Consider the following 111,809-nt stretch of genomic DNA (forward strand, 5'->3'; position numbering starts at 1 on the left):
AAATACGACTTCTTACGATTGATAGCTGTTTTAATGGATCCTTAGTATTTACAACTCCCACCTCGAATGACTTTGTTGAATCCAATAGAGCCTTTTTCAATTGTATTATACTGGTTCTCGGCTATTGTAAGGGAATACAGAAGAAGTATACATATCAGTAGGAGAGGTAAATAAATTAATGCCAACATTGGGAACAAAGGAAAAGTATTTACTTCATTATAGAAACCTCCTATTGTATACAGATCTGGGGTTAAAAATGGGGAAGGTACATCGTGTACTAGAATTCAATCAGAGTCCAGGATTAAAAAGGTATATTGACTTCAATACACAGAAAAGAACCGATGCTAAAAATTATTTTGAGAAGGATTTCTTCAAACTAATGAATGACAGTGTATTTGGTAAGACTATGGAGAACATTAGAAAACGGGTAAATGTGGAGCTTGTAACTAGTAAGTCTAAAATGCTGAAATAAACATATAAGAAGCTATGTATACGGACATTATTTGATTCATATTTGTGATGTCAGTTTCATCTGATGTCTAATTAAACATAGTTAATGCTATGATGTTATTGAAATATGATTCTTTAAAAATATATTTTTTAATTATTACTACCTTATTACTTGGGTTCATTTGTTTATTTATATCAGCATGCATATTTTTAATTTTATCTGTGTCATGAGTATACACTGTAAACGATTTTGAAATTTGGACAGCTGGTAGTGTTTGTTTTAGAAACTGGTTTGTGGATATATTCTATTATTTTTTGCTCTTTTTTAATGGCATGTCTAATAATATTTTTGTTGTATAAGGCTACACCACAATAGTCCTGATCAGCTAGAGCATTGCCTAATTTTAATGTATATTTGTATTGAAGTTGCTGACCAAGCGAGGTAGTTTTCCCCAAATCAGTTTTCGTTATCACTTCGCAGACATGCTGTTCTACAGGTTTTTCATTTTTGAGTTTTTCCTTTACCGTTTTCATAATTGAAGTGACATCTCTTTTTAAAATAAGATTTACTTGGATCTGCAGCATGAAGAACAACTGTTATATTTTTGTTTTTTACATTTGCTGACTCAACTTTTATAGTAGATCTTCATCTTTTTTACACCACTTAGCTGTAGTTGGAGGAATATCTGTGGGATCTAAGCTACAACTAAAGGATATCGCATAAACTTTATAATTCTTGAACATTTGATGTGGCACACTGACCTATATTTTTTAGCCATTCTGAACATTCTTCACGGCTATAATTGCTAACATCATCTATTGTCCATGTTTATAAACTGTAATAATTGATATCATAAATAAACTATATACTATTGCAATATACAACGTTCTTCTTCGATTTATCTAGCCAAATACACCAAAAGAATCGCCGTCATTATGAATTTTTTCCCTACAAGTAAATTAAGACGAACTTGACCACGACGCATGGCTAATTATGTAGAGTATGCGGCTTTCTTCTTAGAAAAGATAAATAGACCTATTTCCATATCCATTTTCGCTCTGTGGAATATACATTCCACAATACCGAATAAAAATACTCCGGGGGGGGGGGGGCTTATTAAATTCGGGAAGTTTTAGACGGGGGGCTTAATAGAAGGGAGGGGGCTAAATAAATAATAGAATTTTAAACACATGTTATATATTTCAAAGTAGTACAAAATGTTAACTTCATTTGTTTCATCATCATCTTCATCTAACTGAAGAAGTTCTACGTCTTCCATGCAACGTTCCAACTGGTCACAAAAAATTGGAAGATGGACTTGTAGAGCCTGGAACATACACAGCCCGTCGTAAAAAAAACATAGATATTTTGCCGAAAAAATTTGGAGAGAAAAAATTGAAGCTGCAGCATATGGATGTCGTTGTATATGACGTTAACGAATAATATTGAATTTACTTGACTACTTCTACCTTTTTGTTTTATTTTTTATTTGTATTTTTATTATTATTTTTTTAGGGGGGGGGGGCTAAATAAACGAAGGGAGGGAAATAACTTTTTTTGAGTCACTGTAGGGAAGGGGGAGGGGGCTAAATAAAGGGAGGGGCTAAATACCTTTCTGAGTCGCTGGAGGGGAGGGGGGTTAGGGGCGGATTTAACAATGTTGTACTTGTGTAAATACACCAGCAATAATTCAGCTCAAAAAATTAAGGTGTATCTCTCTGAGCCTTTTGCTCTCTGATTTTTACGCCAATTATTAAAATGAACTAGACTAACGCCTGCCAGCGTCCGTCGCCGTATAAAACTGATTTATGTCCCCCCCCCCCCCCCCCGGTTTCGGTTTTGTTGTCCTGCTTTTTGCGAAGCAATTGAGCTTCCCCAGCGAAGCGAAATTGTAGAGCACGTTTGCCACCCGAAGTATACTAAGAGAATTATTGAGATTTTCAAAATTTCGATAGAAACAAAATCACATAAAATTAGCGTAAGGAAATATGACTGATATTTTTCCACAAAAATGTAGGTTAATTTTTTGTCTACTAGAACAAATAAGTTTGGACCGAGCAGCTGAAATACAAGTTAGCTGAAATAAAAGTTAGCTAAAAATGCCAATGAGTTGGCTTTGTACCCCCTGACCCCGTCTTTCGTCCCCCCCCCCCTCCTCGTTTTTTCCCGATTTTCCATTTGCCGAAAGCAAAGGACTGGGAAGTACACTCAAGCAATCAGGAAACGGCTTTCGGCTAATTTGAATTATTGTATATTTTACAGAACTAACAAAAATACACAGTTTATACCAAGTCCTGATAATAATTGGCTTAGCTGGCATGCTTTTTCTCGTAATATTTGAAGTTGGAAAGGTTGTACCTTTTCATTGAAGGAACACTATATTAATTTGTACGTTTATAATGCGCAAAAGCGTGTTATATTTATCGCTTCATTAAAAAGAAGATTATAAAGTACCGTATTATTAGCTTGAATTGGAAAAAATTGGAAAAAAATGAGTTGCGAAGGTATGGATGATTTGAAAGTTATTTTTATGTTTTTTCCTTGGTTTTATGCTAGCTAACTAAAGTAATTTTTCGTGCCTGAGGCCACCATGGAAAATGCTTTTTGTTGTTATCCTTCAATTAAATCATCAGCTAGCTACCTCTAGGTAGCTTCTGTCAGAGAAGGAAATTTAATCGACAAGTTGAATGACTCTTTAAGTATGTGAAACTACATAATACACCTTAAAAACACTTCGTGTTTTTCGTAACTTTTGTGTTCAGTATGGTAGATTAGTATGCGTGTGAGTGTTTCAGTCTCAGGAAATCTTTATGTGGTGCATTATTATTACTGTCAAATGTTGAATTTCTTGAGTTTTTTTATATTGTGGCAGGGGTTATTTTAAATTTCGAATTTTTGGAACAAAATAAATAAGTAAATAACCTTCGGAAGAGTTCATTTATTATTTTGTGCAATAATAAACACACTAGAGTTATTAATAAATTTATAAAAAGAATGGCACTTGCCACCCATACTACTCAGGAAACAAACTAATGGACAAATCTTCCTCCTCTAAAAGGAATTGTGAAAACGAAAGAAAATTTTATCAGAGGAACATTGGTTTGTAAATCTTAAAATACTTTCAGCGAAAACCAGTCGATTTATTGATATGTTTTTTATTAAGTTACAGTTAAAAGTTCTTTTAATATCAGCCTGCTGTTTCTTATGATCTTGTTTCTTATTGTAAAAACACGTTTGTTTACAATAATTCAGACAAACTGATATTTTTTAGAATGAAACTACTCCTATGTATAAAAACGATTGTTGTAACTTCTAAAATTTCAGTGTGATTATGCCTGTAACATGGATCATGTTTTTAAATGAATTTTGTCGTGTTCTTATGAGTTTTTTTGTTTTTTAGGTCAACTAACTACACCCCGCAAGACTGGAAGTTTAATAACTCTGGAACCATAAATTGTATTAACCTGACCTCCTAGTAGCTGACTTTTTAGCATTCTCAGAAATATGGAGGAAAAACTTTCCAAAAACTTATAGCAGATGGTGTGCCACGCCTATTTTTAAAGGCACTGCTCCAGTTATTTTATTTATTTTAGTTATTTTGGTATATGGTTATTATAATGGAATTAAAATGTTAACATTTAGGTTTATATGTCTAAAGTTGGTCAAATGATTTGCGCCCTTCGCTTTCACCGCCCTTTGACGCCTGTGGGCGTTATTTTATTATTGGAGAACGCCTATTTACGCCCTTTTTTTAAAAGAAAAATGTTTAGCCATTATTACATCACATAAATATATTGTTTCCAGTTTAAACCCTAGAAATTTATGTTACTAAGAATTGTATATGGAAAAACTGAACATCAATCTAAAAAAAACAAGTAATGAATTGCCCAAAATTTATTTTCAAATGTGAATAATATTTGTTACGTTGGCGCCTCAAAGGGTCTTAAACTAAACCAAATTTGCTGAAATGTTTATTTAATTAATAAATTAACATTATTGTCAATGTTTACAAAAAAAATAAATAAAAATCTATCATGAACTACACAAATTCAAAAAAATAAAAAAATGCTGATGTCAGCAAAAAAAAATGCTGACATTCAGCATTTGAAGTATGATTTTTAAATGTCATGTAGCAGACATCATTCGTACCAAGTTTTATAAGTTATAACCTAATGCAAGGGAAGTTATGGGGATAGGGCATTTTTGCCCCCTGGACTACACTTCCCCCCCCCTATACCCCGGCCTGAATAGGGTTAATGTATAGACAAGAATGTAATCTAACTACGTGCGAGACGTGATTAAACAAACAAATTAAACCCTATATGATGTTGTCATTATTATTTTGTAAATTTTTAGATTTAAAAGGTTGGATTCAAAATCACGTTTTTTATTTACAAAAAATGGAAGTTAATTTCAAATGTTTTGTATTGTTAGAATGCTTTCAGAAATGTTCAAACCCCACGCAATTAAAATCTCCAGAAGATCGTTTTTTTTTTATTATTTTTTGCACCCGCTCCGAATTAAGTCCGACTTTGTTCTCACTTATGAAACTTTACGGTAGTTTAAAAAAAAGTGCAAGAAAATTAAGATTCTGGTTTGTTCTTATTTTCTAACAAAATTCAGAATTAGGCTGTTAGTTGTAAAAACAGTTTTGTTCCTATTCATTAGAAAATATTTGGGTCCTGTCCTTATACAGTTGTTCTTACAAAAAAAGCGCGTAATCCTGTCACATTTCTTAGAAATTCCTAAAAAATATACCAGAGCATGTGATTTAAATTGCTCAATTAGTTGGTGCAATTTTTCCGAATATGGATCCCTCCTCAAAATTAAATTCTAGTGTAGCAAAATTGTATTTCGGCGAAATAAAAATTACGCTAGAGAATCAGTAGGCCGTTTTCGCAAAACTTTTGCTCATCCAGTAGATGTAGGGAGCTTCTCAATACACGCTTTTAGGGTTCAGGCGTAAATCCCCCGCTTCTCCCCCTCTCCCCCGCCACCTCCCGTAAAATGCACGACTCCATGTAAACTGTGCACGAAAATATTTTTGTTGTCATAGAAACCATTTGACGTCATCAAAATTTGCTGCTGTGCATGCGCAAAAACCTTCAACGGTATCCGACAGAATGTAACGTCATCATGCGCAAGTGAAGTAAAGTTTTTTAAAAAATGTTGTCCCTTTTAAAAAAACATTGATAAAATGTGTAAATAATAAAGGGACAGAATGAGTTTTTCTAGAAATGCAATCAGCGCAATATACAATGCTGTATCAGCACCAGTAGCATCCACTACCAATGCTCTTACCGCTCGATAGCAGAGTGTGCCGAATACCGTTAGCGATTATTATAAAAAATTAAAGGAACAATTTTCAAGAGGAACGACGCTTCACGATGAGGTTGAACAAGAAGCACAAGAAGACTCATGATACCGAGGGCAACCAAGAAATCTACGCAGGTATTGAGGACATCAAGCATCTGTTTCCACGAAAAAATAAGGAAGCCACAGGTATTTAAGATATTCAGCATATATTTGATGAAAATGATATAAAATGTTGGAGGATAAGGATCGTGTAAAAACATGGAGAATCAACAAAAATCTGAACCAACCACTAACGGATGCAATCATGCGAAAAATTACACCACACATAGACATGCGCGTAAATGTTGTTCACAGTTTCAGTTGCAACATTCACCAAGGTGGAGGTGGTGTATCTTTATATCATAAAGGTAAGAGCTCCGGGCCGCTATCAAGCATCGCGGAAATCAAAGCATTCATGGAAAAAATGTGAAATAAAGCGTCTTGATCTGTAGGATGGTGAGTTTTGTAGTAAAGCATATTTACCACAAGTCAGAACCACCGAGACCCTAGGAGCATATAAAGGGGAAATTGTCTTCGATAATGTACAGATCAAGATTATAAGCACGCGTTAGCCTCTGCTGGGATTCGGCCCTCTTCCAGTTTGGCTTCCAAAAAAGAGGTGCTTCTACGCTATGGATGGGAAAATGGAACGAACGGACAATTTATGCTTTTGGAGATGTTTAGGGATGACATAGGACGCGGAACAGAAAGCCTAACAAAGCCAGCTCTTCCATTAGCCCGATAGTACTACAAGGACTCCAAGTTAAAGCGTGAAGATGTGCGTCCTACAAAGCTGGTGGTTCTAGAAGGTATTGCAAACCATTTCAAGCTTAACATCAAAGTATATGAGCCTAAATCAAACAATGCGAACGCACCATGGCGACTCATTCATGGGCAGAAGCAGGATAAGGAAGGGTTGAATTGCTGGAAGGCCACTGTTTCTATATCAAAAATATCAAGGTATTGACAAAAACGTTGGAGTGCGAGGTATGCGGTCAGCTCTTTACTGAAGCCCGGAATCTCACGCAGCATAAGAAAAATGAATGCGAGGGGGTCAAGACAACAATCATTTGCAAGGGTGAGAAAGTGAAACGTATGCCGAGCAATTCGGAGAAGGTATTCTATGGTGAGGGGTTTAGCTACGTTGCCTCTCAATGGATTGAATACATGTGGAAAGAAACTGGGAGACATATACATCATGCTTTATGTGGTCTTGGTGGTGAACGTGTTATCCGTGATGACAAAGGAAAGGAGTGGAAAGTCGACAGCTATGAGCCTATCACGAAGACCATTTACGAACACCACGGATTTTACTAGCACGGATGCTCGTGTCAGTCAGAACCTAATACATTCCGGTATGAGCAAACGATGAAAAAGATGGCTATGATAGAAGAACAGGGATACAACCTCATCACAGTGTGGAAATGTAAAAATTCTCCCATGCTTAACCGATATTTCAAAAAAAAATTCATCCGGTACACTCATTATATTGTGTTTGATTCCGAAGCCCTCTTGCCACCTTTATATTATCAGCAATAGAAAATAAAGACTCTCAAATTTTGTTAAAATTTTTTGTGGAGGAGCTCGAAAGGAGGCACAGTCTTATCATTGTTGAAGTTGAAAAAATGTACCCGAAACCTGACAATTTCAACATGCTTCCCAAAAAGACCCAGGATGCGTGGGCCGAATGGGTAAACCAGGTAGCTGTGATTGGGTTCAACAGTGGTAAGTATGATTTATATATGATCAAGCGGCATTTTGTTGAGGAAATTGCACAAGATAAAGTGAAAAGCAAGGTTGCAATGAAGGACAACAATTATATGTTCCTGACAATACCCAAGTTCAAATTTCTTGACATCAAAAATTTCCTTCCAAAAATTTCCAAATCCCTCGAATACAAGCTAGAGAAGCTCGTGTTCCCGTATGAATGGTTAACGAGTTATAATAAGTTAAGCCATGTTGGGCCTGTCGCGCACGAGGACTTTTATAGCCGATTCGGCGGTAAAAACACTATCCGTTGAAGAATATGAAGCCTTCTGCGCAGAATTTCATAATCGGGGCTGTATCACAATGATAGATTGGTTACGCGAGTATAACATGGGTGACGTTGAACCCTTCATCGAAGCAGTTGATAAGATAAGACGTCAATATTACGGGGATGATATCGTTATTTTGAAGGATTCAGTGAATATCCTTGGTGTATCGACGAGATATGTGTTGAATAAGACCCTAAAATTAAACCATAAGATTGAGCTCTATGCACCAGGCCAACTATGGAAGCCCAAATGTAAAGAAGACCGCCACAGCAAGACTTTTAAGCATTGTAAAGAGGTGCAGAAAACATGTGAAAAATGTACGAAGAATGAGGCCTATGAGCTGTTACAACCGGGTATGGTAGGAGCCCCGGCGATCGTATTTTGTAGGTACCACGAGCGTGGTGCAACAGGAATTAGATCACATGTGTACAAGGACGCCAAACGGTGCCAAATAATCCTAGGGCTAGACGCGAGCATGCTGTATGCTAGCACACTGATGTATGACTTTTCCAGCGGTAAGGAAAAATTGTTCCAGATTTTTGAGCCTAGATAGCCGGATAACGTTGAAAAAACAGGCTCCTTGTTTGGGTTTCCCAAGTTGATATTGAGGTGCCTAAAAGTCTGCGTGAAAAATTTAGTGAAATGTCTCCACTGTTTGTGGTGAAAAAAATACCCGATGAAGCCATTCCGGAGCACATGCACGATTATATAAAATCTACGGGCCGTAAACGTATTCCTGGTACACATAAGTTGTTGGGTGTGATGAAAGCTGAAAAGATTCTGCTCTATACACCTCTGTTAAAATGGTACCTGGATCATGGTTTACAAGTGATAGCGGTACACCAATTTTTAAAATAGAAGCGCGGTAAACCTTTTGCATGGTCCCCTGAAAAAAATGCTACTTCTCGTAGGGAAACTGATAAAAGTCCAGACAAGTCCAGCGTAGTACTGGAGATACGACCAAGTAGAACGGGAATTCATTCTATGGGAAGATGATTGAGGATGTAGCAAGGCATGGGAATACAACGTTTACCAGAGACGAAAGGAAGGTCGATCAAGCAATGAAATCTCTTTATTTTGAAGGCTTGGAGCCGATAAGTGATGCGTACGAGATCAGAGAAGACAAACGCAAGTGCAGCATTGACAGAGCCTACCAATTCGGTATCGCATTGTACCAATTAGCCAAGTTACTTATGCTTGAATTTTACTACGATTATTTGAATAAGTACGTGGATCGTCAAAATTTTGAGTATATCACAAGGATACGGACAGTGCCTATTTTGCTGTCTCTGGTGAAGAATTGCGCGATGTTGTGCGTCGTGAGCTGATTGAGGGGTACGACAATGCGGTGAAAAACTGGCTGGTGACGGACGATTACTCGATTAGGACGGGAGGATTATTCAAACATGAATTTATAGGTTTTAGAATGATCGCATTGACAGCCAAGTGCTATTTCGTCGAAAGGAAAGATGGCACCAAGTTTTCGTGCAAAGGGCTGTCAAAGAAGCAGAATGCCATGACTTGGTCTAGGTACATGAACACGTTAAAAGGAAGGTTAGAAGCTGCGAAAAAAAAGAGTTTAGAGTTTATGATCAAGGGATGATAACTTATGCGCAAAGTAAGCTAAAGCTCTCAGCGTTCTACGACAAACGTCGCTTCCTAAATGACGGCATACATGCGGTGCCTTTGGAATTGTAAGTCGCGTCCAATATATTTTTGTGTTTGTCACTAAGGCAAACACAACACAAAAGACATGGAAGAGAGTAAGAAATGCACGCGCTTTAATCACTATTATCCCTTAGACAATTTGAGGCTCAACGAACATAATGGACAGAGCGTTCCAAACGTCCTCACGGAAAAGACCGACCACATTGCCCCATATGTGATCGCTCAGTCTATCTACACGACCGTATTCTAGGCAGAATATGCGATGCACTATCGTGGGATACAGAGATAGCCTCTACAGAAACTATAGGATGTGACATTGTAACATTCATGAAGCACATCCAGGCACAGTTTAGAGGCGAGATGAAGTGGGAAAACCGAGGTCAGTGGGAATTCGACCACAAGGTTCACGTAAATATATAGAGAGAATGGAGAATATCCCAGCGACGAGGAATAGATTGCAAGGCTGCACTACACCAACATGCAGCCTATGTGGATTTTACGGATAATCAGACAAAGGGTAATCGATATATCTCTGAATAGTAGAAAAGATTGTAGTATAGTGTGGTTGATCAAACAAAGTTTCAATAAATGGAATTTTGTTTCTTTATTTCAATAATTTTACCATATATAATAGTACTAATATTTTTTTTAAAATTTCGATATATAATAAATAAAATGACCGAGCTTGTAAATATATTTGATGTTGTTGATACTCCTGCAGAAGCGACGACAAATAAGGAAAAACCAATCGACAAACGTCAAGTCTTGAAAGATGTAATCAGGAAGGGTAAAGCACATCTTTTGCCAAAGAAATGTAGTGAAAGCTTTGTAGACAAAGCGTCAATCGATGTGATCGACAAGGCATATGCTGAATATATTCAATGAGAAATTCAAGAGAAAGAAAAAAGAACGGGCCTGGCCTTATCTGCGCATGTAGTCAATTTATATTCAACTTCTGTGAGCAACTTGATTTCGATCGACTCTGTTCAAAATATGCCGGAAGATATTGATAATGATCCTATTATTAAAGAATCAATGACAGACCTTGGTATTCTGTTTCATGTAACCTTTGGTAAATTTCTAGCACCGTTACTGGTGTTGGCGCACACTGCGAATCATGTTCAAGTTTTGTTCAAACAAAAATGAAACCGAACAAAATCAAGAAGATAATGACAGTGTATTTATTGTTTCTGATGTAGAATGTAGGTTGAATGAAAGGATTCGACTATTTACCACCACGACACTGTATTTCTAATTGATTATTGTTCTGTTGAAGGTGAAATAAATAAAAAACGTGATACACTATCAGAACTTCCATTCTCTGGTAGACATAGAAAACACTCCCTACGGGTATTAACACAAAAGTATAATTAATTTTGTTATCACTAATTATTTTTGCAATTATATATCCATGTTATAAGTCGCGTAAGATTTTCTATCTTATAAATATAGTAATGGTTCCAAGATACTTGATCAACTATCTAATTTAGAACAGAATGTTGCCAAAGAATTAAAAGCTTAAAGAACCAGAAGAAAGAAGACTGTAAAATCACCACTAATTGAAGAACCAATGAAAAAAATGTTGGTCCTGAAAAAAGGACTGATTAATTATGTGCTAACTGTAACTCTAAACAGTACCTAGGTAGAGAATACACTGAGCAACAAATAAGAGAAATAGATAGTGATGGTATTAATAATATGTCAGCTAAGTATGAAGGCTACTTGAGTGGTTAAATGACTAAATGATTAGGTAAATCACTAATTAACTTATATTCTAATGTGGCATGTGTATTATTAGTTGTCAGCAACCAACAAGAGTTGAATGATGGTTTAGAAAACGATCCATTACTTAATCCCGCTCTACAAAGATTTACGTGTGATATGTACTATCAATTTGGTGCAATGTTACCACCAGTTAGTGTAGCCATGATTACAGGTAGATAATATGTAGGAAATTCTAGTACTAATAATAATGGAACAACTAGTAGTGAAACAACCAATAGTGGAACAGCAAAAACCAGAACAACCAATAGTGGAACAGCAGAAAGTAACAAAACAGAAGAATCCCCAAAAGAGTTGAACAAGCTAAGAAGTTTGTTGAGCATAATCGCCGTAAAAAATAAGAATTAAAAAGACTCGATGATAGTATAAATAAACAAGAAGAACACCATGTTGAAAAAAAGTAAAATAATTACCAGTATGTGGGTGTTGATGGAGGCATAATATTAATAGGTGGATATTTTGCGTATAACAATATAAAAAAGAAAATGCTAGTATTACAACACAAGCCACATTCCATTGAAGAACCAGAAAGCCAAAGGTAGTTATCAAAAAACCTAATAAAGGTATCTTTAACATGGAATAACTTTTTCTATTCCATATATAGTAAAGGAAGTAAAAATTAACTTGACATTGGTTCGGTACTCCGAGTTTCGTGTTATACACTCATCAGCCAAATTATACAAGTGAAAAAAGTAAACAAAAAATTCGTATCTATCTATTTGACAAGATAAATTCCTAAGAGACATCATTAAATGCGTGGTGTTATAAACATGTAAATAGATAATTGGCTAAGTAATTATCAGTCCTTAGATTTATAATTAGCCAAAAGAAACTTATTTGTGTGACGACATTTAGCAATGAGTTCACTGCGTTTGTTTAAAAGCTCACTTTTGTCTTTGTAAAAGAGGATTTCAAATTTTTCTTGAAGACATAAGACGTAACCTTCAACTTGAAACACGGCACATACCAACCTTACAAAAAACCAAACGACACCATGCAGTACATACACACTTCTTCAAATCATCCACAACAGATACTAAAGCAGTTGCCAATTGCAATAGCTGATCGTTTATCTAAAAACTCTTCAAATGAAGCAATTTTCGAGAAAGCGAAAGTCGTCTACGAAGATTCATTGAAAAAAAGCGGATATAAGAACATCAATCTGACGTTTACAAAAAAGAAAACCCGAAGAAGGAAGAAGAAACGTACGAGAAATGTAATATGGTTTAACCCCCCGTACAATAAAAATGTATCAACAAACGTAGCGAGGAAGTTCTTATCTCTTATCAACAAACATTTCCATTCCGGACACCTGAAGAAGCTGTTCAACAAAAACAACATAAAGGTCAGCTACAGCTGCATGGAAAACATGGCCACCATCATCAAATCGCATAATTCGAAAGTCTCGAAATCCGACACACCAGTTACAGCAAGCTGCAATTGCAGAAGAAAACCCGAATGTCCATTGGAAGGAAACTGCCAAGTGACGTCTGTCATATACAAATGCGAAGTTACAGCACCCGCTCACCAAAAGAAAGTCTACATTGGTCTGACTGAGAAATCGTTTAAGACAAGATTCAATGGCCACAAACAGTCTTTTAGCAACAAAAAGTACAAGAACAGCACGTCACTTTCATCATACGTTTGGGACTTGAAAGAGAAAAACAATGTCACCCCGACGCTCAAATGGTCGACCATCAAGCAAGTACAAAGCTACACTAACAATTCACGAAATTGTCCTCTTTGTCTTCAAGAAAAATTTGAAATCCTCTTTTACAAAGACAAAAGTGAGCTTTTAAACAAACGCAGTGAACTCATTGCTAATTGTCGTCACACAAATAAGTTTCTTTTGGCTAATTATAAATCTAAGGACTGATAATTACTTAGCCAATTATCTATTTACATGTTTATAACACCACGCATTTAATGATGTCTCTTAGGAATTTATCTTGTCAAATAGATAGATACGAATTTTTTGTTTACTTTTTTCACTTGTATAATTTGGCTGATGAGTGTATAACACGAAACTCGGAGTACCGAACCAATGTCAAGTTAATTTTTACTTCCTTTACTATATATGGAATAGAAAAAGTTATTCCATGTTAAAGATACCTTTACTAGGTTTTTTGATAACTACCTTTGGCTTTCTGGTTCTTCAATGGAATGTGGCTTGTGTTGTAATACTAGTATTTTCTTTTTTATATTGTTATACGCAAAATATCCACCTATTAATATTATGCCTCCACCAACACCCACATACTGGTAATTATTTTACTTTTTTTCAACATGGTGTTCTTCTTGTTTATTTATACTATCATCGAGTCTTTTTAATTCTTATTTTTTACGGCGATTATGCTCAACAAACTTCTTAGCTTGTTCAACTCTTTTGGGGATTCTTCTGTTTTGTTACTTTCTGCTGTTCCACTATTGGTTGTTCTGGTTTTTGCTGTTCCACTATTGGTTGTTTCACTACTAGTTGTTCCATTATTATTAGTACTAGAATTTCCTACATATTATCTACCTGTAATCATGGCTACACTAACTGGTGGTAACATTGCACCAAATTGATAGTACATATCACACGTAAATCTTTGTAGAGCGGGATTAATTAATGGATCGTTTTCTAAACCATCATTCAACTCTTGTTGGTTGCTGACAACTAATAATACACATGCCACATTAGAATATAAGTTAATTAGTGATTTACCTAATCATTTAGTCATTTAACCACTCAAGTAGCCTTCATACTTAGCTGACATATTATTAATACCATCACTATCTATTTCTCTTATTTGTTGCTCAGTGTATTCTCTACCTAGGTACTGTTTAGAGTTACAGTTAGCACATAATTAATCAGTCCTTTTTTCAGGACCAACATTTTTTTCATTGGTTCTTCAATTAGTGGTGATTTTACAGTCTTCTTTCTTCTGGTTCTTTAAGCTTTTAATTCTTTGGCAACATTCTGTTCTAAATTAGATAGTTGATCAAGTATCTTGGAACCATTACTATATTTATAAGATAGAAAATCTTACGCGACTTATAACATGGATATATAATTGCAAAAATAATTAGTGATAATTTTATTTCACCTTCAACAGAACAATCATCAATTAGAAATACAGTGTCGTGGTGGTAAATAGTCGAATCCTTTCATTCAACCTACATTCTACATCAGAAACAATAAATACACTGTCATCATCGAGTAGCCACTTTCTTGAACATCCTAGGTACGTCTTATTATCTAAAACTGCTGGACATATAATAATGTAGTTTTAATAAGTATTCAGCCTTACTGCATGCAGTCGCACCGACAAACATTGCACTATGACCATCCATTGGGAATATATATTTAGTACACAATATTAATATTACCAAACTTGCCATCTATAATGTTAATTTAAGCACCATGAATATACAGATATAACAATTCAGGTCACCAGCACCAGCCGTCTTTTTAATAGCTATAGTAATATTGCTTGTAGTATCCATTATACGTGTATATCCGTTCCATGTAGTGTGTTATCATCGGATGATCTGAAATTCAACCACAATCCAAATTTATTTTTTCAATAATCTACCATTCTCATATCAAATACATTTAAATCATGTTGCACTAAACCATACACCTCTAATCTACCATAACCAAAGTGTTTCTTGATTTCATCCTATTGATGATAGCTTTTCATCCCTGTGCGTATAATTGATTAGCTCTTCCTTCAATATTTACTATGACATCAGTAATTTTAGGATTGAAGAATGTTTTAGTGTTTCTTGCCTATCAGTCTTTGTTTTGTAAACAGGAATAAAATACCTTTTATACTCTTGGCTTGTCATTGAAAGTTATATCCTATTATTCTTTACTATCTTTACGAACAATATTTGTTTGTCCTACAACTCGATCATACAAAATACTCGCCTTCATATATTCATTTTTAATGCCTGATGCCAATCCTGAATTATTAGTTATATCATACTCCAAGCATATGTTATCAATTGCGTCTGTGGCGTCAGTTTTATCACTCTTAACTTTATTTACTCTCTACTTTATTGCATTCATTAAATGTCACGTAATATTTAAGTTTACCTTTTAGTCCAGACTGATAGAAAGGCATAGAACTTTTCAGCATTTCAAAGTCTAGTGGAATCCAAAGCTTATTACCAAATGCCGCAGACATTGCTTCATCTCCAGTATCAGCTGTTTTGTCTCCTACACCAATTCGATATTTAATGGCATTTTCTGTTTGTCTTTTTCCTTGATGGGGGCACCTATTACGCTCTACCGACGCCTTCTTTTTATCGACGCAGCATATTACAGTTTGAACACTTACATTTTCCTTCAATGTTGACTAATTTTTGCCCTCGAGGACAAACATGAGTTGTGGTCACTCCAAAACTTTCCAATTCCTAGGATGTTCAAGCCTTACAAAAAGTCACGCATGTTTGGTTTTTTTCAGCTCAACCTTGATCTCGTCGCAGTGCGGATGAGATTCGTTTCTTCATCTATCATTTTCATATCAGACCTTCCATTAGGGTACTATAAAACCAGGGATTTTTCTATCTTCGCAAATTCTTGGGTAATGCCGTATACCATTGCGTGAGTAGCCACAGGCTATGCTTGCAATACCTGCCGCTGATAGCAAGTTCAAGCAAGGGTTGCCTTTTTTTATCGAGGCTCTCGTCGGATCATGTCGTCAATCACAAACAACGTCTCCTCGCCCGCCAACAATGAGGAGAGTCTTTGGATCCATTCAAACAGCTTATTTCCGGGGTCTATCAGGAACACATAATTATCCTTCCAAAGTAAGGCCCTCTCCAGGTATGTCTTATTCCACCGTAGGGTAGAGCAAAGTATCACTATATTGTGATAGCGTTCCCTATACTCATGGGCAAGCAGGTGCAAAACACTTTGTGTCTTATACCAAGACGTCGTACCTGTAAATACTGCCTTATGCTTATCTCTTACGACATCCATTTACTAATAGTTGCTCTGCTTTCGATTATGAAATTTTGAGTACAGGGCACCACAGCCCGAACATATCAATACACCCCCGTGGTTATTCACCAAGGAACCCCGACAGGCAGGGCAGACCTTGGTCCCTCGAGCCTTGTATTCGAGGGGTTGTGTAGTACATATTAATTTGCTTCAAGGCATCGCAGAGCATTGCGGTACGTTTCAACGAGCCTTGCCTTCTCGAACCGATAAGTTCGGTATACTGGGTATAATGTTGTATGTGAGTAGATCATATAGGATGAGGTAATTCCCTCCCTGTTGAACACCCCTAATTTCCCTATCAATAGCAAGGGGGTCTATTTCAACGTCTTCGATGTCTTTTTTTGGCCTTATTAAGGCAGTCTATGCAACTTTTCGTTCGACTATTACCCCTGATTTTAAACTTGTGTGTGGGTATTAGATTTTTACATACGCATATGATGTCCATTTTATTGTTTCTGGTAGCTATTCCGAGACATATTTTAGCCTACAGCATCTGATCCCCGGATGTTATGGCATTCTGTACCCGTCGTAATGCATTAGTGACCTCGGCAAGTGTCGGGCGATTAAACGTTTCGTCGTACCTGAAGCGTACTTTATTATTTACATGCCTCTCATAATTTTCCCAGGTAAACCCCTCATTAAATTGTGCTTTGATATGGTCCTGTAGGATGATTATTAACTCATATAAGGATTGCATATAAATGCGGCGTTTCGTACTGCCTTTTGATACCCGCCCAAGAGCAAGGCAGGGAATGCAGGTTTTTGTCAGCTGCCCTTTACCCTTTGACTTGAACTGGTTCAATGGGAGTGATTTTAAACATTTATTGCACTCTTTGGCTTCCTGTTCCATATTTTCTATTTGTCTCTCTCTATGATAAATAGAAATTTCACTAGGAGGTCTATTTGGGAGCTATTAATGATTTTCTGTAGCAACCTTGTTTTATCGCATATTCGTCGAACAGTATCGCCGCACTCATATATCCGGCTAGTTTAAGACCATCTTCCAAGTCCATTTTAGCCCCAGGCCTGGAAACCTCCAAGGCTTTTTTACCGCCCACAGCGATCAAGATTATGTACGACACGAGCCTGAAAGACTCCCATAAGGCATCGATTATCATGGTTTCCTTTGGTCTCATGTTTTCATCATGTTTGTTTGTTGCCATTTATTATTAGGTGTCTTTTTGTTTTAGCAAAATTTATGCCATGCTTGGGATAGGCTGGGTTTTGCTCTGCTGAGGCTCCGGATTGGCCGCCGGCTTGTTGGGTTCATTTTTACTCCTGCTAAGCATATACAAGACGTTTATTCCTACGGCAATCACGGCTAAAGCTCAAGCTCCATAGCTCCATCGACTTGCTAGAATCTGCCGCAGGTTCCTTATCATCCTTTGAAGGTTCTTCGCCCACGTTCTTCTGCAAGTTGACCTTGTTCTTCCTATTCCATTCCGCAAGTCTCTTGCCGGGTGCTACACGACGCTCATTCTTCTTTGTTATAAGCCTCTCTTCTTCACTCATTTTATTTTTAGTGCCGTCTCTGCCTCCTTCTCCGCATTCTCTTTCTTTTTTCCCATATGCCGGGCCGTATGGCCTGCTACTAGCAATGGGGCCAAACACCTACCGATGGTATAGTATACGAAGATCCCAAGGTCTGTCATGCTATCCCGGATAATGGGATCTTCTTCGATATCTCTCCTTAGCTCCTCAACACTGTCTATATCCACAAAATTCCCTATCATGCTGGCATATAGACTTAAACATGGGTGGATAGGGCTTTTACAGTCTTTTCTCCCTTCTCCCGAAGTTCCCGCTGTACATACTCAGTATGTACCTTGTCGATGGACTCCTTCGGGGCTTTATCAACAAACCCTTCCGTACACTTCTTTGATAGGAGATGCCCTTTACCTTTGCGTAGGGCCTCCCTCAAAGCCCGGCGTTTATCAATAGGCCTCTCAATATTTTCATATTCTGCAGCATTGTCAAAGGCCTGTATAATATCGGATGACATCGTTATTATACGTCGATATCTAAAAAGAATGTAGGCAATCAGGGCATAGGGCAGGAGTAAGACTATATACAAGCATGCCTCCATTTTATTCCCTTGCGGAGGCTAGGCGGTAATGACAGAAGTGTTGTAATCTGGTCCGGTTGTATGAGCCGTTTGTCGTCTGCCCTGTTTAATGCTAACTTCGATACCTCTTGTGTGTATACCTTATGGTTCTTATTTTGGATTAAGACTTGGGTTTTGCATGCATCAACGCCCTCTTCCAGGCATAGCTGATAGTCGTCGAAGGTGATTGATTTCTTCGTCACACATCTCTTAACACCCTTGGCCTTGCGATCTCCACCCTCCGATGTAAGACTCTTATAGGCGTATGCCTTGGCCCTCAACGTAATGAACTCGGTCATTATTTTACCACTTAGTTCGTCTTTCATTAAGCCTACCACCTTCTTGTTTTTCCCTATTGGGAGAGGCCTTCCATCATTGGGATGATAGGCACTTGTATCAAAGTGTGTCCCAACGTCGTTTGCAATATCCTCATAAAAGTTGTGGGTTCGTATATGGTATACAAACGAGCCCCTGTCCATGTAGCGGAGCAGTAGTTTGCTACCATATTTGGGCTGCATATAATCATAGTGGAATTTATACATGATCAGCTTTGACATGTCCAATATAGCCTGTCCTATATACACCGGCTTGTTCATCTTGACCTTGGTCTTGCCTATCTCTACACCTAGGAGGTTTTTGCTAAACCTGCTTCCACCCTTAAAATTTGGCTTTATCACAAGCTTCATTTATTTGTCCTCATTGGTGACCAGCGGGATGTTGCGGTGGTTCCGGATATTCTCCATCGTCTTGCCAAAGACCAAGAGGTTCATAAGTTTATAAAATTCCTTCTCGAACTCGTTCTTGCAGCCGTTCTCAACCTTGTGTTGTGATCAATGTACCCTTTCACCATGCCTTTTGGTTAAACCGGATGACTCTGTGTACTTTTGTGAGCTCAAGCCCACGTTTTATAGCCTCATAAAGGGCTCTTATATACACCACATATCGACGTCTATCACTCAGATTCGGGACCAGCTTCTCAACCTTATGCACCATCTTGCGTTCGAGTAGGAACAGTAGCTCATTATGTTTATTGTGCAGCTTCCTTGGGTAGTCCATATCAACCTCTAATATGTACCCATGCCTGTTCCCTTCAACGAGCTTCCCAATCCGCCTTTCGGTGAATGCCTCGACATTCGATACCCATTTAAAGCCATCTGTTGCGAGACCCTGCCTCATAGCCCACCCGTATAGATTGTTAGCATCGAGGTACTGTAGGTAGGAGGACTCCTCATTGGGGTTATACTGATCTCCCATACACTTGTTATTTGCTTTGGCATAACGATGTACGGCTTGGACTGTACCTCCACGAATACCTTTTTCGAACATCAATAGCATGTCGGGGTCCGTCAGAAGCTCTAGCTTTATACCCGTAAATTTCAGTGCCGCATTCCAGGCCAGGCCAGGTGCACCGTAAAAATGGGCAGGATCAAGGCTGTAGTTGTCCATGCAAAGGCCTTGAAACGTTTCAAACACGTCAGCCAATAGCAGGACGTCTGTTGTTAGGTACACATCTTAGTAGTCACCCATGGTGATGTTATCACTACCCGGGGTAATACAATTTTATACCCTTTTTGCGTATTGATAATCTTCATCGCTGATACCCTTCATATTTAGCCTGCTATAGAATGCCTCCTTGGGAGGTAGTTCCAACTCCTCGAATCGCTGCCATCCATCTATATACTCGTAGGGGTACACGCCCTTTCTGCGCATGAGCTTAAACGTGTCATTTTTGGTCGGAGATTTTTACACTGCTCATCGTTGAGGTTGCTTGCTAATTTGTCCAGTGATGATGCCATAAATCGACAACTATCGATAAACCTAATCTCAATCTTCTTATACTTCTCGCCATCACCATAGCCCATACCTCCAAGAGGTACCTTGATTTTCACGTTGAAAGATATATATTTCTCCGTCTTCTCGGCGATGCAGCCAATATCCTGAGCATCATATTTTTCACCCAGTTCTCGGATAAACAGGTGTGCGTCGTATTCCGAGAGATTGTGAATATGATGGGAACATGGCTGGATATCTTAAACTTAAAATTACAGCTGTTATGCGGGCTTTAAACAGATATGGCATTTCGATGCCGCGTCATGTTCTCTTTTTAGGACCTCTGTTAGAGGCAGCATGTCCTGCTGAGGGCAGGTATAGTATAGTTTTTTGACCTCGTCCTCCAGATGGTTGACGAAGCGGGTGACGCAATCCTTGCCGCGGTACACCGTTAGGGGATCTGGTACATCCCCATAGGGAAATGTGGTATAGGTACATTGTTCAGATGGTACGTGCTTGCTCAGCTTTTTAGTCTTGCTATCCCCGTGTTGATTTTGAGGAGGTTGTTCGGGTATGGGAGACAATGTAGCATGTTTTGGGGGCATAGATGGTATGGCATGTATAGTTTGATCGGGAGTATGTATGAGAGGTGTTGTATGCTTTGCAGTTCTTATGTTGGCTGCCCTGCAATAGAGTCCCATAATCATGCGTTTGAAGTTTGCATAATTACTCATGACCCCTTTTTTATAGGCTTTGGGATGGCATCAACCAGCCAGTTATAAAATCCCTTAATTCCATCCATTACAATCGGACGATTTTTCGACAGCTCCTGTTTCTCAAATATATCCATGGCCTCCTGCGTTGGTAGTGAGGTTACAGGCCTTACGGGCTTTCTTTTTCCGGCCTTTCTGGGTGACCTCTGTGGTACATCTTATAAGCTAATTAATTCAACTTTGCGTAGCCTATAATACCTAGTTACACCACGACTTTTGCAATATCACTTAATTGTTTGACAGTTTTTGATTTCATTCTCTTTATATAGAATTTTTACATTCTCGGAGGATTTCATAGCGGTCTGAAACTAACGCATCTTATTGCGCAGGCGTTGATTTTTAGGGAATACCCCTTTTTACTCATTTGATGTATACTTTGATGTGCGTTGATTTTTAGGGAATTGCGCTGGAGTCTTGATGACATCATCGCGGTGAATACTAGGTCCTATGTAGATTAATATGGCATGGTCTTGGATGCGTGCTGGATTAATAGATCTTGGATGATGCGGTGATTAATATGGCTAAGCATGGCATGGTACCGGATGGTGCTGGATTTGTTGTGTTTGACCGTGTGCGCACGCGACCGTGCTAGAACATACATTTATCCATCTCTCCAATAAATTATAATAGACACACTGTGTAAGAAAAATCAGAAAATTAAAGGAGCATTCTAGATTTTGAATGGTTTTTCATAAGAGCATGTGTATTTTTTAATAAGAAACAACTTTTAAAAATCCATACCCCCTTTTAATTGTCTAAGAACACAATTTTTTGTTTCTCATAACCCTCTTGAAGTGTCACCCTTGTTATTAAGTGGAAACGTTTAGTTGGGATTTAGTTTGTTAAATTTACCATTACATTGTTTTTCAAGGTCGCCTTTCCCTGTTTTCTTGTTGAAAGGAAATAGTCTGCCACATTTCTTTTCTCAACTCAGTTGTAAGCAGCTAACCATATGTATATGTGGAGGAGAAGGCAAGACTATTTTCACTTTTACTGGGGAGAAGCAGCTGGGATAAGTTGTGACATGTTTCAAATTCTATATTTTCAACACAAAAATGGAGCGAAAAGTAAATTAAATTGTTAAAGAAGGAGTTAAAAACATTTTGCAGCACCGGGAAAGTCTCTGGAAAGGGACATATTGATTTGTTATAGGAAAAGCACGAAATCTTAAAGAATCGCACTTGGCGTGATACAGAAAATTATGTGCACAATTATCACAACAGCCATCGGATAAAAATAAAGAAAATGCAGAAGCCTATGTGATATCAAAATTGATATTCGCAACACGTCAAACGGGTTAAACGTTTTGCGTTGTTGTTGCCTAACATAAGTTTATACACAAGCACTTTGCCTTGACTGTGGTAGAGAATATGTAAATAGAAAGCGGATTTTCGCGTTATTCGCGCCTTGTAAGTGAGAAATCGTGGTTTCACACTTTTTTCGGCAGACTCTGCGATACTTGAAAATTACGCTAATGTACAGTTCTTCGAATATATTAATAACTCCATCAACGTGAACAAATTTTTAATAACTCGACTAATTGATGCGTATCATTTTTGCTTGAAAATAGGTGCGATTTTAAGGTTGAAACCACCTTGGATACTGACTACTATTCCTCTATGCCTCTAATTTTAAGCTTTACCCTCACGCACACATCATTTTAATTTATATATTATGTTATGTAAAACCGTTTATTTTGCTTTTTTTGTTACAATAACTACCAAGAAATGGTATTTACGTGTCTACGTTACTGCGGCACATGTGACCTGACTTCTGAATGTAAAAAAAACCGAAATAATTGTAATTGTATAATAAAGTCGTTTTAAATCATATTATATTAGGGCTTTCGGCGGTTTCCGCAGCCATCAGTAAGTACTACCATTAACTGAAAAGACAAGTCATATACAACAAGTTATTAACAAACTAACTAAACATGGTGAACTTCGGCATACAACCTGTCGAAATGTTCCCAGACGAATAATTAGAGGACCGAATGTTACGGTTCCTCTCACAAAGAATTATAAACACTGTTTCTATAAAAGACAAAGGCACTACCAACAGCATAGCCTGTTTTCTCCATTTTTAGCACCTTGGCGGGCTGTCGCGTGAATTGTTTGTTAATGCGGACATGGGAGAAACTGCAAGTAGCGCATTTCTGACGCTGTATTTTACTGGCCTACGCAACTGCCAAATCAAAGCTTTCGCAACCTCCCGGCCGCGGAGTTTTGGCAAGGTAGTACTATTTGGCTATTTCGAGAAATAGCCAAAAATCGGCCTTTGTCCAATAATATTATGACCAAAGAGAATTATAGCATGTGATGACAGTAAAATCGTTGATGGAAGCTAAACCGCAAAGAAAGAGATGTTCCTTGACGCCAGATAACTGAGCACTTTAAACAGTCACAGGAGAAATTTCCGGATGTTTAGAAGCCCTAAGTTTGAAATTTTAGTTAGTTTTACCAAAACAAGTATCGTTGCAGCTACTACACTTAAATTGATAAACCTTGGGAACACAATCCTAATTTAAAAAATGTTGACAAACTTTACTTAAGGAGAAGAAAGAACCCCACTCAACCTTACTGAGATTGACCGGTGCTTTTTGTTATTGTAGAAAAAATAGCGCAATCCTAAATCCTTGCCTTAACAAAATCTTTAGTGTCGTTGTAAGTAAATACAGATTTAATGTCACGATACAAACGTTCAAAGTTTACAATCATAAAAAGGTTAGTTCCCAGGTGAAACAGCAGATTCCAAATTTCACACAGTACCGACATATTAGACTGATTCAAGTTGTAAGAAGAAAATTTCCTAATTAGTTAGCCACGATCATGTGTGGAAGTATTTTTGTTTATTTCGAGATTGAATATTTTTTTGCTCTGCTGTTCAGCCACTTTTAGTAGTTCACGATCATTTTCACCCCAAACCAAACAATAAGTATGTACAAAATTGATATGATTTAGATCCATCTGTAAGTTTTTCCTAATCAGTTCGAGATCATTCTTGAATTGAAACAATTTTGATTTTTTACACGAAATGTTTTAACAGCTGCGGAGATAAGTAAATCTCTATTGCTGAAACTGTAAAAAAGTCGAAACAGTTTGGGTATCTAGTCGACATTTTCTCAGACGATAATCTGTTCTTTCCAAATTTGAAACATTACAAACTGTCTTTAAACTATATCGGATGCGAATAGTCTCAATGATGGAGTTACCACTCGGAAAGCGCATCTTTCTAAGAACAAAAATACCAAACAAGAATTTTGATGGATATTATGCCAACAGCATGCAAGACAAATACAAATGGTCTGGCTTTTTTTATATAAGGGGAAAAATTGCTTTTGACCTAGTCACGTAACCCCAGCATTTGACAAATGGAAACTAGAAATATCTTAGAAAAGTATTAAACTTTCAAATAGTTACTCAAAAGAGTTTTATACGTCGAAATCGAAAATATGCGACCGCAGGTAGTCCAACCTGTCCCAATTCTAAAGAGGTTAAATTTACTATCCAAGGATCGTAAAGTCTACTTCTCGTTAAATTAAATCGTTTAGTTTTTACGCAAAATATTTTATCTTGTGTTTTAGAGCAAGACATATTGACCTGATGACATATGCTTCCATAAGCTCGTATTGCCCCCCTACCCGATCTAACCTAAGTGAATTAAATTTCCCGCGGACAAACTCTGGCGGACGCCATATTCAATATATTTCATGCAGATTTGATTACGCGGATTACATGTCTAAGATAATAAAAATATACCTGCTCTTCCGCTTTCTTTGTGCGGGTATTTGATATGGAATGCGCAACATTAAATTTGTCTCCAGCGCTGCGTTGCCTTGCCTCCTGTATATGACGCAGCAATAGGATCATCAAAATTTCCATTTGATCAAATAACTAGGCAAAATGCGCTGAACGCGCTATATGCTTTATATAACATGAGAAATGTTCCTTATTTCGCAAAAATGGCATTACCTAATTCGTGCATTAAATGAAAAATGTGTAAAGACTGGTGTAAACTATCATTTTTGGTTGGTTTAATAAGTCCTAAAATTACGGCTTCCAAGCCTCCCTCTCCCGACTATCACAGTTGCCAAACTGCACATTGTGGATGCTTTGAGTTTAGTTAATAATCTTTGTTTTTACATTTTTTTGTTTCTTTTAGTTTTGCTTTGTGTATCACGAAAATGTACTTTATAAACACATTGCATTCGGAGCCTGGTAAAGCAGATCAATAGTAAACGACCTTAATCTTTTTTTAATTGTGAGAAACAAGGTCAAAAAATTCGAGGACATGTGTTTGAGTCCTCATTTGGCGACAGGTCCTTAGTTGTGGCGGGTGTAACATAGGTTCTCACAATCCTGCTTAATGGGTAAACGATGAAACATTTACAGTTGTATAAAAACAAACGTAAACACATTCCTTGAGCATCAATTAGGTTTCCAAAGAATATGCACGTTATACTTTACTAAAAACTAGCAGTCGAAGAAAATGAATTTCCAAGAAACACTTCGTCCCTCAAAAAAAGTATAATTTAAGGACCTTCTTAGAAAAAGACATCATTGCATTTTAATAGCTCTTCACCCTTAAAATGACTATTCAGCATTAATACTGGGTTACAAAAACCGAGGACATGTGTTTAGGTCCTCACTTACTCAAAGGTCCTCACTTAGCAAGGCTGCTGCATAAACAAGTCCCCAGTTGTATACGACCGTCAACGTACACACACACACAAACACAAATGATTATGATTATGTTTACATTTAACATTTTACATTTCCTTCTTTATCCGTTTGTAAAAATATTTAGTTGTTATGCCAACAAAGTAAAAGTCTTTTATGAGCTAATTGTAATTCGATCTTGAAGATAAAGCGATACAAGGAATTTTAAAATAATCGTATAAACCGAGTATCTGATAGCAGCAATACTATGAACACTTTCGTCGACTCAAGTAAATATCGCTTTATACAATTGGGTGTGCTTTTGTGGTATCTACGTTTAGGTAAGTGAGACAATTAACACTGAAGTTTAAAAGTTTTCACAAGTAGAAAAATAAGGAATAAAAGTATAACCCATTAGCATTATTTGTCCTAATTTAACTCTTCGCTTATAAATTAAGTAGCCGTGAATCTGCTCTTGTTTTTAAATCTCTTGATTAATATAAGGTGGTGACGTCAGTATTTTTCACCGCGTGCGTAACCAGGGACCACCTGGGACCAATTTGACGAAGTTTCCCAAACCTGAGTCCCGAATCCGTTTCAAAATGGACGGTTGGATGACGTCTTCAAAAATCTTTTAATCCCAATATCTCTCCAACCGTTTGTCGAAGATACATGATCCTATACATTTTCTTGATCAGAGTTTCAAGATCTATACAATGAAGGCAACAGGTAGATAAATTTTGAAAAAAGTATTTGGGGTTTTGAAGGGCCATTGCTGACGTCAGAAATTTTTTTAATACCTTATATCTTCTTAGGCATTCGTCAAAAACATATGATCCTATTCATTATTTTGACCTGCTTTTCAACTCCTACACATTACGGACAAGGAAAAAACTGAATTTTAACCATTTTTTAAAATCTGCACTGCTGACGTAACCAAACATCTACAACAACTTATTTTTTCTATTGTCCTTCTTCTTAAGTGATTTTCTGCGGGCCTTATCGACTAGTCTCTTTTAATAACAGCCGTATTTGTCTGTCTACTCGCGGGTCCCCTGCTGAGTTAGAAAAACGTGCTACAGAAACACGAATATCAAAAGCAATATATTTTTGTCCACTTTGTTCCGACGGATAAATTTAAAAGACGGGCGAACCCGTGGATTTTTTCACGGGCTAACGACTAGTCTCTACATTAAAAGCCGTCGTCTGTCTGTGTGTTCAAAAGGGTTACATATATTCCTTTGATTTTTCCGCGAGTGTTTAGGAACCACATGGTTTACCTGTACTAAGCGCTTAGTCCAGTGTTAACACCGGCTTTTTACTGTGCTTCTGTTTAACCGGAGTTGCCCTGACGTTTTTTACAGAAAAGAGTATTACACCTATATAGATATGTCACATTTTTTACCTATATATACTAAGCGCTTAGCTTAACATTTTTTGAACTTTCACCGGAAACATTCCCTGAAATATAAAAAAGGTTGACGAGCTGCTTTTGCTATGACTGGGTAACAAGGAATTGTAAACTGTGTTTTTATTTTAGCTTAATTTGTCGATAGTTATTTTCTGAGTAATATATTACACGGTATAACCCTAAATAATTACTTCCCGAAAAAAATTACTCCCCCAGTAATAATTTCCTGGGAAAGTATTACTCCTGGAGTGGTAATTTCCCAGGAAATTATTACTCCCACACGGATATTATTACTCCCTTGTAATGGAGGAGTACTTTTTTCCAGGTAAACTAACTCTCACGAAGACATTCTATTGGAAATTCGAAAACGCGCTTCCTTTATTCATAATTCGAATGTTTATTATTATAATGATTTATTTATTTTCATTCACACACGAACAATCAATAATCAACAATAAAATGGCGCCGAAACAACACGTTGACTTAAAAATTGTTGAAGAATTTTGTAAAAACGAAACTTATCCGAAAGATATAGCAAAGAACAAAGGCAAAAAAGCAAATTTTAGAAGATCATTCACTGAAGATTGGAGAGCTTTTTTAAGATTCAAGAAAGGTTGTTTTTGAAGAAGAACAAAAGATGGCAATTATTCATGACATTCAAGAAGGAATCGTTGAAAGTGCAAGTGCAAAAGCTATGGCCAATCATCGAGACCGTGAGTCTACGTATCAAAAGTTCATTGAAAGATTTTTTTGGTTCGGAATTGTGGAAGATTTTAAAAATTACATCAAGAGTTGCAAAAATTGTCAACAGCAAACAAACATTGTGTCGATGATTGTAACCTACCAGACGTGGATGGATACAAACACCTCATTGTTTGTATCGACTTTTTTTCTAAATCGTGGGAAGCAAAGCTTATCAGAGATAAAAGTGCATCAACAGTAGCACAATTTTTATACGAGATCATCTGTCGCCATGGGTGTGTAAAAATTCAAATCTATTATCAAGGCAAGGAGTTTGTAAATGAAATCTTGGCGACCCTACATCAAATGACAGGCACAGACCAAGAGTTACATCTGCATACCATTCTCAAAGCAATGGTCTTTGTGAGCGTCAAAATCGGACAAAAAAGATAATTTGGTGAAAGTTCTCAAAGTAAATACGAAAGAATGCCCAGTATTTTCAAGGGTATACTTTTTGCACATAGTGTTAGTGTGCAATATTCGATAAAGTACTCGACGTTTTTCCTAATATGCAATCGAAATCCCGTTTTGCCGATAGATACTAAATATGATCTTGTCGATGACGCTGCAGACGTTGATTCAGAAAATAAGCCTTTCCTCATTGCCACGTTTCATGCTGTTCTCTACTCAACAGCTAAACTTAGAGAAACCGCATACAATCAAGCTAGTCTAAATATTAAAAAAGCGCAAGCTAAGCAACAAAAGGACTACAATAATCTTCATCGAACACCAGAAGTGGCATTGCCTATCGGACCAAAAGTTCTTATGCGAAATCAAAATTTTTAAGATAGGAAAGGAGGAAAATTTTCTTACAAATGGATGGGACCTTACATTCTAATATCAATTTCCAAAAGTGGACTTTGTGCCCTTGTAAATAAAAAAGGTATTCTCCTAAAGAGAAAGTATAACGCAAGTCTGCTGAAACCTTTCTACTCAAACCGAGAACCTCAAAACTCTGGCAACCAAGACGATGAGGAATAAAGTACTACCAGCCATCAACCAAAGAGTCAGCAACAAATAGCTGGTAACAACTATTTTGATAAATTACCGGATGAAATTCTCGAAATGATTTTAGTAAATGCTATAGGCTTGGACACATTTGCTTCTAGAAGGAAGAAAGGAGAAGGTTTTTCCGATGGCACATATCAAATTTCCAGAAACAATGTACAAAAATATATCCAGACGAGCAAACAAAATTAAAGTCAACGTCAAAGAAATTTCATAGTGTTTTGGTCAATCTAGTGGTATTATTAAATGCAAAAGCAAAGGCATTGGAAAAAAAAATTGGCGCACAGCATGGTTACTGTTGGAGAAAAGAAATCACAGTTGGTTCATAATTGAGCGGCATTTTGGAAAGGAAGACCATTCTTCGAAGTAATAGTCAAGAATCAAGTCAACAATCAGCTTTTCATGATACAGTAGAAGTATTTTGGCTACGTAACGAGTTGTATTTTCTGAAGCAAAAGGATCATCACATTTTGTTGTCAAGCGATGGATGGTTAAATGACCGTATTATGGATGCAGCACATAAATTGATCTGTAAAGAAATTAGTTCAGATGATTCGTATCAATCAGTGCTTAATTCCGAAAAGGAAACTCAAAACCCGTACCATGCAGATTCACAAGAGCATGTTCAGCTCCTTCATGATGAATTAAATCATTGGTTTCTAAGCTTTTGCTCAAATGGGCGTGTTTAAATTTGTGACAGTCTTAGATCACAGTTAATTCGTTCCTCAAGAACATCGATTCAATCGCTTTACAAGAACTATATGGCTAATGGTGAACAACTGATTACGTTTCTTCGCCTTCAAAAGCATTAAGATGGCTACAATTGTTTCCCATTTGCTATTGCATATGCTGCAGAGCTCCTTGATGGTCAATCTCCTTCAGAGACAGTGTTTAAAGTCGATGAAATGCGAAAACATTTGATCATAGGTTTAGAAAATCAAAATCTTTCTCCGTTTCCCAAAATATCTAGTACTTAAAATATTTTTACATTTTAAATTCGTCTGTTACATAAAACAGTATTATTTTCCTACTGCTTGTTGATAATTTATTTTGTTTTATTTATATTTATTATCGATTTTCTAATCTTAAACAGTTTATATTTTTATATTTTTTCTATCCTTTGTTTTTATCGATTTTCTAATCTTAAACAGTTCTTTTTCTGTTTTTTTAGAGTGTCAAGCTCCAGTTTTTTTACTTTGTTTGATAAATTTTTGAAACTCGAACGTTTATTTTATCTACAACAAAATACCATTTATTTTCTTTATCTGATAAGTTCTTAAGCTCAAGGTGAAAAGTTTGTTATTCTATTCTTTAAAGCTCTAATAATCTATTATTTATTTTATTTATGAATTTTTAAGCTCAAGCAGTTCATGTTTTCTAGATTTTTTAAGATTTCAAGCTTCGAAAAGTTTTTTCTCTCGTGATTTGTGAGCTATAACCATTTTGTTTCTAAACTCCAAACCGATTGCACTTTTTTGCGTATTTTGTGTAATTTATTTCCTATTCATTTTGTTACAGTTTTTCGTTGCAAAGTTGTAGTTATCGTGAGAAAATAGATTATCAAATGATCTTTAAATGATTATTCTAAAGTCAATTTCAGCTGCATATATACAGTTGACCCTCGTTTTAGCAAACCCTGAGGGGACCCAGCAATTTAGTTCGCTATAATGAGGAATTCGTTAAAAGCGAACTTTTTAAAAATGGGTTTAAATCTGATAAATTCACGATTTTTAGTACTGCTTAGTTATATTTATATTTATAGTTATATTAATTATAAAGAGTTACATGAACAGTTACATAAAGAATTAAAGTCCATGAAAGAAAGTTTCAATTGCTGTTTATTGCTTTTTCAAATCTTGACATTTATCGTATACTAGATTGAACTGTTCCAGATACCTTCTCATATTGAATGCTACCTCTTCCTCCTCCAAAAGACTGATTCTCTAAAATAACTCCATAGCTACGTATATTTCAGATCGGGACGGTTTGTTTGGACGTTCGATTTCCACTACGTTCTCTTCAGCATCGTTAGTTTCGTCATCTACGTTTGGGGTTTCCCTGTACTGACCTAAAATCTCTTTGTCGTCAATCAGTACAGACTCTGTTACAACTAGATTTTCACCAGTGTCAGAATATTCTTCGGCAGTTGTTCCATCAGGAACCAATGATTGGTCAAGTAATCGCAGCGCATCCATATCGGATTGGAGTGATTTAAATGGATCATCTATTTCTTCTACTGCATCTGCTTGGGATCCTTAAAAATTCATTCACGTTTAAAACAATTTCGGACTGTATCCTTGGTCTAAAATGCTTATCTTTGGTAATTTTTAAAAAATGAGTTTAAATTTGATAAATTCACGACTTTTTTAGTACTGTTTAGTACAGACCATTTATAGGAAACAAATAAAATCATTTGATTCTGAGAGCTCTTTGTATTGACATTTATTCAAACAACCCATTCAGTAGTCTGTGCTCTTAATAAATTCTTTTTATAAGCAGCATAATAATTGCAATTTTTTATTTATTAAGATAGGAGAGTAAAAATGTCCTGTGGGCAATAATAATTTTCTGGTAAATAGATACTCCCGGGAGTAACAATATCCCGGGAAATAAGTACTGGAGGGTACATATTTCCAAGTAAAATATTACTGGGGTGCAAAACCTTTGGGGGAATATGTTTTAACAGTGACACCGGAAACATCATAAACTTGTGTGCACTTCACTTAATTTTTTACATACTATAAATCGCTCCACCTGAATGTGTGGCACAATTGATGTTTCTTATTAATCACTCATCCGGCGTTAAAGACCTGGTAACACAACTACTTGTGGCTTAGCCGGCGTTTGAACAGAGCGTATCCTGTTTTTTGTAAACCAAGGCTGCAATACAGTTTTTTTGACAAGCGTATTAGGCCTAAACGCATGTGCAACATGGTTTACCTCTGCTAAGTGTTCAGTCCAATGTCACAGTTAAATGGTTACCGTTTACTGAAACTTATTTCGCAAAATAAAATATTGAATAATTCTTTTTGCTATGACGGGGTAACAAAGGGTTGTAAATTGTTTTTTTACTTCGGCCAAAGTTGCAGTAGAGTTATAATTCCAAAAGTACACTACAGCCAAAACACTATAATGTTGTGTGTGCTTTACGCGATTCAGGACATACGGCATGCCTGTACTAAAGCGCTCTACCTGATCGTGTGGCACAGTTTACGGCTCTTTTTAAGCGCTCTACAGAGTGCTGAACGCCAAGTCACATATTTACTTGTAGTTAACCCGGCGTTTCAACGCCGTTTCTCTCGGCTATTCTCTCTAATAATAGCCGTCGTCTGTCTGTGTGTCCGCAAAAGGCGAGCCCTGTTGCGGAAACATGAAATGCGATATACAAAAGGTGGGCAAACCCGTGGTTTATTCCACGGGCTAACGACTAGTTATAAATAATAGCTGTATTTTGCAGCTTAAAATGATATTAAGCAGACCAGATGATCGTTTATAGCATAGAGCCTAAATAACGACTGATATACCGCTGGGGTAACCGCAGGGAACACTTCCGCGGTAAGTTAAGTTTTACCTTTAATGATAGGCAGCCGCCTACGTTACCGCCAATACAATAAGCGCAATGTTGGAGACGATGGTGTTCACATATTACGCCTAGTGTTGTAGCGCGTCAAGCAGATTTTGTGTACGCCTACAGGAAAACACGAAAAGATACCTTGACTGTGAAAAGTTCTATAAATAGCAGCAAATGTGTTATTCTCTCTCGCATTCTCGATTCTGGTTTAAAAATTTGTTTTATTTATCAAAAATTCTGGTGTTACCTTAATTTTTAGTTCTTTCTGCATTCTCCAGTGTTGAAAGTATGAATCGTTATTTCCTCCAGTGTTCTATATTTTATTCACAAACCTTCGACGAAATTATCGAACGTTATAGTTTATTTAAGATGTACAATTGACCAGTCAATAGGTGCACTGTTATGTTTGTTTTGTTGAACATTTTGACTTGCTTATTCTCTGTTCGATTCATTCAAAATTGAAAATCTAACTTTTCTTATTTGAAAATTAGTGTATAAGTTATTTTGTCTTCAATACGTTTGGCAAAATTGGAATTGTATATTAAAAGTTATAACTAAATTTTCAAATCGCCAGCTGATTGCTACTTTCATCAGAGTTTGCGTATGGAGGTTAAAATTTTGAAGATTGCTGACTGCTTAATTTGGTGTTGCTGTCAAAAGTTTTTCACGAAAGAGAGTTTTTGTGCCACATGTGCCTGATATTTAGGTTACCGGCCAAAGTTACGGGTCGTGCTTGAGCTTATGGTCAGAAATTCAACGCACACTGAAGTACAAGTGGTCATAGTGGTACAACTTGTCCCTACTTAGCGTTTAGTAGAGTTAGCCTAGTACCTAGATATTTCATTCTTTCGTGTAGAATTCTGAATCCGTATTATTTTACCTAAATTTAGCTATTAAAAATATATTTTATAGAACCGACTGTGCTGATGCAAGCAATAGCCTTATAAATTGATTCATTTGTTCTTTAATTGAAAGGAAATAAATTAGGTCCCAGTACTCTGCAGGTATACACTATAGCGAAGACGACGATGCGTTTTTAGGTAACCAATAACCTGTTTACAACTCTTGTTTGAAACCGTTTTAATTTTGTAATAGGTTACTGTGAACGTAGTTACTAGGTTCTAATGGTGTTACACCAAACGAAATAAAATTGAATGAGATTCTGAGTAAGAACTAGACATAAGAAGTTATTAGACAGTGCTAATAAATTTATGATATTTATTTCATGTAAATATATTGAACTTTTATTATATACTAGTTGATTTTATCTATCAGTGAGAGAATTCGTAACCCATCCTCATTTTTGTTAGAGCTATGTTATCTTAAACATTTTTGTGTTTTGTAAACGATACGAACGGTTTTGAAGGAAAAGTCCTGTTGAATAGCTTGTCCTTTGCAATAATTTCCAAGGTTTATTTATAAAGTATTTTAAAGGTACTACTTTCCTGCGGTAGGGAACAATAAGTGGTAAGATATTCTTACGTTCGCTTGTGTCTGTTGCTCTGTTTTGTTATGCAACATATCTTCGTGTTTTATTTCCATGACGTTGTTAAAAATTAGATTCGTTATACTGGATTTATTGTACCCTTTAAGAAATATGTTGCTTTTTAAATTTCATCAGCTTCTTTCTTACAATATCTTATCCTTCGTATTCATACAGTAACAAAGCATGCGAGTAAACCACACTGCGTTTCGAATGTTAAAGGCGATACGAATTATGATGTAACAGAGTTCGTCTGTCAGTAGGTTTGACAAAGAGTTTAGTTTTGATCTCTCATGTTGTGTCATCTAAATAGACAGCCGTATCCAGGATGTTGATTTCTTCTTTAGAGAACTTGTATCTGAACTTTATTGTTGCCTAAATTGAATATAAAGTGTGAAGAGTTTGTGAAGTTCAGTCTACCAAATAGTGATGAGGTCAGGAAACCTATCAAAATATTTTTTCTTCAAATAATACAAGAATTAGTGATACATACTACGGTGCGACTTTTGTTCCACGGCAGTTCCTATTATTTCTAGGTATATTCGATTATGGAACTGGAAATCGTGTAATATAAACGAGCATAATACCCGCACCACTGGTATGTTTAGTGTATAATTTGGAAATTAGTGATCAAATGTAGTGAATACACGCAAAGTAACGTTACATCCGCCGATGCAAATATTATGTTTTTTAGTAATTTTAGCTACATCATTTAAGCGGTTTATAAAACCTTTCGTATCTTTCATATACGGGTTTAGCATTGGTAGAGAATCATCTTTGTTGATTTTCGTTAATATATAAAATATAGTTATTTGAAGGATTTCAATAGGAGTTGCTGTGTTTTTGTCTCTCTTGTTTTAATAGAGGCAGGTTTCAGTGAGAATGTGTATGTTAGTTAACCCTTAAGGCACGTGTTTTAGAAATATCAGGGCTACAGTCGGGCAAAGGCAGCCCTACAGTTGGACTGTCATAACTAGGTTGTTTCATAAAAGGTGTTCCCAAGTTTTAGAAACGGAGTGAATTGGGGTACTCAACAGCAACAAACATGAATCTAGATCTTGTCCTTACCGCCAACCGTGGCTCGAATATGTCGAATGACGATAAAAGGGTCGGTCCCTTGCTTGAATCTTTGAGAATCTTTGAATAAGAATTTGTTTTTGTACTTTCTTTGTTCATGATTTTTGTATTTTGGACTGGGTTGATCCAGATATATATTTCAAACCTGAAAATGTATTTCAAATCCACAAATATATTTCAAATCCACAAATGTATTGCGATCAGCGAAGCCTCGTGGCCATAATGGAATAATGGTGGTTGCAAGTGCATGCTTTTGTTTTCGTTGTGGAACTGAATTCTATTAAATCAGTTGTTCTATCCAGGTGCAATAAAAGCTTATACTGCAACACACAACAAATGTACGGAAGATGTATTAAATATTAAATGTTAAAGTAAAAGCAACAGTTATTTAATTTACAGAACATGTTTCGATTGTGTTACATCAATCATTTTCAACTGAATAAAATATACAATTTTTCATGGATGATCTCTCAAACTGTAATATCTCTCCAACCCTTTCTCAAAAGTACATGATCCTATACATTTTCTTGATCAGCGTTTCAAGATGTATACGAGGAAGGCAACAGGTATATAAATTTCTAAAAAAATTTTTTGTTTTTTACGGGCCTTTGCTGACGTCAGAACAATTTTTAAAACCTTATATCTGCTTTGGCGTTCCTCCAAAACATATCATCCCAAACATTATTTTGATCAGCGTTTCAGCCTCTACACATTACAATAAAAAATAACATAAATTTCTCTATTTTTTGGGGGGATTTTCACTGCTGACATCATCAAAACATCTAAAACAACCTATTTTTCCATTGTCCATCTGAATTTCTCCACGGGCCTTATCGACTAGTATATATATAAAAATCAGCAATCAAATAAAAGGCTTTATTAATACTACAATTAAAGAACTATTAAATGCTATGCACATGTGTATAATATAAGTATATGAAGGTTTCAAAATCTATTTACAATAGAATTTCTATGTGATGAAATGTTACAATACAAAGAAAGCAATAAAATAAAGCGAATAGTAATGTCTGCCTGTCTGTAACATGCAAAGTAGATTATATTTTTACCATTTTCTTTAAAATCCCCTCTAAAAATGTTCCGTATTTTATGAACGTTTTGTTTACGATTTTAACTGTCTAGAAAAAATCATGTGATAAAATAAAGTGATTTCATTAGTTAAGAATTCAATTGCATGCTAATATCAATTTAGCGTGACGAGTGCTTTGTTATAAATTATTGTACAGATAAAGTCACAGGCAAATAACGTTATTATTGTTGTGTATTTTGTTCGAAAGTTTTAATTCATTGTTCATATTTTTTTATTGAAATTCACAACAACACTTTGTGATATAAAACATAAATAAATTTTAAATGTTCTTGAGTGGATTCCTCTAGAGGTTTTCGTTTAAAACTTTTTTCACCCTTCTTAATGCAATTGTTAACAAACATTTTGGTGATAAAAAGCACAATAAATTTTAAAAGATATTTAACGGGTTTAAATAACTAGTAAACTAATAACAAACTAAATAGATAGACTACAACTTAGGTGCCAGACCTGCTTGTGAAAAAAGTGATGTTGCCAACCTACATACAAACCTTCTTTCACATTTAATTGATATTTGGTTGGCGCATAGTCTATAATAGAAAAAAAAGATTCATTACAACTGTTTTTGAAATCCAAATTATTTTTATGATGCTTGTAGACATGGGAACTCTTGTCACACATTAAATGTTCCTTAACTCTAGTAGCAAAATGTCTGGTCGTTTGACCAATGTAACTAGTATTACAGCTAGCACAATTAAATTTGTAACCTATATTAGATTTAAGGGAACAAGGAATAGAATCTTTTACATTGAAACAAGAACCAATTTTGAAATTTTGAAATATTAAAGGGATGTCTACATCTGATTTACAATGCCTTGTAACTAATTTACTCGATTTGGCTCTAGTAAAAATTGATGCTTGCTTATGTTAGGCAATTTGAAATATTAAAACAAGAAGCCCTGGGAGCTCTAAGAATTTCCGCGCGCTACCAAAATATTTGATGAAAACCTGCTAATTCGTTGTGTTATTGTGCCAAACGTTCGAAGGGGTTTGGTGCATGAACCTCTGAAGATAAAGCACACCAGTGACATTATATCTTACAACAAACGCAAACAAAACGAAAGGTGTCATAATAAACTCACATTTTAAAAGAAATTGCTAACAAAAAATACAGCCTATCATTCATGGTTGAAAGTCTTGCGATTGAAACGTTTATGGTCTTAAACGGCATTAGTTGACAAAAAATCAAAATTTTGATGTCACCATCATGTTCAGCATACTTTTTTTTTAACTGTGTCATTTTTGGATAAATTTTGGCCTGAAATGACATTAAGGTGACAAAAAATACTTTGTACCATCATCATTTTTAGCATACTTTTTTTGTTAACTTTGCCAATTTTTGTTGAAAATGAAGTAGTTTTAATTTTTGGACCAATTTTGGCCTAAAATGACATTTTGGTAACAAGAAATCAAAATTTTGATGTCACCATCATGTTCAGCATACTTTATTTGTTTACTGTGCCAAATTTTGTCGAAAAAATACCAATTTTGGCCTGAAACGTCAAAACGAGACTTCGCAGTAGTTAAGGAGCTTGGGTACGAAGCTTACATCTGTGACGGAGGAATGTGAAATCCCAGGGTCGATTTTTTCTCAAAAAATGCTCCGAAAGAAAAAAACGACGGTTTTAAAGAATTTCCTACGCCTTCGGGCGCGGAAATTCAATTACTTTAATAAGGGTAATAATAAAATAAATAATAGAATAATAATAAGATAAACAATAAATAATAAAATAATAAGAGTAATTTGAAATATTAAGTATTACTTTAATAAGGGAACTAAGTACAAAAATAGTTACATTTTTGAAACATACAACGAGATTAATAGCAGTCTCAGCACTTGCGCCGTGTAACGGTGGTGGACTTAAAAAAGGAATGAAAAACTTGGCGGGATTTTTCAATTCGTCAAATTATTGAAACCGAAATTTTAATTAGCATTTGGAACAAGCTACGTTTGGAACAAGCTACGTGTGGAACAAGCTACGTACACAAATGGAATGCGTTTGGTTTTGCTATTCCTGGTAATACAATCAGAGTTAAGCCAAAACAAGAGTCAAGTGGAATTCACACACTATAAGGAATTCAAGGAACACCAAAGTATGCGGAAATTTAGATAAAATGTTTTATTTTCCAGAAAGTTTTGGCTATCGAAAATGTGGAAAAATTATCAATAGCGATCTTATTGACAGCCTTCTTCAAGAAATAAATGTACATGAGGATGCTGGCCATGTTTTTCATGACTGCGACGAAAAACTAGTTTTAACTATGTCATTGGACAGTTGGTCTACACTATGGTTAGAGGCAAGACCAAGATACGATAATAGTATTTCTGCAGTAATATAGCTTATTTTTGTTATATACAGACAATGAAAGTAAGCTAATGTAAATACATTAAAAGCCGTGCTAAAAATTAACCAAAACAACAAACAGAATAATTAGATCCGGTTTCCACTCGAAACTTTTTCAGAAAATTGTTTACGCTTTTTTCGCAAAGAGTTAAGTTAAGAATTTTATGTGCTAAAATTCCCGCAAAACCAAGCAAATGACAATCCTTTGCCTTTAAAATATTCAAGTGGATATTCACCAAAACGTACTAAAAAATATCAAATCAACAAAAGATACAAGTTTAAAGTACAAAAACAACATGAATTTTTTATTTTGTAAAACTAAGTACCAATGAAAAGTGAAATTTTGAAGCTGGCTATAAGCAATGTGAGATACAAAAAAAGAACCTGGTTCATCACCTACCTGCTTTAAAACAACATTCAACAAAATCTGGAAAGGTTGTTTCAAGTTTTACTGAAGTATTTAAAGACGTTTTCAAATTCAAACCGCCGGCGGATATTAAATGACCTTCACCAACCTCAAGTACACACTGTTTTATCATTTTGTGATTTCTTTGCGATAATCTAAAATGTTCTCTTCTATAATTATCAAATCAGTTTCTAACAGATCTTTAGCATTTTCACATTCTTTGTATGCATACTTAAAAATGACTCTATCGTTCTTATACTTTAAACACTGATCTGGATGTGCTTCAATTACTGTGAATGGAAATCATTTTATTGCATATGGAGCACCAACCATATTTCACATTGCCAGTACCACTTGTTCATCATGTATAGAATCAGCATCAGCACTAGATTCTAGACTAAGCAAAAGTTGATCATGGTCTGCATGCTTAACTTAGATCCTCTAACACAATGAAGCAATCCTTGTTATTTCCCTCTTATAATTCCAACATTAATAACAGCATTTTGTCGGATTTCATATATATTTTCGGATTTAGAATGTATTTGGGAATGACCCTTTTCCACGTCCGCAAATAACCACTATCAATAGCACAAGGGAAAACACATAAAAATAGATGTTAGCAATACATGAAAACATTTTAGGGCAATATGCAATGGTACCCCGACAAATACCTTCGTCTACAACAGCTTATTGAAGAGTATAACCTATACTTCATACTAATCAAACAACCTAGGGTAGCATGCTTACATGGAATTTTGCCTATATGCTTCTCTCTAAAAGTTTGACAGACAAACTTGAGTTTATACTGACTTATGTGTTTCCTTACGTATCACTAAGCAGGTTCAGATAGAATAATGGATCACATGAACCTACATTCCTCATTACAACTGTGTGCACCTGCGTATGACCGTATGCAATGTGAAAGTCTAGTTTTTTATACTAAGAAAGATCAAAGAGATCTAGCGAAACATTGAAAAAGAGGTAATGAAACTTTTATGTATAACGATGATTATCTGCGGACGCGAAACCGCCACATCAGGTGTAGGAATCCTAGTACGCGTACTCATTTAAGGTATTGCACTACAGAGAAGACTAGGACAAGCATGATCGAGGAATATTTTCAAGCGACTAGGCGCAAAGTTACACAACCACAAATGCATAATGCTACTCGTAGATTCTAAATGGAACTCTACCGTAGATCTCATTTCTAAGGCCTTCAAAAATGAAGTCGTAAATGATCATGAATTTGTTTATGGAGGAGAGAAGCGGGATATATTACTAATGGGACAGTTGCTGCAAAAATCTTGAAAAAAATAAGTGTAAGGAGTAAGTGGCGAAAGGGCATCAAGATGGTAAGAACAGAGGCATTAAAACTAATTTAATTTTTACATGTGGATCCAATTATGTGCCCATGGTCTGTGTTGAAGCATACTTCAACTTGACATTTTGTTTTTCCTTTTCTATGATAACTTGCTGCCTCTTTCTTCAGGTTGTTAATATGGTTGGTTGCCGTAATATTTTTTTTATTTCACTACCATTAAAGCACCTGAGTTCCCAAATTTAGTCATCTTCAAATGAAATGTTTTTAACAAAATTTCAACTTTCAAAGGGTACATGGACAAAGACCGTCAACCGCCATTTGTATTTAATAAAATACAGGGTTTTAAAATTTTTAGTGTGAGCCGCTTCAGCGTATTAGTACAGGAAAACTGTAGCACACACCCAATGGAGCACAATGGTGTTTTGAAAAAATAACTTTCCCACACACTTTTGTTAACTATAAGCTGGGCATTTAAACTGAAAATACGCAGCCAACTAGTTCTGCTACGTTTTGCATGTGTAGTTAGATCTCTTTATTAAAAATATTCAAGGCAAAGTTTTTTACAAGCCAAAAATAGAATTTAATCCCGTATATATTTGGTTAAAGAATAAGTACGTACAGTTGTTTTTTAAACAAGATATACCTCAAAAACACTACTTCAGAACTAAAATGACCTTTGTTAGCGTAAGCCTGATGGTTAGGCGTTACTTCGTCGTCATGCTTAGATTGTGTAGAACGTTGATTGTTCATTAGCAAGAATTGGGCATCCAGATTGGACAAATAGGCGTGAGCGGTCAATACAAAGTCGGTAAAAATTGGGTTCCAAAAAAAGCTGCGCGAATCCGCTGCTCCAGTACAATTATGACAGGAACAGACATCATCAAGTATTATTAATATAGAGAATATATTAATAGATAAGCCCCAAAGTGGTATCTTTTGATCGATATGAAGTTGCAACACTGCAAAACCTATATCGAATTTTTTTCATAAAAAGCACTTATCATGGCTAAATAATATAAAAATTCACCTAAATAATAATAGCTAAATAATATAAAAATCTAAGATTAGGTAAATGAAATGTCAAATGATATAGGAACCGTATACTTCCAGCTTAGCAGAGATATTTTAACATCTGCAAAAACAGAAGTACATATACTAGCAGCTCTCAGCCTTTCTCGTTAGCCTTTTTTATATTTCGCTTATATTAAGCAAATCTGTGATATCAAAGATTGTAATATTGTATTTTAATGTAGCTTTCGGAGGAGCAGTTGAACCTAAAGCATCAAATGTAACAGTAATGCGTGGTGAAATGCTAGAAATAAGTTGGACAGTAAGTCCCGCAAGTGGTGAACGTGTCACTAGTTTGCAAGTATATGTGTTGCCCAACATCACTTCTGAAATATTAACTGGTAGCAGTCCACTTGTGTCAGTTTATGGAGAAACTGTATTTGGTGTTGGTAGATTGTCTGCTACATTTGATGGCTCGACATACAAGTTGATGTTAAAGAATTTAAGTTACGCTGATAGTGTAACATTTCAACTTTTTACAATTTTTGTCATTGGCATTCAATCTGATATCAAAACATCCGAAATTCAGGTTACTGTAATTAGTAAGTTGTTTTGGTTTTATTCTTTCTTTTGTTTGTTTGTTACTATCTCGCCTACGAGGATAGAATTGGTTTAAAACTCCTACCTAACTAACTGACCATGTCCCAAATGGTCAATTGCAACGTTAATAACGAGATTTTTTAAAGCAAATTTTTTTTTAGAAAAGCTGCCTTCGGGTGGTTTCGAACCCAAGACCTCTGGCTTCACGTTACGATACCTTAGCCAACTGACCCATTACGCCTTGAGTACAAAAATTAATTTGACGACTTTGATATTGATCATTTGCAAAAGCGGTTCCACGTCTGGCGAATTAACGCCTTAATTTTGTTAAATGATTCCTCTCAACTACACAAGGTTGTGTTGTGACTTTCAAATTCTAAGGATAATCCTAATGATTTTCCCATTATAAGGATTTCGTAAGAATTTTTAAGTGGTATCTCGGCCGAAAAAAAAAACAAAATTAGTTAAATGTGGCACATTGCAGCCCTTGCAACAAACATTGCATGTCACTATACAAAGTTTTGTTGTTATAAGAATTTCTAAAACATATATATAAGAAAAGGAAATGGAAAAAGAATTTAAAAGAGCTAGGAAATTTACATAAAAAAGTGAGTGACATAACATTATTTAATTAACCAAGCATCATACGTTTGCATCTGGTTGGACAGACTATAATTTCTTTAAATCCTTCACAACACTAGCTATTTTCAAATCAAACAAGGCGAACCTCTACCCGGCACAATGTCTAATCCAATCCAGAAATAGTTCATTTTGGGCAGAAAATGAACTATTTCAATCACTAATCGCTCTCAATATTGAAGCTTTAGATGGACCTCCCATTTTCCACGTCCTCCGCCAGCCTTTAGGCCAAACATGTTGATGCAAGTCATGGATGACACGTTTCCACGTGTTTATTATTAAAAGCCCATAATGTTATGTCACTCACTTAGGTAGTTGCAAATTTTATATGGAAACCGTTACTACATTGCTGGCGTCAGCATTTTTGTGTGAGGTTATTGCATTTTTTTACCCATTTTGTTATTTCATTGTAATATTAAGTAACAGGTTTTCGATATTGACATCTTCGATATTGTACAGTGTTACGTCAACATCCTCTTTATTTATTGATTTTTAACTCACAACTAACAACTAACGGGTCATGGGCAGACCTAAATCATAATATACACAACTACCTCCATTATGCGTAATATACTCCTGATACCAGTACCAGCATGATAATTTCGATCGTATTCTACCTGCCACCACTAAGAGCCCACAGTCAGCGCATTGTTGTTCCATCACTTTATCTTATATTTATCCCGAAACATAAGATTCGCATGTAACTTACCTCTGGTTGTCGCGTTTTACCGCTCCGCTCCACAACTTTTCAAGATCCTCCTTTTCATCCTCTGAAAAGCTCCAGTGTATAACTCTGTCGCAATGCCAGGTCAACGGAAGCAGCTCGTTTATAATTTTAGTGTTTCCCGCTTTCCTCTGGCGATGGTCATTAAGCCTCGGTGATAGGCATCGAGCAATTCAGGCTGATCCTCAAGGTGTTGTGGTACATGTCCTGAGTAACAAACCAGTCCGGGACATAGCTGAACACTTCAACGGCTTTGCTACACATCTTGAGTCTTGAACTTATCTGGGACATACTTGAGCAGCCATGGTTTCCCTTCAAACCATTTTGGATGCACCAGTCTTGAACTTGTTTTGGAGATACTTGAGCATACAAGGTTTTTCTTCAACAACTTTGAAGCACATGTCCTGAGTCTTGAGATGATCCGGTACATGCTCGAACATCTCAGGTTCTTCTTCAAAACAGCTCTGATGCACATGTCCTGGGTCTTGAACTGATTTGGGACATACTTGAGTGCATAGGGATTCCCCTCAACGGCTTTTATGCACATGTCCTGAGTCGTGAACTTATCTGGAACATACTTGAGTCCATAGGTATCCTTTTCAAAGGTTCTGATGCACATGTCCTAAGTTTTGAACTTATCCGGTACATACTTGAGCATGTCGGACTCCCTTTCGAGACTCTGATGCACATATCCTTCTTCAGTAAATCAGCAAGAGCGTCACGGGTGGCTGCTACTGGCGCTGATACAACACCGTACAGTTTGCTGATTGCGTTCTTGACCAACTCATGTCTCTTTATTTCTGCGTATGACAGCACTGTCGGATTTCGTGGGATGACGTCGGGTTTTTGGGGAGACCGATTGCGTATGCTTTGATTTTCGCTGATGTCAGCAGTTTCTTTACTCGATTGATGAGGGGTGGCCGCGCAAATACTCAGAAGCGATGCTTGACATGTTTTAGCTATACCTATACTTATATTAGCACTCTACCTAGCTTCTTTCCGTTAAAAGCTTATACAAAAATATGAAAAAGCCATCCTCTCCCACAAAAATTTACACAAAATGTAAAAATTCACCAGTTAAGAACACAATAAATTTTCTTCTTTAGTATGATAATCCGAACAAAGAATAAACTTGAATAAAAAAATATCATTTACACAAAATGTAAAACAGATTGGTTTTTGAGAAACACATCTAAATCAACAAGAACAATTTCATTCAGCCTGTCATTACCCATTAATCTTCCACAAGAAGGTTATAAAACACATCAAAATTCAGAAAAATCGGTCATTTCAGTATATACAGTCCTCGCCCATCAGGCTACAAAATATAAGAAACAAAAACAATTTCAGTCAGAATTTTAAGTATTTTTTAATCCCTACAAAATTTTGTAAAATTCTCAACAAAACGAAAACCGTGAAACCATGAAATTTTCTTTTTTTCTTCCAGCAAAAATGACATCACATACAGTTATTTCTCCCCAACAATAGTATATATTACAAAATATAAAGACATCAGCTTATACAACAGCTTACACTGAAGTCCGATTCTACAAAAAATTGTTTTTTCAGTATATATTGCATGTGGTCTATTTCCACACAAGTTTAAACAAAATTTCAAAAAACAGCATTTTGCAACACAAACAATATAAACTGACTTAACCATATCATCCTCTCATAAATTTTTTTAACCCAATGTCATAAACCCACGTAAATTTCCAATCAAATGTGAAAAACCTCTTAATGGAATGTCAGAAACAAAACAAAAAAATAACTTAACACACAAACTTTAAATTCTATAAAATTTGTTCCACTTGTCATATTGTGGTCCCTTTGTAAAGTTCACAGGGAATGTGAAAAAAATTATACTCTATGGGCATAACAATGTGCTACGCCATCCTGAATGTTTAAGAAAGATTTTGTAGCCAGCTTGTTACATCATAATTTGTGTTAAAAAAAGAAGAGACATGTTAAAGCTAGCTAAACTTGGGATGGAGCCTTAAAGCTACCATTAGCTATCAGCTAACAACGGCTAAGACACCCAATTAAATATACTTAAGCTGGGGAGACTTTAGCTGACTCTATAGCTAGCCATTCATGCTTAGTGAAACACAATATAAAGAACAGCAATAGTAATGTAAAAATGATAGCAATGAGCTCAACAAACAAAGTGTTCCGTTTCTTCAAAATATTAGTTTGTTAGTTAGCTAGCTAACAGCCGTATGTAGCATTTTGAATTTTAAAACAAATACATTAGTTACGCACCAGGGGTCATTAATTATGTCAAAAATTGTAAACAAATTTAGTTTTTTTTAAAACAAAAGCAGTAAAATATAAAACTCTAAGAGTTTGGAGCTTTGATGGATTTTTTCTTTAGAATGGGATTTTTCTTGACAATTTTAAGTGTAGTACAACATAAGAATTGTTTGCCTACTTTCACTTGTTATCCAGAGGTAGCTAAAAGGAGCTAGCTTTATAACAATTTTAACATAAAAATAAGTAATATTTGCTAGAATAAAAATAGTAATAATTAAGGGTAGCTAGCTAGCTAGGCGGCTGTAGAATAATCCTTAAAAAACTTCGTTCCTAGCAAAGAATCCTAAAAATGGTGCGTTTAAGATTTGTATATGGCTAAAAAACGTGACAATATATTTATCTTAACCCTATTCGGTCCGGGGGGGGGGGGGATTCTGCCCCCCCCTGACGGTTTTTTTTTAATAACTCCTGATTGCTTTGTTATATGGCTATGATACTTACTGAGTTTTAACATTTATCTATTACACACCTGCATGTAAATTTTTTAGGTCCCATACCTTTCAGAGGCTTTGATATTGGCCATTCCTCGAAACTACCCCTAAATATCTCTATGAAATCCTTATAATGGAGAAAATATAATAACTCCTGTTAGGATTATTCTTAGAACTTGAAACTTGCAACACACCTTTGTTTCATTAAGAAGAATCATTTTGAATAATTTGAACACGTGACTAATCCGATTTCCCGATTTTGTCGGATTTTACCCGAAAATCGAAAAAAAACGGATTTTCGGGCAATTTTTGGCAATTTTTTATCCGATCCATGTAAAAACTGGAAGATATGTTAAATAACTTTTATTTAGCTTTCAGAAACTTCAAACAGAATGTAAAAATTCGCTCTAGAACAAAAGTAATTATATTTTAAGCAGATTGTGGCATTTTTAAAAATTTTCAAGCTTTTGATGACGTCACAGAAAATGTGCTGACGCAAGCAAATTTTTTTTGGCGCCATTTTGTTCCTTTTATGACGTACTATAAGTGTGCCAAGTTTGATTCAATATGATCAACCCTATGAAAAGTTATTGAGGGGGGGGGCGGAATCCGCCCCCCCCCCCCCCCCGGTCATAGTATGTTCGAAAAACCCCGGACCGAATAGGGTTAACATGTTAAAACATATGGAAAACAAATAATAAAAAATAAAAAGGTTTTAAAAGAAAAAAAGGTCAAACAGACCTAGAACCTCACTGACCACGACCACATTCAAAACGGCATGGCTAGGCCGCGAAAATCTTAAATTGGTTTTTCAAAGAATCAGACGTTTTGATTGTATACTACGCGCAAGCAGTCAAAACAAATACTAAAACTGTCTTATTTGTTTTCTGTTGGGCCCGAGAGAAATTAGCGATTGTAATCACGGGGGTAATTTTTATTAAAAATAGCGTATTTCAATAATGCATTCATTTTAATCACTTCATTTATCTTTTTGATTAAGGTTAGTAAATGAAAATAATTAAATTATTTAAGGTGGTACACCACCAAATAACCTATATCGCAGAGGATTGTCTTTTCTAATGTTAATTAATGAGAATGTCATAACAGGTGACAGTAGGACAAAATTAAGTCTAAAATTTAGTTGATTGGTTGCCATGGTTACCCGTTGCTAGGTAAAATAGGTGCAAAATATGACATTTTGCTGCTCGACGCTAAACCAAATAAGTTAATAACATGCGCTATTTGAAGCGCCTTCTTGGCGGCGTATGTTTCTCAAGGGTCACGTGTAGGGATTGACCGAAACGCATTTTTGTAAGGCTGACTTGTCACCTAGACAACTGATGCGGTATTTCTTGGACAGAAAAAGGGCGAAAACAGGGCGAAACTGAACAAGGTAACTGAAAGACAAAACTTCGATTTAAAAATCGGTTTCAGTTAAGCCCTAGGTTATATTAATGTCTGCATCCACAGATGCATGTGACAGACAAACCCACACGGGTATTATAATATAGACTAGTCGGTCACCCGTCAAAAAATCCACGGGGTCGATCGTCCTATATATATTGCCTTTGACAAATAACAAAGAGACAAATAGACGCACAAACAGACAGACGGAATACGGCTATTATTAAGGAGACTAGCCGGGAGACCCGGCGTCGAAACGGCGGAAAAAGCCACAAGTATATGTGAGACCCGGTGTTAAACACTCTGTTGAGCGCTTATAATCAGCCGTAAACTATGTCACACAATCACGTGGAGCGCTTTAGTGCAGGTATGCAGTATGTCGTAAATCAAGCAAAGCGCATACACCATTATAGTCTTGCGACTTAAACATATTTTTTAAAATTTAACTTTCCCGCAACCATAGCTGAAATAAAAACAGAGTTTGCAAACAATTGTTGCTCTGCCATAGCAAACAAAATCGGTCAATATTATTTTATTTAGCGGAATAAGTTTTTGTAAAAGTTAAAAAATTAATCGTGACACTGGGCAAAGTGCTTAGTACAGTTAAACCGTGTGGCACAGGCGTATAGGAATGATACTTTTTTGAAAAATACCTTCTTGCAGACTCTGTTTAAATAGAAACACAGGAAACAGTCCATTGCTAAGACAGGGTTCAGCAGTTACAGTAGCCCAGGTAAACCGTGTTGCACATGCATATGGGTATAACAACCTTTTACAAAAAACAGTTTGTTGTTAAACACTGGGCTAACCGCTTAGTACCGTTAAACAGAGTTGAACAAGCGTTACACCTTTTTCCAAAAAAAAACTTTTTAACGGTTTAAATGAAAACAGAAGGAACAACGTGTCGTTACCCTTCCAGCTAAAGCAATTGCTCAGCCATTTAATTTGCAAAAAACGTTTTCAAGAAGATAATAAAAGATGTAGCTACATAGCTAACTGCATTTAGCATAAGAGTTATTGTTTAAGAATATTGTTGTAGCCAAACTGCATTTTCATACTCTCACTTTTTAGCCAAACATAGGAGCTAGCTAAATGGCTACAGCCTCAAATAAAAGTAAATGTTGGGTAGGATAAAAAGCTCTTATATCAAACAGAATAGTAAAAAGTAAGGCTCTCAAAATCTTCGTTCCTAGGCAAATCTCAAGGGTCACAAGATCTGTATGTAGCTAAAAAACATTGAAAACAAACAGAAAACAAATATTAAAAAAATACAAAGCTTTCAGAAGATAAGAAAGTCAAACGGGCCTACAAAACTCGCACACACTGACCTGACCACACATTGCACATGACCATTTTTAACATCAAAATAACCTTCGTTCATTAAGCCGCAAAAATATCTTGGATTGTTTTTTTAAGAATCAAAATGGTCTTCGTTCATTCAGGCGCGAAAATATATTAGATTGTTTTTTTAAGCGAAAATCTTGGATTCTTTCTGGTCGCGAAAATCTTGGATTGTTTTTTAAAGAATTAAGCGTCGTGAATGGCATTCTACGCGCGAGTGGTCAAAATTTGGTGTTTCCGTTACGGGACGCGGCTTTCCTGGAAGGACAGACAAAATACGGCTATTATTAAAGACATATTTGCTAAATTTTTACAAATAGGGTCCCAAGAAATATGCGTATTTTTGGGATTGATTTTCGCGAATCTGTTTCGAAACAAATATTGTAAGTCTTTGGGAAAAATTTTATTAAGAAACAAAGTTTCTAATTCTATCTGAAAATTTTACTATGAAAAAGTTAAGCTAGCTAGCTAATAGTTAAATGTAAACAAAATACCAAGCTAAAATATATAAAGCTACAATCCTGGTCAAAATTGTTGATAAAATTTCCAATGCAACATAAGTTCAGAAGATAAACAAAAATGCAACTCCCCGTCTCCTTCCATTTCAATGTTGAAGGCAATGGCTGGCTGTGGGTTGAGGGGCCAGCTGCATTTTTCTGTCATTAATACGTCTACATTAGGTTTTTGATCACTCACTACGTGCCAAACATATTAAAAACATTGTTAGTTAGCTAGCTTACATAACACTTGTTTTTTTTATGCCAGTAGCCTACTTTATTATGCCGCTATCTTTTTTCCTAATGTACAATGCGACATCATGAACTAATCAGTGATATTGCAATAAATCCGAAAAACTTGAACCAAACGTTTTTTATAAATTTAACTAGCTTTATAACAAAATACAAAACCACTGCTCAATGCACCATTTTAATCTTGGTCTGAAAAAGTGCTGACTAAGGAAAAAGTCATAATAATTAAACGAAAATGTGAAAGCCAATCATATTACAAAACCCGGTCACCGATAAAATTTATATATGTGGTTTTTTCACGTTTCTTTATTCATTCCTGCTTAAAAAAACAAAGTAACAAGTTTAAAATCAAATTTCAAATATAAAGTTACGAAGTTTTTTTTATCAAAATTCAAATAATTTACGTATGTTAAAGAAAGTAAGTTTAAAGAAAGTTATACACACAACAATGTTCATCCTTTCAAGCCCTGTAAAGAATGGTTGGTATACATTTGTGATTTATTTTTGTTATTGTTCATTTCAAATTTAGGCGTTCTGTTTTTCTTCGTATTTTCATATTCTCTGTGTATTTATTTTACTTTGAACCTTGTTTGATGCAAAAAGTTCCAAACATTTCTATCAGGGTTTTTTGTCATCCCGCAAAAACTTAACAGATACCAGGGCATTTTTCGACGTCATCACCCATTTAAAAAAGGCAAAAAACTCTGGGGACTAGGGTGGAAAAGAACAACAATTTAGTTGAGGTTTTAGCAAATTATTTTTATTAATTTTTGTGTGTTTCAAATATCTTTACCTACCACGTTTGCCTACCGTGTTTCTTGAGCATGCGCAGTTGACACTGGATATCCGTGTATTGGTTTTCTGAATGATAGAATATATAATTGAATAGCACAATCACCAAAAGCAGGTTGTTGTGATCTGTATCTATTATGTAGAAAAACGTGCTCACCATGCGATCTTTATTTTTAACATGTAAATTAACTGTTCCCCTCACTGTTAAAAGTGGTTTTTCGTTTCCGTAGCTCACTAATTTATTTTTAGTTTTTCAATATTTATATTGCGACCTAACTTTATTATAATTGATTAAATGTTCTCAATGTTCTTAAAGTCTCAAAATGTTAATGCTTGCTTCTGTATCGATCAAACAATTAATGGGAACTTTTTCAAAAAATATTTGCGTTGAATTGTTAGTTGAATTGTGAATGATTTCTTTATGCAGGCAATTGTGTAGCTTCTGACATGAACATACGCGCAGTTTCAAACACAGGCGTAGAATTTTTTCTTCCAGACACCAAATTGTTATCTGACCCATTAAATAGCGATTGAATAGCAAATAACGTTTCTTCTAGATCTAACTGTGGTAAAGTTCAGACTTATCCTCAAGTGAAGAATCAGAGAGCAAATAAGGTTGTTAAGTGCTCGTTTTGATAAATTTGTTTTAGTCGCTCTACCTCATATTGGTTTTGTTTTGAAACATTTTGCAAAATGTCCCTTCAGATTACCTTCATTACAAAATTTTGATACTGGATATGCAAACGGAGGAACATGATGACAAAGGCTATTTTGATTTTAAAAGTGATCGTGGTCAAAGTTAGGTTCGTAGGTCTGTTTGACCTTTTTGTCTTCTAAAAACTTTTTAATTTTGTAATATTTGTTTTCCGTATGTTTTCATGTTAAGATAAATTTATTGTCATTCTTTTTAGCCATGTAGAAAAATTAAACGCACCAATTTTGGGATTCTGGCTAGGAACGACGCTTTTTAAAAAGCATATTACAGTGAGCTTAGCTAGGTAACCTTAGTTATTACTATTTAGTTTCGTATAAAAGCTTTTTATCCCTGCAAATATTATTTACTTTTATGTTAAATTTGTGTCTATCTATGTAGCTCCTTAGCTACCTCTGGCTAAAAAGTGAAATCCTTAATAGTTCTATCCTAAATGCAGTTAGGTAGCTACACCTTTCACTACTTTCATGAAAACTGATTCTGCAAAATATCATTTTTGAGTGATATTTTAACTGGAAAAGGTAATGACTGTCTTTTTCCTGTGTTTTTAATTAAACTGAAGTTGCGATAATTTTTTTCAAAAGGGTATTACGCCTTTACGCATTTGCGACATGGTTTACCTGTACTATTAAACCAAGACTACGATAAAGTTCTTTTGGAAAAGGATATTACTCATATACATACGGATGTGTGACACTGTCTATGTGCACTAAGCCTTCGGCCTGGTGTTAACAAAGGCTTGTTCCTCTATTTACATTTAAACCGAAGTTGCTATAAAGTGTTTTGGAAAAGTGTATTACGCTTATACGCATGTGAAAAGTGATTTGTCTGTATTGAGCGCCGAGCCGGGTGTCACAAGTAATTTTTGAACACTTACACGAATTTTCCCCTCGCAACATAAAAGCAATGTTCAACGATTGTTTTGTTTAACTGGATAAAAACAAGTTGTAACTGTGTTTTCTAATTTTAAATTTTAGGGATACTTTTCCACAATCAAAATTGGTCAGTGATTGTTCTTGCTGTGCATGATATCAACAGGTTGTTTCATGTGTTTTCATTTCAAATGAAGTTAGGATATAGATCACTTGAATACAGAAGTGTGACACAGTATATCTGTATTAAGCGCTCAGCCAAGTGTTAAAAACCGAATATTTCCTGTGATTTAGCCAAGCTTTTTTTGGAAAAGGGTATTATGACTATGTAGATGTACAACACGATATACTCGCACTAAGCACTCACTCTGGTGCCGCTATTAATGTTTTAACTTTCACGGAAACTTATTCCTTAAAGAAAAATAATACTCACTGATCGTGTTTCTTATGACAGGGTAACAATAGGTTGCACTATTAATAACATACTGCATATCTGTACTTCCAGCGCTCCACCTTTATATGTGGCACCGGTTGTGGGTCTTATTAAGCTCTCAACAGGGCTTTTACCCCAGGGTCACACAGTTACTTGATTAACCCGGTGTTTCGACGCTGAGATCCCGGCTAGTTCTTCTAATGTCTTTTTTGGATATTGGCAGTTAAACCTTCGAAATTGATTGTCTGCAGTCGAAAGTTCAATTTATTGTATAATTTGAAAATCTCGATTATCAAAGTTGCATTTTAATGTCTGTTGCTTTATTCGTACATGAAATTGATTGAGGATTCGCCTTGAAACGTTTCATGTTTTGAAATAAAAAATGTTCATACTTAGAATTCGTCGGAGGCTAAAAATGCTTGTTGTAACTTCTTCAAATTTACGATCATCGTTCGGGCAAATATATTTTATGACATTGCTAGCTTTTGTGCATAAAAGCTCAAATTGTTGCTTGTATTTCTTGCATCTTAAAGGTAAAGTTTTAAGTTCTGCTATATCAAAAATCGGAAAATTTAGTAAATTTAAATTTTAACTGCCATTTTCTTTGTGTATGTCATTCAATCACTTCGTCGCCATTTTTACTATCTGTAACTGCACTAATTTATATCAGAATCTAATCATAACACGTATGTTCTCTAGCCATGCATACTTATGTCTCCAACAAAGCTTTCTATATATATTCTCCATTGCCGTTGATGTTTGCGACACTACAGTGTTTCAACGCAAGGTCACCCGGGTAATGGATACACATATGTTCATTAACTGTATTCATTAACTGAATATTTTGAATTACTTGCTGAATTGGTATTAAAACTTACGACTATTATTATTTTTGTAACTGACATCTTTCTCACAAGTTTTGACTCCACCAGTCGATGACGTGATAAATTGTTAAATTAGCGGTAATGTAACTATGTTACATAACCGCTGGAGATACGTATAACATTGCTCTAACTTGCTTGTCTGCAACATAAGCCAATAACGGTCAGTAGATGGCACCAAATGGGCTGACAAAACTGGATTTAAAGTGCGCCGGACTGGGGACTCGAACCTGAAACCTTATGGTTAGCTACAAGTCGTATGCGCAAGCATTACACAATCTCCGATTGAATTTGGCATAACAGCACTCTATCCTAGCCATTAATATTTATTTATTTGTAATCTTAACCAATCTGATGCTTACTATGCTGTGACTCAGTTATGCAAAATGGTTCTACCTGCACAATTTGGTTAAATTTTTCCTCATCTGGAATTCTTTTCCCCTGATTCTAACGTTTCTTATTTGATATATAATTTATATCAGAACTTAAAAAATCGAATATATTTAAAACGGTCGTAAAGTAACAGCTGTAAACATGGATTTAAGTTTAGGTTTTAAAATTAGATTTCTTATAATCACACAGTCTTTAGTGTTAAAACAGTAACAACTGTAAATTCTTCTCTAGGATATACACGCTGTTTTTATAAGAATAGTGTGTTTTAGTTTCACCCTCGCAATCTTTTTGACAATGCTATCCTCAATATTCTCAATATGTTCTTAGCATGACTATGGCCTGAAAATATGTAATGCCTTAGTGAAATAAAGCATGCTAACTATGGCTAGCTAATGACAATTCTATTATATGTAACCGTCCATTGCTTGGACACAAAAAAAATTCAGTTCGTTAGATATACAATAAAGAAAGTAAACTTCTGATCAATTTTGTGCGTCATACAAATGTTCATATTTAAAACAAACTATTAAGCCTAGACATTTATTCTTAGGATGTTTTAAACTTCTGACCCATTTTTCAGAGTATCTTCTAACAAAATAAGTGCTTAAGGAAAATATTTTCCGACTGAAGACGCAACAACAAACTTAATATTTAAAAGAAAAAGAGCTCTGAAAGAAATGGCTTAAAAATCGTTATATACCCAGACTGATTTCTCTATCAAAAAATTTAAACAACACACACCTGATTTACTTTTGCTTTCTCAGTAGGTCGCTAGATAGGGTTTTTCTGAATAAAAGTCCAGCCAATTTTTTACTTCGATTAATAAATTTCGTTTCATCCCAAAGAGAACGAATTGGAAATGTATAACTACAATTGTCTGATGCATTTCCAATAAATTCTTTTTGTCATGTTATATTATCCTCCGTTTTTCTTCGTTTTAAAAAATATTTCTGACAACACTTCGTTCGACAACAACTGACAAGAGTTTGTTTTTTATATTTTAAATTCGAATTACATTCATATTTGAATGCAATACAACCTTGGTCCCAGAATACAAAAATGGAAAATATAGAAAAACATAAGCTTTAAGCTAACCTCATGATGAGTAGACGTTGACATGCTTTGTTTAAAAAAACTTTTTTTCAGCATTAATTTGAAAAACAGACAACCTTCTTCGCTTTGGTGTTCTTTTTTCAATTAATAAACCACTTATTTCCGGGAGATACGGCACGCACACTGTAAATCGTGGGTATAAAAAAACAAATAAAAACATTTAAAGAATAAATAAATTAGTTTATATAAAATAAAAAAAACAGAGTTTTATTTTTTAAAGCAATAAGAAAAAGGAATTAAATGTTTAAATAGTAGCCCCCTGATTTACGTTTTTTAACTCGCTATATTTTAGTGTAACGCCACGCTTTGAAGACATAATGCATGAGCCATAAGAGAGGGACCCTTGATTTTTTTGTCCTTGGGCTCACCTTGTGCCACACTAGGCGTATTAATATATGGATGTAGTGTCTTAACTAATACTGGTCGATAAGGCTCATGGAAAAATCCACTTAGGCAAAAGGGCATTGAAAAATAGGTTGCATTAGATTTACATTACAGAAAACATAATGAAGGAGAGAGAGTATTCGTAGCTGTGTTTCCATCGTAATGCTTTCACAAATGTATCAACAACGTTCTGAACATGATAAATCAAATAAATAAATCGACGTTTCTGTGTTATTCTTTATTAATAGTCGATAAGGCCCGTGGAGAAATCCACTTAGACAGGAGAATAATGTAAAAATTGGTTATTTTAGACCTTTTGCTGATGTCAGCAGTGAGTATGCAAAAACAAATTGACGAGATTCAGTTTATCCGTTTATCTATTGTGTAGAGTTCGAAACGCTCATGAAGAGAATGTATGTGATCATGTGATTTTGATGAACGGTTAATGATATATAAGGGTTTAAAAGTTAACCTGAGCAAAGACCTGCGAAAACACAAAATTATTTTTTAGAAATTTGTATACATGTTGACGTATATGTCTTTAAACTCTGATCAAGAAAATGTATATGATCATGTACTTTTGATAAACGGTTGCAGAGGTCTTAGGGTGTAAAGGTTTTTTGACGACGTCATCAACCCGTCCATTTCGAAACGGATTCGGGGACCCAGGTTTGGGAAACTTACCCAAACTGGTCCTAGGTGGTCCCTAATTACCCACGCGGTAAAAATCATTGACGTCATCACCTCGTTTCCAAGTTACTTTGCCTCGAAGTTTTAAGTGCACTGTAACGGCTTCATTAAATAATATAGGATAATGACGTTAAAGTAGTGTTTTTGACGTCTCGCCGTAACGTCAGAAAATTTAACATATTAAACATGCATTTTTCGGTTACTTCAAGGAAAATTTCGGTAACATCAAAGGAAAATGACGATATCAACTTTGCCTGTCACAGACACACGGAACTGGCGTATTATTATATAGACTAGTCGATAAGGTCCGTGGAGAAATCCACTTAGAAAGGATAACAGAGAAAAACAACCGTCATTTAAATTTTGCAGACATCAGCAGAGACCTGTAAAAACACAAAATTTTTTTTTAGAAATATGTATACCTGTTGCCTTCATCGTATAGATCTTGAAACGCTGATCAAGAAAATGTATAGGATCGTGTACTTTTGACAAATGGATGCAGAGATATTAGGGTTTAAAAGTTCTTGATGACGTCATTAACCTGTCCATTCCGAAATGGATTCAGTGATCCAGGTTTGGAAAACTTACCCAAATTGGTCTTAGGTAGTCCCTAGTTACCCACGCAGGAGATGACGTCAGTTAATTTCACCCGTTTCCCAGTTATTTAGCCTTAAATTTAAAAGTGCAATGCAATGGCTTCACCAATCTTAATATACTTTCTTTTGACGTCAATATTGCTTTAACCCTATTCGGTCCGGGGGGGGGGCGGAATCCGCCCCCCCCCCCTGACGGTTTTTTCTTAATAACTCCTGATTGCTTTGTGATATGGCTATGATACTTACTGAGTTTCAATATTTATGTATTAGACACCAGCATGCAAATTTTTTAGGTCCCATACCTTTCAGAGGCTTTGATATTGGCCATTACTCGAAACTACCCCTAAAATCTCTATGAAATCCTTGTAATGGAGAAAATATAATAACTCCTGTTAGGATTATCCTTAGAACTTGAAACTTGCAACACGACTTTGTTTCATTAAGAAGAATCATTTTGAATAATTTGAACACGTGACTAATCCGATTTTGCGTTTTTGTCGGATTTTACCCGAAAATCGGAAAAAACGGATTTTTGGGCAATTTTTGGCAATTTTTTATCCGATACTTTTATTTAGCTTTCAGAAACTTCAAACAGAATGTAAAAATTCGCTCTAGAACAAAAGTAATTATATTTTAAGCAGATAGTGGCATTTTTAACAATTTTTAAGCTTTTGATGACGTCACAGAAAATGTGCTGACGCAAGCAAATTTTTTTAGCGCCATTTTGTTCCTTTTATGACGTACTATAAGTGTGCCAAGTTTGATTTAATTTGAACAACCCTATGAAAAGTTATTGAGGGGGGGGGGCGGAATCCGCCCCCCCCTCCCCCGGTCATAGTATGTTCGAAAAACCCCGAATAGGGTTAACGTCAAAGTTTGCTAATTTACAGAACAAATTTACATGCGTTGGTTTATAGACTTTATCAAAGAAATTTTATCCACTTTGCAAAAGTGACAGACAGACACACGGAACTGGCTTATTATTATATAGATTTAAACGTTATAACTTACTGAATTCAGACATCTTTGCAACACTGGCCACTTCTTGTTGTTGTTTCTAAAGACAGCTTCGCCTCGCTAGCTGTCTTACTTTTTGATTATTTTCCTTTGTTCAAACAGTTAGTCGTTTCCTTATGGAGACAGTATCAAATCTACACAACAAGAATACCTAAATATTCAAAATTTCCCCTTTCATGCTCTAAATTTAAGTATCTCCATAGCGCTTCAACTTTCTTTAACTATCACAATGAGCATTCTCCCCCGTTGGGTTTTTTTGCCTATAATATGCAATAATCGCGGTCAGCTAATACAAAAAGAAAGAGCGTGATAAGCATTAATTATCATAATTAATAGCCACGAGGCAATGCTGTGATTTCTTCTTTCTGTTTTGTTTTGCCTGGTCTCCAAAAACAATGGCGAATATAATAGTAGAAAATTAAATCTAAGTGAAGAACGTGATACGGATGTTTTTACGCTCGGCCTCTTTCTTAAACAGAACCAAAATTTCTTTCCACTTTTTGATGCCATGTTTTACAAAGAACAACAAGCCAAAAAGAACAGCTTGAACGGAGCCAAGAGATTTTATCGAACTCCATCTCAGTGCTCATTTAAAGATTAGGCCGTTTGTTTAGCTACGGCTTCACACGAACAGTTTGGGACGGCCCGCTTATTAGACTAGAATAAGAGATCAACAAAAGGTTTTATATCCTCTAATTTTCATGTTAATTTTTTTTCGATAAGGGTGATTCCGCGCCTTTGAAAGCTTATACAAAAATATGAAACAACCATGGTTTGATAAACATCACAATTAAGTCTAGAAAAATCAGTCATTTTGGTTGCATACCATCCTCTTCCACAAAGACTTACAAAAAATGTGAAAATCCACCACTCAAGAACACAAAAATGTTTTCTTTTACTTCCGTACTGCCTTTTACCAACAATTTTAAACCTAAATGTCAAAGAATCAATGAGCAAGGAATAAACTTAAATTACCGGAGATCATGTAGAGCTGAGATGTGTAGAGCGTGAGACACTATTCAAAATAATGGATAGAATCATGTACAACACCAACAAGAGTAATAAAATCAGAAATAAGACATCTCAAATATTTACTTCGTTTAAAACCTTGGAGTCAACATAAGCGGTTTTGATCTCCTTTGACACCTTTGCCCCCTCAAACCCCCGCTTTCACCACCTGCTGCAATCCTTCCATCCCCACCCCTTCCAAAAACCGGAAAATCCGACGGCATCCAAAAATAAATCCGAAAACAAATCCGAAACCCGACATCCCCGACGCATGCGCACACGCCGTTAGTAATAATGGTGGCATCAACAAAATCATACGTATGCGCAATGGAGTAGAGGTAAGTCCCATATTCGAGGACCTTTTTTGATTGAGCCGTAGTTATAATATAAACATGAGTCAACATCATGAGAATGCAACTCGCGAATGCAGGAGTTTTCTGGTGGAAAGGTTTGGCAAGATTTTCAGACGCGCGAGGCCAAATTATTTGAAGAACCCCAAGACGAAGAAAAACCTCGAGCTCGACTGCTATAAGGAAGAGCTCCGCTTGGCTGTCGAATTCAATGAAATCCAGTACTACAAATACACCAAGAGGTACCATTCTTCCCCGTAAGTTTTTAAAGAGCAAAAGTATAAGGATGTAATCAAGAGGCAATTATGTAAGCCAGGGGCGTATATCTGATAGAAGTTCCATATACAGAGAAGGACATTCCCGGGTTCCTTGCGCTAAGGTTGCTGGACGGAAACCCTTGCTGCTCGAGCATGTCCCGGAGCATTTCAGATCACAGGACGTGTTTCTCTAGGGATCCTCGTGGGAGCTGAACTAAAAATGATCTTTTTGAATAAGTTGTAATAAATATGACCATGTTCAGAAAAATTTATGACACTGTATCAGCTTCACTATCAGCAATTCACGATATCAAGACCCAGATAATGACACTATAGTGGTTCAAGAGTAACCCCTATTATTCAATGATGTTCCGGAGGAATTCATTACCCAGGAAATGTCTACTTTTGTGATTCAAGAGAACCCTTGGATGCTGCAATTTGTTCCAGACCGTTTTATGACCCAGCAAAATGTAAACGCAGGCAATTCAGGATAATCCAGAGGCGCTCAATCCAGTCCATTTCAATACTCTGGAAGTGTCCACCGTCGCTGTTTGGTGAATGCCTTTGCTACTAGAATATGTCCCAGAGCATTTCAGATCACAGGACGTGGCTCCCTGGTGATACTCGTGGAATTTAGGATGTGGAGATTACTGACTATCTTAAAACCTGGGGTTGTAAGATAAATCGAACAATACGATGAATGTGAAGCCACCCTCGACGAATACGACCAATGTCGCTGTGGACGGGGGTTCTTAATAAGAGGTAAGCTGCTCTGCTGGCACTGCTACCAGAAGTACATCACGTATAATGGTGGAAGCTGTTCTTGTACAAAACCCTAGTTGAAGTCTAGTATCCACAAATAAAAGGATGTTCAAATTCGGTAACGAGACTGTTAAATCAAGGGAATTTTATGCCAAAGCAAAACCATTAAATATCGAAGAAGTAAACGTTGAGAATATCATGCTAAACGATCCTATTCCAGCAAACAAGGCCAAAGATGAAGGTTTCGTGATTGCCTACAAAAATAGCTACAAACTAGCTCCTTTACTGATCAAGACACCTAAAAAATCTATTCCAATGATGCCTCGCGTTACTCGGAGGGTTCCGCTCTCACCATGTCATTTGATCTTACCTACCACCCCTAAAGAACCATAACTACTCTACTCTACACTAAAGGTCCATAACTACTCAACTATGAATAGACGTCCTCTTCTGGAAGCGATTCGCAAGGTCAAGTACAAGTCCGTTTCGACACAAACAGACGGTTTTTATTGCGAACATTGCATCAGGCTCGCTTGGCAGAAAAATCTCGAAGAACACTCGAGACAGCTCTTCGAAAAGCAGCGACGTGTTGTACATGACTGTGGTCTTATCATTGATCGAGATACTTGAGAAGTACTCGGAATCGTCTAATGTGTTGAACAACACCCTAGATTATGAATAAGCTGGTGGCTCCTCTAAGTACCGCTGGGATACTGCCAAAATTGAAGTTTTTAAGTAGTCCATCCCTAACCTGCTCACGCCCTTTTGCGACAATCTGCGCACGTTCCCGTTCGTTGATAGAATCCACGATTTTACGTGTTCGTTGTCGGGCTTGGTCCTTCAGCACCATGTACTTTTGTTTTTCCTGCAAGAGTAGGCTGAACTCGTAGTCGCTAATCACACCATTCTTCACAGCTCTGCTGATCAAGTCAACGATAGAGTTGAGCTTGGTCTCTGCCAGTAGTCTTATCCCTCCGTGCTTTTTGCTCTTAACACCTAGCCTTTTTCCGGCGTTCCGGAGATCCGCTTGGCCTAGACCTACTGCGATAGTGGTCCCACCCATGGCTATGCAGAGGGAATATCTCAACTCTGATGCCAACGCCTCTATGCCAACACTTGAGGTAATAATACTGATGCTTAACAAGCCGTGGTCGCGGAACCTCATATACGTACCAGGCATCTTGAACTTTTTACCGAGCTTGTCACGCTCTTTAATCTCGGCTTGCAAGTATTGTTACACCTCTTCAATTTTCTTCAGTCTATAGACTTGTGAAGTATCCTCCTGCGTGTCTTCCGCAGGTGCAGAAGGTAAAGGTGGGTAAAGCTTAGCAATATCTGTCATTTATTCTATGAGCAAGTGCATGGTAATTCCTACGAACAAAATGTTCTTATCGTGGTGATACTCGTCTAACTCCAGCTTGTCTGTTGAACATTTAAGGGGAAAGTAAACAGGATTATCGAAACTCCATGTCACCATACCCCCCTCATGCGTTTAGCTCCTTGGTAGGAAGCATAGCTAGTATCTTGGATTTTTTTCCGGTAAGCAGGCAGTCATCCTCATCGAGTTGGTGACAAGTGAGTTTCAACCGCTGGTAAACATCAGTCTTGTAGAAGCTGTCATAGTCGCCCTTGGTAAACATTAGCTTGGTATCAAAGTTATATCCAATCAGGTCCTGCAGTGATTGATAGACTATCGCAACGTACCCCTTACTAATCCTAAGCCTGCCCATTCCATTCTTTAGTACAAAGCGCTTGATCTTGCCCCCTGCTTGATTGTTGACTATGGTCGCGAGATCCTCGATCCTATACAGACACTTTTCGTTCAACATGAGGGCTTCAAAATCCCCGACATTAAAGTTACCGTTATCGGTCGACTTGGGCCCTGCTTTATAAAGGTTGAGTTCGTTCTTTTTTTTGAAGAGGTCCAGCCACGTAGGTTGAACACATATCGACTTCAGAGCGATCCTCCTGTCCTGCCTTAGGTAGTTCTCGAATATCGCAGATTTCCCGACATCTGTTATATACAGTGGCTTCATGTTTCTTTAAAAAAAATGAGCATTTACTTGTATAACGTCCGATAGGTTCCGACGTCTCAACAACCCCTTCAACAACCAGAAGTTCGGGAAACTGGCTCGTGATTTTGGAGTAAGCGACAGCAAGCAAGAGTGGAGGAAGGAGACTCTCTTTAGTAGTTGGCAACTGCATCGCTCGGACTATCCTGGCTCGGGCTCTAGCAATCTTGACGAAGACTCTTGGTGCCGTTGAATCCTGGAAAAATTCCGGGGTCTCACTCGTATAGGTCTCGAGCGGTTATCCCAAAGCGTGCACTTCTTCTTACCTGATACTCAAGAGTCAAGCTAAGGCAAGATCTGGCATCCTCGGCAACCAAGGCAGCACTATCGATGCTTAACGCTTGTACTTGACGACATTTGAAGAGCTGATCATCAAACCAAGCGACACCGGTAAGGAGATCGGTGAGTTTTAAAATGTGCTAAAGTACACGTGGTCCAAGGTCAATTTCTTGGTGGCACATGGAGTCTACATCATCCCTAGCGATATGAGCCTTCACATAGGGAATGTCGTTAATTTCACGAACAAGAAGGACTATTTCAATATAGGTGTTAACCCGCAGATAAACACTGACAGATCGCCTAGCAGCAACGCAGAACATAGTTCCGGCTCCGCACACCACATCATGCTTCGCGCCTTGCCTTTACCACTACAGAATCGCAGATTGCCTTGCTGCATCCCCCATCGAAAGCAGAGGTTCATGATGATACCAAGGCCATTGTAATAACGCTGGGGGTACTGTTCCTTCTCGTATACATATGGTTTAAATAAGGACTCAGTAGATTTTGGTGATCATCTAGATGATTATCAGAACGTTCAGCACTTTAATCAATTCTTTCTACCCTTACTGCTCCTGTTACCCACATACGCAAAAACAATACCCACAAGAGCAGCCATAGCCATGTACAAGTGCTTTGCCGCGAACTCGGAAACTCTCGCTGCTACTCTGAAAAAGAACGACACCACGCTTCCAATGATCCCTGGTAACGCAGCACCTGCTTTCCCTGCTAGATACTTCAAGAACTTTCCGAGTCTTTCAAGTTGTTTCTGTACAAAACTTTTGCCAGCACTGCCTCCAGTTGCAGCACCCGCTCCTGCACTTCCTCCCGTAACTGCCAGGACGATGGTAGAGACCGGTAGACCAACAGCGGAAATAACGCTGGCGATAGTCGAGCGTTGCTCCTTGAAGAGAATCTGGAGCTTTTCCAGAAGTGATGGGACGTCAACAGCGATCTTAATCAGCGTGTCTTTGATGTTCCTGAGCTGAGTATGGATATTGGAGGAAAGTTGGCCGTATTGCCCTCGTGCGGCTTCCTTGGAGTCCCTTTAGCTCTTCCTCCGCCTTCCCAAGATTGTTGTTCTCAATCTCTATCTGTTCCTCCGATAGTCCGGGCGTAGCTTTTTTGCTCTCAAGCTCCTTCACCTTGGCTTTCGCTTTGTCTATCTTACTATTGTAAAAGATCATCTTACCCTTCAAGTGTCTCAGGTTACCACGCAAGGTTTAAATATCGCGATTAAGACCCCTTCTTTCGCGCTCTGTGATCTCATCCCCGCCAAAGAAAGTATCTTCTATCAGTTTATCTGTGTCATCGAGCACGTTCTCGAGCAGCGGCAACATGTCGATTTTATCAGGCTTTTTCTTGATCTGTTTAACTTTGTTAATGGTCCTCCCGGCCTCTGCCTTTTGCGGTGTAAAGTCAACAAACCCCAAGCGTGTCTCGCCTAGCTCTCCCAGTAAAGTTGGTTCCATAATCCTACGCAAGTCATTATCCTCAAGCAAAAGTCTTATTCGATTAAAGATACGATTCTCCTTTCTCAAGCTCTTGTAAACAATATGGCTTTCCTCTGCCTCAAAATCGTGATAATACCTCCCTGTGGGCTGTAGCTTCAGCTCCTCTGTAAGATCTTTGTAAAGATCGTTAAACCTTCGACTTATCCACCTCCCCTTGTGGTAATAGCGTGGTGTCTGTCTCAGTGTCTTCTGTCTCAGTGCTGGACCCTGGCAAGCCCCCTCCATACTCGGAACCCCGTGAATACTGATAGATCCCTCCGCAGACTGGGCCGTCATGTCTTCCGTCTGTTTAAACGAAGCCTCTTTATTGTCTCCTTTATATACTGGATCAATCGCGATTTATTCAACCCTCTAAAACCTACTAATAAACATGTACGGAATCAAGTTAGATCCTCAGAAGGAATTAAAAACGATGCTGGCTATGAAAGAGAAGAAGCAGCGTCTCAAAGTCTCCCATGTTCCTAGTAAGATTAATCAGAACGAGGATTTGTACGTCACCGTCTCCGACATGGGACAGAATGACGTAATTTCCCAGGCTCTCTAAAACTTCTTTTTTGGCCTGGAGCTTACTGGCACCAACAGCAAGCGCACCAACGTTAGCAACATCGGCAAAGCCTTGGTGCAGAACTTTCGGATTTCGTTAAACGGCCACGAAATGCAAGACACCAGCGACTACAACACCTTGGCAGTGTATAGGAACCTGTGGATGCCAAAGTTTGATTGCGAGAACAACCTATTTCTAGAGGGCATCAATCCCAATGACGGCACCATCAGAGCCCTGCAAGTGAAGGCTAGCGACCATGTAAATGATGAAGAAAAAGCAATTGTGGCGGTGTATGGGAACACCTTTTGCATCCCCCGAGCAAGATGTTTGAGTTGACACGAGACCTGCCATTCTATCAAGCAGGGCTATATGACAGGTTGCAGTTGGTACTGCACTTTGCACAGCACAGCGAAGTGATTAAAGACTCTGGCACGGCATCCTCAGGGTCTACTGCAGCTAAACTAGCTGACGCTTCGCGTACAAAGTAACCAACATCGCCCTGGAAATTGATAAAGTGACAAACGAGGGTCTCGCGAGTGCTATGATGTCACGATACTCGAGACTCGCGCTACCGTACGAACGGGTACTTCGCAGCAAGGTGGTCACGATAAAAAAGGCTGATACGAGGTACAACCTCCAGATCAATATTCCTGCCAAGTCTCTGAAGGGTGTCTTGCTACTCTTTGTAGATCCGGGGAAAGTCAAGGCCTACAGTGGAGTCAACGTACAGTTCTGCAACGCCAAGATCGAGAAATGATGACAAAGGCATGACAGAGCTATTGAACAACCTCAAGGAGCTCAAGCACAGTGGGTACGTGACAGACAGGCAAAGATCGACTTGTACAATCAACAGCTTAAAAGACAAGCTGGGGAAAGCTTGAAAAAGCTAGGTGAGGGTATGCGAGAGTACTATATCGCGACGATCGAAAAGTCTCCGAAACTCTTCGACTACTATATACCTTCCAAACAACAGCAAGACCGTGAGCTGATGTTCATCGTAGGGTCCCTGGCTCTATTAGGTTTTGCGGCGTACAAATATATGTAAGGAAAGCAACATTTTCGATCTGTAATAAACATGTCGAAAGTAAAGCATATCGTTACGGCTGAAGAAGCTGAAAAGCTAAGTCAAATCTACTACTCTCCAGAACGTTTCTGGACAGGACAGAAAGCCATTAAACTGCCCGCTGAGCAGAGCAGTCTCTCTAAAAAAAGAGTTGCACACTGACTGACTCGTCAACTCTTATGACTTCGACATATCAAAGGCCCAAAGCGCATCGATTACCAACATTTCACAATCACAAAGCCCAACGAAATGCACCAATTGGAGTTGCTCTACATGCTCCACGACAAACTTTATGGTAGCACCTACAAGTATATCCTCACGGGCATTGATGTGGCCTTAAGGTACAAAGTAGCAAGACCATTGATAACCAAAAAGGCCAGCGAAGTTGCTGCCATGCTTAAGGACATATACAGAGCAGAACCCCTTAAGTATCAAAAGATTTTCAGTTTGACAACGGCAGTGAGTTCAAGTCTAACGTGAGCAAGCTTCTAGAAAGTAAAGGTGTTGATATCAAGCGCGCAACTACCAAATACCACCAAACCTTCACGGCTTTTGTCAAGGCTTAGGTCAAGGTGCTCGAGGAGAGGCTCTTCAAACCTCAAGATGCTCAAGAGCTTGCCTCTGCCGAAGAGAGTACAACATGGGTCAAGCACTTGTACACTATTGTCAAAAACGGAGGAGTTGATGCTAGTACCCGAGGGTGTTGAAGTACCTCCGGAGCATGTATAACAATGGTAAATTTGTTGTTTATGTGATAGTTAACATGAATGACAGGTTCACGTTAATACCTACCCGACCGACATCTCTTTAATCATCATCCTCATCAACGGCGGAGTCATCATTCAATTGATGAAGGCGCGTATAATCATAAGGATGAAGGGTGTAGAATGAGTAGCCATAGACGATTCCCTTGATAACATTTGGCCCGCAATCAAGGTCGATGATGCAAACCAATGCTCTGTCCTCTATCTGAATGTTGAGTATGTTGCCAATTTTCTTTAGGTCTGCCAAATCCGAGAGCTTTAATTCGGGATCCTTGATAACCTCGCAGCACAGCATACCATACTTGTTCGCGTCAGCGCAAACAATATACAAACCCATGTGTTCAATATCATCCCTATCTTCCTCCTCATATGGAATTGTTGGCCACGGCTTTTCACTCGAGGCTACTCTGTCTAGAAGTTTGTCATCATCCGGATATTCAAACCCCTTGTAGTATGGCTCATTTCTAAATCTAAAATTTTCCAGACACCACGAACAATAACTGGTAGTTGACTCCGCCTTGATGAAGCATCGCAGCACAGGTACCCGAATATCGTAAAAGTTTTTTTAAGTTGTTGACTCTTTACATAGGCTTCCATCTTTTTTTTTGATATTTAACTACCCTTTAACATATGGTTGAAGTGGTCAAGCAGCGTCTATCAGGCGTGTTTTGTGGCTTTCATAACGCACAAAAACATGTGCGCGTTTACTTGATATCAATGTCGAACAGCTCTTCGAACAGCTTGAAGTGGCGTATGTGTCGTTTCACGTGTCCTTCTTCTGCGAATCTATTGAATGCGTGAATACTATTGGAGTTATCGATAACGACGATCTCTTCAGAGATAGGGTATTGATCATTAAACCATCTTCATTTGGTTGGTAAAGCGCGTCTTTGTACGCGAGCGCAGTAATACGGAAGATGGTGAAACTCATCCTTATAAATAGTCGTATGCTTGCGGTAAATCATAATAACATTGTCTTTTCGAGGATCTTTGGCATGTGGCACATACCTTTCAGGGAGTCTCGCATTTTCTTGGCACTGTGCTGCAAGCTGTCGATCCGTGTCCTCAAGATCGCCATTCAACATTACAAGTTGTCTCTCCCTGTCCTCAAGGTCATCATTCAATAGTGCCGGGGCCATATCTCTTTCTTCGATGGCGACGTCCTTTTCCTTAATGGTCACCGCAAGCTTTTACATCTTTGTAGAACTTTCTCTACAACCCATTCCAAGAATGGTTCTATCTCACGTCTGCCACACCTCAAGAGAAAGCAATAGAGGCCTGCTTCTGTCAGTAAAAGCGTGTTTGGTTGGGTGTACTTCGATCGAAGTATACCCCGGGGTCTGTCTCGAGGTTTTTAATAACGTCACCAAGCCGTATTTTACACTTGCCAGGCACATGTCTCTGAATGGCTTGCACACCAGCCCTTCGTTCATACCCTACAGTCCTCCAAACATCGGAGACCACGATGCATTGCCCCTTGCCCTGGATGGGGAATGATCGCACTTGTTTTTCTTTATAATAATCAACTACAAGAGACATTCTACTTGTAAGTTTTTGAATCTCGAGCTCGTGTCTGCACGGATGGTGCTCGTAATTTCTGTGGCTCGAGAAGATCAACAAAAACATGTGACTTAGTCATATAGCGCTGGAACACCTAGCTCGTACAAGTCGTCTCGACCCAAATCGATCAGTTTGAAGTTACATATGTATCGCTCCACGTGTCCTTCTTTGATGTTAAAGGCCTGTATACAGTTGGGGTTGTCGATAACAACAATCTGTTCAGACTTTGTAATTTTCTCTTTAAACCAACCCCTAATCCTAGGGATATCGCGTCTTTGAATTTGTGCTTCATGGTACGGGAAACCGTGGTACTTATCGTCGTCAGGTTTCGTATGCTTGCGAAAAAACATAATAACAATTTCCCCGGACTGTTGTGATTGAATGTATTGACCCATCTATTCAAGCTCACTATCCTGCATCGCGATGGTCGCATCATTTTTTTTAAAAAAAACTGCGTTGTTCCTCAAGTTCCCTCTGTAATTTTGCGATGCAAGACATTTTATATCTTAAAAGTTATCAATCAGGATCATGTTAAGGTGGACAGAACACGAGATCACTCCAAAATTTTCCAGCCTCTAGGGTGTTCCAATCTCACATACAAGCACGCATGCTTTGACGTCTCGAACTGAGCCTCAATCGACTCCCAGTCGTTGATCATGTTAGTCTCCTCGTCCATCATTTTCATATCGGAGCGCTCTTTCCGGCACAAAGCGAATAACTGCTTCTTCTGTCTTCGAAGGTTCTTTGGCAGGGCCGTATAGCTTTGCGTTAAGAGCCACAAGCTATGCTTCTTGTGTTGACCTGAGATGGCGAGTTAAAGTAGGGATTGTCTCCGCTTGTCGAAAGACTCATCGGCGATCTTATCATCAATGATGAATAGCGTTTCCTCCCCTGCCAGGACCAATGACAGCTTCTGGATCCACTCACAGAGCTGGTCCTTGGGTTCGATCAAGAACACATAGTCATCCCTCCATAGACAGACTCTTGCTAAGTAAGTCTTGTTGCAGCGGATGGTAGGGAAGAGAATAACAATGTTGTGGAAGTGGCGCCTGTACTCGTTCTCCAGGAGGTTAAGTACACGCTGCGTTTTCCCACAGCTTGTTAGTCCGGTGAAGATTGATGCATGCGGGTCTTTTACAATATCAAGAGCCATATTTATTCTGTCTGCCGGTAGCAGATAGAACCTCGCGCTTATAGAGAGGTGAAGCAGCTGCCCTTGGTTTGATTTTCACTTGCCCACATTAGCTGCATTTTAGTATAGTGGAGCCTTGCTAATTGCACCTGTTCGCAGGGATATTCTTTGTTCTCTCTGTATTTAATGGGGGTTTTGTGATCAAAATCTTACTGTGCCCTGTTGCTCCACCCAATCCCGTCTTTAAATTGGGCCTGGATATGTCCAATAAATGTGCAAATGTCACATCCCAGGTACTCTTGGGATGCTATCTCGGTGTCATGTGTTAGGGCATTACGAATCCTGGTGAGAATGATTTTATGTTTATATCCGGGAAAATCACATTCTTTCAACTAGTGTTTTTGTTTTTGCGTGGGATACATTTGTTCCGTTCCTTTGACGCCTTCAGACTATCCAGACATTTGATACACATTTTTGTCAATTTACCATTTTTCATCATCTTGAAGGAATCTGGTGGACTGATCCGTCTACAGTTTGAACATTTCTTACTCTCTTTCATGTTATTGTTTACCCTAAAGGGATCTTTTTGCACGATAGATACAGGGATCCACACTTTAGAGGCAGCCATTTCTCTCCAACCCCGTCCAGTTGTGAAGTAGGCCACCATTTTCATCACATCGCTTGTATCCAGCTTGGTGCTTGGGCTCGTTATACCAAGGAACCTCTTGACAACTATATCGTAAGCAAATGTAAAGCCTAGGTCCACGACTGTTTCATACACCATATCGATAATCTCCTTTTGTTGCTGTGTCCCGTTAGAGAGTTGTTATAGATTATCTTATCTTGAAAAAGTCGATATCAGGCTAATGCATGAGCTTTTGTTTTTGCGTTGGCTGAGCCGCCGGGTGATCTCCACGTGTCTGCGGCGAATACTGCTTACGTGAAATGTAATAGACTTCAACTGCCACAAAAGCAAGTATGACAAGGCCTCCACCAAGGTATACATCACCTGACTGTATAGAAGTGCCCCAGATGAGGTTTTGACTGTAGATTCTACAGCGCCCTTTTATTTTGTCAGTTCCTCCTTTCTCTTCTTCATCAGTGCCGCCAACTTGTGACCTTGAACAACTCTCCCTGGTTGCGTTACTGGCTTTGTTATGACTCTCTCTTTTTGTGGTTGTTCTTCACTCATTTTATTATAAGCCGTGAGGCTTAGAAGAACCATTCCCTTACCTTACCTTTCATGAAGTACAAGGCCGCTTGATGGCTTTCAAACCATTTCTACCATCTAACCATAACCCTACTCATATGTATACTCATCACTAAGTTACATGCCTGCGGTGAAAATCTATCTGCCTGAGGCGTTAAGATTTCTAAACCACGTGCACAGTCCCCGTAAACGGCTGTTAGAGCTGTATACCTTAAGGGTGTTCTTCTTCTTCTGCCTGTGGGTACCTGTTTACCCGTTCAACAAACTCACGATTGCCCATGTGTATCTTCAATAGGTTGTTCCCCATTCTTTTCTTGCTCTTCATCATCCTCCCCTGAACCCTCCGTGGACACATGGTTGATAGTGTGGGCTGCCACTAAGAGTGGTGTCAAAAGCTTGCTGAATGCTGAATAGACGAGAATACCTAGATCTGCCATGGAATCTTTGAAGATAGGATCTTCCTCCAGGTCTTGACGGAGCTTATCGGCACTATCCAGAGGTACCACGTTGCCCATAGCTTTGGTATACATGCAGATGCCGTGACATAAGAGTGCCTTGGAAGTCTTTACCCCCTTGTCCTGGATCTCACGTTGGACAAACTCAGCGTACATTTTGTCGACTGCTTCATCTGGCGCGTTGTCAACAAATCCTTCAGTACACTTTTTCGGTAAGAGATGCTGTTTACCCTTGTGTATTGCATCTTTTAAAGCCTGACGTTTGTCGATAGATTTTTCGCGGTGTTCAAAGGCTTCTGCTGGGGTATCAACTTTACCGAAAATAGCGACTAGATTAGACATCTTTATTAATATCTTTCTATACCTACAAAAGCAGAACACGATCAGGACGTACGGCACCCTCTGGATGCTTTGTTGTTTTTGTTGTTTTTGTTGTTGTTGTTGTTTAAACCCAGAGGGTTTTTGATTCTGCGAGTATACCACTCAGAGCCTTCGGTTTTCCGTATCCGAGGTGTTTTTTAGCGCTGTCCTGCTTTGCAGACTTAGCGTACTTGCTCTTAATTCTCTATACAGAATGTCGTGCTTGTACTACGCGTTAACGAAACCCATCTCTTTAAGTGAGCACTTTCAGAGGCCGTTCCTAGCACTGAAATTTAACCGGCATTTTGGCAAACATCTTGATTATTCCGAAGTGTGTATTATTTCTGAATGGATGAGGCAAATGGGTTTGTTCTTGTTTTTACCGATTCATACTGATGAGGAGTGACTCAAAGTTGTGAGAAAAACAAATCTATTTGACGCGAGTTACAATTCCAAAGGTGCCGTATGTATGCCATCCTCGAGTACCTTCCGCTTTTCGTAAAAAGCCAAGAACCCCAGCTTGTTTTGCTCATACGTAACCATGCCTTGGTTATGAACCCGGATGCTTACATTTTTAGCGGTATCTAGCTGGCTTTTGAGTGCTCCCATGTACCTTGACCATGTCACTTCGTTCTGCCTTTTCCACATGCCTTTACAAGAAAACTTTGTACCTTCTTGACCCTCTACGAAATAGCACTTGGCTGCCAATGCAATCATCCTAGACCCAATGAATTGAGGTTTGAACAGACCTCCTGTTCGACTCGAAGGCTTGTCGGTGACGAGCCAGTTTTTCACATCCTTGCCGTACTTCTCGAGCATTTCCTTGCGAATAACCTCCCGCAGCTCTTTTCCAGAGATGGCAAAATACGCGCTATCGGTATCCATGTACACATATTCAAAATCTCGGTTATCTACGTTGTTGAGGGAGTGATAGTAAAACTCGAGTATGCACAACTTGGCCAGTTGGTAGACAGCGATATCACACTGATAAGCTCTATCGATGATGACCCCTTGTTTACCTCTTCTTACTTCATGCGCATCCCCGATCTCTTCGAGGTCTTCAAGGTATGGGCTCCTTATTACTGCATCTACCTCCTTTTCGTCTCTGGTAAAGCTAGTGTTGCTGTTCTGCACCAGATCTTCGATCATCTTCCCATAGAAGCTGTTCCCTTTCAACTTGGCTGTATCAGCAGCGATGCTCTTATTACCGTCTTTATCAGCTTGGTATGGCGCATTCGCAATCTCTTCCGGGAACCACGCGAATGGCTTATCTCGTGAGTACTTGAGGAACTGGTAACATGCCGTGACTTTTAGCCCATGCTCTAGGTACCATATGAGCACGGGTGTGTGCAACAAGATCCTCTCAGCTTTCATCATCCCCAAGAGCTTCTTGGTACCTGGAACACGTTTGCGCGTTGTAGGTACTCGTGCATGTGCCGAGGTAATTGAGTATCGGGTATCTTCTTGACCACAAATAGCGGAGATATTTTGTTGAACTTGTCGTACAGCTCTTGGGGGACTTCTATATCAACTTGTGCAAACCCAAAGAGCTCGCCGTCTAGAGCACCTTGCTTCATAGCCTCCAAACCCTCAACGGGGTCTGCCATCTTTATCAGCTTCTCCTTACCGCATGGGAAATCTTGCAGCAAGGTACTCGGGTAAAGCATGTTGGCGTCATAACCGGAAATGGTCTTGCACTTGTGTGGCTCGTGGTAGATGTGAGATTTAATGGCTGTCACATCCCTCTCGTGATACCTGCAAAAGACGATCGCTGAACCACCAACCATGCTTGTCTGCAAAAAGTCGTAAGCCTCATTTCTCGTGCACTCACCGCAGGCTGTTTGGACCTGTTTCCAGGCTTTGGAACAGCTTTTGAAGCAGTTATCCTGGCATTTGTGGTTGCAAGGTTCTCCCGGCGCATAAAGATCGAGATCGGGATTCAGGCGCAGGGACTTATTCGGAACGTAGCGCATCGACACACCAGGGTTTCTAACGGCATCGTTGAGAATGTCGTTCTCATCCTCGTAGTATGTTGTTCGCGTCTTATTGACGGCATCGAGAAACGGTAGCACATCCTCCAAGTTCCATTCTGCCAACCAGTCAATCATAGTTAGAGAGAGTGTTTTTCCCGCTAAAACTGCCATAAAAGCCCTCGTGCTCGACGGGACCGACATAGTTTAGCTTGTTATGGGCCGTCAACCACTACTTTGAGAACACTAGTTTTTCGAGGGCACATTCCAGAGACTTGCACCAGCCATCATAACTCATGCCGGGGGCGAAAAAGTTCTTGATATCAAGAAATTAGAACTTTGATGTCGTGAGGAACAATTAGCCATTGTCTTTATTCGCTACTTTAATCTTCTCGCTCTCCGCAATTTGCTCGACAAAATACTGCTTGATCATGTTGATGTCATACTTTTCGCTGTTAAACCCGATCACAGCCACTTGGTTCACCCACTCGTTCCAAGCTTGTTGGGATTGGTTGCAGAGCATGTCAAAATCCTCTGGTTTGCGGTGCAGTCTTTCGACTTCTTTGACGATGAGAGCTTGCCTCTGTTCGAGTTGTTCAACAAATTTCTTAACCAAGGTTTTGGGATATTCGTGCATGGTTATCGTAGGATGTTCATTAAAACTATCGTGGGTGGCGGCACTCATTGAGATATGCTCCGAAAGGTATGTTAGATCATCTGTTTGCTGCTGGTGTAGAGGTGAAAGGAGGGCCTCAAAATCAAACACGATGAAGTGGGTGTAGGGCCGAAATTTGTTCTATTATTATTATTATTATTATTATTATTATTATTATTATTATTATTATTATTATTATTATTATTATTATTATTATTATTATTGTTATTATTATTATTATTATTATTATTATTATTATTATTATTATTATTATTATTATTATTATTATTATTATTATTATTATTATTATTATTATTATTATTATTATTATTATTATTATTATTATTATTATTATTATTATTATTATTATTATTATTATTATTATTATTATTATTATTATTATTATTATTATTATTATTATTATTATTATTATTATTATTATTATTATTATTATTATTATTATTATTAATTTATTTATAGTTGACAAATTTACAAGAAAATGTAGCTCAGAGGCTAATTAAAGTCAACTTTTAAAAACATTAAAAACAATAAATAACTGAATAAAGAAAATATATAAAGAAAACCGTATATACCATTTTTTTAAGTATTTCAAATAATATAAATAATATGTCAAAAATATGTCAAGGCTATGTAGTGGTAGTTCCAGGAACTCAGTCAAACTTCCCAGGCAGGGTTGAGAGAAAATAATATAAAACCAGATAATAAGGCTAGAATATTCTCATATGATACCACCCCACCTAAACCGTCGCACCGCAAGATATGTTTCACTGAGTTCCCGCTCCACAACTGGCAAAGGAAGACAACGGGGAAACTAAAGAAAACCTAATTCAGGTATAAAAGTTTTGCATATTCTGCAAGGACAATGGTTTGGAATCCAGTTTCTTATTTTGTTTCTAAACTCAATTAAAGTACCAGCGTTCCGATACTCGTTAGGCAAAGAGTTCCAAAGCTTTAACCCAACATTAGACAGTGTTTCGATCCCATATCTCACTGAAAATATTTTGTTACTCTTGAGTTTGTCCTTCCTCAAATTATACACTGGTTCAGGAAAAATAAAAATTTCATTCAACATTTCTGGACCTGTTTTTGTTTTAGCTTTATACAGCTCAGTAACAAGGATGCGTAAGTTCGTTTGGTGAATTGTAACGCTCCCATTTTTTGATAAAAGCTCTTCAAATGAGGATTGATAGTCTTGATAGATAATTCTTAGTGCTCTTTCATGTATATGGTTTATCCTATTGTTTAATTTACGACTGTGAAACATCCATACTAATGGACAGTACGAAAAATGACTAGTGATAAAAGCATTAATAATCAGCTTTCGCTGGTCTAATGTCATTAAGGAAGATAACCTTGCAAGCGCACTAACTTTCTGGCCTGCCTTGTTACAGAGCTGATTAACATGTTCCTCGAAATAAAGTTTGTGGTCTATGGTTATACCAAGCAGTTTCTCAGTTTGAGAATTGTTTAGAAGTTCGTTACAAACTTTTAATCGTACATCAGTTTTGTTAGTAAAAAAATGTGATTTTTCTGGGTTGGCTTTCATACAATTATTTTCAAACCAAGTAAATATTATAATTGCTGCATATTCAATCTTTTCAATAACTTCGTTGATATTCTTTCCTATTGAAAATGGGGTTGTATCATCAGCATAGTTGACAATGTCCATATATGGCACAAAAAGGAAAAGGTCGCATAAAAATATATTGAAAAGCAAAGGACCCAAAATTTATCCTTGCGGTACGCCGTATTTTATTTTTCTCCATGTACTATAATTGTTATTTATACGTACTCGCTGTTTCCTGTCAATTAGGTACGATTTTATAAACAGCAAAGAGTTCATATCAAAGCCATATGCATGAAGTTTTGCTAGTAAGAGCTCGTGTGGTATGCAGTCAAATGCCTTAGACAAATCAGTTAAAAGCGCTCCAAATGTGCCACCTTTGTCAAGACTGTTTTTCCATTTTTCAATCATACTTATGAGGCATTGTTGTGAACTGTGCCCCTTGCGAAAACCAAATTGAAGTTTCGAAAATAATGGCTCGAAGAAGGTGTATATTTGGTCATACATGCATCTTTCATAGATTTTTGAGATGTTCGATAGGACGCTTACAGGTCTATAGTTCACCTTTTCAGTGCGCAGTCCTTTCTTGTGTATAGGAGTAATATCTGCGTTTTTCAAAGATGTTGGAAATTCAGAACTTTTTAACGATTGATTAAAATTTTCAGTAATGAATTGGCTAAAAATATCACTGTTTTCTTTGATGATGTTAGTAGGAATATCATCTTTCTGCTGCGCCTTTTTTGGATCAAGTTTTCGAATGTATTTTTCAACATCTTCAAATGCAGTTTGTTTAAAAGAAAATTTTGTGTTGCTTTTTGCGCTTTTTCTTATCTTTTCTACACTAGGATGAGATTTATATTTATATATTATCGAATTTATTCGATCTTTGGGTCTGTTTTCATTACTTGTAGGTTGTATATTTGATGGCTTTATGCCTAAATTTTCAACAACACTGCCAAAATAATTGTTGAATATTTCAGTAATATCTTTATCATGAGATATTGTAGTCCCATCTTCAACTAAGGTAATATTTTCACTTGTAACTGTCTTGTTAGAGAAACATGGTTTTACTGTTTTCCAGAATAACCTATTGTCAGTTATATTTTTAACATTAAGGTTGTTGAAGAATTTGTATTTACTTTTTCTTATTAGTGAAACACAAAAATTCCTTTGTTTATTGTATGCTAATTTACTCTCCAGAGTTATATCTTTCCTATGCTTATTTAAAAGTTTTGATCTCTTCATAATTGCCTTGTTTATTTCTTTACTCATAAAAGCTGCCTGATTATGACGTACATACCTTTTCTTTCGAGGAGCATGATTATCTAAGATGCTTAAAACATTGTTTTTGAAATTTTCAAAAATTTTAAAATCATTGAGATTATTGTCATCATTTAGAGCATCCATTATATCATTGTGGAAATTTACATTATTGAAATTCCGATATGCTCTATAACTTATAATTTTTGGTTTTCGTTTAGCAAAGTTGGCTTTTAAAACAGTCATTGTCAATTTATGAAAATCAGACAAGCTTGTTTCAATAGCCCTGGAGTGACAAAAAGAGCAGAGCGCGTGATGTATGTGCCTTACAGTTTGCTCGGACATTGCTTCTATCCATTGACACGCAGCGTAGCTGAAACCTCCGACTTGCTCGGCATGCACTTGACTTTTTTGCTTGTGCAAATGATCTTTGTTTTGGCACCTTCGCACTCGTTCTGTTTATGCCTTGTGAGTTTGCAAGATTGTGTTAAAACATCCATCTTTTTGATGCAGAAACGCTGGCCATCCAACATACGAAGATTGATCGTGTCTAGCTCTTTTTGTACTGATTCTGTCCATAGACGAGCCGCCATGGTGCCTTGTCAGAGTTTGTTTTCGGTTGAAAGACTTTGATGTTGACCTTGAAGTGCTTGGCAATACCCTCAAAGTCCACTAGCTTCGTGGCACGTACCTCTTCACGTGTTAGCTTGGGATTTTCGTAGTACTCTCGTGCTAGTTTGAGGGCTGGTCTTGTTAGGAACTTTTCACGCTGCATTCGCTCTTCCCAATAGTGAACGGCTAGGCATCTCCAGAAGCACAAGCTGTCCGTTCTTTCGTCTGTCTTGTCAAAGCAGTAGATGCACCTTTTGCCGCGCAACCAGTCTGATAGAGGTCCACATCCAAGTAAAGGCTTGCTCGTAGAGATTAGCTTGATCTGCACCTGCTTGAAGACAATTCTGCCTTCGTACGATCCTGGGGTCTCGATGGTTCTCTCGGGTGGTAGGTAGGCTTTAGTCCAAAACTCCACATGTTCCAGATCCAAAAGCTTCATCTCGCATTGCTCTATGAAGGTTTCGATTTCTTCAATGCTCGATAATGACTTGGCGCTCTTCGCCTTGTGGTAATCAGACACGTCACCACCACCTTTGTGAATATCACAGTTGAAACTGTAGACCACAGTGACTCTCATATCGATATGAGGTGTGATTTTTTGCATGATCACTTCTGTCAGTGGTTGGTTTAGATTCTTATTGAGTCGCCATGTCATGACACGATTTCGTCTTCTAACATCTGTGCGTCATGTTAATCGAACATGTTCTGGATATCCTCTATACATTCGGGGTTCGTGGGTTGCAAAGATTCCTTTGCGAACATGTTTTTAATGGTATAGCAGTAATTAACAGTATCCCTCACGCTCCGTAGTCGATCAGCGAGAGCGTCCCGTGTTTCTGCTACTTGTGCCGACACGGTTTCATATAGTTTACTTATAGCTTTCCTGAACCAACTCATCTTCATTATAGGTAGATTTCGATTTCAATTAGAACGGCCTTTGAGTATGGGACTTGCCTCTACGCAATTGCGCATGCGTAGGATTTTGTTAATGACAGCATTAATACTAACAGCGTGTGCTCATGCGTCGGGGATGTCGGGTTTCGGATTTATTTTTGGATGCCGTCGGATTTACCGATTTATGGAGGGGCTGGGGACGGACGGGGTGCTGGAGGTTGTGGAATCGGGGGTTTGAGGGGGTAAAGGTTTCAAAGGAGGTCAAAACCGCTTATGTTGACTCCTTGCATCTACTAAAGTGTCAAAAAACTTCAAATTTATATCTGAAGGATCATTTATTTGATTGCAGACTATCCTGTTCACCAAAAATATACACAAAATGGTAAAATTAGCAGGTTAAGAATGAAAATTTGTTTTTCTTAGTATGATGACCATTTTAAACGTGAATGTCAAAAATGAATAAGGAGTAAATTTGAAACAACAAATATATTATTTTTGGATTCATAGTGTATATAAAAAAGAATAAGGAGTTCATTTTGAATGAATAAAGATATTATTTTTGGAATATACACGGTCCGTCCTCACAAAAGTTTACACAAAATGTAAAACAGATCGGTTTTTGTGGAGCCCATCTATAAAAATCAGTTAATTCAGCATGTTCTATATATTGCCATTTCCAATAAATCTTCCACAAAAAGGTTATGAAACACATCAAAATATAGAAAAATTAGGCATTTCATAAAATATAAATAACAAGAATGTTTTACTCAGAACAATTATTAATTTTTTCATCATCACCAAACCACTTCTTACTTCAATTCTTGCACTTTTCTTTCTCTGAATTACTTTTTGCACTTTTTTCAAGACGAAGGGACCGTTCTTTTGCTGTTGTTTTTCTCGGCGTTGAAGAACGCCATTTTTGTAAAGAAAGCCGTTAAACTTATTCCAACAAACCAAGTTGCTCCATTTTGGTTACGTGATGTAAACAAAGTTAACCCGCTAGCAAAATGGATAAAACTTTTTCAGAGATTTCAAAGGAAATTTCGGCGAAATGTAAGGAAAATAAAGACAACCACTTTGCCTGTCACAGGCAGACGGAAACACTCTCCGTATTATTATATAGATAACGCCGTCAAGTATTTTTCTTTGCCTAAAATGAATTTGTATCAATAGTTGTAAAACAGTGCCAGTTTCATTAAGTAACCCAATAACCTACGTAGGAAGGGAGTGCATTATGACTCCTAGTGTCTTATTGAATAAATTTCCGCTATCTTCGTGAAACGCTCTCGTTTTGCGTAACGTAAAAAGTTTTCCCAAGAATTTGGTTAACAGTAGTAGGGTTTTGTATTGTATTAACATTTTAAACCGAAGTTTTTCTTTAACAATGCATTTGGGGTAAATATATATATATATATATATATATATATATATATATATATATATATATATATATATATATATATATATATATATATATATATATATATATATATATATATATATATATATATATATATATATATATATATATATATATATATATATATATATATATATATATATATATATATATATATATATATATATATATATATATATATATATATATATATATATATATATATATATATATATATATATATATATATATATATATATATATATATAAATTGTAGGTTTTGGAGGAACAGTTGAACCTGAAGCAACAAATGTAACAGTAATGCGTGGTAAAATGTTAGATATAACTTGGAAAGTAAGTCCCGCAAGTGCTGAACGTATCACTAGTTTGCAAGTATATGTGTTGCCCAACATGACTTTTGAAATATTATCTGGTACCAGTCCACTTGTGTCAATTTATGGAGAAACTGTATTTGGTGTTAGTAGATTGTCTGCTACATTTGTTGGCTCAACATACAAATTGATGTTAAAGAATGTAAGTTACACTGATAGTGTAACATTTCAACTTCAAGCAATTTTTCTCATTGGCACTAAACATGATGTCAAAACATCCGAAATTCAGGTTACTGTTAATGGTGAGTTATTTTGGTTTTCTTCCTTTCTTTTGTTTGTTTGTTTTAATTTCTGTAGACTAAATTTTCGTTTGTGTCATACTTTGAAATATTTATGAACTTTGAACTGACACTCCCATCCAGACTAAAACTAAATATATATATATATATATATATATATATATATATATATATATATATATATATATATATATATATATATATATATATATATATATATATATATATATATATATATATATATATATATATATATATATATATATATATATATATATATATATATATATATATATATATATATATATATATATATATATATATATATATATATATATATATATATATATATATATATATATATATATATATATATATATATATATATATATATATATAAACATATAAAAGGAAGTATGTTTTTAAATCTATGCAAAGCATTCAGTTGCGCAGATGCTTTTTTGCAAACTTCATTTGAGTGCTGATAAAATCTAAGCTTATTGTCAATTTTAACTCCTAACAGTTTGAATGTGTGTTCCGAATATATGTTTTTATCTCCGATTATCAGTAGTCTACTTGTGTTTTCTATCCTATCTTTGCTGATGATAATGTATTGAAATTTGTCAGAGTTAGCAATCATATTATTTTTATGTAGCCATGCTAATGCCTGCTCAGACTCACCTGCTAAATTTTTGATGGGGTTTGGAATTGAATTGAAAAAGCTTGAAAATGTATTATTATCAGCATAGTTGTGTAGGTCACTTCTGGTTATAAAAAGAAAAATATCGTTAAGAAAAATATTAAAAATTATCGGTCCTAAGATTGATCTTTGCGGCACGCCTGAAAGAATCATTTGGAAAAGTCTGTAATGTCCGCTTATACGAGTAGACTGGTTTCTATTTGTTAGGTATGACAGGACAAATTTCAAGGCATTAATTTCAAATTCATATTGCTCAAGTTTAGCCATTAGTAAATCATGTGGCACGCATGCGAAAGCTTTTGATAAATCCATTAAGACTGCACCAACCACATAATTTATATCATGCTTTTCTTCCATTCTTCTAGTAAACGATTTAAGCATGCTTCCGATAGGCTGACAAAAATATTATAAGTTTTGATTCTATGAAAGACACGATTACATTCTTCATTATGTTTTCATAGAGGTATGAAAATACATTCATCATACTGACAGGTATAAAATTTCTAATGCTATATTTGTCTTTACCTCCTTTGTCAAGAGGTGTTATCGTTGCACGTTTGGCTCCATCGGGAAAAATATTCAATCTTATGCTGCTGTTTATAGCATTTTTCAATGGGCCAATCAGATATTCACTAGCTAACTGCACAAGCTTTGGGGTATTTTGTCTCTACCTGGAGAGGAAATTATGTTTAAATAAGTAAAAAGTTCTTGATTGTGTTGTCATCTACTTCCTCAAAGTTAAAAAAATTGATATTTTCGTTGCAGTCTTTAATTTTTACAATACTCGGATGACTCCTGTATGTTTTAATTATGTCATTAATTAGTTTCTCCTTGTCTAAGGAATTTCGATAATCAATTGATATTGGCTTGGTTCCACTACTTTTTTCTACAATGTTAATATAGTGTTCATTAAATAATTCAGCAAGCTCACTGTCATTGGTTATCTGAGCACCATATTTGATAATCATAATGTTATCATTGTTCAAACCACTTTTATTAGTTATAAACGGCTTAATAGTTTTCCAAAATGTTTTATTTTCTACAATCCCAGAATCTATAACATTTTAAAATACATTTTATGGCTTTCTTTCTAAGGTCAACACACTTATTTCGTTGTTTTTTATATTTAATCTTGTTTTCTTCAGTAGGGTCTTTATTGTATCGATTTTTAAATCTTGACCTGGTATAAATGGCTTGTTTAAGTTTTTTATTCATAAAAGGTGCTTCATTTCCTTTGAGCAGTTTCTGTTTTAAAAGGGTATGCATTTCAATAATAGAACTAAACGTTTTTGTCAAGTTGTCGTAATTTGAAGCAGGGGCATTTTTTGTTAAAATCAAAACGTGTATTCTTAACATCAGAAAGAAACTTTCTCTCATCAAACTTTTTGTAACTTCTATAAACAATTTGTTTTGGATTCAATCTTACCAGATGAGATCTTCAGAAAGTTGTAATCATCAAATGATGTTCACTGAGTCCAGTCTAAGTAACCATAGTAACCTTTGTTTTTTCGTTAAAATAACATCAGTTGATGTTCCTTGTTTTTTAAGTCAAAAGTATCGCAAAGAGAAGTTATGTAATGATAATATATTATTTCATTTTTATTATGAGTATCAATGTTTATATCCCCTATCACACAATGATGTTATCACAAAATGAGAGTGTTTTGTTTAGAATTTTCAAAGAAACTTTGAAGATTATAATGACGTGGTGGACGATAATTGGTTGTAATAGTCCATTTTTTGTTTCTGATGTTTAGCTCAGAATTTATAATTTCATTACTTGTAAGGTTAGCTATGTTTATTTGCTTACAAATAACTCCCTTTTTTACAACTTTATAATCCCATCGCGTTACGTGAACGAAAATTGTGGCGTTTTTAATCAAATCGGTATTTGAAATAATTTTTTCACATTTTGCAATCACAAACCCATAACCATTGGTGATCCTTTTACGTGGCACTTTAAAATTCTTTAAAAAGGTGTAACTTCCACTCATTTAACTGATGAAATTTTTATATAGCCTGTGTATATCATTAAGGTAATGTGCGATTATATATAGGTACGCAAAAAATGACTCAGCTGGGTTTTTTACGAAATATTTCTTTTCCAAGAGAATGCGTGTTACATTTCTGTCCCATCTTTTAATGCCGGCCTAACTATCTACTCTTTGCCGTCCCGTTTGTAAATGGGACGAACCGTTGAAGGTTGGGACAGAGTGTTTAAATATAGGACTATCTACGCCTGCGTGAGCGGCGTTTAAAGGCGGGCACCCATCGAAACCGCCAATGCTTGCTTTCTTTCCAGATTTAGAAATAAAAATACGTAGTTATTTAAAGAAAAGTAACGGACTAATTATATAATTGTTTTTATATATTTAAATATTTATATTTACAAGTTAACTATTTAAGGTGCAAAATTTACGTTTGCATCACATCTATTTTATATGCATTTTTACAACGTCCAGCACTATGATGTATTCAGATAATCATTATGTGTGCTGTAAAACTTGGAAAAATATTGTTAGATATTTGATAAATTGTTGTGGAATTGTGAAAATATTACCTAATTTTAATGTCTGAATAGGATTCTTTTCGGTATCTACTGATTCTGTCACCATTGCCACAATTCCTTCGTCTTTCTCCAAGTCTTCCTCTTCATTCATTTTGACAACCGAGTCATTGATGTAGAGAATCAAAGAAATCTGCACTGGTTGCGATGCTTAAAACATTTGGAAAATGGACGACAGCGTTTCTTTCTTCAAAGCATACCTAAGTTTGACTAGAAAAATACAGCCAGATCAAAGTAGCGTTCTTCCAAAAAAATACTTCTTTACCGCACGCAGCTGTTGAATGCTGACGAAAGATTGTAAGAGTTAAGTAAAGAAAGAGGTTCATGGGTTATCGTTGCACTGTTGCGTTACTCAGTATACGCAAAACTATGGAAGGCCTCGCAATCAAACAAAAGATTTTATTTTAGAGTTACGATTTAAAAACATAATTATTAAAATTTCGGATTACATCCGAGATCATATTAAAACGGGCAGTCTTTTTTTTCTCCTCCTTCTTCTCCTTCTTCTTCTTCTTTAACAGATTTTTAAACCTATTGCGTAACGTCACAGCTTTTAAGTCCGACCTGGTCCCGCATGCTAGCTCTATCAATGTTCGTTAAATTGGCAAAAGAATAAAGACTGCATTAATGCTGAAATACACTATCATTTTTCAATGATCATTTTCCAATGATACTTTAAAAACCAGAAAAAAAAGAAATAACTCTGTCTGTTTTTATTAAATTCTTCGCGGGTCTAACCACGCTGTTTCAGAGTTTACAACGTTTTTACATTAACGCATGCGCCGTAAAATAAACCAATCAAAATACAACGTATTGTCTAACATAATAAAAGAAACTATACAGAAAAGCTATTATACAGAAAAGCTATTTTCTTCATCCTCCCCCCGTAATTGACAGAAATCAATTACTATACTTGTCCTTAAAACGACGAAAGTTCTGCCCCTCTATCGCAGCCCGCCGGCGTACTCTACTTTCTACGCGGTGTTCATCGCACGCACCACCTGAACTACCTGAACTCTGTTCGTCGATGACCATAGGATAAAGTTGATTATCTTCCGCCTCAGTTGCCTTCACCTCTTCTTCTATCACTTCGAACGGTATTAACTTTTGAACAGGTCGATGCACATAAGTTGACCGGCCTGATGTCGAATTCACTTTTAATTTTGCACCTCGAGTTCGACCGTCCTTTCCAACAATTAATTTTTCTATCTTTCCGATTTTCCATTGCGAGCGTGGTGTGGGTGTGTCGTCCTTGATGAGTACAATATCATTCAGCCTCAACTCTGCGTCTGCTGTCTTCTTCCTTTCGTAAAGGTGTCGTTGCCTCAGTTCGTTCAAATAAGTTATACTAAAGCGTTTCCAAAAATGTTCTAAGACTGTTCTTAAACGAAGGACTCTTCGAGTGCATTCGGTCACATCTAATACAGTAATCGGTTGATTATTAGTTGTAGCATGGTTCAATGATCTCCCAAAGATAAGATGATTAGGGGTGATCATAGCTCCAACGTCTTCATCACTCGCATAACAGAGTGGTCTTGAATTGATTACACTCTCGACTTCACATAAAACAGTTTGTAACTCTTCAAACGTTAGAAACGACTTTCTTAGTATTTTCTTAAGAGATGTTTTTACGGAACGAACAAGACGTTCATAAAATCCACCCCACCATGGGGAGGCTGGTAGAATGAAGCGTTGACCAATTCTCATTTTTAACATATAAGCTTTAACCTCGGACGACTTAAATGTTTTGAAATTGTCACTTACAATTTCATTTGGTTTTCCTCTTCTTGAAACGAATCGCTTAAAGCCTCGGATGAACGCAGGTGATTTCATGTCAGGCGTGAGTTCAAGGTGGATTGCGCGACTACTAACACAAGTAAAAAGTAAAATGTATACCTTTGAGCAGGAATGTCCGTGAATCCTTACAAATAGAGGACCGGCGTAATCAAGCCCTGTCGTAGCAAAAGCTTGCGTCAGATGATCCACTCGGAAAACAGGAAGATCCGGACTTTCTGGTGAGGTCATCGTTCGTCCTTGAAATCGCCGACATATTACGCATCGTCGTAAAACATTTCTCACTGTCTTCCTGCCACGCAAAATCCAAAATCTTTCTCTAATCTTCGCCAACGTTGATTCCACTCCAAAATGCAATACCTCTTCGTGGGCATTTCGAACGATTAACATTGTCACATGACTTCCTTCTCGAAGTAAAAGCGGGTGCTTTTGATCGTCTGTTAACTTTGATTCACCAAAACGACTTTTCAGTCTAAAAAATCCTTCAGTATCCTGGTAAACATTTAAATTCGACTTTGTTTTATTAAAATTCGAATTTTTGGTCATAGCTTGCTGTTCGGCACGTACAATATGGTCCAAAGATTTGGTTACTTCATCGACATTCAGGTTTTCATCGTTGTTTGATTCTTCATTTTTACGTATCTTTGCTATCAAATTGTTCTTAAAGCGAATAACGTAGGCTACGACGTGAATTAATTTGTTTAATGATCCATATCGAGAGAAATCAACGATTTCGTTCAAGTCAACCGCATTCTGTTCAGTAACAGTCAGTACGTTTTGTATGTCAGTCGAAGCTTTTAGCTCCTTTTCCACTTCAGTTTTTGAAAAGTCAGTTGTTACGTCATAATGAATGTTGTCGTTTAAAAGAAAAGAAGGACCGTTAAACCAAATACCATTAAAAAGACTCACAAAATCATCGATAGATCTTGTTGGTGGATCAGCAGGATTCTCTACGCCAGCTACGTGAAACCACATGTCAGGTGAAACAATTTTCCTTATTTTCACCACCCTATTCTCAATCCAGGACTTCCAAGTTCTCTCTTTACCCCTGATCCAACAAAGAGCTACTTGTGAGTCTGTCCAGCCAACAATGCGATCTATTTTTATCCTTCCAGCAATAGCCCTCGTGACATCCTCAATCAAAGTAGAAAGCAATAAACATCCTAATAGTTCAAGCCTAGGGATAGAAAGAGTTTTCAGTGGTGAAACCCTGGTCTTCGACGTGCAAAAAAATACTTTGATCCCAACCTTGGTAACAATCCTCACATAGACAAGAGCACAGTATAAACTAAGAGAACTATCACAAAACCCATGCAACTCTGCAGATACAACTTCGGTCCAATCAACGAAGGAAAACCTTGGTACGCGGACTACGCTCAAAAACTCAATTTTTTCTAACAGATCGATCCATCTAGCCTCAATACCACCTGAAATAACTTCATCCCAATCCGATTTATCCACGCACAAGGACTGAAAAAAAGTTTTAATTTGAGCTGTAATAGGAGAAATAATTCCAAGTGGATCGTACATAGAAGCAGATAAACTTAAAACATTCCTCTTTGTGAAAGAACATGCCTTAGATTTTCTGATAAATTCGTTAAAATCAAACAGAAAACAATCAGTGTGTTTATCCCATGTTAATCCTAAAACCTTATGACTATAGTCTTTATTTATTCCATTAACTTGGCTTTTAGCAAAAGTCATGTCATCTCCAATAGTCTTATCACACCCCTTTCGCCTATCAAAAAAAACTTGTAGTTCATTATTATTAGTAAACCATTTCCTTAATTCAAATCCAGCCTTACTCATCACATCCACGGCAACTTCTTGAAATTTTTTCCCTTCTTCAACAGAATTACAACCGGTTGTCGTGTCATCTACATACAAATCTTCACCCAATTTTTTCACAATCGCGGAATACATATCTAAGAATTTATTTAAATGCTGACGAATTGTTCCATTTAAAAGAAAAGGGCTGCTTGTTAAACCAAAAACAACTCTGAGGAAACGATAAATTACCACTTTGTTCTCCTCAAACCATAAGAATCGCAAAAAATCACGGTGAGGTTGATCAATACTAATATTTAAAAAGGCTTGCCTGATATCGGCAATAATTGCAATCTTGTTCAACCGAAACCTAAAAAGTACATCAAAGATCTTACATAATAAGTTTGGACCTGAGTATAAACAATCGTTAAGAGAAGGACCGTTTGCCTTACTGGATGCATCAAATACAACCCTAATCTTAGTGGTTTGCTTATCTTCCCTCACAACTGCCCTGTGTGGGAGATAATGGACATTACCACTTTCTCTGATTAATTCATTGCGACCTACTTTTTCAATTATACCTTCCTGGACGTATTGCTTAAAAATGTTACCATAGTCATCATAAATTCCTAGAGCATGCAGTTTCTTGGCCGTGGATCTAAGTCTTCTTTCGCTTACAAAATAATTATCAGGTAATGGATCGTGATCAGGCTTGAAAGGTAACCTTGTCACATAGCGTGATCCATCATGATAAATATGATTTTCAAAATCATTAATTACAGAAATTTCTTGACCCCCTACAGATTCAACCTGCCAAAATTTCTTTAACTCATTTCTTAGTAACTCATTTTTCTTCTCAACTTCCACTTTCATAACATGTTGTGTTTGCAAACAGTGCTGTTTCTGCTCCTCGGACTCGTATTTTCCACTTAAGACCCAACCCAACGTAGTTTCCAATGCTACAGGTCCCCCCGAACCCTTTTTCATTTTCCCAGTAAAAAAACTATAATAGAAATCTAGCCCAATCAATAAGTTTACATTCAAATCCCGACAATTCACGTTTCTATCAGCCAACTCTAAACCTTCCACATGAGGGTAACTTGCTTTTACAAACTCAAGGTATTGGTGGGTCAACGGACTACAAACATTTGGAACACAGTATGCTTCAACAAAACAAAATCCATGACAGTTCTTATGTTTAATCTTAACCTGGTAAACTTGGAGATCCTGAACCCTGGAATCGTCACTTCCGAAAGTCTTAACAATAACCTTTTCCTTTCTTAACGGTTTTAATTTTAAAGTCTTACATAAGTCCTGAGATAGATAGCTTCTCTGACTGCCACTATCGAATAGAATCCGCGTGTGCTTTTTTGCATTGCCTGATGTATCAGATACATCAGCAGAAGCAGTTTGCATTAAAACACCACTGTATGATGATACAAAATTGTTGTGATGAGCACCTGCTTGCGAACCATCAGAAGAACAAATGGAAATGTGATGTCTGTGTTTGCATTTTCGACAAGAATAGTTGCTAGGACAGTTTTTTCCTAAGTGTCCAGTTGCTAGGCATACAAAGCAACGACCTTGCTTACGTAACAATTCCTTTCTTGTAACAACCTCTGTCACAGACCTACATCGACTTGCCAAATGATCATTTCCATTACAGTATAAACAACTTTTGGACTTATTTAACAAGAAGTTTTGCCTATGCAAGCAACTTGATGTAAAAAACTCATCATTTCTTTTCATTTTTCCCTCTGCACTTGGCTTTACGACAGGTTTACAATTTTCGTAAGCAGTCAGTTCATCGTTAAAAAAGATCATAAGACGTTCAAGCGTCCAAATATCGCTTCCAAATTTCCTAGCAATTATCATATTTAGATCATCCGGTAACTTTTCTTTTAATAGAGGAATCAACAAACTTCCATATGCAGAAATGTCCAACTTTAATGCACTCAAATTCCTAGTACAGTTTTCAATTCCGTTATAAAGTTTCCGTAAAGACACAATGTTAGATTTATTAGTTACCTTGTTCAGACGAATTAGACAATCCATGTGTGCTGATATCAGCACCTGTGGATTGCCATAACGTTCGGTTAAAATTTTAATGGCCTCTTTATAGTTTGTTGAACTTAAACTTAATCCAGATATTGTCTCAGAAGCTTGACCTTCGACATATCTCTTCAGATAATTAAATCGATCAATATCAGAAATGGCATGTAAAGAAACACGCGTTTAGAAACTAAAATAAAACAACCTTCAAAATAAATAAGTCTAAACAACAACTCCACGTATCAAAACAAACCAAGAAAAAACATGAATTCGTACTCTTCTATAGCCCCAAACCATAAGCTGTAAAACCAAAAACTATACTTATGTCTAAACCACGTGCTGGCACACAAGAAACAAAAAAAAGAAACTTCAATCAAATCCGTAAATATCTTTGCAATCAAGCAAAAATATCGATTTCGTAACGTCAAAGATGGCTGTCTAAAAACGTTCTTAAATGTCAATTAAATTATTAAGCAGTTCAAAAAAAAAGGTCAGTCAAGTCAAGTAGCGAATGAGCTTACTGAACTATTTTCGTTTCATACGTGTCTTTCGTTCAAATTTCGTTGATCCAATCTTGATCAATGTCTTTGCTCAACAGCAATAGCATCCAATTTTCTTTAATTATATAAATCAATCTTTGTGTCCCTCATCGGGCGCCATTTAAAAACCAGAAAAAAAAGAAATAACTCTGTCTGTTTTTATTAAATTCTTCGCGGGTCTAACCACGCTGTTTCAGAGTTTACAACGTTTTTACATTAACGCATGCGCCGTAAAATAAACCAATCAAAATACAACGTATTGTCTAACATAATAAAAGAAACTATACAGAAAAGCTATTATACAGAAAAGCTATTTTCTTCAGATACATTCCAATGACATTAAAAATGGCAAATGTTGGCGCGAATACACTATCATTAAAAACATGAAACTTGAGCATGTTTTCTTTGCAACATGGATTCTGAAGAAGAAATAGCAGCTGCTTTTGTTGTGTATGTTTCATCAAAAAAGAGAGCCAAACGTAGAAAAAGAAAGCAAAGAAATGTATGGGTGAAGTCTTGGTTAAATAGGCGAAATGAACTTGGCATCTACAATACTCTCATATATGAACTGCGTGGAGAGGAAATTGCAGAGCATCCGCGATTTTTAAGAATGCCGCCGAATATTTTTGATGAGCTCCTAAATCTCATAAAAGTTGATATTGAGAAAAAACAACGCATTTGCGAGACCCAATTCATGCTAAAGTCAAAGTAGCCGCAACTTTGAAGTTTTTATCATGTGAGATAAATTACGCCGAATTACAGTATTTATTTCGCGTTCACAAAAGTACTTTGTCACAGTTCATCCCTGAAGTTTGCGAAGCTATTTACATGCGATTAAAGAAAAATACTTCAAGGTAAATATATATTTCGTTCAGAAATTTATCAAACGTACTAAACTAGCAGTCACACATTAATACCCTGCACTTTGTGAGCCCTCACTTTTTGGATTGAGATCTGACAAACTTTCTTGACTCTGATAAATGTTTTGATATACGTTCACTGGGCGTCGGTACATATTCTTTAAAACAGGCAATAACGGCGGAGACACAAAGGGTGGGTAACTTTGTATGGCATGTGTTGAAGAGTTCCTTTGGATCGAAGAGTGAACGGGCGGTGTTCTGAAAGAGGGTACGGCGAGGAATCCCATCTGAGCTTGAAAAGGAGCTCCTGTATTTTCACTTTAAGGTACTCTTTTCGCATCTGTCTGGAGTGGCTTTTAGACTCTCTCTTCTTCGTTGATGTCACATCGGTTGTACACACGTCAATTTCATCCTCCATGTCCCATTCCTGGAGGGTTATTGGTGAATTTTAAAGTGACTCACTCTCCTTGTCAGTTGTATTTTCATTGTAGTCAAATTCCTAAAATAAATTTGTTTAGACACCATGTACAGAGGAGGAAAGGCGGAAAATCGCGTCGCAGTATGTACAACTTTGGAACTTTCCAAATTGTATTGGTTCTATGGATGGCAAGCACATTGTCATAAAGCAGCCAAAAAATAGTGTATCTTTTATTTCAATTATAAAGGCACTTTCAGAATTGTTCTGCTCGCCTTTGTCGACGCAAATTACAAATTTATTTACGTTGATGTGGGTTGCAACGGCAGGATTAGTGATGGAGGTGTGTATTAAAATTCTACACTTTCAAAATCGATACACGACAACGTTGTCAATATTCCACCCCAAAGCAAAAGTTAGTGGAAAACGAGGTATATTTACTCCCACATGTCATAGTCGCAGATGACACATGTCATAGTCGCAGTCAACAATGCTGCTATCACCCGAGAATGTAGAGAAAGTCACGCTAGCTTTGTGCGCACTTTGCAATTTTCTTTGTGAGAAAACACCCTCAGAGTATTCACCACCAGGGTCATTTGATGTTGAAAATTTGGAAAATGGTTTCGTCCACAGTGGTGAATGGCGTTCACAAACACAAAGAGGATTGTTGTCGATTAATTTCGCGGGAAGCAACAGCTAAAGAAATGATGCGAAAGATATCAGGGATAAATTTTGTGCGTACTTTCACTCCACCGGTGCTGTTCCATGGCAAGAAAAATTTGTCTGAAATTTATACCCACTATCTAAGAAGTTGTTTTTCGTGGGAGGATGGAGTCACGTAGGAATAGCAAGGACTGAAAGTATGGCCATTTACTTTCGTAAACATCATCTCGTCATGCTCCACTTTTGTTGCTGTTGTTTACTTTCTTCAATTCTGAAATAACTTCGCAGTGTATTTATTTTACTCCTCAATACTTTCTCTAAAAAGAAAAACAGATCATAAAAACATGCATGTTTCTCTTTTCTCATCCAAACCTTTTGAAATTACACAAACCTTCCATTCCTAGTCTACCTTTGAAAATCTCATAACTTTTTGCCTTCTCGTTTCTGTCCTTATAAAAAGGGGATTTAACGTCCCACAAACTGGGCTGGCTTCTCCAAATCTCAATAACATTTTCGGTCGCTTCTTGCGTCTTCATTCTCGGGTGAATTACTTGTTCAAATCTTTGTTTTTAACTATGTTTACGCCTAAACTACATGGCGTGCAACAAACACGTATGCGAAAACAATGGATTCGATTTAAAACAATAGAAAAAAAATGTCATTGAAAAATTAAACAGTTTCTATATAATACTTAGTTTATTTGTGTCTCAATGTTATTTAGCGCAACACTTATGTAGTAGGGTGCCTATTGTGATGAAACTGTTAATTAAAGCAAAAATGGGGTGCCAAACCGATAAAAAACGATTTATCGCAAAATAATATATGAGGGCGTAATAGAGGCGTAAACGCTACACAATAAAATATTAATGTGATATATTGATCACACATCGTCATCTAAACAAAAGTTACAAGTAAAAAACAGAAGTGTTGAGCATTTTTAACTAAAAAATTGGTGAGCATACTTTTTTTGCATTTTTTGACGTAAATGTGTGCTTTGAACTGAAAATGAGAAATGAAAGGTTTTAAGTGATTTGAAAGATTTATTCCGAATGAACTTACTAATTTGTAAAGTTAATCGACGGGAAGTGACAAAAATTGCTGTAAAAAACTGTTTGCTGTAAATGACTACAGAATATAAAGTACAGTGGATAAAAATTTTCTTCTCGAAATCCTAGCAAAGTTACAAATTAATAAAAATAGAAAAGAAAAAAGACACTGTCCTCCAGAGAGTAAAGATAAGTGTATTTTATTTATAAATCATAAAAACGTTAAAAGTTGATAGAAATAGGTTAAAACGTAACAAAGGTTTTTTAGAATGAGGCTAAGATTAAAATGAAAATAAGGGAATTTTTATTTACTGGGGGAGTCATTATTTACTATGTTATTTCTACTATAGAGGAGTTATTTTTCTCCAGTTTATTTTGACCCCGGAATAATCTTTCACATAGAGTTAGGATAATGTGCTACACCGAAAAAGTCTCTCCTCGCTGATGGAGGCCGCTAATTAGTGTTTCATTTCTTCTTTGTTTCAAAAGGAATTCGAATTATTGTATATTCCGAAAAAGTGTAGACAGAAATTAATTTCTTATTTTACTATTTTAAAATATATAACAAATTATATTAAAAAAATCATTTAAACTTTGAAAATAAACGCTCTGAAACGAAAAATGCTATAAATTTTGCTTTAACCCTATTATTAACCTAAACGTTTGCCACCACAATTCTATTCCAATATATGAAATATATTTATCAGAATTTTGCCGACACTTTTCTAATTTTATGTGCAGAAACCGGAAGATATGTATGAACTGTTTATACAGAAATTAACAATAGAATAACAAAATATTGGTCCGAACATTTACAAACGAGGTTTTTATAAGTAATAACGTTTTTCCCGAGTTTAGAATTTTTAATGACCTCACGCATTAAAAGCGTAAGTCAGCCAAAATATAATATGTGTATTTTTTCACTTTGTCTCACACTAGAAATGTGCCAAGTTGTATGTCATAACTGTAACTTCGTCTTAAGTTACAGATTGCGGGCCTATAAAAGCCTATACCATAGTTGGACCTCAGAGCTCTTTGAGGTAAACCTCGAAAGTAGCACTGAATCTGCCTGATCACGTGATAGATTCTGATTGGTCTATTGTTTTCTGTGAAAGATTTTATGAAATGTAAACATGGCTATGGAAGAGACGAAGGTTCGAAGAATGCTCGCCTTTCACTTTTTGTGACTGAATTTAAAGCAGGTAATAAGGGCTATATATATTTACTAAAAAATGAAACCAGGTCTCTCTTTTATAAACATTCACTGTTTGTTTTGACTATATTTTACGCAGCTAGCTTTGAATGCCACATGACCCACCAATAAGGACTAGGGGAACTGGTCTACTAGCTGGTCTGCGGGGCCGCAGGGAATTTCCGCGGGTCTCGCTACTTGCGCCGCCATGTTGCGCAGAGACAGACAGACGACGACTATTATAGAGATACATTGTATAGTTTTTTAAAAAGCTGGATTTAAACAGGAACATAAAAGCACAAATAGTTATTTCAAATTAGATTATATTTTATCGTAATAGAACCATAAAGGATTGTGCAATGGCAGTCACTTTTCGAACAACTTTAAAATCATTTGGTTGCTGCTACAGATGTGATCACCACCATTTAAATTTTTATGAAATAAGTTTTAAGAGAACAAAACTTTAGTAAAAAAGAAAAGAAAATATGAACAGAAAGTCTCATCAAACGGTTAAAAAAAGGCTAGACCGCTAATATTTTTGGCTTGTGATTTTAGCACTATAGCTATTTTTCCTTAAACAAAGTTTAGGTCTGATTTAAGGATTTTATTGTAGGTTTCAGTATTACAGATGATGCCATATTTTTTGGTAAAAGATCCTTAAGCGAAGCATCAACAAAACATTTATTTTGTACCACTTAAACCAGGTAAACCACCTTTTTCAATTTGCAGAAACCATGCAGCAAATTCTTGTTCTTCTGACGTTGTTTACTTCATTCCGAAAAAACAAAATTCCTTTACTAAGTACCATATTGGAAAACTTCTTAAGCACATGTTCATATTATCAATTGTTTTTCCTTCTCTGACAATAGTAAGCAATTGTGAAAAATTAAAAATCACCTCCTAAAAGAACAATCTCAGTGGAAGGTTGTCCTTCAGGGCCTTGGTTATCTGTATCTCAATTTTATCATTGGGATCTAACTAAAGTAAAAAATGACAATAAAGCAATTCTGTAACATACACATGTGCTACAGTCTTGCCTGAAACTCCTCTTTCAGTAACATCTTTGTAGGGTTCCGTACATTTCAATTTAAGAACTCGAAAAACTATATCTGGTCGATCGTGTGAATACTGGCCTACGGAATAATCTGCGGTGACTTTGTACAATTTTGAGTTGCATGTGAAGATCAGAAACACTTCTAGGTTTCGAAAATTACAAATAACAGCCATAGCATCTTGATAATTCTGAGCCATGGCCGTGCAGTTCCTTTACAAAATTGAGGGATAGAAAACAAAACGACCTGGGTGAAGGCTCTTCGGCTCGTACATTTAAATAGTCTGCTATCAACATGAAGGCTAGTTTCATTTGCACGAATATATTTTATATTCTTACCTTCAACTTTACATACAAATCAACTCAATACTGCTGGAATAATTTCTTTGCTAGACGGTAAGTATAATAATGCACCATTATTGTGTTGTTGCGAACATGGGTTGCAGGAGTTGCAACATGATGTATCTTGTGATGCCAACGTTGCTCAACCCTTGTAAGAAATACTGCTCAGGTTCGGCACTTTTAACCGAATATATCTGACTGCATTGTTATAATATAGCAGAATTCTGCGTACACAAACAGCAGCATGCGTTTATATAGCTTCCCGGGGGTCTATTTACTACCTGTTAAAAACTTTGCCTTTGTCCAACATTACCTCGCCTAGCATTTCGAGCACACCTATTGGCAGCTTGCTCATTATATTCTGGAATACGAATTGCATTATGATTATATACATGTATAAAGAAATAACGTCAATAATTGCTGTACGTTGTATCACATTTATATGACCTTTACTTGTGGCTGTTCTACTCGTTGAGGTATGTGTGACATCTGTACCATAATAATAATTGCTAACCCCTGATTATTATCAGGGTGAAGAATTACAAACCTGCCAGTATTATTATAAAACGGGGTTGACATTGGTTTGAAAAAGGTTTAAACGCAATTAGACAATCTAGTGTGTGGCTAAGAACCAAAGACTTTAAAATATTTGCCAATAAATAAAACGATTCGACAACCAAAACAACTAAACCAACCGTTCAGCAAGAGCTGTTTTTGTTGACACAGAGTTTTTTTCTTGGCTAATAAGTAAATCGCATTAATAATAACAAGGTTCATCTTTGTAAATAAATTTAAAATTCTATGTTTCTTCTCAATATTTGTATAAATAAATGTATAGCTATAAAAAAACTTTGTTGTTCCTCTCAGAGACGAGTAAACCTTTTAACTTTAGTTTTACTGGTCAAGAGCAATTTGGATATTGCTTTATTTTCATCACGTGATTTTATTTAATAAATTTATAAAAAATAATATATATTTGTAATGTTCTTATCACGTTATATGAAGCGCCCCTAATTTTATCGACATAAGGACATAATGTCAAGGCTATTGTTATCAGAAGAATAAACAAATTCACCTTAACTGTAATAAACAGACAGACACGGAAGTAGTCTATTAACATAAGGCGACTTCCCTGCGTCGCAGTTGAATAGCAATCTCAAAGGTTTTCCGACCGAAAAATCATGAACACTTTTATTTCGGCAAGACGGTACATAAGCAAGCAGACGTAACTATGTGAACACACGGGAGCGGTAGAATGCAATACGGTATGCATTTCGGTCGGTCAAGTACAGTATGATGATGTTTCATAACTTAAACACAAACGGAAAAAATACAAAGATACAAAAAGATAAACAAGTCATAAATAAATACAAACATATCCTGTGTCTATATGCCGCTTCTAAAAATTCTTTACGTTAATATTCCGCAGAAAACTACGATATTTTGGATTCTAACTTTTACCACGCGCTTGTCCTACTCGTACGGAGATAAGAAGATGTGAAAAGTGCGTGCGAGAAAACTATAAAAACCCAATTAAAATTAATTTGACGTGACGGGTCTCCATCGTTGAGACGGATCTTCATCGTTTATACTGTTTATACACTCGTTTATACACTCCCCACCAGTGAGTACTTGTCTACAAACGACTTTCAACAAGTTCAACTGCGTCCATCTAGTAACGTCTTTTTTTTATATAATTGATTATCTTGCTTACGTCAAACTCGTTGAAGAAAGATGGTCGTATGTCATCGATTATACGTGAATGTATGTACGTCGTGTATGTACGTCATTTTGGTTTCTTCATCATCGCTTAATAATAGCGTTTGCCCAAGATGTATTGAATTTCACAACACCGTTGTTGTTTGTTCACGAATTATGTACACCTATAAAGAGCACAATTCAACCTCGTATGCAAAGCATAGTTCAGGTGACATTTTCATTTGCCACTGTGTTGCAGTAACGAAAGTGATCGGATGGGACGAATGTAATTTCCATCAGCAGTTTTCAGTTCTGCAACCCTGTTGATGCCATCGTTGCCAGGAAAGATTTTCGCAATCCGTCCTAGCGGCTAATTATTTTTCAAGACGTTCTGGTCTCTAACTATCACCAGCTCTCCTTTCTTAATTTGATCGTCATTTGTATGCCATTTAGCACGTCTTGACAAAGAAGACGGGTATTCCTTTCTCCATCTATTCCAAAACATATTTGAAGCAGCCTGTACGGCTCTCCACCTTGTTACTATCGTCGCGGTCTGTAAATACAGCCGGTTTTAATTAGTTTTTGTATGTATTTATTAAAAACTACTGTAAATTATATATCCGACTTTGAATAAATTAAACAACAACAACAACAGAATCTACAGGTGAATTTTGCGACACTCTCCGAATGAAAAAATGATTTGGCGTGAGTGCGTGATAGTCATATGCGTCACTGCTGAGAGAAGTCAATGGCCGACTGTTGATGGTTGTTTCTACTTCAGTCAAAAATGTTACGTAACTCTTCTTCAGTGAAAACACGATCTCGAACTATCGCTTTCAACGCTCGTTTAGTGATTTTTACCATAGGTTCTATCGCTCCACGATCCATGGTGGAATTAGTGGATTGAATATCCATTCGATACTACTCTTTGTTAACTCTTTTCGCAGTTTTTCTCATTCAAATTCGTTACCAGTTCCCTCAGTTCACGGTCTACGCCGACGAAGTTGGTTCCGTTGTCGCTCGTGATTGTTTCGAGGTTTCCTCTTCTTGAGATGAACCGTCGAACTGCAAGAATGAAACTATCTGTTGATAAATCTCCAGCTAGCTTGATAAGAACGGCACGTGACGTCATGCAGGTAAACAATGCTCCATACCTTTTCACGGTTCCAGACGAAGCTCTTGTCCTCTTATTTCTCTTGACAATCATCGCACCAAAGTAATCACTCCTGATCTATTAAATGGTGTTTGACCTACAACTAGACGATCGATTGGTAGATCTCCCATAAGTTGTGACATTGATTTGACTTTCTGTGATTCGCATTATGTACATGCATTTATCAAATTCTTCACAAAGGAATCCAGTCGAAATCAAAATGTTTTGTCTTGATAGTGCTAGTGTGGCGTTTTGTCTAACATGGACGTTTGTATGAGGAATGTTTTGAATTATGAGTCGTGCAATCTGGTGATTCAGCGAGATTATCACTTGGTGTTTCGACTCAAATGGTATATCGATTAAACCAATTCTTCCTCCAACACGAATCAAATTGTTCTGCATCACTGGTCTCAAAGCTACAAGATGTGATCTTTTTGGTATTTCCTTGTGTGATTGTAGGTTTTCGAATTCTGATGGGAAGGATTTTCGTTGTGTGATTTTATACAACTGCAACTTTGTTGCTTCAATTTCATCAACGGTCAGGTAATCAAATTTTTCGTGTATATGTATTTCGTGTCGTGTATATCTTGTAGCATTTTCTGCTGGGTTCAGAGTTCCTGGTAAAAAACGCCACAAATTGACGTCAGTCGTAGTACGGATTTCGTTGATGCGATTCATAACGAATACTGGAAATTTTCGGTTTTCATTCAAGATATATTTAAGAACTATTTGTGAATCTGTGCAAAATTTGGTACGTCCGTGGAAAGACTACTCACTATTGATTCTCTCATCCTTGTAGCCAAAACAGCAACTTGTAATTCTAATTTTGGTATTGTGAGAGATTTTGGATTCAACGGGGCGACTCTTGATTTTCCAATCACGAATGTTACATTGAAGGTATGCGTTTCCTGAATATATAGATATGCTACAGCACCATATGTATTGATTAAATCGTCAAAAAATATGTAGTTGAATGAACTGATTATTGGATTGTAGTGTGAGCTATCGAAGAATGTTGATCGATGTTAGTTTCTCCGGTTCACTTCTCCAACTCAACTACCTTGTTCTTAGTACGGTTGGTATTTCTTCATCCTAGTCTACTTTGGATTTCCACAAAGATTGGATAATAAGTTTTCCTTCTAAAATAAATGGTGTTAAGATGCCAAGTGGGTCAAATATTGAACTTGTTAAACTTAATAAACCTCTTTTCGTTTCAGGTGATGGTTTGCTGACAACTTTGAATGTGAAATAGTCAGTATTCGGATTTCATAACATACTAAGTACTCTTTCGGTCAGTAATTTTTTTAAATCTAGGTTGACGTTGATTAAAGGTTCGGTATTTGGAAAACACTTAAGAATTTCACAAGAATTTGATAGCCATTTTGTTAAACGAAATCCACAACTTTTCAATGGTTCTGTCACAGTTTTTGGCTTCGTTTACCGATTTCATGGAATTCAAATAATCATCCATGTAAAGCTTTTTCGTGATAGCGTCTACTATTTCGCGATCGTGATTGATGCTAGTTTGTCGAAGAGCGTAATTTGCGCAACAAGGTGAGTCTACTTACCCTAATAAATGTACTTGCATGACGAAATCATCATTATATTTGCCGTTCTTTTCTTTCCAAACGAAACGAAGAGCGTCTTGTTATATCCTTGATACTTTGACTTGGTACGGAATGTGGGTAATACAGATATTAGGTGTTACTTTGCTGCTGCGTCAAAAACTACAAGAACTTTTCCGAGCTTGTTAGGATGGACAATGGTGATTGTGATATCGGATGTTTGGTCCTGGACTTGTAACCTGTAATTTTCGGCTAAAATTGATTACTTGCTCAATTTTCTTTCGTTAGATTTTAGACGTTGGACTGCTAATTCCCTGTAGTAAGTTAATTTTGTTTTCTCATCTTTCACCGTCTTTCATTTTCGTGGTCAATTTAAGTATGTGTAGGTTTGAATGGAGTGGAGGATTTGTTCCATATGACTTGATTTCCCAAAATCTTTTTACTGCATGATTGAGATCATCCGTATGAGTTTCTAATCGATTAATATTGGTAAGTATGTTTCTAATCTTCCCACCAAATACGATCCAAGGAAGTTACGTTTTAACAGCTACTGGTTCGTTGTGTTTTCCTACTCGATAATCATGTTAAATATGAATTGATGGTGTATCGATTCTAATAAGTACTGTTACTCTGTCGACGTTTTTGGTTGGTATATCGATGTGTTGCAAATAAGCATAGCTTTCTTTCAAATCTGTGATTTTTATGTTTTTTTAGTAGAAGTGTTAAGATCTGGTACAACCCATGCTTCTTCGATTTTGATTTCTTCTTTCAAATTGGTAGGGTGAACATTAAATGAAATAATTTTTGATTGCAACGTCTCTAAATTGAATAGGATCGTGGATACTCTCAACAGTTGCTCCTTCCCGCCTAATCCGAGTTTCTGCGCTGTTTCTTCGCAAATTAAGCTGCTATCTGATCCACTATCTGTGATAGCGTTGATTGTTACTGACTTGTTGTTATGAGTTACGATAACCGGAATAACTTGAAGATAGGTGTCAGTTGTTTTCATTCTTTAAAACTTCATTTTCATTTTGTTGTGTCGGTCCTAAATGCAGCAGGGTGTGGTGACGTTTTCCACATATATCTTCTCGACACCTTTTCTTAGATTTACATTCTTTTATTTTATGAAAAGGGAAAAGACAGTTGAAGCAAACTCCTTTTCCTAAAACAAACTTCCTACTGATCTGCCTCCGGTTTCAGTTTGAATTATCTGCACTTAAAAACAAAATGATTTTCTGAACAAAACCAACACTTTGTACTGCGTTCTGCCTTTCCATTTTTAATTATCTCCTGTTCCTGATCTGCGAATAAATTTGCTAATGGATTGAATCGCTCTAACAACTGAAAACTCAATCATATCTCAATGTCAAAAAAATTAATGTTTTTCTCACCCGTTATCTTGTCTTTCGAAAATATGTAGAACTGATTGCCGAAGTGGTAAGGTAATCTAGCTACAGCCATTGCTAGATTCTCAGTTGAATTAATAGCAAATTTGTAGACTATATAGATTAGCCAAGTATTATTAGAATTAAGAAGCTACAGATACCGACGGAGAGATGTCTTGACGCGAGGTAGTTGGGGAAGATCAAGAACCTTTTTTAATTTAAAGTAAGATACAACAACAGGATTGCCGCAGTCACGTTTCAATGTTTGTAATGCAGATGCGTAAAATATGCCACTTGCACCAATCGATAACACCGTCTTTTTCGTCTAATACACGTCTCCATCCTTGTGTTATCTTCAATGGAAAACTTCAAGTGTACTCTAGATTTAAAATTTTTACCAAACTCTTGGACAATTTATTAGGCGAGCCATCGAACCGAAATAGATTAATAACTGGTGGATTACTTGATTCATACTTCCATCGAAGTACTCTAGCGGTAGTTATCCCACTTTTGTCTTCTAAAATGGTTTCTTGTCCCTCAATAAGATCGTCAATAAGTTTATGAATCGGCTGATTACAAGATTTATGGATATTTTTTGGATTATTAAAGACATTGTTTTCGACATCTTTTAGTTCTGAACGGTTCGTTTGAGATTTATCGTGATTAAAACAATTCAAGTTCTTTAGTCTGATCTTTATATGGATGTTGATTGACTAATGAAGATCTATCAGGCGGTACATCATTGGTGTTGAAGAAGTGACGGCTTTTTGTTGAATGGTTTGATGAAAATGAACAATGTGGTTTAGGAAGATATTTAAGAATATATGTAAAAGAAAATAATTTCTTTATTGCAAGTTCTGCTTTTTGAGTTACGTTTCGTTAGGGCGGGTTTTTACTCAAACGAATGCGGTTGAATCGATCGAATCGATGGTACTAAAAATAAAACATTGCAAAATCTTTGTCGATCGACGTTGACCTTGCGGTCAAATTAGATCGAATTCAAAGTAGGAATGCTTTTTACTATTTGGTCGATCGATTGAAATTTATCCAATGAGATTGATTTATACCCATGATATGTTAACACTCTGACGAAGAAATGACTATTTATTGAGAAGCGGGAAGAAGATAAGACTGGCTGAAAACATTGTAAACAAACGAAGATTATATTGCATATTTGATGCAGCAACAGCAGACACTATTTAACACGAGCAACCGTTAAAAGATGGAAATGCATCACCAATAAGTGATTATTCGCAAATAAATTTTGAGGGATTTAGATAAACAAACTATAGACAAATGTGTAGACGAGTTCAGACGAGTATAGACGAATCACAGACAAGTACAGACAAACTACAGACAAGTGCAGACGAGATACAGACGAGTACAGATAATCACAGACAAATCGCAGACAAGTAACAAATCTCAGACGAGTCGATATACTTTTCTGTCTTTAAAAATGAAACTTCATATAAAGAAAAGTGACTTTCCTCACTGTTTCTTTAAAATTTTAAAATAATACAGTTTTCCCGAATTTCTCATAAATGTTAGGATGCTACATCATTGTTAAAAACAGGAAAAGTAAAAAGTGCAGAAAGAACGTTCGATTCACCTTTTCGTTCGATGTATTATTCGATTTGTGTCATATATATAAAACCAGAAACAGTTCTGTGAGCACGTGTGAGCGTCATGTGAGCGCGTGTGAGCGTCATGTGATTGCGTGTGTAAAGTTTTATAATTTATTTCGATTTACACAGATTTTATAATTGTTTTTGGCTACTTAAATATTTGCAGGTTTCAATTTTAATTATAATTACATACATGGATGAAATATGGAAACGCAAAGATATTACTCCGAAAAAGTTTGATGAAACACCAAATAAAAAAATGCGCAAAGGCAGTGAAGTTTCGTCGTATGTTGAAAATATGTTGACATTATTTATTGTCCCAATTGATATTTATCGTAAATTCTCTATATAAAGCTCTTGTTAAAGCTTTGTATGATAAAGGGCTGTTTATTTTTGCACTACCATACCGGAAGTTTGACCTTACATTTGGAGAATGGAGCTATAAAACGAAGAACAAAAAATGGAACATATACGTTTATTCTTGCTGTACATCCCTACAATTCCTGATCTGATTGAATTATCAGGCAATGCGACTAATTCACCATCACATTAAAAAAGTGAGGAAGTTAATGAACAGGAATTGGCGACAGAATCTGTTTTATCTATTTGTACACATAACAATAAAAAACCGGAGATTCCAATATCTGCAGAAGAACTCGATATATCCACGGACAAGATACCCAAAGATACTTTAATAAAATTTTCCAGCAAGCTCTGGACATCCTGTCTGATGTAAAAAGGAATAACTACAGCTGGATCAGCTGATCCAAGAATGCGAACCGTAAAATGTTCAACTTCTACAACTCTACACATCATATCACCATCTTCTAGAAATCGTGATTTATTGGAATACAAATGAAAAACTCATACATGGTTCTTAATATGCGAAAATACAAAAGCTGTAGCCGTGAATGTGAACATGTGTTTCGCGTATTTCGTGCAGGTTAAAAAGAAAATCATGCAAAGTAAAGCACGAAGTGGTTTAACTGTTGCACTCGAAACGGATTTGACAACATCACAAACCGGCCTGAAGAAAGACCAGATAAAAACACCACGCAAGAATAGCACGCAAGAAACTAGTCAAGATGATCAACAAAAGCGATTCTTAGATTCACACATCAAATGGTATTCCACAAACGCCTCTGCATACAATAACTCAACAACTCCTACACCACAAGGCGCATTCACTAAAACCGCATCTAAGTTCACAATAAACAAATAATGTTAACAACTTTTCAAAACAACCAGTTAAATGTATTACTCTCCAGTCTTTCTCCAACAACCCTTCAGTATTTGCGTTCTCACAGCAGCAGTAATGCTGCCTTGTCTCAAATCATTAAAAACTATTTACACATCAACAATTGGTAAAGTGAAATGTCACCTTTTTTCTATGAATATGTTCTGCTACCCGAAAACATGTCGGTATGCTACGGGTGCCATAATAAATATAAAGTTGAATGCTGCACATTTCCAAACAACGTGATTGTGAAACACATGGTTAGGCGAATAACAGGGGTATCTCCTTCTGGACCTGTCACATTCACTAATGACTTCACCGCAACGTATTACCACTTAGATGTGCAACATATAGCTATAAAAAACATGCTATACTTCGGAAACCCGGTAGTGTACGTAGTTCAAACCTTATCGAAACAGCTGGCCGACAATATGGAATTTTGTCAACGATTGCAATGCTCAGGTGTTGTTGTTAAATTTATTTGAAAACTCGGTGTGTTTCAAAACGCTTTTTAGCTGAAACTTCCTTTTTTTGATGAAGATTGTGTTCATGTGTTTTGTTGTTTTTAGGCTACTTACTTTTATTCTATACTTATTCCATTAAGACAACTTTCGTTTAAGCGCAAAATCCTACTTTTAAGTCCTAGAAGGTGTAGAAAGACAAAAGAACTGGTCACGAGAAAAAGGGGCGCCTCTAAATATCACTAATACTAAATATCATCAGCATTTACAATGTTATACTCTTATTGTTGTTATCAAATGTTTCAGTATGTGAGTATAACTGACGATCAAAATTTTATATCCATTTTGTCCAAAACAACGGTTTATGATTTTAGAGAGGGCGTTGAATAATGAGGCGAGTTTATTGGAAAAAGAAAAAGATAGTTCACCTTTGAGACTTGTATATTGTTCCATGGTTGTCAATTCAATACCCGCATACATTTTACGCAATTCAACGTTACTGTTAAAACCTAAATAATAATTAAGGTACTACTGGTATACCCATGACTCTACACTAGTCGCCTGTGATTCGTCTGTACTCGTCTGTGATTCGTCTGTACTCGTCTGTGATTCGTCTGTACTCGTGTGTAAGTCGTCTGTAACTTGTCTGTACTCGTCTGTGATTCGTCTGTTATTCGTCTGTACTCGTCTACGCATTCGTCTGTAGTTTTAGAACAGATCCAATTGTAGAATAAGTTCGCGGATTTCAGTTTCTTAGGGCAATTCCTTGAAAAGTTTTAAAGGCAGCGTCACTATACAAAACGTTTGTAGGGAAATGGCTGAAAAAGGTTTGAGGAATATTTAGAAATATTTTGGTTTACTGGAAACCCGCCTGTAATGTGGTGCATGAGAATTATTTATGATTTAGTTTATGAATGAATTTTAGCCTGTAAACAGTAGAGTTTCATGGAATGTATCAAGCTTTAATATACAAAACAATATAGACAACAACTGTCTTATTTTCTATCTTACAATTTTTACAACTCTTCTTATTAATGTTCATAGGTATTCCAACCTTGTGTGGCAGAAACTTAGAATCAAGATACACGGTAAATGAAAATCGCACTTTGAGTCTTGTTCAAGTTATATGTGGACATCCTAAACCCGAAGTTGAATGGAAAGTGGGAGACGACAACTTCAGTAGATCATACAATTCATCTTACATGAATACTGCAATCAGACAGCACAAATATACATTTAGAACACGACCAATCACTCGCAATGATTGTGGACGAACCCTCATAGTCGTTGCCAATAACACCGTAGGAAGTATGAAAAGAAATGCAAAACTTGATGTTGAATGTAAGCACAAAATTTTATTTATGCTTGTATTTTTTTATGTTTATTAAATTCTGATGATTCTGTATTTCATAGTTGTACCTTCGCTGGTCTCTATGGTATCGTTGTCCAGATATAATAAAACCTGTGTTAGTGTCACTTGGGATGGAGAAGACACTGGGAAATGTGTTGTCAGCTATCATTTGCAGTTTGCTAGTAGAGAGACTATTTATAACTCTTCTAACAGATATTTTACACTATGCAATTCTTCAGATGTTGACACTGTTATTATTTGGGCATCATACAAGGGAAAGAATGGTTGGAAACTTGTCAGTAGGATTAGCACCACGACCTCGTCACCATATTTCACCTCGACGACTAATATTGCGACGACCAATGCAGGAAAAAGTGTACCGAGAACATGTAAATTAAATTGTAAATTTGTTCTTCTTATTAGACGCTTGTTTGTCAATGCGTGTAGCAATGACATCTTGGTTATAAATCAACTAAGGTCATTATAGAAATTTTCGAAATCTCCGAATTAAGGTAGATTTAAAAATATTAAAGTTTAGTAAATTAGGTATATTAAAAAAATTTACAATACATACGACAATTTAGTTAACTAAAATGGTGGTCTCTCTTTTTTAAGTAATTTTTAATTTAATAATACAGCCTGGTGATTGGATTGTAATCCCTAGGAATTTTCAAACGCTTAACAATTAATTTGATAAGGACGGAAATATTTATAAAAGCCCATGTTAAGTACGTTAAGAAATTAAAGAGTAATACCCATACTAGCTAAAAATACTTATCATGTCTAAAAGATTTATTAACATGGGTAATTATTTCTCGGTTTTCATTAGTTATTTTCCTTTTAGGTGACTGTCAATCCACCAGTAACGTTATCATTGCGATCGTCGTCACATTAGCTATCACACTGATTTTAATTACAATTATTTTTATAATTTTTAAACATAAAGGTAAGCATTTGTGGTCGCTTGTTTAAAAAGGGAACCAACGTAAAAGTTCTCTAAAAAGTTGGAAATGTATCGTTTATAAATATTTCCTTAAAATATTTATACCAGGACCTAGAATCTGAAAATTGATAGGGGTATAGAATTTAATATTTCGAAATATACATTAAAGTTTCGACAGTCAATTGACTCATAGAAAATATAGACACAAGCATTTCTTCTGCTGACAGAGAACAACGGGATTAGACAAATAAAATTATGTATATCAGCGAATTTTTTACAGAACATCTGAGACTGCAAAATGGAGAAAAGTAAATAAATAAATTAAAATCTTTATGTCAGGAGAATAAATAATAACAGCTTAACCCTATTTGGTCCGGGGGGGGGGGGCGGATTCCGCCCCCCCCCTGACGGTTTTTTTTAATAACTCCTGATTGCTTTGTTATGTGGCTATGATACTAACTGATTTTCAACATTTATCTATTAGTCGCCTGCATGCTATATTTTTAGGACCCATACCTTTCAGAGGCTTTGATATTGGCCATTACTCGAAACTACCCCTAAGAATCTCTATGAAATCCTTATAATGAGGAAAATATAATAACTCATCTTAGGATTATCTTTAGAACTTAAAACTTGCAACACAACTTTGTTTCATCAAGAAGAATTATTTTAAATAATTTGGACACGTAACGATTCCGATTTCCTGATTTTGTCGGATTTTACCCGAAAATCTGAAAAAAACGGATTTTCGGACAATTTTTGGCAATTTTTTATCCGATCCATTTAAAAACCGGAAGATATGTTAAATAAAATTTATTTAGCTTTCGGAAACTTCAAACAGAATGTAAAAATTCGCTCTAGAACAAAAGTAATTATACTTTAAGCAGATAGTGGCATTTTTAACAATTTTCAGACTTCTAATGACGTCACAGAAAATGTGCTGACGCAAGCAAAAATTTATTGCCGCTATTTTGTTCCTTTTGTGACGTACTATAAGTGTGCCAAGTTTGATTCAATTTTAACAATCCTATGAAAAGTTATTAAGGGGAGGCGGAATCCGCCCCCCCCCGGTCATAGTATGTTCGAAAAACCCCGGACCGAATAGGGTTAATTCATCACGGCCAGTTCATTAATTCGTACAGTTTAATTAAACTAAGCGTATCAAATATCAACGATACTTGTTTAAGTTTTATGAAAAATAACTGTACAAAGGAGGGAGAAAAGTGGGATTTCAACTAGCACAGACGAAAAGGAACAAAATGTAATTAAAGTTTCCCGAAGACCTCATGACTATTTGTGAGCAGTAACGGGCGTTGGACTTAAATAAAAACAGTTGTTTATAAGAAAAGTCACCGAAATAGGTTAATAAAAAAGAGGATAAATGTTGCGTAGTAATGTTGGATTTCAGTACAAGTGCAGTATTTTAATAATATAGCCGGGGACCCCGGCGTCGCACGGTAGGGTAAGCCACAAGTAAATGGGTTACCAAGCTTTTAAAAATCCTGTGGCGCAATTAATAAGAACCGTAAACTGTGCCTCACATTCAGGTGGAGCGCTCTAGTACAGGTACACATATGTCGGTCAAAGTTCAAAAGTGAATGTTACCCTGGGCAGCACGCTTAGTACAGGTAAACAGTGTTGCGCATTCATGTAGGTACAATACCTTTTTCCAAAAAAACTTTATCACAACTTTGGTTTAACATAAACACAGAAAACAGCCTGTCGTTAACACTGGACTAAGCGCTTAGTTGCACGTGTTTATGCCTAATACGCTTTTAGCACAGTTTATAACCCGTAGTTACCCCATCATAGCAAAAATAATTAGTCAATGTTATTTCATTTTGCAGAATAAGTTGCAAAAACGTTAACAAATTAATCATGACACAGGATTGTTGAAACGCAGAGTTAAAGGTTCCCTCCCGCGAAAAAATAAAGATAAGTAAATATGAAAGATCTTTGTAAGTTCTCTAGAAATCTTTTTTTTTTTTGAAAAATCGTAATTTGTTCTCGAGATATTTGTCTTAAAAGTTGCGCTAAATATGTGAAATTGTGATGTCATGAGTTAACATTGAGCATAATTATCGTAACTAAATATTGAAATTTATGTAAAATGTCCAAAACGCGTCAAAGTGACGGCCAGAAAACATTTTTAACTCTATATGGCTTGTCAAAAATCTTAAGTATCACACTTTGCAAAGCATACTCATGACATCATGCATAATTAGTGAATTTTCTTACTCCAAATTCTAAAGAACCAATCAAGAATTTTAGAAAATATATTCAAATTGCTAGACAATCTTTCAAGCTCGTTCATATGCAATTAGTTTTATTTTTCGCGGGAAGTAACCTCTAAGTCACAAGTAACTGTGTTACCCAGCGTTGAACACCAGAATGAGTGATTAATAATAACCGTCAACTGTGCCACACATTCAGGTAAAGTGCTTTAGTACAGGCATATAGTATGTAGTAAATTGAGTAAAGTGTGCACAATTCATGGTGTTTCCGGTGTAATAATATTTTTAAAAATTCCACATTTTAGGCTGAAATCAAAACACAGATTGCAATTCGTTGTCACCCCGTCATAGCATAAACAGCTGCCCAAACTTTTTTATTTTTCGGATAATCTTCCTGGTGAAAGTTCAAAAGAAATGTTACTCCCAGCTGAGTGCTTAGTACAGGTGAACAATGTGACACATCAAAATAGGTGTAATAGCCTTTTCCGAAAAATATGTTATTGCAACTTCGGTTAAACAGAAACACGGGAAACAGCCCTTGTAGACATTGGACTTGGCTCTTAGTACAGGTAAACCGTGTCGCACATGAGTGTAGGCGTAACATCATTTTTAAAAAACCTTTATCGGGACTTCGGTTCAAAAAAATCCAGGAAACCGCCTGTCGTTATCCTGTTAAGTTAGAAAAAATAGTCAGCAAATTTATTTTGCAGCATAAGTTTTCATAACAGTAATAAAAGTGGTGGCTGCGTAACTGCCTGCATTTATTTTTAGAATAAGAATTAAGAATTGTGTTGCAGTCAAACGGTGCATATGGCTACTTTCACTTTTTATCTAGAGGAAGCTAAGGAGCTAGCTATAAATAAATAATATGGACTAGGATAAAAAGCTGTTATACCAAGCTGAAAAGTAATAACTAAGGGTCGCTAGCTAGCTAGCCAGGTGGCTGTAGAATGATCCGTAAAAATCTTCGTTCCTAGCCGAAAATCCTAAAAATGGTGCGTTTAAGATTTATACATGGCTAAAAAACGTGACACTATATTTACAACATGTTGAAAACAATATTACAAAATAAAAAGATTTAAGAACACAAAAAAGGACAAACAGACCTTCAAACCAAGCACTGGCCACGACCACTTTGAAAACCAAAATGATAAGATTTTCAATAAAATTTTCTATTAAACAACCCCCTGGTTTTTAAAAATTGCGGAAAGATCAAAGGGATGTTGGTAGCCATTTTCCGTGATAGACAGACGCACACGAATATTATAATTTTTATTTTTTATAATTATTATTTTTTGTCTTTCTGACCATTTAAACCTTGTCTAATCGTTATCGAAGTAATAATTGTTCTACGACTTTAACCGGTAGAACTTTTGAAATGGGCTTCTCTTTTTGTCGCCGTTTTTCTTATCGAGACTAGTGAAGCACGGAAGGGTACCAGTCTAGTGTAGCGGTACGTAAATCATTAGATTTTGAAAACTACCCCGTTGAACCTTGTTCCTCCAAGGTTGAAAGGTACAAAAGGTACAAAAACCAATTATTTTTGCAAATAAATCATTTTGAATTATTATAATGTGCTCAGTTGGTTTCGCCAGTTTCGCCTAGCTACAACGGTCGTTTATTAATTTTTTTGTGATCTGTAATTTTATGAATTTGTATTTGCTTACAAGGACAAGCTAAAATTCTTTTTAAAAACCGAGATAAATCAAAAATAGTTGTTTTTATTTATTTTTACGTTTCATCTAGTTTTCAAAAAAGCGGTGTTTGCAAACTTGAACTCATTTTTCTACTTTCATATTTTTCTTTTGTCTTTTGCTGTGTCAGTTGAAAGTAATTAATTATTAATAACGTGATCACTTTTTCTGCACAATTGGAATACTCCCCCGTAGAGGACTGTTATAAATCAGTAGAACGTCCTGCCGAAACGGCTGGTTTATTACGAGTAAAGGAAGGAAAATTTGATTTCTCTTAGGACAGCAAAGTCTTATAGTGTTTTAATATTAAACGATTTTTTCTTTATTCAGGTTATATTACTGTCAGCATAAACCAGAAGAGACGACCACAAAGCAATGAAAATGGAAGTGACGATTATGAGGAAACAGGGGCAACGACATCTCATTATGCGGATATCAACACCAAAGCTGTGAAACCCAGCATATATGCAGATTTGACAACGACAGCTGACCATTCAAAGCAGTATGCTGAAATTGAGTTGCATAAACAGGACACATACTCCAATATCAGGGACTGAAAATAACCAATTATCGGATATCATCTACACAAGCTCTTCATCTTCATAAACTTGGTCTGTGAAAATGTATTTTTACCACCATCTAAGGGTATTAATTTTTGAATTAGACAATTTAATAAAATACGTCTGCTCTAATTGGTATTGGTTTACATTGCATTAAAAGAAAATTTATATTGATTGCAATAGTCATTTTTAAAATTTAGCTTTTATAATATACCACAGGTGTAGGTAAAATCCTCATATGGGAGTTCTTAAATTTAGAAAACCTGTTGCAACCATTTATTTCATTTCTGTATCCAAACCTCCTCATGAAAATGAGACATGGGATGGTATACACGAAAATGAAGTCTTTTAACTACGATGAGAACTGCCTTGTATCGGTCTTCCTGAAGTAGAATACAATTCAAATATTTTGCATATGGCAAACTTTTCTTTCTAAGACATCTACAAAACTCCGGTTACTTATATTTAAAACTAAAGAAAAATTACAATAAAAAAAGTCAATTATTTGTGTTTTAACGCGGTAAAGGCCGAGAGAGGCATTATGGCCCCTACCTCTTTTATTTAGAACGACTGAGAGCGTAAACCTTGGTCAGTGGAACGGTTCATCCTATTCCAATAATAATTGCAAAAAATCATCACTTTCAATAGCTATGACGTGATAATTCAAATACTGTACTTTTCCCAAAAGTTCAATCTGAGTAGTTATAGAGATGGGGGTACGATAAACCAAACTTTCCTCGAACACCCCATCTCTATATCTACTTGTACACGCAATGGTAACAATTGTTGTTTGCATGCACTCTGGAATGCAATGTAAACTGATGATGGTAAGGAGCTGAGCAGGCTCGGGAAGTCATCCCAAACGCCTACAAGATCAAGCATTTTAGGTAATACAGGTCCAGCATTAGATTACCAACAAGTGCTTTTAAACAACTTTGAAAACATTATTAATAGACATATGGATATAGCAGAAGACATTAAAAGATTCCAGGATACATTACAATATGCTAGAAGTAAAGTAGATTATGTTGTTGGTGATAACGTGTATATGTTACCAAGTGATACGAACCTTAGAATTGGGAAAGTGAATAACTATAATAATGAAATCCTAGTATCAAAATCAGACTTTGGTTTGGGTACTTATCCTACAATTTGAAAGAAGAAGACTACTGATAAAACAAAATCAGAAGTACCGACAGATGAAATAACTCATGAGGAGGAGAAAATAGCTGTAATTTTAACTATAACTACTGTGTTTTCAATATTGTAGTATATTTTTTAGATAGACTATCCTCTTTTTCTTGTCATAAAGTATGTATAGATTAACACACCTATACCTGTAATAAGAGCCCATATATTTTGTGATAGCCATCCAATGGCATCCTTTCCTCTATTTAGTATCTATGCGACCACGGATCCCATTATACCTGGTA

The 111,809-nt window shown here is 36.4% G+C and overlaps 1 protein-coding gene across 3 annotated transcripts; it reads left to right on the forward strand.

Moving 5' to 3' along the window:
• The first annotated feature begins 24,776 nt into the window (after nt 1-24,776).
• Nucleotides 24,777-110,812, forward strand: LOC130635934 (uncharacterized). Of its 3 annotated transcripts, XM_057445464.1 has the most exons (7): nt 24,777-25,931; nt 41,312-41,668; nt 79,130-79,486; nt 104,639-104,935; nt 105,008-105,334; nt 105,790-105,891; nt 110,147-110,812. In XM_057445464.1, the coding sequence occupies exons 1-7, from the start codon at nt 25,859-25,861 to the stop codon at nt 110,371-110,373; spliced, it is 1,740 nt and encodes a 579-aa protein (XP_057301447.1). In that variant the 5' UTR covers nt 24,777-25,858; the 3' UTR covers nt 110,374-110,812. The 3 variants fall into 3 exon arrangements, with proteins under 3 accessions (XP_057301447.1, XP_057301448.1, XP_057301449.1); XM_057445465.1 differs by lacking the exon at nt 79,130-79,486; XM_057445466.1 differs by lacking the exon at nt 41,312-41,668 and having other exon boundaries at nt 24,778-25,931.
• The last annotated feature ends 997 nt before the right edge of the window (nt 110,813-111,809 follow it).

Source organism: Hydractinia symbiolongicarpus, chromosome 3 (genome assembly GCF_029227915.1).
Source record: "Hydractinia symbiolongicarpus strain clone_291-10 chromosome 3, HSymV2.1, whole genome shotgun sequence".
Classification (NCBI taxonomy): domain Eukaryota; kingdom Metazoa; phylum Cnidaria; class Hydrozoa; order Anthoathecata; family Hydractiniidae; genus Hydractinia; species Hydractinia symbiolongicarpus.

Bases quoted from the DNA above. Each gene is read 5' to 3' on its own strand.
- LOC130635934 (XM_057445464.1), top strand. From the start codon at position 25,859: ATGAACACTTTCGTCGACTCAAGTAAATATCGCTTTATACAATTGGGT. The intron at 79,487-104,638 runs GTGAGTTATTTT...TAATGTTCATAG, and splicing joins AATTCAGGTTACTGTTAATG to GTATTCCAACCTTGTGTGGC. The intron at 105,892-110,146 runs GTAAGCATTTGT...TTCTTTATTCAG, and splicing joins TATAATTTTTAAACATAAAG to GTTATATTACTGTCAGCATA.